Below are 122,257 nucleotides of genomic sequence, written 5' to 3' on the forward strand. Positions count from 1 at the left end.
AATATGGAAATTTATTTTCGAAAAAATGTACATCACGAGAGACAAAGAAAGTTTATGTTTCCAAATCAAATAATTTTCATCCTTTTTGGCCATATGGATACCCGACAAACACACATTTTCGGCTACGACTATCAAATTTATCCCGCTGTCTATTTTGATTATGAGCATAACATAATGAACCAAATACTCGTAAGTGCGCGTAACTGGGTACACATCCATGGATCACTTCATAAGGGGTTTTTCCTTTTAGAATGGAGGATGGTGTGAGATTGATTAAGTAGCCTGCAGTCAAAACGCATTCCCCCAAAATTTAATGGGAAGATTGCCTTGAAACCGTAATGACCGAGCAACATTCAGAATATGCCGATACTTGCGTTCGACGCGTCCATTTTGTTGCGGGGTCCCGACACAGGAAGTTTGGTGAAGGATATTGAATGAAATATTGTTTTAGACACATGAATTCGGTTCCATTGTCAGAGCGAACCATTTTAACACATTTGTTGTATTGCCTCTCAACGAGTGTGAAAATTTTTTTCAAAGTCACTGATACCTCTGTTTTTTCTTTTAACAAATAGATCCAAACTGCCCGTGAACAATCATCCACAATTGTCAAAAAATATGAAGCACCACAGGATGAAGGAGTTTTATAAGGACCCCATAAGTCACAATGAATTAAATCAAAAATATTCAAAGCTTGATGCGCACTTAAGAAAAACTTATCTCTCGTTTGTTTCGATTTTTCACAAACTTCACAAACTTTATTCAACTCATCACGAGTACATTTCCCACTTATATCAGGAAGCATTTGCACAATCTTAAATGACGGATGTCCTAATCTTTGGTGCCAAAGTGCTAGTTGATTTTCCATCTTGACATGACATGCTTGAGTCTTCCGTACCCCACGATACCAATAAAGTCCATCTTTCCGTTCACCTGCTCCAATCAGCGTCCTCGAAGTGCGGTCCTGTATAATACACAATTTATCAGTGAATGTTACAACACAATTTTCTTCATCCGTCAATTGAAGTACTGAAAGTAAATTGCATTTTAATTTGGGAACATAAAGGACATTTTTCAATTCAAGTCCTTCTTCAAGAGTCATTGTTCCCTGTTCGCAAGCTAGAACACGTTCACCATCGGGTAACCCTACGGGGCACCCTTGTATAGTTTCCTTTTCACTCAAATTTTCCAGTGACCCGGTCATATGGTTTGATGCCCCACTGTCAATAATCCACAAATCCCAAATGCTCTTACCAGTCATTTTCTCTGATTCATTTGATTTTTGTTTGCTGATCATATCAACCAGTACCTTCCATTGTTCATTGGTCAGACCTGCCATCTCAAGTTTCTTGTCGTCATTGTTGGCTTGACTGTTGCTTCCACTAGCGTGTGCCACATTTGCACGTGTCGGGTTACCTTTGTTTCGCATCCCTTGGCGTCCCCTGCCGTTCCATTTGCCTTCACTTTTTGGTCTGTCACCCCACCATTCGGGATATCCGATCAATTGGAAGCATCCCTTCATGTCGTGACCATTTTTACCGCAATGACTGCACGTCATTAATTTTTCTACCATATCTCCACGCCCTTTTTCTTTGTAGTTGGCCTGCATCGCGAGACCCACGACCAACCCCCTTTCTTCCGTTGATTTGGCCATCATTCTCACTCTTTCTTCTTGTACCAACATAGCATATATGCGGTTCAGAGACGGCAATGGGTCTGAGACCAGAATGTTTGATCTTACTGTCCCGTAGCTTGCGTTATCCAACCCCATAAGGAGTTGATGAACCTTCTCCTCCTCCCTTCGTTTTTCCAACTGAGCACCAATCCCACACTTGCATCCACCACACGTACAAGATGGAATTTTGTCACGGTTAGCAAGCTCATCCCAAAGGACCTTCAATTTTCCAAAGTAAGTTGTCACCACCATTCCCTCCTGCTTGCATCTTGACAAGTCCGACCTTAGTTGTTGAATTCTAGGTCCATTCACGACCGAGAATCCTTTAATGTCTTCCCACAAGTTATGTGCAGTCTCAGCATATGCTACTGTGGATCGTAAGCTTGGTTCAATGGTGTTTAGAATCCAAGAGACAATCATGGACTGCACGGTCCACCAATCTTCAAGGTCGGGTGCCTCATCCTCTGGTTGGATATGTGTTCCTTCAATGAAGCCCCCATTTTCTCCGGGCACGAAGCGAGATCTTTACTGTTGAGATCATATGGCGAGTAGGTCTTCTTAGCACCTCCTCCTTCGTGCTCTGCTTTGTTGGCACAATGATACATATATATATATATAACCATAGCATTAGAACCGTACAGATTCTTTTTCTAAGATAAGATATGTAATTAAGACTTATTATAGACCCATTAATAGTGATTATATTCCTATAATTAAATTTAATTATAGACTCATTAATAGTGATTATATTCCCTCTTAATTAACTGTTTTATATTCTTATTCTTTGAATATAACTTTATATGCCCTCTTTACTTTTTATAAAATCTACAAAACGAAAATCTAACATAATACCATGAGATTACATCAACATGCCCTATTCTTCCCAACCAACATTTCCTTTTCAAATAATTTTTTAATCAATGAATACAATTAAATAAATAAACACACAAGATAAATTTATCATGTTAAACAATAGATTAAAACAATATTACTGATTTATTACATATTAAAAACAGTTATTCTAGTCATCAAACAAAGCATATACCAACTAGTATAAAGTTACTTCTTCTAATTTAATAATGATCTTCATCACTCAAACGTGATTATCTCTCAAGTCACTTGTCATCTAAAAAATACTACAAATTGATATAGTTTATTTAAGTGGAAGTGTTTAAATTCTTGAAGTAAAAGTCTTGAGATTTAATTGTGAATAAATAAAATATATTTAGGTAAAGAGACTTCCCTAAAACATAAATAAAAGTTCCGTGACACTTTTAAAAAGCTAACTCATCCAAGGAAGTAAAAATATTAAAAAGTAACATATAAGGGAATTTTCACAGTCAATTATATACCCTGAAAAATTATATACTCATTGAATTTGTCTTAATTTCCTCAAATATTATAATTATATATTTTATAATTAAAAAAAATCAAATCCTTATATCTTTATATTCGAATTAAGGTGGGCAATTATTCGCTTAATTGATTATAAATTTTGTTCCCTCTGTTTTTTTTTTTCTATTTAAGAACATCTAATTTTTCCTCAGCTCCCAGCTAAACCATTTGCTTCCAATATGAATATTTTAGCTTGCAGCAAAGCAAACCGCAATTGTTCACTTGTACTTGGTTCTAAAATCGGATTGCATAATATTATTTCGGTTAAAAAACATAAATTGGGAATTACTTTAATTCCATTAATGGATAATTAAAATAATTTGGTAGAACAATTAAAATGTTTACTTTTTAATTCATCTCGCAAGTTTAGGTTATATTGAAAAAAAAAACACTTTTTAAAAAAAAAAATATGAGTTAAATTAAACTCACTTACTTAACTCACATAGGTTTGTAGTGAATTAAAAACGAGTTAACCCCTAATCCACCATTAACTATAAGTAGATAATTTAATTTTTTATATACTAAAATATGTTTAATAGTATTTGGATGTTTAATATATTTATTCCTCTAATCCAGTTATATAGATTGAAAATTTAATTCTAAATATATAAAATAAAGTGTGGGAACACACCATATATTTAATAGAGTCAATCTCATATATATAATTCAAACTAGTTGACATCCCACGATTATTTAAATAAACTTTGTTTTACAATAAATATTAAAATTAAATAGTTGTCTAATTTGTTTTCAAAACAGTATCCGAAAAATATGCCACTTAGTTTTGATTTAACCTACTATTTCAGTTACATAAATGATATATTAACAAGCTAATAACATCTTAAATAGAACATAAAATTAAAATTAAAATTTTAAACAGAAAAATAGAACATGTTTTGAGTATATAATATTATTTAATAAACAAAATACAAGTAGAAACGAGATAAGAAATATGGCGTAAAAAATGAATGAGGTTGAAAGAAGTGTTTGGAGTTTTACAAATGTGGATTGCTATATGAAAGCAGGATAAAGATGGAAGAGAATCTCAGTGTGTAGTTTGAGTAGCAATTGATAAGTGCTGGCGACAAACTGGACAATTAGTTTTTCCAACAAATAGCCAAGAGTTGATGCAATCCAAATGAAATTGATGAAGACACACTGCAAAAGGTTGAACTAACTCACCATTCTTAAACTCTTCAATGCAGATAGAACATTGAGTTTGAGTAGCTTGATCCCCTTGAAAGCATAGAATTGGAGGCAAGGCTCTGATGGCTAGACCTCTGAAGTGTGCTTGGGAGACTAAAGAAAGAAGGTTCAGATTTTGTGAAGATGGTGCTTGTCTTTGATTCCTCACTGTAGCCTCAGAATCAATGTCTCCAATTCTCTCACAGTGTAGTGTCCAATTCCATAAGAGCAATCCCCCTAAACAACCCAGTAATACGAAAACTCCGATTAAGCCTTCATACACATACGTTGAAGTTAGAACAAAAATTAGCGCAAACGCTGCAATCAACACCACCAACATCGCTTCAACCCAAAGCCACAGCACTGTGGAGAAATAGATAGATTGATTATGTATCTCAGTTTGGAATACACAAAACTAACTCACTTTATTTCGATTATGAATTTCGCTTAATTTATATTTCTTTAATTTCTACTCTTTAAAAGCTAAATACTACCATTTCAAAATAAAGTGGTTATTTTTCTGTTACAATATATCCTTTTTAATCGTTATGCGTTTTCTAACAATATTTATTTATCTATATCTTTCATCTACTATATTTTTTTTTCTTTATCTGTTAAGATTATAACTGAATGTTGTTCTTGTAAAAAATGTTTTTGGAGTAATTTAAAATTTCAAAATAAGTAAAACAAAAATGAACTGAAGGTGCAGTGTGGTTAGGAAATAATTTTCAAATAAATTTTCTGGAAATAAAATATATAAATGGTGAACCATACACCTCCTAAGAGTGGAATATATGTAAATATGAAAGTTATATGAATATCAATAAATGTATATTTAGATCTTTGGAAAAAAGAATTCAAATTATTTATTTTGAGAGTCTTACAAATTTATTATTTCTGACGATGAATGAATATATTAGTAAAATTAGTAAATGACTTCAAATAAAAAATACACTATGAGTAATCAAATATGGTGGCTGCTAATAAATTAATTAAATAAAAATATCGATCCTATGCTATAAGTTAGAATCTACAACATGAAAGCCTTAAACTCACTTTCAGTTAGACACTCTGTTTTTATGTTGTGTCATCTAAAGTGAACATTTTAAAAAATAAATTAAATAATATAAAAAAAATGTAAAAGCGTATTCTAATTTCTTATTAATTATTTTCCTTCTAACTAATTTCTTACTTTCCAAATAATTTGAATTTTTCTTTATAAAATATTTTATTTTTATTATTTTATTGGAGCTTTATATTACGAGGTGGACTTTAAGCCTAACTCAACCCTATAAAACCACCTCAATGGGTGAGTTTTGCACCCACTTATAGGCTCTAATCTCTAGTCGATGTGGGATCTCCAATACACCCCTCAAACCGAGACTGCCAACTCGAGCGTGGGACTATATATTTTGGGTGGTCCGATAGCGGCCCAATAGCGGGTGGCACGATAGGCCCAACACAAACACTCGCTAGGATAGGCTCGGAATGACTCTGATACCATATTACGAAGTGGACTTTAAGCCTAACTCAACTCCATAAAACCGACTCAATGAGGTGAGGTTTGTACCCACTTATATACAATGAAAGGTCTTTATCTCTACATCGACTAGAGATTAGAGCCTATAAGTGGGTGCAAACCTCACCTCATTGAGCCGGTTTTATGGAGTTGAGTTAGGCTTAAAGTCCACTTCGTAATATGGTATCAGAGTCATTTCGAGCCTATCCTAGCTAGTATCTGTTGGGCCTATCGTGCCACCCGCTATCGGGCCGCTATCGGACCACCCATAATATATAGTCCCACGTACGAGTGAGGGGTGTGTTGGAGATCCCACATCGACTAGAGATTAGAGTCTTTCATGGTATATAAGTGGGTGCAAACCTCATCTTATTGGGCCGGTTTTATGGGGTTGAGTTAGGCTTAAAGTTCACTTCGTAGGTTTTATACTAAATTTAAAATTATATATTATTTTTAAAAAAATTATTTGAAATTTAAAATAATTTAAAATTGAGGACAACAAAAATATGTAGTAAATACCAAACTTTATTCAATGTAATGACAGGTAATATGATATGATCAAATAAAAAAAAATATTTAGTGTGAGATTTCTTTTTATGAAACTCATATGTATAAATGAAAATTTGGATATATTTTTTCTATTATTTGAATTTTCAATCTATAAAAATCTAAACTGATTTTTTTTACAAAAATACGGAATTGAATTTAATCATAGTCGAAATATTTAGATTTATATTCAATTTGGATTGATTTTCAAAAACTCAATCCATGTCCATCTTATTTATGTTTCAATATTAAACTATTAAGGAATATATTATTTTCTCTTATTGTGACATACTCACATTTAGAATGTATAACAAATCTTGTATTTATCTTTATAAATATCATGTACCAATATATAAAAAAAATTGTTTGTAAAAATATTAATTAATTCCATATATTATAAAATATGAAAGATTATAACAGATTTTCATTCTAAAAATATTCATTAGAAAAATATATAATAATTTTAAATTATTTTTAAAATTAAAATTGATTTTGAAATTAATATCAAGCCGTAAACATCTAAACTATTTTTTAAAAAATATAATTGGGATTTAAATCCAATTCGATTATATAGATTTGGATTAAAAAATCCAAATTTATTTTTTTAGAAAATCTAAATTTAGATTTAATTTCAATTCAATTATTTGAATTTATATTGAATTTGGATTTTATTTTAAAAAATCCACCTGTATAATTTGAAATAGCTTAGAAAGAAAGTTTTTTAAAATAGTGGTTAAATCAAATTAAGTTTTAAGAAAATAATAAGAAATATGTTAAAAAATAATTTATGCATAGTTTTACACTTTGACTCAATCATAAATCATTATAAAGTTATATATATATATATATATATTAAGTTTGTTGACTTTTACAATAAATGACTTAAAAATATAATTTAAAATAAATTTACAATGAATCATTTTAATTATAATCAAACAAAACTTTATTTACTTGATTTTTGAAAAGTAATCTCTTAAATTTCACTCAATGAAAAATAACATTTTTTTAATCATTTCATTCAAAAGCCATTCAAAAGTAAAGTTATTGCTAAAATACTTTTCAAATCTTCTATAGAAATTTGTTAATGCATGAAAAGATTTTACGTCACTTACTCTTACTATCGCATGAAAAAATCTTTTATAAGTCGTTTCAACTTTCATACTAAAAGTTTTAGATAAATTTATTCTACAAGTATTGAATTTGCAAAAGTAAGTACTTAATTTCTAAACTTATATTTTTTTCCATAAATATTTTAAACATTAATTTTATGGAAATTGATTAATCACACTAGCAAAATAAACACCTTGGCATTTAATTTTGTTTTAAATAATTCTTAAATTTTACCATCTTTACAAATTGACACCTTATTCTGTTTTTTTTTTTTTACAGTACTAGACGAGGGTATAAAAGTTTTGAAAATCTTGTGGAGCAGTGTTCACAAAGTATAGAAATATTTTAATACCAATTTTTTAAATAACAATTAATTAACTAAGTAATATTTGAATAATATGATATAATCGAATGGTTAAAATCACATGCTGGCGACGCTTCTGTAAAAATGATCATATATAATTTAAAATCTTTATATTATTTTAGGTCATTGAAAACAAACTTTTAAGCTCTGTCACCAAATGTATAAATGAACTAAATTTTTTTGATTTTAAAGTAGCAGGACTAAATTTAAGTAATTAAAATTACAGGAGACTGAAATTCGTGTAATTAAAAAAAGATCAAAATCGCGAATCAGTGATTACAAGTTCAAAAGTGTAATGAGTTTTTAACCAATAATGATCAAATCGAATCAAATTCAAAACTAACTCCTACATGAAAGAGAGAGAGAAAAAAAAAAGAAAATCTCAGAATAAAAAGTAAACATGGAGAATGAATGTAATAGTGAGATTGAAAAATTGAAATACAGCATGTGTTTGTTGGTGAGAATCCTTGAGAATTGAAGATGATTGAAGATGATCTTAGTATGTGTCAGCGGGGGAGAGTAATCGGCAACTCCATGCGACAAACTGGGCAACTGATTTTTCCATGAAGTAACCAAGAATGAATGCAAGAGGGGTGAAATTCATGAAAACAGAGTCCAAAAGGTTGAATTAAATCACCATTGGTGAATTGTTGGATGCAAATGGGGCACTGAGTTTGAGAGGGAGTGGTTTGATCCTCTTGGAAGGGTTTCACAGGAGGCAAGACTCTGACTGCAAGATTAGCAATGTGAGTTTTGGGTGTGAAAAGTGTTCGATGCCAAGGTGCTATTCCACCTCTTGCATTCACAAAACTAACATTCCTTGTTGTTTGTGGAAGAGAAGTGTGTGCAGCACCAGACTCAATGTCTCCTCCATTCTCTCTGTTTTCTTCTTCTTCCTCCTGGTCTGCTAATATCACCCATACTATCCAATACCATACAAATAACAACACCAGCAGACAGCTAAAAAATAGAACAGCTTCACTTGGGAGAGTCCAAAGATCGATGGACATTGGTGATTCCAAGAACAGTGGATACAACATCAAAACTAACCAAGGAAGATGATGAACTATTGTGCGTTACACTTTGGGTTTGTGTTCATTTATAAACCCTAAAAGATTACAATTTATCATATCTTTTCTTTATCTCTAGATAGATTTTATCTATTTTACCATGTTCTCTATATTTAAATATGTTTAAATCTAACAATTTATTCTTTTTTTTCTCACTTTGGTGAGAATATTTTGTGTGTGATATATCCACTAATAGCAGCCATTGTATTAAAAGTAAGAATAACAGACTGATAAAATTAAAATAGTTAAGAATGCAAAAAATAAATAAATTAACTATTAAATCTCTAAAAGATTGATTCTATGAAAATCAAATATTTAATTTTTTGCTTTGTAGAAAGAAAGGAGATAGAAAATAAAAATCAGAAAGACGGTTCTCATATATTATTTTCCTTTTTATAAATATATTTTTCTTTGTTTTCTATCAGAACAAATAAATTAGACCATTATCAGAATCTTTTATCATTTATTTGTATTTTATCAAACAAATAAATATTCAATTTTATTCTTTACGCGATTATCTTTTATCAACTTATTGATTTTTTATTTTCATCCTTTGTATTTCTTTAATCCTAACTGATTTAGGATTAGCATAAACATACTTTTATCAAAGATCACAATATTACCACTGTCACCATTGCAGATATTATGTGATAATCTAATAATAAAAATGATATTATAGTATTCATCACTACTACCATAATATTGTCATTTCTACCATCATATTATAATAACATGTGATTATAAGAAGTCATTGCAATTACCAGAAATACTGGATTCAGGAATAAAAATGGAAGGAAATTTTATCCTAGCTACTCGTACTATATTTATCTATTTTTATTTTTTTCATTCTTCTTTTTATTAAAAAAAATATATATAATTACTAGAATTTCTATACATGTCGTGCGTGAAAATTTTAAATTGTTATTTAAAAATAATTCTATTATTTGAAGTAATTAATTCTCATAAATTTTTAAATCTTTAATTTCTTTCTAAATCTAAATAATATATTTTATTATAAAAAATTCTTTAAAATATTAATTATCTCTCTTTCTGTTACTACATTAAATTATGAAATAGTATTTGAAAGGAATAAAATAATAACACATTTAGTACACTATCATTTTGATTAAAGATAATGACAGAGAACTTCCAATAAGAAAAAGTTAGGAACAAACTTTTCAATTAATTTTTGTCTATATATATTGATATTTTTTTAAACATGTTTATTATAATTTTTGTTACTTTTTATAGAATTTGTCTGATAATTATATATTTTACACATTTTTTCCTATTTTATTTTTATATTACTTTTTTATTTATTGTTTTAGAAATATACAATATTAACATATCTCAAGTCAAACTTCCTTTTCTCACATCCTTATCATTATCCTTTTCTCATGTAGATACTTATTCTCATATTTTTTTTTCTATTTTTAACTCACGACTATGATAACAATAGAAGAACTGAAAACTCACCATATTGCGACACTTAACCAGTATGGTGGAAAATGTAAAATTCCAGAATAAGCAAAAGTGTTCGAAATAATGACAAAACACTTTCTTCTTTCTTTTTCTCTTTTTACCAATCTTCAATTAATTTGTTTTTTTATTATTAATAATTTAATATAAAAAATGCATAATTATATTGAAAAATAGTTCTGAGAGATGATGCTATGATATATTAACATGATATATTAACTTGGATGTAACATTTATAGGAACACTAACAGCAAAATTTAATAAAGGTAGTTGGAAACCAAAACAAAACTATCTTTGAATTTATAATTTGTTTTTTCTAATTTTGATTTTTCAATTTTTTTTATGTCAAACCAATTATTTTTAATAATTATTTATTTTAATTATTATATTTTATGTTATATTATTAATTATTAATCGTATATAATATCTTAAGGTAATTTTAAGTGATTTAAAATAAATATAAAATAACTAAGTAATATTCAAAGTTTTATTATAACATATCTTAAATAATAATTAAACTTATTTTATTTAATCCAACACTTGTATAAGAAAGTTAAAAAAAAAACATGACAAACAAAAACATGACAAACATAATAAAAAAATCAAAAAGAATAAAAATTATAATCCTTATCAATTATGGTATCATAATATATTATGTTATGAAAACTTATATGTTTTCTCATGTATATTATTCATATTTATTAAAATAAATTATAATTTATATGTTAGATACATGTTTTTTGCACCTGTGTATTCCGCTAGATATCATGTGGAGATCTTCCTATTTGATGTACACTTTTTATTGGACATTTTTTTCTCTTATTTACTCCTAATGAGCAGTGACTAACTACCACAAATTAACACTCCACGTTTTACCCTTAGTTTGAAGATTAAATGGGCAACCATGGCTTTCAAAGACATGTTTGATTTTCAGTTGAGAGTGATTTTCAATTTGAAATGGGAGAAAAAGTTGCTTTTGAAAATAAAATTCATTCAAATTCAATTTTGCAAATTTCAATCAGCAACCTGGATAAACTCAGGAACAACTGTGAAATCTGTCTTCAAGACCAAGGATGGGAAAACGATATAAGAAAAATTCATTTGAACAGAGAAGATGATATCAAAGAGTTGGGAGGACAACTCTCATCACGGGCACAGGGTCTTTGTTTCTAGACCTACTTAAAAAACTAGCATCACGAGCACAGAGTCTCTGTTTCTATGCCTATTTTAAAAGCAGAATAGGTCAATGATTGGTTGAACCAGCAATCTGGCATGCATTGCTCAACATAAAAAATTAGACATTCGAAGTCTAGTGAAAGATGAGGGTATTTGATTAAAGAGCTAAAATGGCACCAAAAAAACAGTTCAAGCTACAAAAATTAATTGTACAAGTATGCACAGCCGCACAGAACATAGTAAAGCATTCACCTGTGCCAACAAAGCTTTCTCCCACCCTCTCGCAAAATTTCATAGGCAAGTTTATACTTTTCAATGGATGTTGCACCAGCATCTATGTATTTAGATGCAGTTTCTCTTAGACTCCATAGCATCAAATTTTTAAGTTCCTGAGAGCTACTCCACGAGTCTATGTCAGGAAAGACACCATCCTCGGCATTTCTTGTCCACCTGTGCAAGATGTAGCGAGAAGGAACTTCTCTTAATTGTAATATCTGGAAAACCCTCAACACGTGTCTACAAAGAACACCATCATACTCAAACATCTGACAGCTACAACTAATGCTGAGATTTGATGCATTAAATGTAACTACATGTTTCTCCATATCATTTCCACACCTACGCACCATATATCTGCTCAGGCCCCCTTCCTCAAATATTTTAAACCCAAGATAGCTAAAGCACTGCAATAGCTCTTTTTGAAATACTTTGAATACAGCAAGAGTGTAAAGCCTTCTGCATTGTTCTTCCACTGCTTCTTTTGTTTGCAAAATGGGTTGAAAATTAGAAGTATTAAAATCCTCTTTTCTTTCTTCCTCACGGCGTCGCTCAAGACCCCTTTCGTACCGAGGAATGAACTCCATGAGAGGTGTCTGGGCATTTAAAAGTGCACCAAAGAATGAATCAAGGCTTTCATTCATGGGAATGCCAGCAAAAAATGTGCCCTTTAAATACAATGGAACCCAAGATGCTCGCTTCTCATACATTTCTTTTAGCCAAGCATTGTCTTTCAATCCATATTTGTTGAGTAGCACGTTCCATGTGGCGTCAAATTCATCAACTGTCTGACTCTGGTAAACACACTTTTCATAGTCCTTTGTAAAGCCATCACCCATCAGACCCATGTTCTCTTGTTCCTTTGCCTTAATTTGCCACAAAGAAAAGCGATGATAGGTTACAGGAAAGACTTTTGCTATTGCCTTTTGGACTGCAATATCTTGATCAGCAATAACTGTCAGAGGCTGCCGGCCAGACATTGCCCTAAGCCATGTCTGAAACAACCAAGTGAAAGATTCTTCAGATTCATCGGCAACTAAAGCACATCCAAGAAGCACAGGTTGCTTGTGATGATTAACCCCAACAAAAGTAGCAAAAGGTACCAAATAGACAGTTTTTCGGTATGATGTGTCTAAGACTAGGACGTCACCAAACTGACTACATGAATATCTAGATCTGCCATCCGCCCAAAATATGCTCATACAATTACCATTGTCAACTTCCACAGCATAAAAGAATCCAGTATCTTCCGTTTGTCTTGCTTGAAAATACTCTAAAAGAATGCTGTACCACTCATTTCTGATGTGATTTTGCCTACCTCCTCTGGGGACAGGGTAGTTGTCGATTCTAAACAAGTCACCATTTACGAATCCATTATCTGCATCGTCATTCAGAATATTAGAAGCATGAAGACCTTTTGCCCTACCCTCTTTTTCAGAGTCCAGATCATGGTTATGATCTTTTCGGAGGCGGTCCACTGTCCACTTTCCCGATGGCTGTCTCTTAATCCTTAAATAAGCCCCACAGCCAACTCTTGAAGGATGCTGGAACCCCTCTTTAGAGCAAACAAATCGCCGAGATGTAATCAATCCATCATTTTTAGAACGAAACAATTGACCAATTCGAACTCCAAAACCCATACGTGCTGCATATGCATGATAAAATTGGTAGGCTTCATTAGGTGAACTGAACTCTTGACCCACATATGGCTCAGTCTTGGGCTGTCCTTCAAGTTCTTCCTTTCTGAGACGCTTGAAATCAATAATGCCAAAGGGACAAGAGGATTCATTATTGACTTCTTCGAGCAATTTCTTCCTCGGCCTACGAGTAAACTCAGTAAGAGAGCTGACAACTGTACCACCCTTCTGTTGCAATGTTGGAGTACAGTTTTCACCACTGATTTCAAGATTGTGATTATGGTCCTTGTGAAAATGATCAATCACCCACTTTCCAGAACCATTTATTTGCACCCTTATGAATGCTGGACAGCCTGTTCTTGAACTGAGTTGATGTCCCTCCTTTGAGCACACAAATCTTCGAGAAGAAACTGACCCATCAGTTCTTGATCGATACAGCTGACCAATCCGAACTTTAAATCCTGCTCGATTTGCATATGAAGTGTAAAACTGTAGTGCTTCATCTGCTGTGTCAAATTCTAACCCTATGTACGGATCACAAGAAAAATCTATTTCCTCCTCCACAATAGCATTATTCATTGCCAGCTCAGTACCAACAAAATGCTCCTTTACAATCATGATCCCAACTTCTTATCCATTAAAATCTAACTATCAATATGGAACAATGGAGAAAAATTCAAAGCAAAAACAGCAGCATTCAAATAGTTTCAAGCTTTTAGGAAGTTATATATTAACTTTTCTTTTCTTCCACCTCCCTCTTTCTAGTCAAGATAAAGCACATTCCAGTCCCATAAGCTAAGTTGAAGGCAACTATTCCGGTAATAACTGAAATAAACGGGCTTGTATAAGATACAAACTTCAACGCAGCTTTAATCGTCCCTATCCTAATTCTTCAGGTGTATAACACGTTTCTCCATTCTCTCAGGGACCGAGCAATTTCACAAGAGAAATATCATAATCTAGAGAAGAAATAACTGAAAATAATCATTTACTAAAAATAAAACGAAATGAAGACAATTACAGGAATGAATATTAGGAGTAACGAATTATATTGGAGTAAATTGAAGTTTTGAGCGAAATCAGAAAATGACAACGAAAGTCAACGCAGCCGGAAATAAATAAAGAGGTTAGGGTTTCAGAAACAAAATTTACCTGGAACATTGATGAATGGATTGAAAGATACGGAAAACTTTGAAATTGGAAGGACTATGATGAAAGCGGAATCAGAGAAAAACAAGTAATTTAGAAGGAGAAGATAGAGAAGACGGGGATCGTGTTCCCGTTTCTTCTTCACTTTTGAGTTCGGTTCTGTGTTGCAATGGCAGAGCCGAATTGGATATAAATAGGATCCGGATCCATACCCGAATCCAACCGTGGTGTTTGTCGGTATCTACTTCAAAACCCGCTACTGTTAAGCCACAAACTCCAACAATTGGCGTCAATTCACTATAAAGTAGTATTAAAAAATTATCAATTTTGTATCACTATAAATTTTATGATTTTCCATAAAAACTATGATTTTAATATATTAATTCATATATTTGAAATAAATAATTTGTAATTTTTTTTGATGCACTGACATTTGGCAAAATAAGGAGGTTTAACACTATTAGAAGGTAAGATTATTAAGCATTAGTAATAAATAACTAATTAATGATATTTTATTTTTAAATATGTAACAAATTATATTAAAATCATACAGTAATAAAAAATATAAGAAAGATAATTATTACATTAATACTTATTTTTTGTTCTTAACTAAATATATCTGAGTTAAGTAAAAATAAAATAAAAACCATCGTTTCTTAAATAGATAGGTGGATTATATTAGAAAACAAAAGTTTGAAATATTTAAAGAAAAACTACAACAGAGTGAGTGAAAAAAAAGGAAAAAACATTTAAACAAAAAATTAGTGAAATAACTTTTGAAAAAAAAACATTAACTTCTCTCTTTTATTCTCTATGATAAGAACTGAGTTTTTAACTACTTTTTTCTCTTATTTATTTATTTTTTATCCTTGATATATTTATATTTATTAAAAAACTTAGTTTTTATTTAAAAGTATTACTAGTAAAAATAAAAAATATATATTTTACCATTTATTTGAATGAAAAATTATAAGTATATCACTTATATAATCATAATATTATAAAAATTAATAAAACAGATTATTTTTATGATTGTTTTTCACAATTTTTTATAACCTCAAACAAAGGCTACTTTTAAAAAAAGTTATCTTTTAATTGTCTTTTTCATAAGGTAAAGGGTAAGTGAAAGAAATATTTGATTTTTTAAAAACAGAAAATTAAAGTTTTGAAGAAATAATTTTTTTTGTATAGTTTACAATCATATTATTAATATGAACTATCCACCAATTTTAATAAATTTTATTATTTTAGTGAAGTATTTATTTGTAACAATATATTTTCATTTACAAAGGTAAAATCTGAGACTTTATTTTTGTTTCTAACAATTCTTTGGTTTTCATTTTTTTATAATCAAAGAAAAAAAATGGTATTATTTTTAATTTTCCTATATAGTGAAACAAAATTTACTGTATTTTAAAGAGTAGTTGATACTGTGATAATCATTTTTTTTTAGCTTTAGGAATTGAAATGAGATTAGAAGAATGTAGAGAAACATTATTGGTCTGTGATTTTTGCATATGGTGAAAATAGAATAGGATTTTGTATTACATGTTCAATTTGTAGTTTATGGCACTGTTTTATTTTAAAAAAATAAAGGGAATTATTTTATGATCGCACGGTGGAGGAACCCAGTTTGCAATCGAACGTCATTGACGTGTCTGTGAGGATTGTGAAGAAGAAGGGCGGGGTGAGAATAGGAAAGAGCGATTGAGCATATATGATAGATAATAAAGAAACAGAAGAGAGAGAAAGAAGAAGAAGAAGAAGAAAAAGAGGAGTTTTTGGTTTGGTCCATCGGAAGAGAAAAAGATGTTCGAGCCGCAGCAGATGTACACACGTGCGAAGACAGAGGAATTCGATCTCGAATCGGGCGAAACCCTCTACCCAGGGTTGAGCCTCGGCGAGAACCAGCTCCGATGGGGGTTCATCCGCAAGGTCTACGGCATCCTCTCCGCTCAGATCGTCCTCACCACCCTCGTCTCTCTCATAACCGTTTTCTATTCCCCCATTAACGATCTCCTCAAGGGAAATTCAACTCTCCTTCTCGTCCTCGTATTTCTCCCCTTCATCTGTAAGTTTCTCTTTCTTTTTTTCGTTTTTCTTCCGACCTCAAATTCCTCACAACAGAAATTATCCGTTTCAAAACCATTCAATTGAGGAAGGAATGTGGGGATTTTATAACGATCTGATCAATGATGATGAGCGTGAAATTTGTTGCAGTTTTGATTCCCCTGCTCAGGTACCAGCAGAAGCATCCTCATAATTACATCCTCCTTGCACTCTTCACCGTTTCCATCAGCTCCACTGTCGGAGTCACGTGTGCCAACACTGACGGTTGGTATTTATTTTCTGATCCATACATTTTTTGAAGGTGGGAAATGAAAGGGTTTAAAACGGTTGATCTGGCATGAATGTCTTCTTATTATGCAGGGAAAATTGTGCTTGAGGCGTTGATTTTGACTTCTGCTGTGGTTTCCTCTCTCACGGCATATGCTTTTTGGGCCTCCAAGAAGGGCAAGGATTTTAGCTTCCTTGGCCCTATATTGTTCACCTCCCTGTTTACTCTGTTCCTCACCGGCATGATGCAGGTACCTCTGTTATTTCCTCATAATAATAACTAGTTTTTGGAATTTTCAAGATGTGTGCATTGGGTATGCTTATGTGGTTCGATTAGAAGGGGTTACCATAAATCATGGTTTGAATTCCCATTCGAAGAGGTGCCACACTTAATATCCCAGTATGTGTTAAACAGGATTGTCTCCCCCAGAATATATATGTAGTAAACTAAAATATGATTTTTCAAATTTAAGTTTGATCTTTTAATCTATGAATTTGAAAAAGGTTTTAAATCCTCTACCTAAATGTTTTAACCTTAACCAAGCCTCTTGACCCTGTGATTGTAAGGTCTTAGAAACGATTCCCGCAGCATTAAAATAATGCTTGGCCAGCGGAAGCTACGTCTCGTGACTACATATTAGTCCTTGATTGTTAGTTTTGAGAGATTGAATGGACCATGTTCATGAACTAAAAGAATGTTTGAACCCCAAACACAGTTGGAATAAATGCTTTGAAAGGAACACTAACATGTGGTGTGTTGTTTGATGATGATAATGCATAATCAACGTAGGTTAACTGACTTGTAACTTGTTACCCACATATGTGAAATCTTTAACTGTGTTTGCGGTGAGAAATTAAATGAACTTTTTTTTCCTTAAAATTTAAAGACTTAACCGAACAATTTTAAATTGGGAAGACTATAAAGAAATTTACTCCAAATTTAAAGACGTATATGAATAATGTTTGCAATTTTCCTCATGCTTAAGATTTGCTGTCGTTTGGTGCAGATGTTCTTCCCTCTTGGACCTACTGCCCATGCTATCTATGGTGCAATTGGTGCCATGATTTTCTCGGGCTATATTGTGTATGACACTGACAATCTGATCAAGCGCTTCACTTATGATGAGTACATTGGAGCCTCGGTCACTCTATATCTTGACATTCTCAATCTCTTCCTTTCCATCTTGAGGGTCCTCAGGGAGGCAAATAATTAGACATCTTGAGGTTGAGTAATATCATTCAAATTCAGAAGACTATGTTGCATATTGATAATATACTGCAGGAAGCATTGTGAAATACACTGTGCTTCTCTTGTACTCATTTACAGCTTATGATACTTTGATCCAATGAAATTTAAAGCTTTACAATTGTATGTAAGCGTGATATAAGAATGAAGAATCTCCCATGAGAAATGTTTCTGCTTGCTTTGTTTGAAGTTGGTAGCTTTTCAATTTAGTGTTGTATGTATTCATATGGATTAACATACTACCACCTGACTTGTATGAATAAAATTGTGATGTTGGCATCGAGTAAAATATAATTCGTTCATCCTTTTAATAATTTGAAGAAAATATTAGTAACATATAATTTTATTGAATTAGGTAACCTCATTCAAAACCTTTGAGGAAAAAATATTAAATACGTACAGAAAAATAATGTTGTGTTTCTAAATCATGTACATCAACTAAAATAAAAACACAAACTTGTCACATTCCACGTTTGAGGGATAAGCCTTTGTCCAATCTTTCTAATTTGTATGCTCCATTACCCAATACTTCTCCTATCTTATACGATTTGACCCATTTGGGAGAAAGTTTGCTCTGAATCTGGTTGAGTTGTGCTATTCGTATTACTAAATTTGACACATTGAACTATCTCGAAACAACTTTACTTTTGTGTTTCATCTTTAAGGCTTCTTTCTTTATTCCAATACATTCCCGAACTTTGTCGATCATATCCAAGTTGGCTTAGATACTTTCTTCGGAGGTCGTAGAGAAGAACCTCTTCACTCAAAAGGAAGTTCAAAAATCTTGATCGATATCATCGTATTGGTTCTGTATACAAGATTGAACAATGTTGCTCTTGTCGTTGATTAGGGAGTCATATGATAAGACCACAACACTTTAGGAGCTTCGTCTGGTCTTCCACCCTTTGTTGCTTATTGTTCTAGTTCAATGACTTTAAATTTATTGTTCTAGTTCAAGGTAATGACTTTAAATAATTGAGTTCAAGTGTCTTTCCAATCTTGTGTATCGTATTAATAGAGGTTTATTCCCAAAAGTTTAGAAAACTGATTTGAGATACTAGAAAATTTAAGGTATTGGAAAAGATGGGTTCTTGGATATAATGGTTCAGTTGCTTAACTCCCAAAAGTTTCGGTAAAATAATTGGCATTCCTGCTAATGTCTCTAGGTTTGGTCATAACAAATCTCAGGAACCGACATACAATGATCGTATGAAGAGTATTTCCTGGTAAAAAGGTAAAACGCCTAAAGGACGACTAGTGATTATCAAACGATCGAACAAAAGACGACGTGGCTTCACCTAGTACTTAGTTAGTCTTCCTGACACCATTACGAAGGGTCTTTATATCACATGCTTAATGCTTAATTAGTTATGACCGTTCTTCCAAATTCAAGAGAGTACACAAGTTAAAAGTTATATGAAAAAAATTCTACAAGTTTATTTTTACATTTTTATTTTTCTAAAAGTTTTGGAGAAACTTATTATGTTAAAAGTTTTGGGTTAGAAACTTGATCATTCATTTGCACACAAGAGCAGTTTTTTTTAATCAATTATTTCGAGTTATAAAGTATGACGAATGAACTTCACAAAATGAATTGCGCTTGAGGTACTCTTTACATAGAGGGAGCGAGTCATCAAAAGTAACTGGAAAGATGTCTACATTTTTATTTTACTCACAATGTCGCGTTAAAAGATAAGGTTCGAATGGATCAAAAGCTAACAAAAAAAATCAAGTTTTTAGATAAGCAATAATATAATTATAAAATTGACTTTCTAAATTGATTTAATGCAAGATACTGGCAGCTCAACACTACCAAATAAATTCATACTGAACCTCATTTGAGTGATGTAAGTAACTTCATTCAATGCTGGAACAGGTGCATCAGTAATAAGGGTGGTTCAACATGACAAGATTACGTAATCCTTATAAAATGGGAACAGAAATAACTGAACAAGCCTTCCTTAAAAATATGCACCAAATATGGTGCAAGAACCTTCCACAGAGAGGATGAAGAACCCACAAGAACTTACAAATTAAACTTTCAACTGGTGTCCACCTTCTTGCTTAAGCTCGTGTAAGAAATAAAAATAATTTATTTACATTGTAAAGCTATAAGAAAAGAATTATGCACTTAATAAGCAATTTGAGTTTCAAATAAGCAACTAATGATCTGAATTCCCAATCCAGAATCTGATCATGATTTGATTGCCTCCTCTTCATCTTCAATATCCCAACTAAGATCCTCCTCCTCATCTTGGTCGATCACACCCAACCTCTTCCGCAAATCAGTCCTACTTGCGGACCCAGCAGCATCCCCTTTATTCTCATCATTGCTGTCAATATCCTCAATTTCATCCCAGCCAATGTCTTCTTCTCCAGGCATTGAAGGCTGGCTTGAAACAACTGAAATATCACTGTCTTTGCACGATCCACTGTTATCATTATCTGCCTTTGCTTCGGATGCCTCTTTCTCTTCACATTTGGCATCCAACTTATCCCCACTGCCACTTTCATGCTCAGGAATATTAGATGCCAAATTTTCTTTATATTTCCCCTCCTCCAACTTATCATCAACACCAGTTGTGGATTCAGGAGAAACACCCTTTCCACTGTCCTTTTCCTCTATATCCAAAGCCTTCTTCTCAGCTTGAATATTCTCACCACCCTTCCCATCATCCTCTTCCTCTATCTCTAAATCCTTCTTACCAGCCTGAACAGTCTCAACACCACCAACATCAGCAGAATTCCCCTCCTTCACCGATGAAACCCTACTGGTATTACCTAAAGGCTCATACCCATCATTGCCATCTTCATCGTCGTCATCATCAAAATCCCAGCTCAAATCCTCTTCCTCATTCCCGGAAATTGCACGCTTCACGAGCTTAGCTCTCGCATCCTCGGCTTGCTTCAGCTTGTGAAGCCTATAAAAATATCTGCTCCAGAAACTCTCATGATCAGTCCTACTAGGCACAACCTTCTCATAAATCTCCTCAACAATCCCATTCTCTTCAAACAAATCCCCAATCTCCTCCTCCTTCTTGTCCAACTCAAACCCTAATTTCCAGTCATCGAATTTATCTAAATCCTCAGGCTCCTCCAAATAGGTATTCACATCACACTGAAGTGCTCGCACCAGCGTATCAAACCTTCTATACCGTTTCAAATCCAAACCTCGATCAATACTATCACCACTCCACAGTTTCTTGACAACATTGCTATTGTTATCGTAATTGCTCGAATCGAGTGAATCGGAATCGAAATCAGAGGCTAAAAGAGAGTCCCTACCGTGAGAGATAATCTGCGCCGTCGAATTCCAAACGGTGCTGCCAATGTCGTCGATGGCTTGGCCAACGGACTCCAGCGACTCCTGCGCCACCGATGCACCGACGTCGAGCGACGCCGGGAGGTCCTTGACGGCGCGTGAGGCAGCTTCGCGGATCACCTCAGTCTCCTTCCTGAGGCCAGAGCCGAATTCCTCGATATCGCGACGGTAGTTCTCGAGGACGGACTCCGATTTGGAGGCGATGGTTTGGATGAGGTCGCCGAAGCTCCACACGGCGTCGGTCTGCGGTGGATCGGGGCTTTCCGATTCAGGTTGCGTCGATTCAGGTGGCGGCGATTCGGGTTCGTCGGCGAAGACGGACTTGAAAAAGTTCATGACGGTGTGGTTACGCAGTATTTGGAGGAAAGTGGAGAAGGTCTATGAATTGTGGATTTTGCGCATGGTGATCATGGTCGGTGGATGTGTATGTATGTATGGCGAGACAAGCATGGAATATGTGATACGATTTTGATTTATAGTGCCATGTGATATGATGCACATGAATGTAAATGGAATCGTATCATCGTCACATCTATCAAGTTATTCAGTTCAGATTTTCCTTCTTCTGCAATGCCATCTTCCATTTTAAACCACTCTTTTTTTACTTTTGGTGCAACGTCAACAAATCACTAACTACAATTTTTTATATATATAAAATGCTTTTATCTTTAATTAATTTTACAATATGTTGATTATTTTGTTGTTTTATATGAATTTGTTATAAACAAAAAGACTAAATAAAAATAAATGTGAGAATTTTATAAAACTAATGAATCAAAATAAAAATGAAAGCTAAGGTTGTTAATACAACAAGTTCGACAATTGTATTTCTTTAACAAAGAAATTCATAGTTGAACTTTGACTCGTTTATTTAATTGAATTTAATTAAAATTTTGAGTTTGACTTACTTATAGTTAGCATAATTTGAAAGATTATGTTAGTTTTTAATTTTATTTGAAGGATTACATCAAACATTGATACTTGTGAAAACACTCTTTTTAAAGAACACGTGTTCCTGTAACAACCCAGGTTGAGATCTTAAATTTTTTAACCTCTTTAAGAACTAGAGATAGAAATGGTCTTAATAAGCTAAATTGAAAATATCATTTTTAAATTGTTAATACTATAGACGATATGTAACGAAACATATCCAAATAGTGTTTGTGCATATGGTTTTTTAACGAATGTGAGGATTTTTTTTTCACCAAATGGAGCAAGAGAATCGGAAGCAACAACTGCAGCTTCTACGAATCACGATGATTCTAAAAATAGTGTGAAAATGAACTTAACAGTGTGATCATACGATGGAAGAAAACAAAGAACAAAAAAAGAACCTGACTTTAAAAATAGAAAGAAAGAAAAAATTGTTTCTGGGTACCAAATTTCTCTTTCTTCTTCTAGCATGTTTGGTATAGTGGTAGAAACATGATTTTTCATATCAAATTTGCACTGTATTTGTAAACAAAAATAAATCTCATTCGATAAAAACTGTGATGTACCACCACACAAGGGTGTTAGATTTTGTAAAAAGAACTGAAAATGATAAGAATGTCAACAAATCAGCAAAAAATTACAGTCAATCAACGCCAATGGCATCTTCACCAAATAACTATACCAGCATCAGGGTTCCATAATTTTAATTCAGCTTGTATTACAAACATGTTTTTGGTGTCTTGTCCACATAAAAACTCACAGGACTTTTCAGCAGATAAGTTGCTTACATACATACAGCAGCATGAAATTCTTGCATCAAATTAGCTTTGGATATACACGTCACAAAAAGACTTGTTACAAAATCACACACAGCTGCTGTAGGGAAGTATAACTTAGCATGATAATCTTTCAATTTCCTTGATGATAAACTCTTTTTCCTCCTCAAATTGCTCATCTTCCGAACCTGAAAAAGGTGACAGAACAGATATTAATGACATCCAAGAGAAATTTGTAATTTAAGGGTTCAGAAACTGAATAGAAATTCAGGACAACATAGTGTAATCACAGGTTTCAAATCAAGCAGTTACTGAAAGTATCGTAACCTTTTCCTGGGGACAGATTATGAAGCAATTCTAGGAGCTTTTCCTGGTTCTTCGCCAAAATAAGTTTTACTTCTCGAGGCTTATTGGGATTAGCAACGAAAACCTGGATAAACATATGAGAAATATAAACAAATATAGATTATCATCTCCACAACAAAATGTTATGCAGTAGGATGTATTTCTTTAGAAAAAGATAAATAAAACCCTTAACATCAAAAGTATAGATGTCCAGAAATTAAAACATGTTAAAAGAAGTGCCTGAAGAAATCTTCAGGAACTTTCTGCATATTAACAAATTATGATGCGGAGATTTATTCTACCTCAAATATTGAAAAGAGATTTCTGTTAGAATGTTTACAAAATTGATTTTGGTTAAAAATTGATTCTGAAGTGCAGTGATTTATGTTAGAATGTTATTTCCCTCAAAGCAGGTTTGTTATGCAATTGTGTAAATTTTTCAACGAACACAAAAGCTACGTTTATTACCTCCACTCAAACCAAGGTTTAAAGGTAAAATCAATTTTACACAACAACTAAACATTTGTATCTTAATAAAATCACCTCTTACTGGAGGCAAAATCAACTTCAATACTTCCAACCATAAAACCAAACACACTAAAGATTTGCCACTGGAGGAAACCAATCGCAAACAAAATTAGTTTTAGAAAACCTAGCTGGACTGTTAATAGCAGGAAATGTAACATATTTTTCCCTTTCAACATTTGTCAAGTAATAGTCACGATGTCCTCTTCACTTCTTTTCCAAAGCATATGACCCAAGAAAAAAACCTTATTTTCCTCGCCTGACTATTAATAAACCCAAAGGATAGGAAATCTGAGAGCAGGAATGATCTCAAAGGATAAACTCACGATTGTCTTGTTCAAACATTCATTTATTTGTAAAAAGTTGGTCAATCAATTAAAGCAAAGCAAAAATACATAACATACTGTTAAACAAGAAACCAATGAACTTCCATACATGGAAGTCACCTTTGTCAACAAGATTAAATGCATTACAACAATTTTATATATATAATCTTCCATTTACCAAATTCCCAACTCATGGATACAAAAATGATAAATACAAAACTACTCCAGTGCTCTAAGGGTGCCAAACTTTGCAAAGAGGGTTGAATAACCCCCTTTATGATATATATTAGGAGGCCTGATCTGGTTTTGATTACTTTTTATACATCCACAAAGGAAAGCTCATTTTAAAAGCATGAAAGGATATTTCACCTTGAAAATGTGGAAGGCTGATAACTGAATGTTTTTACTTGAATCCTGTCCAACCCAAAATATAGGAAATAAACAGTTAACAGAAGATACGAAGATAAGGGAAAAACAAAATCACTGATTTTCATGGAAACTGGAAAGAACATGCCTAGTATAGCTACAGATGGTCATCATTGCATTTAAGATTAATAGTAGCACAGCAGCTGTTTGGCATGCCAAGCATGTAGGGTACAATAACAACCACAACCACGTTTTATTCTAATAGGTGAAGTCAGCTTCATGAATCAATTGACACCATTTGACTCCTACGGTTAGACCTATTTTTGTGTTTAATGGTCCCCCCAACCATCAAATCTCCATCTACCATTTTAAATGAACTGTACTCCATTTAGTCCTCTTTTCTCACTGAACCTTTATTGGTCTTCTTTTTACATGAACCAAACCACCTTTAGAAAAAATTTATCACCTTCTCCTAAATAGGTGTTAGTTCAACATTCTCTTGGATACATTCCTATCTGCATTACCCCCACCTTTTTATTTTATAGACACTCCATTGCCAAACATTCATTACATCCATAAGCCCTAATATTTGTGACTTCTGGTGGTAGTGGTGTACTAGTGTCTATCTCAATTGTCACACTAATAATATTACATATAACCAAACTGACCAGATGTTGTTAATCAACTATGAAATCGTCTTAAAATCCATAAATTAGCATAAGAAAATGTATTTGAACAGTGTTTTCCGACCTGATAAATCAATTTAGAAAAACATACAGTCGGAAATTGGAACTAAGGAAATTAAATGTAAATGTAAACATAAAACAGAACAAGGAGATGCTATAAATGCAATAAATTACTCTCCATTATATGAGCAGATTACAGTTAACAGAGAAACCAAGCTATACAAACAAATACAACACTTCACAAAGACAAGGAAAATGTTCAGCAATGCAAAGCATGCTGCATTTATAAGGAATATCATAGCAAGTAGACACATTAATTGTGTATCATGTGAGCATTCCCATTAGTCATGGGTAAAATAGAGAATATCACACAATTAGACAGGGTTATGAGAAGTTATACCCTCAACAATGTCATCATGACTTTCAAGTAACGAACTTCTAAGATGTATCGCTTCATTATCTGAGAGTTAGGAGATTCCAAAAGAAATTCCGAAAGAAGCTAAAACCCATAGAGATTTAATTGTTAAAATCACGTAAATAAAATATGATCAGGAAACCAAACCATTAAAAAGTGATGCAAGAACAAACCTTCAAAGACTGCCTCCTTGTGACATAATTAGGAGATGTCAAAAGTTTCTCGTATAGATCAAAGAACTGGGAACAAAAAAGTCCTATTAGGAAAGTTGAAATGTAATACGGGAAATAAAGTCAAATTTGCAATATGCACCGTGCGCATGTTCAACTACGAGAATATGAACACCTAACTACATCATAGAGAACAGGTAATGGGTTGATTTTATTTTCTAAGAGATTTGACTTCCTGCGTATAAATACCATATATGAACACACAATTTTTCTCTAGCAGCACTGCAGTGCTGCCAAGATATGTTCAAATCAGATAAATATGTCAAGCATGAAACAAACCTCATCATAGTGAGCTGTCAAAAATTCAGAGACCACATTTACATGCTTAGTGAGAAGATCCTGCAAAAGCATACCAATAGGGAAGTATGAGGAAGTGCCATGTAGAACTTTACAATCATTAGTAAAGGGAATTAAAATGAGGGACAATTCTGTTCTTACCTTAAAGGTAGAAAATGCATCAGATGCAACATCAAAGTTAGGCAACTCTACAAATTTAAAGAACAACACAAAACTAGCAGATTCCAATATGTATCTGAAAACACTCAAAAAATACACAAGGTTAAAACAGTGTGATTGACTAGCCTTCTTCATAGACTGTAACACTACCATCACACAAAATACACATTGATAGTGAAAATCTTCTATTAATTTTTACTTCTAAAACACCTTAATTCCCTACTATTTTAACAGTTGAATTTCATCATCGTCAAGACCAAACTCAAGAAATCATCCCAATGTTGTAATCTCCTTAAGACAATAATGTAAATATGGAATTACGAACAATAGAAACCCATAGTCATCTTGGAGCAAGGAATGACAACAATACTTGTTGTGATGATGCAGAAAAGTCTATGTTTTCCTTCCTATAATATAAAAAATATCTTATTCATTCCACTTCTTTTAAGCCCATTAAAGCAATCCTTTAGCAAAAATGTACATCAAAATCTTGGCATGATCAATCTGAGCACGCAACAAACATAAAGATATCAGAAATGGAAAATAACAAGCAGAAAATTAGGAAGTAGACTAAACAATGACAGCCCAAGATATCTTACCTTCCAAGTGATGGAAATTTGATGCACTCCCGCAACATTATGCCACAGCTCAAGGCAATATCTTTGTTATCATAGCTGTTTGGAAACAGATACAGAGATGTTTTGAGCAACACGTTTAAATTTATCACATTTGAGAAGATTGATCACATACAAATATACAATTATTTAATTATATGGCCAGTGAAACTAAATGTGTTTCAGATTGCTGTAAGATATCCCAGAAAAAATCTGCTTGATACTATAATTGATTTTAAAAGAACTCATTTTACATTTATCAATTAGAAAGTTGTAGGCAAAATTGTTTTTGTTTAATGAAAGGGAAACAATCATAGAATAACTGGCAATGTTATGTCCCAATTGAGAAATCCTCAATGGATAATTTGATCAAAGCATATGATTAAGAGAGAATAAATAATGCAAAAATCAGAAGTAGGTTTTATCTGCTTTTGCCTATGACTATTTTTGTAAACAAAAAGTGAAAACATTTAAACAACTCTTTAAAAGGGAATGGAAAATCAACCTTGGGCATATCAAAGTGATTGTGGGATTCCAATATACATTTCCAAACCAATATTTTACAATAGCAATAAAATTTGTTTTATCATTGATTTCACATCTAAGGTCATTGAGGTTCGGTTCTGTACATTTCGAAATATCATTTCGAAATGCTTTCACAGAAGAAATACATTTATTAATGTATCAATGTTATAATTACAATAATGTGGTAAATTGCTAACTAATACTAAAACAACAGAAAGCAATAGACTAACAATAGTGACAAAAAAGTCACCAATTTGTTGACAGAATCTTTCAACATAGAACAAATTCATTATTCTATCAGATATCAACTGCAAGGTTTTAAATGGTGCACTATAGCAGCTTAGCAGTGTGGAGTGGTCCTGCCCGCTACAGGGGCTGCCATGACGGAGTGGTTTACTGTAGCAAACCAAATAGCAGGCTGAATACCACTGTAGCAGAGGCAATGCGGCACCAATTTTGATTCCAAAAAAGTCCCTGAATATAGACATTATGGCTTTTTGGGATTTCAATTTACAACTGTAATTGTAGTGATGATTAATTATTCCTACCTAGGAATTAGGAAACTTGTATTTGACTTTTGTTGACATTTACTTGTTTGTTTTGTTTAAGGCACCTATGACTTTTTATTGTCAAATATGAATGTCATTAATTTTGAATAGATTTTATCAGTTTTAAGAATTTATATGCATATGTTTTTGTTACATAAACAATATACAAAATTTCACATAGTATCCATCTCACTGTAGTGTTTTTGGGCCAGTTGTTGTGCACCAATACCCAAGGTTTAAAACACTATAATAAACTCTATATTAAAAATATTAGAGATATATAATATTATAATTTTCTCAGAATGAACTGCCCACAAAGAGTTTCCCATTACTCTAGGCATTTATTTTCAACTCTTTAAAATTTGCAATAATTTTATGCCATAAACTGCAAGATAGGGTAGCTTCTTTCTTGTGATATTAGTTTCACCACCTAAAATAATTTTCAAATGTAAGCCTTCTCCAACTTTTTCCACAATCATATATTGAAAAAAAAAATCAAATTCTATCCTTTTCAATTGGGCTTAGAGCATCAGTTTCAGTTTTCCATCATGAATACAACTAGAAAAGGTGACGCCCACAATGGAAACAAGTGAGAAGGAATGGAACAAAAAGGAGTGCATGGTTGGCAGGAAAAAAGGTGCAGCAGTAAAAAACTTACCATACAACAAGAAAGTCTAGTAACTCAATGTGTTGTTCAATGTATTCTACACAGCAAGAATTGGACTCAACTTTATGTTTCAATAATATTGACCAACAGTGGACTAAATCCTTTCTGGCCTGTATCAAAATTCACACACCAATGATGAGCAACCAGATAAGACAACTGCACACACTAGAGCTTGGAATCGATCTGAACTTACTTCCCATTCTAGTACAGGCAGCTTGTGAATTAGAAGAGTAAGAACATCCTCCTTGCAGATTTCCTCCACTAACTGTGAAACCTGATCCAAATTTGGTTCTGACTCTCCATCTCCAGAAAGCATCGTTCTCATTGTTGCAAAATTCTTTTCAACTTCCTCTAAAGCCTACAATGAAGCATGAAAGGCATCAGTGATCAGTAACCACTAACAGGTAACTGTAACTAAAAGAAAGGCTGGATAAATCTAGAGGAATTTCTTTCTTCATTTTGCTTCTCTAAAGAAAAAATGTCAATCTCAAATGGGAACAATTTGAAGCATGTCTAAGATAAAATAAAAAACACTGAGGATGTGAATTCTCTGACACAATCGTCTTAGATTATTAAGAGTTTAAAAATCAGATTGTATTTCATTTTTTACTTTAAAGATTAACCTTGCTTATTTTGTTGATGCTATATCATGCAACCATTATATGTACCATTAGCAGACAAACTTAATGCTCTGTAGCTTCTTTTACTCTCTAAAAAGTTTTCAATTATTGCGACAAATGTGTGTATTTTCAACAGACACTGCTCCCTCTCAGTAAAATACTGACACATTAATTTGAGCCTCATGCACCCTTAAGGCCCAAAGTCGTTGCTGTTAAGTAACTGTTATACCATAATGCCATAATGTGGCATTTTTTTATTCCTCCGCCACGGGCAATTTGTGAAGGGATGCTGCAATAGCCTGTTTATATGATGGACTTTTGGCCTCCTTTCCTCTTCCATTGATAACTTCTTTTAAGGCTGAAAGGCTTTGTAGCTCCAGGTAATTCCATCAGCGAACAACCTGTAGGCCTCTGTTATCAGTGTTTGTTAATTGCCGAGTGGTTAACGATTGGCTATCAAACGACTTGGCAATTAGGCGTAAGAGGAGACAGGAACTGGTCGCACGCACAATGTTGTAACAGCTTGCTTCTCACGTGAATGACTTAACCTTCAATGGAACCTAAGGCATAGGCAGGACTACTGGAATGAACTTTCAATAGACAATCTTCAGAGTACAGAAGGAGGAAATGAACCAATTTCCATCAGGAAAATTTTCATGAGTTAAAATAAGAGTGCTCCCCTCCATCAGGGAAACGCATAAACACACTTCAACGAATTGATCACTTGTAAGTTGGAATCTCTTCTGTAAAGTACAATTCCGTCACAATTGTTCCTAGAAGAAAACCACTCATGTAACAGGTTACAAACACAAATGACTAGTTTTCAAGTAAAAGGAAATATTTTTTAAAGAACAAAAACACACTACACAATTTGCAGAAGCCGTTATGAGAATTTTAAGACCTGCCCACGATTCAAGAACGGAAATTTAAGTGAGAAATCCAAGACCCAGATAGAACATTGAAACCATGGATCAAAAGGGTGGTAATTACGCGAGTGAATCTAACGAGGGGCAAGTAGGTGAAGAAGAAATCAAGAACCTTACCTTCTCAAGGGCTTTAACTTCAACAACGGTTTTGGTATCGAGGGCCATGAGGCTCTCCTTGATGGACTTGGCCACCTCCTGCGGCGTTTTAGGCCTCAAAGCCTTGAAAAACGAGAACGACATGGTGATTGATGATCCTTTCTCTCTCTCTCGGTTGATGTTGGGATGGTAAAGAAAATGTTGCTGCTGATGCAGTGTTTCCTCTTCTTCCTCTTTTGAACCTTCTTCTCTTTTCGATTTCAACTACTCATCATCGTGATTATGATTTATGAGTCATCATCACCAACAATATTGAACTCGATCATCGCAGAGAGAGAGAGAGAGAAAGAGAGAGAAAATCTTAGTGCCAGGCTATTTCCCTTTTCTGATTTTTCACACCCAAATTAAATTATAAACCTTTTTTTAGCCTCCAAAGCTTATTAAATAATTTGATAAAAAATTTATAGCAAGAATATTAAAATATTAAATCAATATAAATTTTAAGCTTTATTATCGTTGACAGTATTTAAAAGTTTTCAGAACTTGTCTTCCAAAATTAAAATATTTTTTAGCATAAAAAACAAATTAGTAGTTTTGTTCTTTGTTTATTATCCAAACTGGTCTGTGTAGGAAGGTACGGTCCCTCCAAAATTAAGATTTTGGCGCTCTCTAACTATGACCATCAATTATACCCTTCATTTCTCAGCTTATTGTTTTAAATCTATCTAGATAAAAAAAATGAGTTGTTTCGTGTTTCTATATTTTTTATTACAATTAATCAAATTTGAACTTAATTTATATTTTTATCGATTTGGAATGGATAAAAAAAATTGATTAATTTGGATTGAATTAAGTTGATTGAGTTATAAGTTTTATGCCTTTTTTTATTAAAATTTATAATTTAAAAAATAAAATAAAATTTAGTATAACTTTATTATAAACAAGTTATATTATTTAATATTTAAAATTTATTGTTATTCGTTGAAACGTCATCAACTAGATCTCATTATATAAAAGTGAATGTAAATTTTATCCATGTGTCGATTGGGTTTATGAGGTTGAGATAGCTTTAACGTTCATTTTGTAATATTATTTAATATTTTTAAAATATGTATTAATTAAATAATTGACAATTTAATAAAAGTGATATTATTTTTTTTAATATGTAGTGAATGTGAATCTTATTTTTCCAACCATCTTAGGTTGTGTGAGTAATTATTGCTTAAACTATACTATTTAGTTATTATTTAAACACAAAAGAAAATATTTGTATAACTTCTTTTATGTTAAAAAGATTGCAATCCTTGGTATGGATGTATTGGATTACAATTTTAAAATACTAATAGTAAAATTTGACTTATAATTTTAAAAAACTTGTATAACTTGAAATTTATTAAAATATTTAAAATAATATATAAAATTATAAGATTTTTAAAAATTATAAAAGATTACAAAACATTCAAAATCATAATAATTAATGAAAATTTTGTAAGTTGTTAAAAAAAATAGAACAAAATATGTATATTTTTAGTTTTTAATAGTTAATTGATATTAACTTATATTTTTAAGGTTGTTCCTTTTCGACTTAAATAGTAGATTTAAAAATATGATATCTGTAATGTAATATATAATAATAAATACAAAGATTGATCTAATAATTCAATTAAAAATGTATAAAGATTAAATTTTATATAATCAAAATTATTAATTATTGTATGTAACGACTCAACTAAAATGTAAAAAAATAACAGTTTCTTGAATTACATAAATATAACATAGGATAATATGTTACAAAATCTATATAAATATATACTAAAAACTCTTTTTATATAGGAATTTTAAAATAATATATATAACAAACTACAATAAACTTTTTATTATAATCGTGAAGTATGTCTTGCATTTATATTGATAAGTTTACTTCTCAAGAAACAAAATTATTACTTTTATATAACAATAAAAAAAACACACATTTGAATGATATTTATACATTAAAGAATTACTGTTATATAACTTAATTCTTGCTATTTTTATATTGATTAAGTGATCAAATCGTTATTTTAGTGTTATATGCAAATACCAACACAACTTAATAACTTAACGAAATCCATATTTATACCATTTATCACCACAACCATTTAATCTAAATAATAACATAATATTTCACTTCTATTAACCTAAAAAAAAATATACTACGTTAATATTTACATGGTATTTAATGAAAGGCTTAAATATATTTTTCATTTCGATATTATAATATAAAATTAGTTTTTATTTAAATCCGAATATTTGTATTATGCAAATTATAATAATAAGTATTTTTATATATGAAATTATTATTAGTGTTTTTAAAAGTGGTTAATTTTTTTTAAAATTATTTGTTGTTTTGACTTTAATAAAAGATTGAATTGATAGAGTGAAACCTTAAATTTAACTATTTTTTTTTATATAAATGAGCTATTTTAATTATTTTTATTATACAAATAACTATGATTTAAAGTCTAAAAAAAATCAATTTCGTATTATAATAAAAAAAATATTTAATTATTAATAAAGAAAAAAAAACATAGTTAAAAGTAGTTTGCTTGAGAATATTTCCACTTAAATTTATAAATTTAAAATACATAATCAGCAATCAGCAACAATACAATACAAAATAAATATAGAAATAATAACAAGAAATGTGTTATTGGATGGTGAAAATTAGAATTTAACAGTGAAATGTGATTTCCAAAAGTAGAAAGCAGTTTTGGATGAGTGTGGGTAGAATTGATAAAATGAGAATTTATTAATGCAATCAAAGAGAGAAGGAGTAAAGGTATATATATGATAAAGAAGATGGAAAGGCAGAGGAAAGAGAATGGTTAAAATGTCACCCACAGAAAAAGAAAGGCGGTAACCATATCAAAACCAACTGGATCTGCCATTCGGTTCCTGCAACCTCAACAATCTGAATAATTGAAAGCGGTGCGGTTTGGTGCGGTTCGATGCGAGGCCACAATTGGATCAACACGTTGCTACCGGACGAGTTGCTCATCGAGATCTTCCGCCGTCTCGACTCCAAGTCCAGTCGCGACGCGTGCTCCCTCGTCTGCACGCGCTGGCTCCGCCTCGAGCGACTCACACGCGCCGCCATCCGCATCGGCGCCTCCGGCTCCCCGGACCTCTTCGTTCACCTCCTCGCCGCGCGTTTCTCCAACGTCACCACCGTCCACATCGACGAGCGTCTCTCCGTTTCGATCCCCACTCACTTCGTCAGCCATATTCCTCTCTCACTTTGTTCCCAAACTTTTGCCTTCTCTATTCCTTAGTTTCTCTTTCTCTGATTCATTTTATTTACTTTTCTTTTAGCAGGGGAGAAGACGCGCGAGCGAGAATTCCGCGGTGAAGCTGCACTATGTGGCTGATAAACACGGCTCTTCCTCTGACCAGAGCGATTTCGATTCGCTCTGTTTGTCTGATTCTGGATTGGCTGCTCTCGCTGAAGGCTTTCCCAAACTCGAGAAGCTTAGGTTAATCTGGTGTTCTAACGTCACCAGTGAGGGGTTGACATCGCTAGCGAGGAAATGCGTTTCTTTGAAGTCCTTGGATTTGCAGGTATTTATTTACTTTTCTTTTTTGTTGTCTAGCTAATTGGATTTTCGTTCGCGGTTTCAACTGTTTTGTCGTGTTTATCTGCATGGTTTGAATGTTTTTTTTTTGCAATGTTTTATTTACTTAGTCTGAGCGTATAGTGTTTAGCGTTGTTGTGAGGTTACATCAGCATTGATGTTTAGTTTTTTCACAGTAATATAAGTATACATTTGTTTTGAAATGAATGTTTAGAGCTTGGTGTTGGATACAAAGTTAGAAGTGTTTTAAAGAGCTCTTCTAAGGGAAAGAAGAGCTGTTGAGAGTTTTTTTTTTTTACAGAAAAAGAGCTTGTTCTTCGGTGGAGAAGCTCTCAAAAGCACTTGTATCCAAACAGGCCCGTAGGCTATGTTTGGCTCACTGTTTGGCTCCATCAACTTGGGTAAATTTGGTTTGATGATGTTTTTTTCTCGCAAGTGCGATTGCACACCTACATTTGTCTTGAAACCAACCCTCAATTGAAAGTGATATCAAGGTTGCTAAATGAAATACATTCAAATATGCTCTAAGTTTCTGTAATATATTGAGACTGGAAGGAAAATATAATAGATTTTTCCTTTTTTTTATTGAAGCTAGTAGATTAAAGTTCATTTCTTGTGAAGCATTGCAATTTGAGATACCAACGCCCTTTTTTTTCTTCCTTTCTGTGCGTCATTTTCCTTTATCTACGAGATTATGAGTAGTTTGGCGTAAGGGATGCATACTCATTATTTTAATTAACAAGATTTTCCTTTAGGGTTGTTATGTTGGAGATCAAGGTTTGGCTGCTATTGGACAGTGTTGCAAGCAACTTGAAGATTTGAATTTGCGTTTCTGTGAAGGCTTGACTGACACGGGTTTGGTTGAATTGGCATTGGGTGTGGGAAATTCGTTAAAATCTATTGGAGTAGCAGCTTGTGCGAAAATAACTGACATTTCAATGGAAGCTGTGGGATCACACTGCAGATCTCTAGAGACCTTGTCATTGGACTCTGAGTTCATCCATAATAAAGGGTTGCTTTCTGTGATTAAAGGATGTCCACATTTGAAAGTTCTAAAGCTACAATGTATTAATCTAACAGATGATGCTTTGAAAGTTGTGGGAGCTAGTTGTTTGTCTTTGGAGATATTGGCTCTATACAGTTTTCAGAGATTTACTGATAAGTGAGTTTCTTTCTGATCATTGCTTTGCAGAATTGCTTCATCTGACCATGGTTGAATTCACACAAAAATCACATTCATTGGGCATAGTACAGATTGAATATTTCTTTCTTGTGTTAAGACTTGATCAACCATTTTGCAGATTTGATTAGTTATTTGTCTTTGGAGTTATTTGCTCAATATAGTTTTCCTAGATTTACTAATAAGTTAGCTGCTTTCTCATCATTGCCTTTTCAGGATCTGTTTGATTTGACTACTGTTAAAATCACAAAAAGGCACATGCACCAGGCACAGTGCAAATTGCATATTTCTTTCTTGTGTTATAACTTTACCAACCATTTGTTGGGTTGATAAATTCAAAAGAGCCATTGAAACAATTTTTTCTGATTTTTTTTCAAATTCTGTCTTTTTATTAAAAGATCCAATGTTGTCATTTGATCCGTGTTATCAAACTCATCTAGTAGGGTGAGACTTGGTTGCTTTTGTAATTCTTTTTAATTTTCCTTTTACGTGAGCCTTATATGAACTGCAAACTTTCAGTCTTTTTCCACGCTTCTACTCTACTTGTTATTTTTGCATTCCGATATTGATTCTTTCATTTTTTACTGTCTGGTTAGTAATACTTTTTTGTCTTTTTATAATGTCTACATCCAGGGGTTTGTATGCCATTGGGAATGGATGTAAGAAGTTAAAGAACTTGACTTTAAGTGATTGCTACTTCCTAAGTGACAAGGGTTTGGAGGCAATTGCTACTGGCTGCAAGGAACTTACTCATCTTGAAGTGAATGGATGCCACAATATTGGAACTTTGGGGCTAGAATCTGTTGGAAAATCTTGCCAGTACGTTTTTTCACTAATTTAAGTTCCCTGAAATGTTATAGATGTGTGTACTATAACTCTTGTATGCAACAAACTCCACATCGAAGAATCAGCTTAGGGAGTTGGATAGATGTTAATTAATCTTGTGGTGTCTTGGTTGTTCTTTCGTGCATTTTTTGTTTTTATATGTCCGTGTGTTAAACTGTATATGCATATATTCTTATCCACCTAAGTTTTCCTAGTGTAAGCTACAAAAACAAACGGTATACATATCACACAAATCTACCTCTTGCAGTGAATAGGAGATACTGCTCCTATTGACATTGTTGTGTGCCTGTGTATATCTGCATGCCAGAGCCGACTTGAAATTTTCAAAGGTCTTGTTCTAATCATGAAAATTTGGCTCCTCGATTCCTAATATTTAAAAATAAAGGCACAATTTAATATTTCTAAATATTATAATATGATTGTATTTTAACCAAATAAAATGCAAAAAATTCATACTACACTTATATTGATAAATATAAATAAAAAATAAAAGACTAGTGCAAATTTGTGGACTTTAAAAATCTGGAGGTCCTCAATAATTGAAGGTCTTGTGCAAAGGATCTGCTTGCATAGATTGTTCTACAAACCTGCTTCATGCATGCATTGTCAACCTTATGTTGTTGTACGCACTTCTTAGAAGCTAACTGAAGTAGCATTAAAAAACGAACTACATTCCTTAGCCTATCTTTCCCATCATCTTCCACTGGTATGTGCAACTTTTTAATTTAAAATTCTAAGGTAAAACATAAATCAGTTGTTATAAGCTCTAATTTTGAATTAGCATTTTTTAAGGAAATCAAGAAGCAGGACCAAACTTAGCCTAAATCTGGCAAACATCCATGCTATGACTCTGTATTTGAATATTAGCTTATGATATTGACAAATATTTGATGATCCGATTTCTTAAGTGTTGAAAATTTCCTTCCTCCTTCACCAGTGATGCTAATCTCTGCTTTCTACTGCACAGGCATCTCTCAGAGTTAGCATTACTTTACTGCCAAAGAATTGGTGATGCTGGCCTTCTCCAGATTGGACAGGGATGCAAATACTTGCAAGCGCTTCACTTGGTAGATTGCTCAAGTATTGGGGATGAAGCCATGTGTGGTATAGCTAGTGGCTGCAAGAATCTAAAGAAACTTCATATCCGTCGCTGTTATGAGGTACTGTTTGCATTTGAGTTTGCTTTAAACACGAAAAGGCCATTCGGTATGTGTAATTTTAATTTTGGCATCAAATTGATTTTATTGTTCTTACTTTTTTTTGTATTTTGGTTTTGGATGTCTCGCTCACTTTCAAAATTCTGCACCTTATAACCGAGGATAATCACTGTCATTTGAACCAGTATTAATACTAGCATACATTAGGCATTCTTCTACTACAACTTTATCCTTATTATAATATTTAAAATTTTAAAATAATTTTCTGTTCTCTATGGGGATTACATTCAAAAGTAATTTTACGTTTTAGTTCTTAACACAATCTAAACAAAACTCATTCTTAATTCTAGTCAAACATTTCCGTATATAAAACTTGGTATTTTAAAGTCAAAAGCAATTAATTCTTCACCAGATATCTCAACTAGCTAACACTTATCTCCCCGTCTCAATTTAATTAAAAAAAAGGAAAAGAGGAATTTCTTTTGTTGCTCTGGTCACTTCCTTTTGCGGTGCTTTCTTTAAGGTTCCTTGATAATTTGATTACCATTTTTTTTTCTTTTGGATTTTAAGCCATAAATATCTTGTAGAGTTCTTTCATTATGCCTTTTTTAATGAACATGCCAATTTTTCAATTTAGTTACGTTTGATTGAGTCCAATGTTTTTTTCCATTTTAAGCAACACGGCAGCTCTTTATTTTGACTTTTAGTATAATATGGCATTATTTACTTGCTACACCAACTGTAGTCACCTAATCCCCCTCACATTATAATATGGCACCTTGTGAAGGTTGTAGAAGTATTTGAAAGTGGTGTAATACTTACATTACATGAATGTTTATTATACATCCAGTGTAAAGCAATAAGCTATTTTTTTTTTACTATTGACTTCATAAGTTTTATAACATTTTTTTCCTTTCTCCTTATGTTCCTTGTTTTTTCCTCCATGTATTAGATTGGGAGCAAGGGGATCATTGCTGTGGGCGAGAACTGTAAGTTGCTAACAGATCTCAGCATTCGATTCTGTGATAGGTAAACCTTATTCACAGCTTTATTTATTTTCCCTCTAAAAAGAAATCTTCATGTATATTTATTCTACTACTTTGATGTTAGGGAATTTTTGTTACATCTTTTCTTCTGTTGTTTCCTTTCGCATTCATTTGCAAACTCAAATTTACATTTGAATATCTTCTGTATTATTCATCGTGGATGATCTCTACCTTAACCATCTTGGTAAATTACTAGGGTGGGTGATGGGGCCCTTGTTGCTATAGCTGAGGGCTGTTCCCTTCATTATCTTAATGTTAGTGGTTGCCATCAAATTGGAGATGCTGGAGTGGTAGCCATTGCAAGGGGGTGCCCTCAACTCTGTTATTTGGACGTGAGTGTATTGCAGGTGTGTATTGGTATCTCTCATTTTATACCTAAGGCAATGCAATTTTTACTCCCAAACTATACGATAAAGAAGGCTTGCCTTATTTGCCTTTCTTTTCTTTCCCTTCTTTTAATTCGATTGCTCTGTAACTGCAGAATTTGGGTGACATGGCTATGGCTGAAGTGGGAGAACACTGTCCTTTGCTGAAAGAAATAGTACTCTCACACTGCCGAGGAATAACAGACGTTGGGCTAGCCCATCTTGTAAAAAGTTGCACAATGCTTGAGTCATGCCACATGGTTTATTGTTCTGGTATAACTTCAGTTGGTGTGGCCACCGTGGTTTCTAGCTGCCCCAACATAAGGAAGGTCCTTGTTGAGAAGTGGAAGGTTAGCCAACGTACAAAGCGCCGAGCTGGTTCAGTCATTTCCTACTTGTGTGTGGACCTTTAGAGTTTAAGGTGTTGAATGTAAACACAGCAGCAAGTTATGACAATTGGCGCCATAGTAGGAGGCATTGTCGTGGATGTATTTTCTTGTACATATGCTCATACAAGAGTCACATTCGTGACTTCATCATAGGAGAGTGAAGATGTAGGAATCGATAGCCCTAGATAAATAACTGTTGCTTTTCGTTACTTCATTTATGTGTGTGTATATATAGTTGAACAAATATCATGACTCTTTGTATTGTTTATTTCCAAAATAAAAGTTGGATCTAGATATATTTCTAGTCTTTGTAATATAATTTTCTTCTATAGTTTTAGTCCTTATAATTTTTTATGATTTTAGTTTCTAAAATTTTCTCTTCCAGTTTTAGTTTTTGTAACCGTTACTGATGACAAACATTTATTGAATAACAAGCTAGACTCAATTTCCATATATTAAATTGATTGGATTAATTTAAACTTTCTTGCACTCAAAATTCATCTTAATAAAACATCGTTTTCATTTGAACTAAAATAATATGATAATATCTCACCTTCAAATCCTGATATCACATAAAATTATCAAATTGTATCTTCTTTTAATTAAATTTCTAACTTCTAAACTTTTAAAATCAAATCTAATACTCTATCATTAACTTTAAAGAATAAAACGAATATTTAAGAATTTTTAAGTAAGAAAAATTGATCAAAGGGTAGAAGAAATTATAGACCCAAAAAGTTAGTAACCTATACCTCACAAAATTCAAATTAAAGTAACTATGAATATCATTAAATATTTAGTTTTGAGGCATCATGCAATATTATTTTTTTGTGAGCTCATCTCTACCGCCATTCTTGTGCTATTTTGATATCAGGATCTTCTTTTAGTTTTATTGTTTGAAAAAAATAAAGAACATGTATTTACAGCAACATAATAATTAACATGTAATCGCGGATAAGAACAACCTTCCATCATAATTTTTAATTCACACGATTTTTCACAATGAAGATGTGAACTGTAAAGATAGAAAAGTAGCTAGAGAGTTGGATTGTAATATTCAAAATGGTTTTACAAATTTTTGCACGGGCTTTATTTGATTTGGCAGAGCATGATTTCGTATGGAAATAGATAAAAGACGTTGTATAAACATTTTTATATATTGCTTTATTCCTATCCAAGCAAAAATTTCAAATATTTTTTTACAATAAAGCTCTTCAGGCTCAACCAACCTATAGCATAAAGGATAAGGATTATTAACTAGTTATAATTTTCATAAAAGACAAATATGAACATCTAAGTACCATCTTGAAGTTGTCACAACACAACTATCTTTTCAAGGTAGAGTTATACAATGTTTTTCATAGAAGGTGATGAAAGTCTGGGGTATTTTTTCTCTGTTTTCTTGAAAACTAGTTGTTGCAACATTGCATGTTTATGAGACACGAAAGTTGTGAAAGTTTAGACACATGAAATGCAACCTAATGAGTGTGGCAACCTAACCTGAATAATTATACTGATACATCCATTAATTGTAAACTGAGTGAGTGACCCCAGTAGCATACAAACATTATTCACGTCACGTTGTGTATAAGTAATATACTCATAACACATCAACTTTATAGCACTTGTATAATATCTATATCTATATTAAGATTCACTTCTGTCGTGATCTTGGTATCAATCCTTACAGACACCTCTAAACAATTCTTAATGCCTATTTGTTTTTCCCAATATATCATTTCTTGGTTTTGTTTATGTTTTTGTTGGGACACATAGAATCTTAGCAGGGAAAAGTTCTCAGCAAAAGGTCATGGCTTCTAATGCTTGCCATACATTTTGAGACAGCTATCAACTAAAGGGTTAAAAAAGAGTGAACAAATCCCATACGTCAAAAACAAAAACAAATTAATAAATCAGAGTTCATGTTATGATTTCAATTTAGGATTTGTAATTCATATTTTGCGCATGCCAAGCTATTAAGTTGTTTTTAAAACAAACCTAGTAGCTACTTCTTTTCTGCATTAAAAATTCAAAGCTAAGATCATGGTATAGGTACTCTAATTTTGCAATATAATAAAAAACATAGGAGGGGTAGATATTATTAACAATGTAATGTCCAAGAGATTTTGCCTTGTTGTGTGAAACCTAGAAATTAAGGATGTTGGGAATAAGTTGGAGTGAGGGATGAAGAAAGTTGAATTAATAACCATATAATAGTTTGGAGCAGAGGGAACATGATGACCATCCAAACATGCCTCAACTCTCACATTATCAATTGCTTTCAAACAGATATCAAATCTCACATCTCTGATATCTGTCACAACCATTTTTTTTTTTGTAATTAATTATTGTTTTTAATAGTTTCATGTGTTCTTTAGGTATATCATAAATGTTTTCTATTTATCAGCAATTCAGCATGGACTATGTCATGTGCATTTTTTTCTTCTGTTCCTTAAATTTTCGTAAAATTAGAATTTAATTATACAAATTTGTAGACACTTTTCATTTATCTTACTGTAGAAACTGGTTTTAATTTATGTATGGTATTTTTCATTACTCTACTAGTTTTGTTTTGCTTTTTCAGTTCTTTCTAGGATTGTTTAATTCCTTGTTTTGTTTCATTTTATAAAAGAAAAGGTTAAGCAAAGTGTAGTTCAACAGTTCGAATGACACCATGTTTATGTCAGCACTTGCTCAGATTCCACTAATAGTAGTAGTAGTTGGGTATTCATAAGCTGGTTAAACAGTAGTAAATGATAAGTTAATTAATTAGAATTAGGTTTATATTTAGTTAAATATTATTTATTAAGATTGAGGTTTAATGCTGAAGAACTTTCCTCCAGGAAGCAAAATAGCTAGATTTGGAAGAAAAATGGCTATTATTGTCTCCAACTTTGTGAGATTCTGTCATGATTGGGGAGGGTGATATAAGAACAAACCTACTTTTAGTATTTTAAGTATACATTGTTTTTCAGTTAAAATTAAATTTTAACTCACGCAATAATCTCAGCACATTAAACTTGATTACCACTGATTAACTAAAGTAGCTAACTTTTGTCTATTTTTAACTAGCTGAATTTTGTATACCTTGAACAGTTAGTTATATATCATTGAAAATACAAATATCTATGATGAGAAAATTCTGTTAAAAAATGAATTTTGCAAGAAGTATTTCATGAATGTTTTAGCAAATGTAAGAAAAGCAGTGTAAAAGACCTTGCAGATGGAATTGCTTTTGAACCAATCAATGGATTAGAGAAATAGCAAAATATGAGCACAAGAATACAATGATTCGAAGAATGCATGCTTGCAGAATGAAAACCAGATTCAGACGTCACAGTTGTTAGCTAGTTACAGGGCTAAGAGATCTTCTCAGGGCTAAGAGATGCAGTATTGCCACCATAATCTTTTTCAGCATGTAAACCAGAATATCAAATATTACTGATCATTCTTTTGTTACACACCCAAATTTTTTGTTAAGAATTGTTAAAACACCATCCATTTTTACTCTTTAACCCAATTACTTTATCCAATTCAATCTCTAAATCAATTGAATTATAGTAAATAGTCCTCTCTAAGCTTACCAGCATGTGACAGAATCATTCTCCCTATATTTTTAGCACATGATTAAACCTTAAAAAGTGGATTTGTACGAACACAGTCTTTCATAAAATCATTAGTAATTCAAATTAGTCCATGAAAATGTTAACTTATTAAATGAGTGGAAAAACTACAGTCTCCAACATCTATACTTTTTAAAGAACATCTGCTTTTCTTTAAAGATCAGATTTATTTGAGTGATAAATTTAATTTCTGGAAGTATCACAATCACACATAAGTTTTAAAATTTGATTCAAACCGAAAATATTGTAGTATATTTTAAATTTGAAATAAGAAATGGAATCATAAACTTCTTAAATTGCATGCACATAAATATTTTTAGACAAATAACAGTTAGAAATTCACCACCCAAAAAGATAGATAGATAAGATTATTCCAATTAGTATATTGAGTTTGAGTGTTGAATTTATAGTTTGTCCAGCGTGGTCATCATATCTAAGGTTTCATCCAACTTGAATTTGATTGTGTTTCATAAAAGATACATGTAGTTTATAGAAATACTTGAAATAACAATGCAATTTTTTCAGTAAAAAAAAGTTAAGGAATTCTTATGAAGCTTTTAAATACATGAATTGAATTTGAATAAAACAATAATAGATAGTGCATGAGTTTTAGTGATGGTGGTGCATTGAGTTGAAAGAGGGCATGATTGGGTAGGAATTGGCTGCAGACCAGACTTGCATTGTAAAGTAGACGAATAAGACAGGTGACAGACAAGAGAGGGTGAAGAAGGTCACGCAGCAGAATGATGCCTGCCAGGAGCAATCAACAGAGATTCCAATTTTGCAAAATAGACACAAACATAGACATGCATTTGTTTTCAAAATCAAATTACAGATTTTGTTTGGTTAAAGCACAAGAGAAATGATGTGGCGTGTATGAGAGCATGGGATCATATTATGCTATGCATTTCAATGTATGTGCCCACCCTTTATCTCAAACATCTTCCTCTGCTCGAGGCTTCACATAATATTAAAAACATCACAAGGAATCGATTAAAACTAGTTTTGGATTGTGCATGCATATTTTATTTTAATTGTGGGGGCACTTTCTATTTTCAAGAGATTGCCCACTTAAAAGTTCCCAACATGTCTTGTTTGTTTCAAAAAATCTCAGCACCACCTACTAGGAATGATTCCTGTGTGAACCATCCTGCACAAGAATCATCTTTCCTAGATTTTGATTTACTTAAACATTTAACCACGTATTTGAATTAAAATATGAAAAACAAAAACAACAGCATATCTAAAATTAAAACTATTACTAATCATGCACTTATCCTAATTTTTTGTTAAGCATGTTCATACAATCATCAAGATTCTACTTTGATCAGAACTGCTATATCATAGTCTCACAATCAATTAACACCTGAGGTGGGGTATTATTAAAGAATTAATGCAACGTTGTGCTGATATTAGTTAGTTTATTCCATTCAATATAGTATTGAGTGCACAGGTTTAAATTGCTGTTTATCTTGCACGGCACATCACGTTTGTAGGGGAGAATATATTAATGTCAAAAAAGAAAACACTAAAACGTATCATTCCCACACCAATCAAGCTGCAACCATTAGATTTGTTTTGGAAAGAAAAACGAAAGAAGCCTCCAACCACTTTTCATGGTGTATGAATATTGCAGGGGAAGCCTTTCCAAATTTTATGTTGCAGCCTGGTGGGGTATTGATGAAGCATTTTGGCAAATTTTGTGCGCATGATACAGTGATGCTCATTAGTAGTGTAGCTACAGTCTTGTAAAAAAGAATTTGCAACAACACTTTGATTTGTGCTTGTGTGCCAATTGGCTTCATGTATGCTGAAACTTGCGCATGCAAGCAAGTATGGCGGCTAAAGCCAGCTTGTTCCTTGCCAACTTATGGCATTGTCTTGCAGTTAAGGGCTGAGTGGGGACACCATGTCCCTCAAATCTCATTAGCACTAGAAACAAAGATGGACCTTGTTGTGCCATCAAGTTGGGACACATGTCTAGATTATATGTAGCCTTGTGGGGTCACCCACGGTGGTTGTCTCGGGGGCACATAGTGGGACCAATCATGGGTTTGGGGTTTACATTATTATGATGATTTGGGCTAGCTAGTGAATGAATGAGGTGGAGGGTGAACAAGATGTGGCGTTCAGAAAGGTGACTATACTTTTAGTGGGACCAAACTTTAAGATTAAGATGGGTTTCAACTCCTAACTTTTCACTCTTTTTCGAAAAAAATGTTCTTGCCACAAAACAAGTTCTGGGATTTCGCTTGAGACTTCCGATGTGAAAAAGGTGGCAGACTTGGTAGAGTTATTCAACAAAACAAGATTTTTTTTTTTTTTTTGTGTGTGTGTATGCATGATAGATATGAAAGGGAGAGAGTGCATACGTATTCTTGCAAGAACCAATGTTTGTGTTTGTGTGTGCGCTTGCGTGTAAGAACTTAAGTGTGGGCTTGTGAGATAGTGTTTTGGGTTTGGTAGTGCGCGTGCATCACAAAGAGGTGGATATTGTGGTCATTATGGTGGCTGCCAGCCACAACCATAAGATTTATTGATGACGACATACATTCTGCATCATTTCAACCCCTTAAAACTGAAAAAATTTGATTCTAACTCACAATTTTTCATCATTGCCTTTCCTCCCAACCTTTCTCTGCTCAAAGTTTGTTTATTCACTCCCCTTTCTACACTTTCTGTTGTATTGGTACTGTATGCTTGCTAGATTTTGCATTTACTTTTTCCTTTTCAATTTTGAATACTACATTCTACCTGTCTTTACTATACCAAGGAGAAGCTTCTGTATTGTTGATTATGCTGAATTATTGTTACTGATATAATGTCTCCAATACTCGTAAATTGAAAGTCAAGGAGACCACCTATATGATGGAGAAGTTAGTTTTACATGTCGGCAGAGACAGGTTACCAAAACTTCCTCCAAAAGACCATGAACCACTAATTACTTCCTTTTACTTCAAAATTACTGTTAGTTCTATGTAAGACTAGTTAAACATTATGATCCAAATCAACTTTATGTTCCAACAAGTTACATGAGAGAGAGTTGTTACATTTCATCTGGGGTTTGTTGAGCTGTGTATATGAAAATGTTAAACTTTTCGTAGTAGCACAATGATGAATGTTATTTAGTTGTTTTATGAACCAAGGTTTTAAAACTAATTAATCACTTGGAGGATAAAGAGAATCGTTTTTAATTTTGATGCTGGCACGGTTAACAAACAAGTGTGCATGCATGCTTTGATAAATGCAGAAATGAAATTGTTAAATTAGAAAAAAATAATGATAATGCCACCTAGCTACATGAAACTGCATGAAGAATAAAAATGATGCTGGTGCTTTTCATTTCATTCACGTACGGGCCTCCCTAATTCAAGGATATTTTCATTATTTACCTGACACGCCTGATTTCTTTTGTTTGTTTTTTTTCATTTTGTTCCTTCATAGTTCTGCCTCTGAAAAATAATAATTGTTGTAATATGGATGATATTTTGAGCACGTCAAGATTTTGGTTAATTAACACTTGCTATGGTAGCAATGGACAAAGATGTCTCCATCAACTGAGGTGTCTGCACTTTTCCATTATGCAGTGCCCATAATCTATATCAGAGTATGCTCATATCAAACAGAGTCCCAAGTGATTGGGTGTTTTACTTCTAATTTTACTTTTTGGTCACAAAATGTTCTGGTTACCCTGTTTTTAACTAGAGCTCTAATCAAACCTGTCCATTAATTATCTCTAGAGATCTCATAATTGTTGTTTAACACAGCAACAATACAACATCTAGCCCCGGTTTATGATTATTGTGTCTCTGTTTCAATGGAATTATCATTGAAATAGTTCAGCTGAATGCTGAATTTGACTCACCAAATCAAATTCCTTTGAATCAACAAGGTCTTGAACTCTTACTAAATCTCCAGTTTCTCTGTGATTGTGAAAAGAAGTGTATGATATGGTTTCAACACAATTATTTCTGGCATTTCTCATCATCAGTTCAACCAATCATTCTGGTCAAATTAGCCCCACATATCGTTCAAACTTCAAATTCAATTAATTTTACTTTAAACTACATTTTTAGTAGCAAGCAAGCCACGAAACTAACGTTATACATACCAGACTACACATTGTAGAAATATAAATGAATACTTTAAAATCGATATGTGTATGTATATATATATATATAATATTAATAGTATTTGTTGATACATTACGAGAAAAAAATTAATGAGATTTTTAATATATAAGGAATACTATTGAATACAAAATAATACACGTACTATTCATAAAAGATCATGGTTAAAATAGCAAGAACAGTAAAAAAAAAACAAAAGTGGACTGAAATCACCTTTTTTTGTGTGTGTTTGTGACGAAAACCGGCTCGTATCTTTTAACAGACTTCCCTTGATACATACATCTTAAAAATAATAAATGACAAAATTAAAATATTAAGAGTGTTAGTCAATATATCATGTAATCCCATCGAATCTATAGAAGATTTATGCAGAAAAGCAAATCTTTTAAAAACTTATTCTTTAAAAAGATTTGATGGCGGTGGTGGGAGTGAATCTTGAAAGGTTTACTTGTGATTTGAAGATTTTAAATATTTAAATATTAATAATCTATTGTTTTTGAAGTACGATGAGGAGTTAAGTATTAATGAGAAGGTAGAAGAGATGCAGAAAATAATAATATTTGAATTGAGTTGTGTAAAGGTGGTATAGGATTGGAAGTTACGTAGATTTAGAAGAAGAATGAAAGAGTGATTAGGGTGGTGAGGAGAGTGGAGGCAATGAAGGAAGAAGAAAGCGTGGTGTTGGTGTCTGTGAAGGAAGAATGAAGTAAAAAAACATAACAAAATTGTTGCATATAATCATCGTATTCACTTCATAATGGCTACTATCATCATTCTTGGTTCCATCACCCGCATGCTCACATCACACCTCTCTTCTAAACACAAACCCTACTTCCTCCTCACTCTCACTCTCACTCTCACTCTCACACACCTATATAAATCCAAATCACCTTCCTTCCTTTCCCTCACCTTTCCCTCATCACCAACACCACAAAAACCAGTTTTCTCTTCAATGGCATTCGCATTCTCAGGTTTCGAAGGCTTCGAGAAGAGGCTCGAGCTTCACTTCTTCGGTGACCACCCCGCCATGCTTCAACTGGGTCTCCGAAAGCTCGACTTTGAATGCATACAGCAAACCCTACAAGAGGTTCAGTGCACGGTAGTTTCAGCGGTTGGAAACTCCTACTTCGACGCTTATGTGTTATCAGAATCGAGCCTCTTTGTGTACCCAACAAAGATCATAATAAAAACATGTGGGACCACGCAGCTTCTCAAATCCATGACACCCTTGATCTTCTACGCCCACACCCACCTCGGCCTCACGCTCTCCTCCTGCCGCTACACGCGCGGAAACTTCATCTTCCCTCTCTCGCAACCCTTCCCTCACACGAGCTTCAACGACGAAGTCGCCTACATAGAAACCACGCTCCCTCCCAACTTATGCTTCCGAAAAGCCTCCACCATGCCCTCCAAGTCATCCTCCCACGCCTGGCACGTCTTCACCGCCACCGCTGACTCCCACGCGCTCTACCACCACAACTACACATTGGAAATCTGCATGACCGACCTCGACCCCCTACACGCCGGCAAGTTTTTCCGCCGCCCCGGCGACGGAAAAAGCGGAGACTCGGCCGGGAGGGAAATGACGGAGCTCACGGGGATCGACGGGATTAACCCGCACGCGCTGGTGTGCGACTTCGCCTTCGACCCGTGCGGGTACTCGATGAACGGCATGGATGGAGAGTGGTACTCGACCATTCACGTGACGCCGGAGGAGGGTTACAGCTACGCGAGTTTCGAGTGCGTGGGGTCCAGGTCGAGTGACGTGGACGTAGTCCACGTGTTGAGGAAGGTGGTGCAGATTTTCCGACCGGGGGCGATGTCGGTGTCGACGACGTCGTTGGGGAACGAGGTGTGGAGAAAGGTGGCGGGTGCGGTGGAGCCCATGGGGATGAAATTGAGGAGTTGCGCCATGGACCAGTTCCCGGATTCTGGGAGTGTCGTGTTTCAAACGTTTTCGCCGCTTCGTCGGAAAAGTACACATTAGAGATAGTAGTATGCGGTAGGGTGTAGGCGAAGATTTTAGTGATGATGAGGTGGCAGGAAGTGATTGGTATTGGTTGGTTTATTAAGGTGGTGAATATATTGTTTTAGTGGGGGAAGAAAGAAAGAAGTAAGTGAAGTAGTAACAGAGGATGATGATAATGCACCCCACTTTGGGTTGTCACGCCTGAGATTTTTTAGCATGTTTTAGTGCCTCTAAAAGTGCTCTTCTTTTTTTGAGGTTATATATTCAACTTCCTTTCCTTACTCTTTCTCTGTTTTATCATCACCATTTCTCTCTACACACCGTGCTCTCCTACACCCACTCCTCATCATTTTGTTCATACGTTAATTTAAACAACTCAATCACGCACTTCATATTTCTCATTCCCTTTACCATCTTTTTCTCACACTCTTTTAAAACATGTACATGCATCAAACTTTAGCACGTGGAATTCGAATCTCACATTTTCTTCTGCATGGCCTTTTCTCTCCACACATTATGTAAATCCATAAACAAAACAAAAAGGCTTATAGATCAAACAAATCAACCTAAAATTAAAAGGGATTATGTGTAACAGTGGTACCAAACAACACCACTCATAGAGAGCTTGATGGAATAAAAGAAAAACCCTGTAATTGTATTATTTATTTGGATTGGTTTTTTTACAAGAAAACAAAGAATACTACGAGTATATATAGTAGTGATTGCATAGCAACAACAAAAACAAGAATAGGAAGAGGAAGAGGAAGGTTCTCCCCAATCCTTTTTTTTTTTCTAGCCTTCTCTCTCCAACCAACTTCACCTTTATATCATGGGTGTTTCTTTTTGCACCCCTATACTTTTGGAAATACCGAAAGTACCCTTGAAGTTTTATTTGAAAGGACATCTTCCATAACTTCCATGGCAGGGGTTGTTTTGCAGGAGTTATGGTTGTCGTTGGTGCAAGGAACGTTGAGGTCAGTGGAGCTACAGTGGAGGTGGTGGTCCATTTTTGAAAGCTTCGTTGGTGGTTGGAGGTAAGAAATAAGTTGTCTTGAAGTGTTTTGGGTGATTATGGTGGGGTGTGGAGGTTTCTGAAAATAGGGTTGTGAGAATTACTTTCAAAATAGGTAATTTGTAAGGTTGAAAATTAATTCTGGAAGGGAGGTGTTTCGTAAGCCAAAGTTCTCTTGGATAGGAAATGTCGAAGACAAACAAAATCATTATAAAATATTTTAAACTCTAAATTCTAAACTTTAAATCCTTAAATTTAAATCCTAAACCTTAAATCCTAACCAATGAATCGTAGTATTTGTAAGTAATCTTGCCAATTTATAAGCAACCTTGCCAATCCTTTCAATAATTCGGAATGAATCAAAGTACCTTAAACTTCATTTTTGGTTCTTCCTTAAAGCAACTTAGTGGTATCTATATATGGTTGCAACTTCACCAACACTTTATATCCACTATTAAACTCCAGATTCATCAATTTTTGATTGCATATTTCTTCATTATTTGTTGAGCTCAGTGAAGATTGTGCTTAAGTTTAGAGAGAACAATGTTTATCTACAATAAATGCTCTTGAATTAAAGTCAAAACACTGACATATTTGACTGGTAGATGAGGATCTCTTCCATATATGACCTTAAAACGAGTCATGCTAGCTATTGTTGTGGTGATATAAATTGTTATACCATAATTCAACCCATGGTAAGAATTTGAGTCACAAGGTTTTGAAAAGTGAAACACCTTAAATACATTTTCAAATTATTTAGAGTCTTATATTGTGCATCTGATTGGGGATTTTCATGCTAAGAATGATATTACTTAACCTAAATAAATGTGGCTAGAACTGACTAATAAAAATCTTATCCCTTATTTTATAGTGTAAATATTTTTTTTCATATGAATTTTCAAAAGTGTATGGAAACTCTTGATTTTGATAACTTTAGTAATTACCTGTATAGCACTGACACCAACACGGATATGACACGGATACAAAGATACGTATAATTTCTAAAATGTAGGACAGAGAGACACAGATTTATATATTATATAATTATGAATTATATAAATTAACAATAAAGATTTATGTGCACAAGTATGTTTCAGATTATTTTTTGAAGCAAAAAGATGTTTTTCATGACTGGTTCAAAATGATTTGTTTCTTATTTTTATAATTATAATAAAAAATTTATACAATAAATTTGAGTTTTTAGAAAGTTAATGTATTTTCCCTTTTTAAGATTATGTTAGAACCGTACTAGAATTGTCAGAAATCCAACAAATACTTTTTAAATTGGACACTTCACGGATACGTGTCCTACAAGTGTCATACGAGTGTCGGTGTCCGATATGAGTATCCGACACCGACACGTCATTTAAGAGAAGTGTTGTAATTACATAACAAGAATGAAAGTTCTTTTCTAATCATTTTCTTCTCCCTTACTCTCTTCAACCAATTTGACCTTAATTATAGCATTTTCCTCACCAAACACAGTGCATTAATCATATATTGGTTGTTTTAGACAGTGAACCTTTTCTTATTTTTTTCATCTTTTGTAAAAGTTAAGTTGGTTATTTAAGGTCGTGAACTTATTTTTTTCATCCTTTGTATATGTAAGGGTCAGATAACTATTATTAGTTGTCCCCATATTCCTCTCATTTGTCTTTTTTTATTAGTTGTCCTTATATTCCTCTCATTTGTCTTTTTTTATTAGTTGTCCCTATATTTCTCTCATTTGTCTTTTCTGTAATTGGCTTCAATAACAGGAAGTGTTTGTAATTTTTATATTTAAATTTCTATATTATTTTTTTTATTTTTGGAGGAAGCTGTGAATATTGTTTTATTTAAGAAAGCGTTGTAATGAGTAACATTAACATTAACGAACAGAAGGATCCAGAGAGGAACAGTGACAGAAAGGAAGCAGAGAAGAGAAAAACATTAACATTACACTCATTTTATCATCAATTATAATTTTCTTTTCTCTTTAATAACCCTTCTCATCGCACAAATGTATTTTTATTGTCATATTTTTAACGATACACACACCAAAATATGTTTTCCTTGATATTCAAAATTATCTACTGTAACACAAACATATTTCTATTGTATATTATTCATTGCGAAAATGTGATATTAGGTTGGAATAGATAAAAAAAAAACATTTTTGTTGTGCATGATGCATAACAAAAAAATTGTTATCCAGGAAGGAAAGTGCTCTTCCTAACAAAATAAAAACACATCTTGTTGTATAATAAAAAGGCTATTTTTGAGAAGAAAAAATAACAAATAAAATGGGAGTGATAAAAGATATAGTGAAACCAAGAAAGTCCTCATGAAACCCACTTTACAAGCATTAGAGAGTTTTGTTTTATTCTTATCTAGGATTTTTTTTTTTTAAGATTAGATAAGGAAGAGGAATAAGAAAGAAACATTGAAATTTAAAATTAAACTTAATAAAAGCTATATATATTTTATAAAGTAGGATATGAGTATGGTAATTGAATATTAATATATTCCATTTAAAATGTATATCAATCAAGCTGGTTTGCCCGAGTGGTTAAGGGGGAAGACTTAAGATCTTCTGCACATAAGTGCGCGTGGGTTCGAACCCCACAGCCAGCAAATTTTTAAAAATTGAATGCACACTTTTTTTTAAAGTTGTTGGAACTTTATAATTAGGATTCTCGTATTTCCTTGATATTTTTCTTGCAAAATTGAAATTATTTTAAAAATGTGTACTTTGTATAACTTATTTAAATTAGGTTTTTAGAAAAACTAAATTTATTTCCACTAATATTTTAATTTGCAATTTTATTCGATTTTTTGTATGAGTTAATATTTTAAATAAATACTTTTAATCAATTTAAAATAAAATAATATCTCATCTCTATCTTTATTTAGGTGTGAAATCTAAAATGAGCATAAAACTTTAGAATATATATTGAGAATTGATTATTTGATTTGGTAGGTAGTTTACTCAAAGAATCCAAGGAATATGAACTTTCCAAATGAAAAAAAATGTTGGTTGATATTTGTTTGATGATGATATTAAATTAAGGGATTGATGATTATTTTGAGTTTATTGTACACATTTAAATTTGTCAAGAGTATCAATTTGATGGAGATTATATATTTGATGATTTTGCTATTGGAGTTATGATTGTTTATTACTTAAATAATTTAGAAATGATTGATTTATAAACATGGAATGGTTTTGACAAGCTCGCTAAACATAATTAATTTGATTATAAAACTTCTATTCTATATTGTTCCACTCTACCTATTTTCTCATGGATTTTTAGTATTTTTCATGGACTCAATTATATATATAGTTTAAGTATTTAGCATTTCAGGTGCAATGGGTTTCAACCTACCTCCCATCAACATCAAAATGGAATACGCCTCAAAGGGCAATTTTTACATGATTTATTTTATCATTATAATTATTGAAAATGATTTTTATAATTGTAATATTAAAAAAATATGAGAAGGAAAGAAAGTCTACTTTGAATATTTTTGTTTTGGTATATCAGTTTACTTTGAAACTTGAAAGTGATGTCTCAATAATTTGAGATTGAATGCCAAAATATGAGCCAATAAAAGACTCAGCACCTACCATTCCTGAATTCATTACGACTTTGATTAAATGCTTCGTTTTTGTTTTCAGTGTTTTGTTTCTAAAAATAATAGATTATAGAGTTAAATGGTCATTCATTGGCTATTTCTAGAACCTTTGCTAAATGTTTTAATGTCCCCTAAATCCCAAAACTGTGAATAAATTTAAAATGTTTTCAAATTGACCAGTTAATACCTATTAAAAGCAACCCGTTACGTGAGCCTAAAAAGGAAAAATAATAAATGTCCGTTAAAAGTAAAACAATCAGGTTTCATTAAACATTTTAAATTCCCAAAACCGTATTAAAAGTCTGGTAATAAAGAGTGGTATTTTGAAATTAAAAAAAACTTAGTCAATAATTGACAGAAATCAAGAAAGTGATAAATTTAGTAAGAAATTGCAGTGATATTATTGATTTATGGTATTTATTATTTATTGAGTAATGATAAAAATATATGAGGAGAGATAATAATTGAAAAAGAGAGAGAGAGAGAGAAGTGTTTGGAAGAAGGGGTAGAGACATGCACTCATAGAATAGAATAGAATCTGAAATGGTGTCGCTGTGAGTGTGTCTGCGTGTGCGTGTGTCACTGTCATTCTCTCGGGAGAAGAAACCAGAAACCCATTCCCTTTGGAGTGTTGCTTCCTTCAACCATTTTCCTTCGATGCTATGCTCCTTCTCTGCTCCCAAACGAAAAGTACAATTCTTCCTTTCCCTTTCGCTAGCCCCACTCCACACGTTCTTAATGCCAACCCACCCATTTTCCTTTGATCAAACCCCAAAATGTCTCTTCCTTTTGGTGGGGTAACCCTTCCTCTCCCTCTAGGGTTCTCCTTTTCTCAACCCCCACCCCCTTTTTAGTTTCTCTGCCCTCCTTCAAATCATTCCCGTTTTTTGTTCACTTCTCCATAATTCTCCACTCACCCTTTTCTTTTTGTCATCCTCAAAATCCCAATTTTCCCCCTACTTGTCTTTAGGGTTTGTTTTTGTTTCTTCATGTTTCTCCAAGTTTCAAGCTTGGAGCCACATTCGCCTTTGCTTTCTGTTTTTTAGTCTCCTGCTCTTGTTTTTAGCTTCTCTATTCAACATGGGTTGTGTCCATGGCAAGTGCTGTACCCGTTACCCTTCCCCATCAGTGGGTGGCTCCAGAGACTTCAGAGAACTTGGCCCTTACAGTGCCCAGAGGAAACACATTCTCACTCAGAGTTCACTGCAATTTGTTCCTGTTCCTTCCCATAACTTCACTTTAGAATACTCTGTGCTCACTCAGAGGGGGTACTACCCTGATTCACCCGATAAAGAAAACCAGGATAGTTTCTGCTTTAGGACACAGTTCCAAGGTAACCCGAGTGTCCATTTCTTTGGTGTTTATGATGGGCATGGCGAATTTGGTACCCAGTGTTCAAACTTTGTGAAGGATAGGTTGGTGGAAAATTTGTCAAGTGACACTGCATTGTTGGAGGACCCTGTTAAGGCTTACACTTCTGCATTCTTGACCACAAATGAGGACTTGCATAAGAATGAGATTGATGATTCTTTGAGTGGCACCACTGCAATTACGGTGCTGGTTATTGGGAACACCCTTTATGTTGCTAATGTTGGTGATTCGAGAGCAGTGCTGGCTGTTAAGGATGGGAACCGGATTGTTGCTGAGGACTTGTCCACTGATCAGACACCTTTTAGGAGAGATGAGTATGAGAGAGTGAAGCTTTCTGGGGCAAGGGTTTTGAGTGTTGATCAGGTGGAAGGGCATAAGGATCCGGATATTCAGACTTGGGGTGATGAAGAGAGTCAGGGTGATGACCCTCCTAGGTTGTGGGTTCAGAATGGAATGGTTCCTGGAGCTGCATTTACAAGGAGTGTAGGGGATATGTTGGCTGAGACAATTGGTGTAATTGCTGTTCCTGAAGTGTCAACGGTCCAGCTTACACCTAACCATCTTTTCTTTGTTGTTGCAAGTGATGGTGTATTTGAGTTCCTATCCAGCCAAACTGTTGTTGATATGGTATGGCCTGCAACGTCTTGCTGATTTATAAACTTTAGTAATTATTTTGATAATATCTTCATTGGTTGAATTTTACTTACTGTATTTATTGTAAGACCTATTTTATGTTCCTTAAGAAGTTGTATGTTTTCTGACGAGGCTTGCAGCGTGCAAGTTGCAATTATATTTTTTTTTTCTTCATGTAATTATATTTTTTGCTGTACAAGGTTGCTAAAGATTTTCTGTTATGGCGTATTTTTATCTTTTTTATGTTTATTTTTTTATTGGTTGCGTTGCGAGGAATAATGTTTTTAACTCATCATATTCTGTCTTACAACTCAAATTGATGTTTGCTAAATCATCTAACTACTAGTCGTTTCACTCTTATTCTGTTTGTCATGCTTCGATTGTTAGATCTTATGACAACAGTGTGTATTAATGGTATTTAATATGTAGTTATTCTTACGAGAGAAGGGGTATATTAGTTACTGTAATCTCACAACTTTAGTGTTGTATTCTTTTTTTAGATGAATTTCAGTTTTGAGGTTTCTTTTTAAGGCCTGCAGCTTTTCATGTGTATTAACTGACAGAATTATGTAACCTTGATCTGTAAATGGTTCACAGGACTGAATATTAATTGTTAATAATTCATTCTCAACCTGTGTGGGTTGTTTAGTGAGAAAAAAAAAATTATTCCACAGCTTGCTTCTGGTCATCTTTGATTATTTGCGTTATTATTAGCATACACAAATATCCAATGTTTTTTGTCCTATTTAATACATTTTCACAAATTATTGTGAACTGAGTTGTGTACAAATTACCTCCCACTAGTTAGCACGTCTGATAAGTAGAACTACTATTCAAAGTCTTATCCTGATTAATTGTATGATTTCTTTTATCGTGCAGGCAGCAAGTTATTCAGATCCCCGTGATGCATGTGCTGCCATTGCCGGAGAGTCATATAAACTATGGTTAGAACATGAGGGTCGAACCGATGATATAACAATTATTATTGTTCAGATCAAAGGCCTATCTAATGTATGATAACTCGAGTAATTCTTTCGCCTTATCTTATTTATGTTTTCTTCATTTAGTATTTGGAATAGATGTTAGACTTACAATGTCCCTAAATATTCTCTACCCCCCACTGCCCGATGCCCCAAAATGTTTAGCGGTGGTAAGAAGTGACCTTTTCTTGGAGCCCCTAGAGAAGTTTCTGAGGCTATTCCTATTCTGGATTGAAGTTTTAAGTGTGTAATACTATATTTAGACCTCGTTTTAGGTTTTTAAATGGCCAATGATTAAGTTTAGTCAGCTTTCAGGTTTGGTTACTCATGATTACCGAATGGGGATCTATAGTTTGCCAACTTCGAGAAAATTATACTTCTATTAACAAATTACACAGTAATATTTTACCCTTTTGTCTCAAATGCTTTTCCTTAGTGAGTGTTATCTTGTATAGAAAAGCTAAACTCCCTTTGTGATTAAAATCATTGAATCTATCGCATCTTATCTAATCTTTTGATTTTTTTTTGTAGTCAGGTACATCTGGACTTGGATCAGGTGAGGTCAATGTCAGTACTGTAACAAGGACCAAGAGCAAGAGGGTAAAGGGAGCGTCTGAATTATCTGCCACTACTGGGTTAGATGTTTATCGTTCAGTCAGGAATGGCTTCTCTGATTTACAGTCCTGTCCACAGCATGTGGTCTCCACTAGAAGCCCAGCCATAGTGGTCCCTTCTCCAGCATGTCAAACATCTATTGAATTGGTACAGTTACACTAGCATTGTTTCATAATGATCAGTGAGGTGTAGCAACACACTCCTTGTTGGTTAAATTTTTTTGAAAACTAGAAAATTATGAATTAGGTTCATTAAGTAGGGGGTAGTAAGACCTACACAAATTTTATGATTTTCGATAAATTTCAACTTGAGAATGTGTTAAAAAGAATTTTGTAAAGAGTAAGTTGGTAGCATTTCTCTTAATTATTTGATTAGGATTTTTGTTATAGTTTTATTTCATTTCATTCCCCCTTTTCTATTTACAGTGACTGGAGAGAGGCTTTGTGGAAGCTTCAGTATGTATGCTTATACTTTCTCCTTGGTGGTACATTTCGCTGTCTACTCTTCTTCAATCTTCTGCATTACAGCCATAAACTTTGCTTGCTTGCCAGTATTATTCATTAAGCCAAATTGCTGACCCAATTTTGTCAGGCTGCTGATGGTTGCTGGTTTGAGGTGCATTATCTTGGCAGCTGAAGGATCCCTTTTCAGAATGTAGAAAGCACAAATGATTGATGGTCATTTTTTTCTGTTCTCAATCTTTTACTAATTCATGTTGTTTGTCATAACCATACAGAAGCACTTCAGAAGTAACACTAGAACTTGTCCTGCTGAGTAGCTAGCTCTACAACTCCACTCCCCAAATTTAAACTTTGGAATGAGGTCTATAAATAACTTAGGAGAAAGGAGTTTGGCTGGTGACTAATTGACTACTACTATTTGCATTACTCTGTAGTCAATGGTCAACTTGGAAGGCAACCCATGTGCTATTTAAAATGTAAATCCATTATCCTCGTTCTCATGCTGGATCCACTGTATCTTTTAGAAGCATCTGAATTCTTTTTATTGCTTTTCAAGATTAGTTTCATGTCTTTTCTGCAAATTACTGACTGGCTCGATGAATGGTTGGAACTACAAGTAATTAACTCATTTAAGCACCTCAATTCTTGTAAATTCTTGCAAATTACTTATTCATTGTGTTGCGATTCCGTAAACTGAATGTAAGAAAATGGTTAGGAATATGTTTTTTAACACCTTTTTTCTGCAATTTATGCTGCATGTCCCTTAATAGTAGTTTTTTTTTCTTCACTAGTGAAAGAAATTCTGAAGTTCAATTAATGTGAGAGGATGTATAAGAAAGAATGGCTATCACTTTTCATAAAATTAATAACTAATGCAATTAATTGCTAGGCGTATTTTCATGTTTCAAATAATGAAATAAGTTAAAATGTCTAAAGAAGATGACTGAATATGTCAGAAAAGTGGTAGCATCTTTGCTACACGATATCCATTATTTCCATTGTCTTTTTATGAATTATTCTCTTCCAAGAAATATCAATTATTTGATATTTACACGTATTTTTAAATAATTAAAGAACTGTATTAGAGTGTTGCTACCACTTAATAACTACAAATAATTGCAAAGCACATTCTCATTTAGCAAATAATGAGACAGCTTCAAAAGGTCAATAACAAATTAATGACTTTATTAGAAAAGTGGAAGCATCTTTTCAGCACAACAACAATTTTACAAAGTCTCAAATGGTACTTATTGTTGAGCCCCATGAACTATTTTAACTTTCAAAACGGGGTTCAGCTTAATCCAATTCTTTTATTTGTTTATTTATTTTCTGAATTGAGGGTGGGTTGAGTTTGATTAACTCACGAGGTTAATTTTCTTTAGTTTTTAATTTGTATTTATATAATTTATCAAGACTTTTATTGGTGATTGTGGAATTATCGATTTTAATATTTTATTTATTTTGGCACCTAAAGTCATTAATTGGGGAGAAGGTACATAACCCTGTTTAATGTTTACCTCCTTTATTGGGAAATTCTTATATTTAAAAAATGGTTTAAAAATGATTAAATGCAATATGAGAGTGATGATGAGTCTCTCTGGCATGGATGGACCATACTGCAACATTGATGAGCAATATCCTTAAACAGAGTACCATGTTATTTGGTGTATACCATTATGGAAGGACCTCAAAGACGCACACACGTGCTTTTTATTTAATATGAACATTTAGCAACCCTTCTTTTATACTTCCTCTCTCCAAAATACCCCTATATTCATTTCGAAACAATTCTACTTTTATTTTAAATTTATAAAATATACTCTTTTTTTCAATTTTTTATTTATCTTGAATATTTATGGAGAGAATGTTTGTATTTATTGAAAATAACTATTTTAGTAAACTTGTCTTGATAATCTATATAAAAGAAACTTTAAACTAATGGAGAAACTTATCAATTATCAATGAAATTAGCATCTGAAATTTTGTAAAAATGACAAAATGATTGACCAAATTAACAAATGGCCCTTAAAACTAGTTTATCTATTATTTGTAGCTGATATCATCTAAAATTGTTAAAGAAGTTGAATTTGTGGACTAAGTGTTTAAATGAAAGTCAAATATATACACACATGTAATTGTCACGCCACGTAAATAAAAATGATTAAATATTAGGGAAAATATCATAAACATTATCTTTAAGATCATGTTATGCGAAATATGCATAATAAGAATTTAGTTCAATTAATAAATTTAAAATGGAATTCAAGATTAGTTATACAATTTTTTAAAAAAAGAATCGCAAACGTAAAATACTTTTAGGAAGAAATATTTTTATACTCTCGTATGATGAATACTAATGATTGTCATGGTCAGCATCACAATCCATAAATTTTGATTTGGTAAAAGGAAATGGAAAAATAAGGAGAATTTACTTATTGTACAAAATTTCCTATAAATGAAGATTTAGTTTAGTGTAGGATAGATACAAAAAATGGTTAACAGTGTTGTGGGCATTAGTAGTATACAAAAAGCTTCTTATCTATGCTATCCTGAAGCAAGTTACACTGTTCCAATAGCTTGCTTAATTTGTCAGTTTCTCTATTTGGTTTGGCATTAAAAAATGTTGTAGCTGAATCCATGGTAGGTGATTTATCGAGCGGAAGATTGGTTTCAGCATCCCTCTGGTTAACAGTGGCATGGAATACATCATTTGAAGCCCTCCTTGGAAGATGTTGAAGTGGTTGATGCATAACGGGAAGAGGAGAGCTGCAGCTAACACTGATTATTTCATCTAAAGACGTGTCCGGATAATAAGATAGCCATGTTTCAGGGCTCACATTTGGAAGAGCAACATGATGATGTTCTGAGATGTAAGCCGTGGAGATTTCCCTGCTAGATAAACCCATTAGACGCCAGTTAAAAATTCTACGAAAAATCATACCCCAATGAGGAACTATATGGTAATTTGAGCCACGTAGCTCAAGCCTCACGCAGCTTTGCATTGTGACACGAGCCTCTTTTGTTGCCAAAGAAATTCCCATAGTCTTACTAGTATGAGTCAAGTACTGGATCAAGCAATTCTCAAGCTGTTTTCTCTGATTCTCAATCTCCTGTCTAACTTTAGAACCTCTGGCTAACCAGAATAAATCACCAGGAAAAGTAGGGAGCTTACAGTTTTGCAAAGCACGAATAATTGGTTCAGTATTCTCGTTTGAGCTCCATCCCAAAGTTGGCAAGCACATTTTCACTACTCTATCTTCATCACGAAACTTGTCAAGTAAACCAATTTCTGGACATGGCCAACCAGTGGGATTTGAACTGGCAGTAGCAGTAATTTCCTTTATTGAGCGATCTAAGGCTTCGTTGAACAATGAGATGCAGTTATTAGGCCCCAAGTTGCAGTTCATGACAATGCCCTGCACCCCTGGGAAGGACTTGAGATGGTCGTGAACAAGTTCTCGTATTTTCACACAGCCAACGTTGGGTTGCAATGGTGATTCACATGCCAGCCATTCCAGCCCTTCCCTTAATCGTGTATCACTGAAAAATCCACTTGAGTGTTCGATCCACTGGTTTTCGTTGAGGAAAACAAGCAGAAAGCTACTGATCTTCAAGTTATCAATGTTTTGAAGGCCCAGCTCATTAATTATAGCAGAAGAAAACCTTTCCTCGTATGACCCGCACAAGATCAAAAGAGGCAAGCAGGCCCCAGATGGAATTGACATCAGAAGATTATGAAGATGAGACCTCTGAAGTTCCCATGAGATGCTGTCAGACACAAGAAACATAACAGCACCTGCGCCGGATACTGCCTCATCTAGATTACCAAATGCTGTATCCCTAACTACAGAGAGGTAGCAGGAAGGATTGATGCCAGATTGACTATAAATCCATTTCCTCCATATTACCAAGCCAGGAGATGAAAAGACCACATCTTCATCACTAGAAGGCATGAACTTTGAGGCCAACCAAGTGCCTGCTGCCCCCATTTCATATCCCGTGTTCATTTGAGAGCATAGAATAATTTTCCAGCACAAGCATTTAGAATCTGGATTTCTTCTGCCTAGTGTACTGGCAACTATATCAGAAACATTAAGTCTTGACCATGATTTCTCCTGTTTTTCATATCTCTCCTTCATAGCTACATCAATGTCAAACTTATTGAAGTTGCCAGGTCGCTACATCAAAAAAGGGAACCACCAAAGTCAAAGATAAGTAAACCAAGTCAAAGATACATGTTCAAAAAAAAATCACAAAAATCCTGTCATACTTACATATAAATAATGTTGAATTGGGGGGCCCAATGGCATAGAGTCTAGTGCAGCATTTGATGCTAACTGCCTTTCTTCACGTAACATTCTTAGTTTTGATGCTCGCCTCCTCCATAACCTGACAGGAAGTCATCAGCAAAACAACGTAAAAATAGTAATAAATAGTACATACATGCAAACATTTCATGTGTAAGTAAAAATATAAAATTCTGAAATGAAAGAAGCCATAAAAACCTTAAGAACAACTTCAGCTTGGCCTCAGCAATTTCTTCATCTTGACAATTTTCTCTAGCTTCATTAATTTCATCTTCATGCTCTTGGTGAATAATCAGAGAGTCATCCTTGAATACACCCTGGGACACAGGAGGTGGCACTGAAAAACTATAACCTAATGAACTTTCAGGTGGAGCTGTTTTTGGTATATTCTCCAATGGCCTTTGTTCAACACTAAACTGAAAGTTTCTCTTTGGAGAGCCTCTAGCAATCAAATCTGAATTGATACCCTTGAAGACATCAAATCTAGTAAACTGTTGTTCAGGTATAATATTAGGAAAAGGAGAGCTCAGCAGTGATGGAAGAGGACAAGAAATATCTTGATCTTTTCGACTGTCTTGAACATCCTTAAATGTCTTTCCTGACATACTATCCTCAGGTGAGTAAATAGCCACCACGTCTGGAATTTCCTCATCAGGCTTCTGGACAGAACTATCATTTTCAACAGGTGAATCTACTTGTGGTTCATGCTTCCTCATTTCAATCTCTTTCACAGTCTCAACATTTGGTGATTCTGCTTGAATTGAGAGTGAAATATCTTCAATTATCCTTCGAGACCTTTTCTTATGCACAAGTTTTGAACACTTGGTGGGATAGTCAACATCAACATTGAGAAATGGACCTTCCTTCACCATATAAGGTTCTTCAAATATTTTTAGCAAGAACCCATGATACTCCAAGAGACCCTCTATGCCTTCATCCTAATTAATACAACAAAGGTGAATCTATGAGAAAGTTGGAAATTCAGGTATGCCATTTCCTGTCGTGCACCCTCAGCACCCACACTCCCCAATGAAACAAGAAAAATGGAAAAATGAGACGCACATATCCAAATCTATCCAATAAATATACCTCCATAGCAAGCCAGTTAGCAACTTGAGAAACAGGGATTCCTTGGTTATTCTGTATACCAGAATGCAGAGAAGCAAGTGCCTGGGTACGCAACTGGTAAAAGTAACACAAGACATAATAAGGGTTAGGATTTCTGATCAGAAGTTGGTTAGTCACATAACCAAAATCATTAATAAAGTGAATTCCACTAATGTATTGCAGACAGAAAGGGATTACATAAAATAAAATGAAATTAATTTTACCTAGTTATCATTTCAATATGCTTTATGGGACAGATGTTCTATTATCTAGACAAAAATGGGCAAGATATGGTAGAGTAATTTTGTCCCCAATCAACTTCAACAATTTCCTAAATTACCTGCAATGATTGAATAAATGCATGCCCAGTCTATAAATGGCAGCCCTAAGCTTTACAAGGACAAGTCCAGTCATATGGTCTTTATTGAGCACAAAATAGAAGACAGGAATATCACATACCTTTGCAAAGTGAGCATGCATTAGACATGCTTGAAGGTAAGTTGCTTTTCTTGCAAGCCGAAAGAAGGCAATAAAATTACTGGTTCGACACGCTCTGCAAAATAAATGAAGGAATGGTCAGATCAAAAACATAATTATATGTATATATATAAACTTCAATGGGAATTACAACCTTGCTACACTGCGAGCAAATAGAACTTCTGGAGTCTGCCTTATCTCTGGAGTCATTTTAGCAATTTCAAGGGAGAGTTCTGCAGGTTCAACCTAGCATGACTAGATTAGTTCCTTGTTTTTTTTTCATAGCAAATGAAATCATATAAACAAAGCACTACAAAGGCTACTTACTTTATAACCAGGATGCTTATCCAATTTAAGAAGAGCATAATAGCCTCGAAACTCTTTTTCGGTCAGAATATTCATTCCTTTCTTTCTATGATCATCATACAGCTGGAACAGTTCAACTGAAGTTTTGTTCATCTGCTCAATATTGAGATGAGCATCAAAGCCCTCTGAAAATCCTTCTCCTTTAGTGTAATCACACAATTCATGCATTGCAATGATATGTAATTTTATCTGGAACCGCATAAATCCACAGCTTCATTAGCCTTCATAATCATCAGATACTGCTTTGCAACAAGCATATGCATGTTCTAGATAAATCTAACTGGTATTTCAAAAAAGATATTCTACCAGTACACAACTATGAAATTGATAAACAACAAATTTATATATTTGGTATTATCTGGATCACATAATTTAGTGAACCATGAGGAGAGAAACTTGACATTATCACTTAAATAAGAGTAATAATGTGGCTTTTAAATGTATTATTGCAAGAAAAGCATGAATATTTGTTTTACCATGTGATCTTGATTATACTATCACTATACTAAAAAGGATTAGCCTAACAAAATGAAAATCAAGTCATCTGACAGAGAGTCGATGACTAATAACTCGTGGCACTAATGTTACAACACCGGACATGACTAAACCAAAAGGAAACTTTCTGGGAAAAAATACTAATAGAGGCTCAAGAATACATAAGGGTCGGTACAACAAATCAAGACTAATTCAGACAGGATAACTTTAGACTAACAAGAGGCACTTGAGTTTTAGTCCAACCCATGCAACGACTTTTAAGTGAAAGTTCATGCTGCTAAAATTTAATAGTGCACAATAAATAGGCTATGTGTTTCCATATTTTAGGTTGATGATGGGAGATATGTATTTCAATTGAGAAGTAGTATATCTGAAAATTCTTGCCCGAGGATTTTGAATCTAAGATCTTTACGGAGCACATTCATTCATAAAAGGGGTGAGTAGAACCAATGCCTAAGAACATGTATGGAAAAAGTAAACCATGATGAGATGGCCACAAGGAAGTACCATCTGTTCCAGCATAGTAATAGCCCCTTGATTGAAAATGTGCTGCATTCGCAGGTCCATTCGAATTGCTCTCATCCTATCCCACAAGAAATTATACACGCCAAGAAACCTCTCATCATAAGGCTGATCTAGCAATGTGAGTAGATAATCAATTGTATTCTGCAGGATGGGCATAGGCCGGATCAATCTGGCTTCCCTCTCAGCTGTCCTAGTATACTGTCATGAAACACAATTTAAGTAACTAATAATACTTGAAAGAGTATAGAGCAGTTTCATAGGAAAAAATAATAGTATTTAGTAATATGAGACTCACCTTCTTAACTGCAAGAAGTCTGCTAGTTACATTTCTATCCCCATCCACACGTTCATATTGGTCAAGATCCCCTTTTCTTTCACGCTCTCCCCTTTCAGACTCTGAAACACAAATCAAAATTAGGGCTAAATTTTTCAGGAAGTGTGACATGTTTCTTGAGATCAGATCAAAATATAACAATTCTCACAGGTTCACTCTTGGATTTAAAATCTGAGAAAATATACCAGGACACATATCTGGACATAAGCCAATAATTACATTGGATGTTTCCAGGACTTCAATATCAGAAACATGGCCACTGCTAATGTTGACAGCTGAATCCATTAAATGCCCCCTCACGTATTTCGGCTCCAACATAGACTGTTCATGTCTAATAGCAAAAGCCTTCTGATCGGGAATATCAGCATTATTTTGTTCAGATCTGCTTAGCTCTACTTTGAACCGGGCTAAACGCTTGGCCTTAGCTAAAACTTCACTGCACATTACAAGAAAAAAAGATGCTTTAAAAATAAATAATGTATGATAAAGTAAATGCATAATGGACAAAAAGTAGAGCCAAGCTAATATCATACCGTTCAGAGTTGTCTTCAGGGGAAATTGAGTTTCCTTCAAGGGTTTCATTGGCTGCAAATGATGAAGCAGGTGATCTTGTTCTTTTAGAAGCAGTGGAGCTCATGGGCTTGCTTATAGTGGCTTCAGGAACATTAAACGGAAAAGATTTCTGGTGAATTTGAGAATGAGGGACAGTCCGTGAAACATTTGATGTGCTTCCTAGTCCAGGAGGAGACAAAGAAGGCCTGAAAGAAGAACCATTAAACAGACTCAAATAATTAGAGATGTTACTTTTCACATTTTTCTGGGAAGTCCTGGATTTAGGATGATTCTACACATGCACTATGAGCATAAAGAGTCTAAATTTACATCCGAATGATTGTCATGCTGAAAACTCAACATAAGGAAACACCAAAAAGGACAAAACAATCCATTCCATTTACTCATTCCAGTTATATAGAACCTTGAATTCAACAAACTGAGACTTATATTATATGGTACTTTCATGGAAAAAAGGTTCTTCATAATAATGTTCAAAACAACAGGAGATAATTATTTAAACATCATCACAAGACTGGATTGTCATGACATATTTATACATACAATATTCCCACCCAAATGCCTGATACATAATAAATTTATAGAATCGTGATAGTATTACACTTTACAGGTGATATTGTCTTACTTGTTCATTGTGACAGGTTGACCATAATTCCCCAAAGCTTCAATGTCTGCATAAGATATAGGAGGAGATCTTCTCTCCAGATTTGGAAATTTTGAAGTTCTGGCTGTAACACCAGTTGTGGAATCACGAGAAGCAATAAATGTAGTGACTGGGGAAGGCCTTTGAGGGATATGGGTATCCGAATCTTTGTAGAGTATTTTCTGTCCATCACTCCAACTGGAAGAATCAATGGATCTGAAAGAGAATATGAACTATGAAAACGCATCACGCAATGAACATCTTAAATATAAACTATAGCCACAAAAAGAATGTCTTGTTTAAAATAAACATAAGTTCATTGAAAAAAATCGAAAACTGCTCCTAGTTTTGCCATAACATATAGAACAGGAACTTTTTTAGTGTGTGAAAAGGGAAAAAAAAAATGGGTATCACCAAAAGTATACATGGAATTGTTTGGATTTTATCCAGACCTAGTATTAAATATTACTCTGACCATATTATCCCTGACAATATTTTCAGGGTCTAATGCATTAACAGAAGTCAATACAAGGACATTAACCAGCACTTGAACAAAACCATGCATGTATTAATAATAGCCAAGACTTACTCATTAGGTAGCGCTATTTTAAACGATGTTATAAACGGCGAGGGCTATTTTAATGGTTTACACAGATTCACTTCAAGTTACACTGATATTTCACTCTGGTGATTTACTGTCCTACATTCACTATCTCAAGAAGAGTACTGTAAGTGTTTTAGTTGTACAAAAGAATTTCGATTCACAGATTCACTGACAAAGAAACTTAACCATCGCAGATTACATCTGAAGCATTTCTCCATTTCATCTATCCAGCTTAAATCCTACCTATGTTTAGCGCAAGATCCCCATCAGTAGTAGATTATTAACCCCATATACCTTAATCATGCAAGTCGTGGTATAGTGTGATGTGATCCCCAACTTTCACCTCCAAAACACTGATAACATATAACCCTTCTTACCCCCAGTTAAATAAAATAACCAGTATGCAACTCAACAAGCAGCAAAAAACGCTTGAACCCTTCCAAATTCAAGCAACAAATTACAGATGCCAGACACCTTCGCTGTTCTTAGATAAAACAATTCAAATCAAAATATAATCCTTCGCAGAAGATTCACATGTTCTGATATACAAGAAACTCTTGTAGCAGTGGAAAACACGCAAGGGAAAGGGTTAAATGCTAATTGATTCAAATTCGTCATCCCATTTCAACGTGAGTACGAAACCCACTAAAAAGATAAAGTTTTTAGGGGATCATTTCAAGATACCAATGAAATAAACTAAAGGTTGGTGAAGAATTGACGTACCTGGGCGTGGATTGTGGCGAAAAAGCGGGAACAGGTGAAGAAAAGGGAGGTGGAGGAGAAGGATCGGTGAAACCGAAAGAGGGTGGAGATTTGAGAGGTGCGGTGGGTCCTGAAGCTTTTCCGAATCCCAAATACGACGACATTCTTGTTGTTGTTGTCGTTCTATGAAACAACTCTTGTTTTGGCACAGAGCAGAAGCTTTTTCTTTTTCTTCTAATGACCCTTTCTCCTTCTTCGCTTGGATTCAGGATAAAGAAGAAACCCCACAACCAGGTATCGTTCTTCTTCCCTTCCCAGAGTGAAATTTTAAAACTTCAATGGAGTCTTGTGAAAAACCCGAAGTGGGATTCCAACACAATCCTCAAGGTGATGAAGAGAGAGCGAGTGAGAGGAAGAAATGAAGCAAAGATTCAACCAAATTAAAATTTAAACTCTACAAATCTTGATTGTTTAATTTATACGAGAAATTTATTTTGTAATCTTATTATTTTTATAGTTTTATTATATTTGTTAATAATTAATTAAAAAACAATACAATTTAAAAAATTATATATCTAATTTTGAAAAAATAGTTTTAAAAAATTATATAACTATTATCTTTTTTAAAAGAATTTATTTAATTATTTTTAAATAAAAAACATTTATTCAATTATATTTTATATTAAATAAATAAGTTATTTTTTATTTATTAATAGGTCCACCAAAATTTAGTCATTAAGTGTAGTTTTTATCATTTAAATTTTAAAACTCCTTTGTTTATTATTCAATTTAACCTTTAATATATATAAATTCAATTTCAAATTCTAAAAACAATATTCCTTAGAATATAGGGATGGAAATTACATTTGAGTATTTTGAAAAATATGTGTTTAACTAACAGTTCATGTTTTTTTTTTTCGTCAGCAGTAAAATAATGGTTACCCGTGGGATGACAGAAGCATGAGATGGAAGTTGAAGAGCGTGCCAGTCCTATCACACCATCTGTCACTGTCCAGACCCAATTTTCCGTCCAAGTTCATTTTCCCGGAAAATGTTTATAGTATATATATTCCCTTGTTCATGCTTTTCCAATGGAACTGGGTACTGAAATTTGGGGATTTCACCAGTCTGAGCATCAGCGAAAAAATGGCAGCACCAACGCCGATTAATAAAACAGAAGAGGAATGGAAGGTGATTCTCTCCCCCGAGCAGTTTCGGATCCTTCGCCAGAAAGGAACTGAGTAAATTCCAAATCTTTTCTTAATTTTTCTCTCTTTTTTCATCCATCTTGGGGCAGTGGGGATTTGAAAATTTTGGGTATGAATTAAAGTGCATGATTTTTCAAAAGGTAGAAATTGAAGGTCGTGTTCTTGGAGAAGGAAGACCATTAAGTATGAAGTGTAAAGGTGAATAATTTTTTCAGCACTGCATGGCTGTGTGATGATCTTTTAGGCGTAAATGAATGTGATAGCTCTCATGTAGATTCGTTTCTGTTTGTGCAGATTTTAGTTGGTTTCATGCAATCTCTTGTTGGTAGTGTTTTATTTAAAAAAAAGATTAAGCTTTTTTGTACATTTAGTTTCCCTTTTTATGTTTTCGGCCTTGAAGAAAGGCAAGATTTACTTTGTATACAAGAGTTTTGTAACAGTTTATCACCCCTGGAAAGTGTTGGACTGTGTCAAGGTTTATGTTTTGGTGTTGGCAGGGACACAAATTATTTTGTGATTTACGTGTAGGAATTAAAACTTCAGTTGTCTTGGGTAAGATGTTTGTAGATGTGTAGATTGCATGCCGTTTAGGCCTACATGATATCCAATTTTGTATGCTGAAACCCCCTTTAAACTATCAAATTAGTTTACATGAGTTGGATTGTAACTTTTCTTGCACTGAGAACTTTTGCAGATTGAAGGGTACCGGAGAATATAACAAATTTTATGAAGAAGGAGATTACAAATGTGCTGGCTGTGGAACTCCTCTTTACAAGTCTTCAACCAAGTTTGATTCTGGTTGTGGCTGGCCTGCTTTCTTTGAGGGTTTTCCTGGGGCCATCAACCGATATGTACGTGGTTTTTAAAAAGTTATTATTCAACTTTCATTTTTCTTTGTTACTAGTACTGCAGTAGCATTTTTGTTTGGAAATTGTAATTGTATTGAATTTACGGAAGTTGTGATTTTCAGCCTGACCCAGATGGGAGGAGGACAGAGATAACTTGTGCAGCCTGTGGTGGGCACTTGGGTCATGTTTTCAAAGGAGAGGGATTCAAAACCCCAACTGATGAACGCCATTGTGTGAATAGTATTTCTGTCAAATTTGTTCCTGGAAATGCTCCTGCTTCAATATGAAACCTTCTTCTATTGGAAGTGTTTATTGAAACATTATCTTGGTTGGAGTCTTAAATAACTGAGCATGGACTAAGTTCTTGAACCAATAATATCCTCTGTTTGTTTAGTCTTCTACATGGCTTTCTGTTTCATTTTATCCTGTAATGATTTGGTAGGTCTTAATGAATCATATATATCAACCTTAACCATTCACATTGCACACATATTTAAATATAAAATACATTATATGGAATAATTAAAAACTCATCTCAATCACATTTAATGATTCTGCTTTACTTTTTGGAAGATCTAAAATAAGCATATATACTATGCCTGTGTGACCTCAAAAAAGTTGGACCTGTCTCTATTAAGAGAAGTTGTTTCTTGCATCTCAAAAGCTTCTGGGATCATCTTTCGTTGATTCCGAAACGAGTTTTCCTTAATGGAAAAAATCAACCTGGGAAAACTTATTCTAAAATGAATGTAGGCCTTGAGAAAAACATAGCATACGATCTGTCACTAGTTTTGATTTGCGCTTTGAACTTAACAACGTTTGAGGCCATGAAGTAAACATCAAAATGTTTGATAATTTTAGACTAGGAAATATTATCGTTTTGTCAAGGAATATTCTCGTTACTTTGGTGGCAAGGAAAATTTCTTTTAAATATGTATTAATCAAATTGTCTTCTAAACATTACATTCCCATGTTAATAACTTTATGCATAATAAAGATAGTTTGTAATCAAAAGTATACAAGTTATATTTAATATATCAAAATCATTTCCACATAAAATTTTTAAACATGAATTAATGTACACCAAACATATTTTTAAATTAAATAAAATTTACTAAATAAACAATTTGGCATATTTGTTGTTGTTCTGTTGAATGGCCAGGCAATCTTTTGCATTTCCGAAGCATGGTTTGCTTGGCACTATGTTTCTAGATAAATTTGTATAAGACTAATTGTTTTGCATCCTTGTGTATCGTATTGACAAAATATTAACAAGAATTGCATTGCATGCAAGACTAAAGAAACTGCGGATTGAAGCAAGACTTATGAACAAAATAACATCATGTTTTGATACTAAACAACCTCGCTTGAATTTTAGAACAAACCCAACTGAGAAGAGAGAGGATGAATGAATACGGAGGATGGAACAATTAGCAGGACAACGGGTTTGGTTCTTGTGATCCTTCCAGTGTCGCGATATTTCTTTTAGTGAAATTAGTAAAGCAAATCTACTAGCTAGAAAACAGAGATAACACAGTGTTGTTCGGAAGATAGCAAAAATAACAAGGAAGTAAGAACTAAATCAATTCTTTTATTTATAAATAATATTAGGTTCTGGAGTATCAAACAACAAACAATAAATAATATAAAGGAAAAACTCATAAGACCAATAAAAACTTCCCCTAATAATAATTAATGGGTATCCCACAAGTTTTCTTGAAATCTTTAAGGATCAACATAAAAAATTCTCATCAACAAAGAGATAACAATACAAGACGACTTCAATGAGTATCTAGCTAGATAATAGAGATAATCAAATAGATGAGATAACTTGTATAAAACTTTTTCTTCAAGTTAATTTTTCTGTACAAAATTACTATTATCTTCTTTTTCTCTCTCTTGGTGACTTATTCTTTTTTCTGTCTTTCTACCTCCCCATTTAAAACATGATGCAAAAGTATAAATTAGAGATTCACGATGGATCATTGGAATAATTGATGTTGTTTTTAAAGAAATTGAAAGGAAAATATTTTGTATTACTAAAGTGATACAATACAAGGAGAATGTATAAATATACACTCAAATAACAAACTGCTACAAGATTAGAAATAGATTGCTATAGCAGTTACAATTAGCAAATAGCTAAAATAATGCATAATATTAACCGAGAAACTGGTATGGTAAGTGTCAATGCAGAATATGGATAAAACAATGCAGCATATAATAACTTGTAACAGCCCTATCACTACTCCAGCATACTTAATTACTTCTACTGCTATTGTTAAGTATAACCACACTGCTCCTTGCACTTAAAGCGATAATTTTAGTTGTAGCACTACTTTATTGGCCTCATGCAAAAATAAACATGAAATTAGATCAAGATCAGGGTGCCAAATTGCATAGTGCTTGCCGAGTTAACATTCATCTAGCACTATCATCAAACAGCAAGAAGTACACAATCTAAAGGAATTGAATAAGTAAAAGCAACTTAGGGATGTGACTTCTCTAACCTCAAAACACGTATTTGGTAATTCGATCGGAAAACACTGTTCATTATAGATTTCTGTATATAAAAGTCCCCCTTCTCCAAATTTAATCTCAATCACCTTCAATTGAACTATGTAAAAAATATCCATTTGAGGAGGGGGGAGTGTCTGTACATTATTGTTAAGAAGAATTAGGAAGCATAGAAGGTAACCTCAAAAACAGCTAAAAACAAATTCCATCTCGGCAAAATTCTACTTTCCTTGCATGTTTTTTCTCTTTTCAGAGCATTCCCTCAAAGCATGTACTTCTGTTAAGAAGAATTCAGCAATGATCAATTCAAAACAATTACAGAGCGTAAACTTTCTGAATAAAATAATTTATAAATTGCAAATGAAGGGGAAAAGAAACAGTCCAATAATTAGTTATTTGGATTCCAAATCAAAATTTCCATGAATTCCGACAATGCATTCTTACACGCACTTATCTGCAAATTTAGAGATGGATAACATGTCACGCGCGCAGAAAGGAACAGAGAAATTGTGAAAGATGGATACCTGGCTGGCATACTTTCCAATTCCTGTTTGATCGAACAACACAATCCTGAAAAATAAGGAAAAAAAAATCCTCTATGAATGGACGACATCAATGAATCTTAAAATTTGAGGGTTTAGGGTTTTAGGAAGGGAACATAAGTAATTAACAAAGGTAATTTAAGTTAACCTGCATCAAGCGATAGAGAGAAGAGCATTCATCGAGCTGATTTACGTTCTCGTCCTCCTCGTCCACTTCGCTCTGGTGAATGCCTTGCGGCGGAGGCGACGACGCCGATCGTTTTGGCTCCGGTTCACCGGTAAGTGATCCATTTTAACTGCAACAGTTTCAGGAAAAACAAAACTCAATCCTTCGTTCTTCGCATATAACCTCTTTGAATACACAAAAGGAAAATGCCAATTTCTCTTGATGTCGTTTCACTTTACAAGTCTACTAAACGACAATATATATGTCACTCTCTTTTTTGTGGGTAAACACTCTCTATTTTTCCATTAAATTTAATGTAATTCTAAATACTTTCATCTATAATATGCATTTAAGTTTGTTCAATACTTTCTGAATCACATACTAATGTGCTAATATTATATTAATTTTATTATATCAATTTCCCTTAAGAAAAACTCTTCTCATGTTAATTATATTATTTATCTTCTAAATAAAAAAATATAGGCATTAAGTTTAGTTTTTTTATTATTTTAATTGTAAAAACCTTTATTTTTATCCAAATTACTATTTGATTTCTATAAATGCAATTTTAAAAAAACAATATTCTTAATAATGCATGGATACAAACTACATTTTAGAGTATTGGTTAACCTGACGGTGACACGAGCATGAGAAAGGAAGCTCAGAAGCGTGCAACGTGCCATGGTGCCACTCCTATCACCGCATCTGTCACTGTTCAGAGTCCAAATTCATTTTCCCTGAAAATGTTTCTATAGGTTCCCCTGTTGCTTTTTTCAATGCAACTGTGCAATGCAATAAGGGCCCTTCACCAGTCTGCTGTTGATTTTTTCAATGCAACTGGGCACTATATTAAGGGCCTTTCTCCAGTCTTAGCATCAGCAAAAAAATGGCAGCACCAGTCTCCATTAACAAAACAGAAGAGGAATGGAAGGTGATTCTCTCCCCTGAGCAGTTTCGGATCCTTCGCCAGAAAGGAACTGAGTAAATTCCTAAATTTTTCTTAAATTTTCTCTCACTCTTTCATCCATATTGGGGGAGTGGGGATTTGAAAATTTTGGGTATGAATTGAAGTGCTTGATATTCTAAAATGGTAAGCTTTTGTGCGTTTAGTTCCCCTCATGTTTTTAGTTTTAGGAAAAAGGTTAAGAATTACTTTTCATTCAACTATTTTATAACAGTTTATCACCCCTAAAAAGTTTTGTATCTGGGTTAAGTTATCTCTATAGATGTGTGGATTGCATGCCGTTTAAGCCTACATAGTGTCCAATTTTGTATGCTGAGACACCCTTAAACCTATCAAATTGGTTTGCATGAAGTAGATTTTAACTTCTATTTTGCTGAGAACTTCTGCAGATTGAAGGGTACTGGAGAATATGACAAAATTTATGAAGAAGGAGTTTACAATTGTGCTGGCTGTGGAACTCCTCTTTACAAGTCTTCAACCAAGTTTGATTCTGGTTGTGGCTGGCCTTCTTTCTATGAGGGTTTTCCTGGGGCCATCAATCGATCTGTGAGTGGATTTTGAAAATTTATTATCCAACATTCATTTTTCCTTGTTACTAGTTCTGCAGTAGCATTTTTGGTTGGAAATTGTAATTGTATTGAATTTGTGGAAGTTGTGATTTTCAGCCTGACCCAGATGGGAGGAGGACAGAGATAACTTGTGCAGCCTGTGGTGGACACTTGGGTCATGTTACCAAAGGAGAGGGATACAATACCCCAACTGATGAACGCCATTGTGTGAATAGTATCTCTGTCAAATTTGTTTCTGGAAATGCTACTGCTTCAGTATGAAACCATGTTCTATTGAAGGTGTTTATTGAAACATTGTCTTGTTTGTAGTCTTAATTTGGATTTTAAAAGCTTGAATAACTCTGAGCATGAACTGTAGTTATTGAACCAATAAAATTCTCTGTTTGTTTAGTCTTTCACATGGCTTTGTGTTTCATTCTGTACCCATCTGGTAGGTCTTGCATGAATCACATTATTTGAATATAAAATGAATTATAGCCATCCATCTAAAACTCATCTCAATCACATTTATGGTTTGTAAAGAGAGTTTATAGTAGATTTTGTTAATGTAAAAATTAACAAATTAATTAAGTAATCTAATAAATTATAAAAGTTTTCTTGATTTAATTTCAACAAAAATAATTATGAATTAAAGTTAGAAATTTATTAATTATAGAGTAATTAATTGATAAATTTGAAAATAATATTTATTTGTTAATAACATTTTAAAAAATTCTACTTTGTTAATGAAATATATTTAGTTTAATTATAGAATGTAAATAATTTTTCTTATTACAACAATTCAATTAATTTTTTCAAATTTTAATTTCAATTCATAATTATCAATATTGAAATTGTAAAATTAAATAATTTATTACACTAATTGTAATCTCAAATTATCTTCGTGCCATAGCGCATAACTAAAATAATGTGAAATTTTCAAGTAATCGTTATCGTGCGGTGACACAAGACATGAGAGAGGAAGCTGAAGAGCGTGCCACGTGCCCTGCAATGAAATAGCAGCACCAACGCCGAAATATAAAAGAGAAGAGCAATGGAAGGTGATCCTCTTCCCTGAGCAGTTTCGATCCTTCGCCAGAAAGGAACTGAGTAAGTTCCTAATATTTTCTTGATTTTTCTCTTTTTGGTCCATAGAGCGGGGATTTGAAAATTTTGGGTATGAATTGAAGTGCATGTTATTTAAAAAGTAGAAGTTGAAGGTTGTTTTCATGTAGATTCGTTTCTGTTTTGTGGAGCTTTTCTTAATTTCATGCATTCTCTTGTTGGTAGTGTTTTAAGAGTTTTGGTTTGTGTGAAACGGTTGCAGTTAAAATGGAGCATTTGCCGGTGAACCGGAACGAAGCAAAAGGATTGGCGCCGTCGCCTTCGCCGCCGCAAGGCATTCACCAGAGCGATTTGGACGAGGATGACGAGAACGTAAATCAGCTCGATGAATGTTCTTCTCTCTATCACCTGATGCAGGTTAACTTCATTGCCTTTGTTAATTACTTATTTTCCCTTCCTAAAACCCTAAACCCTCGGATTTAGGATTCATTGATCTGACCATTCATAGAGGATTTTATTTCCTTATTTTTCAGGATTGCGTTGTTCGATCAAACAGGAATTGGAAAGCATGCCAGCCAGGTATCCGTCTTTCACAATTTCTCTGTTCCTTTCTGCACACTTGACATGTTATCCATCTCTAAAATTTTATTCAGAAAGTTTAAGTTCCATAATTGTATCTGATTAACCATTGTTGAACACTTAACAGAAGTACGTGCTTTGAGGGAATGCTATGAGAAGAGAAAAAACATGCCAGCAAAGTAGAATTGTGCCGACATGGAATTGTTTTTAGTTGCTTATGAGGTTACCTTCTGTGCTTCCTAGATCTTCTTAACAATGATGTACACACACTTCCCCCCACTAGATGAATATTTTTTAGCATAGTTCAATTGAAAGTGATTGAGATGAATATGGGGAAAGGGAACTTTTACATACAGAAATAAATAGTAAGCAGGGTTTTCTGATTGAAATGCCGAATACTTGTTTTGTGGTTAGAGAAATCACGTCCTAACTTTTACTTCTTAAATTCATTGGATTTTGTACTTGCTATTTGATGGTAGTGTTAATGAATGATTACTGGGCAAGCACTATGCAATTTGGCACCCTGATCTTGATCTAGTAGTTTCATATGTTTATTTTGCATGAGGCTAACGAAGTACTGCTAAAGGTGAAATTATTGCTTTAAGTGAAAGGAGAGGGTGGTTATACTTAACAATAGCTGTAGAAGTAATTATAAGACATGATAAAGTGGCCTTTTTTATCGTCACATTTTAAAGGTTTTGAAGCAAAAAAATCTGACCTTGTAATACGACAAATCTACCATATATCAAGAGTTTGGATTGGACTTGTGTGACGCAATTTATAGTTGCGCGCTCCTGGTGCATCAAAAGATTTTGCCTCTTGGTGCGAAAAGCCATGGAGGCAATGGTCCAATTGCCTACCACAATTCAATTATTCCACTAAACTATAATTTGTCTCTAGGGAAAATGTCATTTATGATGACTAACTTGTAATTTATATAGGAGAGAAGTAGCGCACTAGTAACACCAATACATTTTCGAATTTTCAAGGACACTATTAGAATTTTGTTCATTGAATTTGGGAGAAGAAAGAATTACATCACTATTACATAATGAGAAGAAAGTTAATATACAGTAAGGGCAAGCTGGCCCTGCAAACCAAGCCGGATGAACTGCCTGGCGAATTGTCGTGTTGTGACTGCATAGGGCCTGATAGTGAACATGAAGTAGCATGAGAGAGCTGGGTGTGATGCACACTTACTGCCTATGTTAGTATGCATCGTGAGCATTATTGTGTGTCTGAAGAAGCACTGAATGAACTATCTTATATAGAAACTACGAACACAAAAGATAAATTATGAATTTTGGGGTGCCCTTTAGTTGTTGCATAAAATTCTATTTTCTTCTTAGTTGCATACTACGTCAGCCTGGTCATGAATTCCTTGTGCTCCAGCCCACAGATAACATGTTATATTTCACATGCATCTATCTTTTAACTTGGACTGATACGGTGATTTTCAGTAATTAGTGGTGGAGTACATGTAAAATTTTATACGACCATTGGAAGAATTTTGGAAGTATAATAAATAGTGAGAATAATTTGTCTTTTGATACGTGGAAGGAATCATGGCTGTTTTTGATTGTGATGTAGAACTTGACTTCTTGCTTGTTGCGTTGGCGTCAACTGTATGATTTGTGTACTTGCTTCAAACTAACCTCTCAGCATTTCCCCACTAGCCCATGTTTATTAGCAAACTATAAATGATTATAGATTAGGGTTTACGAGGAAGCTACCCTAGTAGAATAATATTATTTTATTATTCATTTTCATTAATTCTCTCTGATCTATTCTTCTGTATCTACTTTAGTATCATTGAATGTAACCGGATTTTTCTTTTAATTTCTAAATTATTTTCTGCAGAAAGTTGTATTTGGATTAATCATTATAGTTTTATCCCACGATGTTTTAGCTCTCTCTGTATTTTTTCCACTATTTTTCATTTTTATTGTATTTTATTTTAATTTTTTTTATATCAATGCCCTTATTGTTGAATAGTTTTGTGTACACTAAATAAGAGAATTTTATTATATATTACTAATTACTAATGAAAATATGTGTGGTTATGTTTTCGCATTGTTATGAAAACAAATAATCTTATATAGTTTAGAAAATTGTATGTGAATTGTTTTTTTAAAAGGAAAAATTTAGGTAGTTATTTTTTAGAAGAAAAGCTGTCTAGTTACTTAATATATTAAATAATTTATTTATTTATTAAGTAATAAAGTTATTTAAATAAATGGTGAGTAATGGAAAGATGTATCTCTTTTATATAATGGATAAATAAAATACGAGATGGTTAAATTATAGATATAGATGATATATATATATAAAGTTTTTTAAATTAAACTTATTAAAATTTCATTTATAAAACAAATTAATGATTATTTTGTCATAAAGCATAAAAAATATTTTTTAAACTGTTTTGTTTTTATTTTTATTTAAAGTAATTTTTTTAAAGAATCTTGATTGCAAAACAAATTACTGATAATCTTGTAATAAAACATAACAAATATTGAAATTATCAAGAGAACATAATTTTCTCATAACACCAAAAATCTTGATATGAACAAAAAAAATATGAAAACATGAAAAACGTTTATCTCAGAATTCACAGGTCTACCTAACCTACTCAAGGCATATGCTTGGGCATTGATCTCTCTAACTTAGAATGGGGTAAGGAATATGACAGGCTTTGGTAATAAGGGTGATGGAAGACTCTAGATTGAGGAAGTTTCATCCCATGAAAAATTGTCTAATATTCACTCTCAGTAATGAACCACCTAACTAAACCACATGCACAACCAACTATAATCTAATTCTTAATAAATTTTTATTTGTTTGTAAATATAATATATTGTATATACAGATTTTAAAAGCATAATGTGTTTGTATTATATAATTTATAACATATTTGAATTGTGTATAAGTATTATATTTAAGTATAAATATATATTTTTACAGCAAATATGATATAATTTAATTATGTATAAGTACATATGAATTATATTAAGCATTTATATTTTATTTTGTATATTTTTAATGTATTAGTATAATATATATGAATTACATGGAGTAATTAATGGTAACTAGCTTTATAATTTTAATCAAAATTTAGTTACATGTAATTAAAATGTATATAGCTTAAAATGATTTATATTTTAAATTGTGGAGAGTCTGACACTTAATTAATATTGTATTGTGCGACCTTGCAATAGTATATTATCTACATAAATAATAAATTGATACAAATAAGTGAAATACTAAATGTATTCCTGCTTTGAATAAAATTATGTTTAAATATAATTTGAATTAGACTTAATACATATTTATAAGTTTTAACATTCATAAGTTTAACATTTTTAATATACAAGTTTAATTTTGAATTACATAAAATAATGAATTATAGTTAATGTAAGGGTGTTTGTGACTTGTTTCAGTACAAATTTTAAAATTAAATGCAGTTCCTTTTGGTTTAGTATTTCAATCCAAATTGATCAATGTTCTGCTGCTTATATTAGTTTGTTACTGTGCAGTTGTTAAACATTTAAACAAAACTATTAAATATTTTATGCCGTAAATTGTCAAACAAGGAGAGTTTATGTGAATTATTTTATATAATTATAAAATTTCAGCTTCATTTCATATTTATAAATAAATTATAATTAAAAATTAGAACGTAAAATTGTTTATTATGTTTAGATAAATATAAATATATTATGATTAAACTATAATTAACACTAAAAAAATCATTAAATAAAAATAATTTTAAAAAAAATAATTAATTATTATATTGACTAAATTAGATATTATTTTGAAAATTATAAATATTATTGATATATAAATTAGTTTCTAGATAAATAATTTTTAAAGTGGTATCTAATAAGATATCAACTTTGAAATCTAAAAAATTGGTAACTGAAATGATCAAAGCAATTAATTAAATATTAATTTAAAATTTATTTATTAATAATAAATATTAATTTAAATTTTTTTAAATAATATATAATTTTCTTAATATAATAATTAACTATTTTTTATTTCTATAATGATGTTGTAGTATAGAAAATTGTAAGAGAACCTTCGAGATAATTACTTTTATATATATATATATATATATATATATATATAAAAGTTACTAATTAACCTTAAACATATAACATTATATTTATATATAACAAATAGTTTAGTTGAGTTTAATTAGAGTTGTGAAAAGTTGGTCAAAGCTTTTAGTCATTGATTATAAATTCAGGTCTTGTTGAAAAGTAAAAATATTAATTAATTATAACCAAATAAAATTGACTAACTCATGACCTGAAACACACTCAAGGTTGTCAGTCCAATTAAATTGTATAACCCACTAAATTAATAAAAAAATAAAAATTTGGATAAAAATAAATGCACAATACAACAAAGTATTTCTTCCACCATTTTGTGACGATGTTCAACTATTCATTACTACCTTGTTACTATTTTCTTTATTTCACTTATGTTATAAAAAAATAAATCTAAACAATTTAAGAATTTATTTTATTTTATTTTCTTTTTAATTTGTTGTCAGATTTTTTTATATTTAACTTTTAACACGTAATTAATTATATGTATTTAAAATATACAGTGATGAAATTATTTAAGAAAATCATAATGATTTATATTTAAAATTGCTAAGTCCAATATATTTCATTAATGTGTCAAAGCTCTGTAAACTTTAATCTTATATACATGTATGTACAAATAGTTGAAGTAATAATCTTATATATACACACTATTTTAGAGAGAACAATATTAAGAGAAATATATAAGTAGAAACTAAATTTTAAAAAAAATATAGTTAGTATATTAACTAAATTAAATATTAATTTAAAGATTAAAAACATATTTGTGTATATAAAATGGTTTCTATTATTAATAAAATTTTATAAAATCGTTTTAAAATTGATCTCTAAATTATCTATCTAGGTTTTAACTACTAATAATTTAAATATTATATTAGTCTTTAAAATATTAATTTAGAATAAAAAATAGTAAAAAATAAAAATTTTGGTAACTAATGGTTAGATAGTAATTTAAAAACTATTTTATAAACTTTTATTAATAATAGAAACTAGTTTAGATACCAATGAGATTTTTGTAGTTTATAAAATGGTTTCTAATTTAGTTAAAAATAACTAATTATTTTGGTCTCAAGTTTCTATTTAATGATTTTCTTGTAGTGGTAGTATGTTACATTTTATAATAATAATAATAATAAAAAATATTAAAATACAAAAGTATTAAATAATACAAAATTTTATAAAAGTAATTATAAAATAAATAAATTGTTATAATTTTATTGTATATAATTGTTTTATTGTGTATATGATTTTATTTATTGTGAATATTTAAAAAGAACAAATATTTAAATAATAAAATGATAAAAATTTATATATACTAAAAAAATAATCAAAAGAGAGAATCATTTATTAATACACGTACGTGTATATTGACATTTTTATTAAATTTTAAAATATATATTGACATTTTCATTAAACTAATATATATATATATATATATATAATTTTTTAATTTTTACAATTTTATTATTTTTATGAATAATTAATTAAAAATAATTCAATTTAATATATGTATATATATTGAGAAAATAATATTGAAACAATTATATTTCCGTTATTCTTAAAAACAAATTTATTTAATTATTTGAAATAAAAAATCTAATTATTTATTTTCTAAATAAATTATTTTTTATTTATTAAATAATAAAATTGACAAAGTAAAAAATGACAAAAAAAAGTTAACAAAGTATTTTTTTTTAAATAAAAGCTTTCATGTTAGGTATCACTATGCCACTTAAGATCTCAGCTAGGCTGACACCTCAAGTAACAACAATCATTTACCATCACATGAAAAAAATATTATTAAACAAAAGAAAAAAAAATACAAAAATACGGGGAACTATACCAAAACCCATATGTTAACAAAAACGATATATAGGTAGACTATACCTATTCATAAAGAATTCTAAGAACAGACAATGTGGAAGCCTGTTATACCAAAGAAAAGGTTCTCTATGAAAAAATCCTAAATTAGCCAACTTATCAGCACACGCATTTCCACGAAAAATATGAGTAACTGTAAACCTAATTTTCCCACAGTAATTAAGACAAACATTTCATCGATTACGAAGCATCCAAGGAACATTTGTCCTAGCAGTAAACGCAGCACAAACCAAAGCAGAATCACATTCCAGTCAGACATTAGTAAGCCCCATCTTTTGAGCTTCCTCCATAGCATGTATAACCCCATAAAACTCAGCAACCAGAGCAGTCTGAACTTCAAGAAACGCAGAAAAAGCTTCAATAAATTCCCCCATACTCCCACGAAAAATACCTCCGCAAGTAGCAAGACCAGGATATCCCCTAGCAGCCCCATCAGTGTTACTTATATAAGTTATATAAGGTTATATTCTTTATATAATGTTATAGATTGTAAATAATTTACTACTCCTAATAATATAAATTCATATTATGATAATAATACATTAAACACATAATAAAAATGTTGAAATAAAATATTAAATGTATCTACTTTAAGTAAAATATTATTGCAACAACCATTATTTTTCACATAAATATATACAAATATAAGTAAAGCAATAATTTATTAATAAAATATAAAGCAACATTATTATAATCGTACATAGTAAACATAATTAAATAAGGAAATACTAAATGTATCCCCACTTTAAGTAAAAGAGTTATTATTGCAACAACCCTTCGTTTATATATATAAATATAAATAAACAACATATTTAAAATTAGATTAAATGTTGATTCATAGCAATTTTTATATTTTTAATATATTTGAAATGCGTTAAATAGTGAATCGTAAATCATTCTATAATTTTCATCCTATAATTAAAAATATGTAATTCAATGTTTACAAAAATTTAGTAATTTATAATTAAATTATTTCAAAAAAGAAAAAAAAAGTGAAAATAGGAATATGTGTTTATTAGATTGATAAGGATTATTACAGATAAAATTGAAAAAGAAAAATTATTAAATTGATATATTAAAATAACTTGTATTTCTTTGAGATAAAATTGGAAAAAAATTATGTATATATGAAAAGAATCTTCTTGTTATAGACACCTGTAAGAAGAATTCTCCCTATATATTGTTTTATATTTATATATATATATAATATAAAGATTATCTGATAAAAAAAAATTAATTTGAATATAAAAAATATTTATTACGTATATATATATAATATATATAAAGATAATCAAACATTACTAAAAATCAAACATTAAATTTGAATAAACAAATATCTTTATTATGTCAAACAAATATCAATTCCGCTGAATAAAATTCCTCACAAAACGACAGCAACTTATCTTCTACAATTTTTTTTCTTTGAAATTATTTTGTTGTTCTTTTGCTTTGTCATCTGAAAAAAAAAAGTTATTTTGTATTTTGTATTAACATTACAGAGAGTGGTAACCTAGTTACTATAGAGAGACGTTTCTACCCTTAAAAGCCTTTTCAAGACCTCAAGTTGTTGCAGCCTCAGCAGAATAAAAAATAAAGGAGAAAATAAAAAGAAAAAAAATTGTGGATTTCCTTTCTGATTCTCCAATGTTCTGAGATCAATCTTACCTTTGATTGTTCCAAATTCTGCTTCAATCGGGTACATCTCAATCTTCCAATACTCATTGCAACTCTGTTTTTCATTCACCTCTGTTGGGATCCTCTCTATACGGGGTTGCATGTGCTATAATATTCAAAACATAATTTTCTATGATCACTTTTCTGATCTGTGACTGAGTGCCAAGTATCCACATCTATTTGAATTCATTTGGGTACTTTCAGTACTTTCTCTTTTTCATCTGGGTATGTTCGTAGCGCTGTGAGTACTGGGTACATGTTTCTCGGTAGCTTTTGATTTTTTTTATTCTTTTTTTTTGTTTTTTTGATTATTTATTGATGGGTTTTTCTCTATTTAAACGTTTCAGGAAGTTATATATTCTAGGCTGTAATACTGAGATTCAGAGGTAATGGATTTTCTTCTTAAATTCAAGCATTGGATTATAATTCAGTGTTAGTTATCTCCTCTTTTCTTTTTTTTCCTTGGTCTGTAATATTAGAAGATTTATTCTGAATTTTCCTGATCAATTTTAATTTTCACATTATCACTTTTAACGGAACTTGTATTTGGATTTAACAAATTTTGGATGATTGTGAATGATGTTAAATAAAGTGGTGATACTTGGCGAGTATATTCATATATTTTATGTTTTTCCCCCATATTAATTTTTGATTTGCAGATAAATGGCATCACTGGTGGCCGGTGCTAGCAGTCGAACGACTCCTTCGGTGTCTGTCCAAGAAAAAGGGAGCAGGAATAAGAGAAAGTTCAGGGCTGATCCACCTTTAGGAGAGCCAAATAAGAGTATTCCTTCAGTTCAACATGAAAGCCTAAGTTATGAATTCTCTGCTGAAAAGTTTGAAATAACCCCAGGTCATGGGCAAGTTAGTACTTCTGACATGTGCAGTGTAAACCAAGATCATTCTGATGGGTTGAAGCTTGGCCTGGGATTGTCTAGTCCCGTAGTTTCATCTGACTTCAGACTCAGCCAACCTAAGGAGGAATCCGAGGTGGATGATGAATTCCATGACGCTGATTGGAGTGATCTTACTGAAGCTGAATTGGAAGAACTTCTCATGAGCAGTTTGAACATCATTTTCAAGAGTGCAATTAAAAAAATGGTTGCATGTGGATACACCGAAGATGTAGCTACAAAGGCCATCTTAAGGTCGGGCATCTGTTATGGATGCAAAGATGCTGTGTCTAATGTAGTTGATAATGGTTTAGCATTCCTTAGAAATGGCCAAGAGGATCCTTCAAGAGAGCATTATTTTGAAGATTTAATGCAGCTAGAGAAGTATATTTTGGCTGAGTTAGTTTGTGTTCTTCGAGAGGTCAGGCCATTCTATAGTATCGGGGATGCAATGTGGGCTTTGCTAATTTCTGACATGAACGTGTCACATGCTTGTGCAATGGACGGTGACCCTTCAAATAGTTTTGGTAGTGATGGCTGCTCTTCTGTTCAAACTGAATCACAGTCAAAATTAGAATCAAAAGGTCCTGAACTGAGTCTTCCAATTCCAAGTCCTTGTAAATTAGCCCCCTCAGGTTCTCAACCTGAGAAGTCCTCTTTGGCAGGACATACTGTTTTGGACATTGCAAAGAATTCTCAAATTCTTGGACTATCGGGGAAAGAGGTTTCCAATTCTGTGCGTGATTCTATTGATAAATCATCTAGTACTTCCGGGACATCTCAATCTCCTATGGTGGAAGAAAAGTATGGGAGTGTTAGAAAGGTCCATTCTAGTGGCACAAAGAGAGAATATATTTTTCGACAGAAGTCATTCCATGTAGAAAAAGGTTATCGAACATATGGGTCTAAAGGGTCATTGAGAGGAGGAAGACTGAATGGCTTGAATGGATTAATCTTGGATAAAAAACTGAAGTCTGTATCAGAATCTACTACCATAAACTTAAAGAGTGCATCCTTAAATGTAAATAAGGAAATGGGAGTTGATGCAACACAGGACAATTTGAATGCTGTTTTTTCATCTAACGATGGGCCGTCTACCCCCACTGCATTTAGCCTGGATTCCAATGACACCACTTCTCAGTCAAGGGATACTTCATCGTTGGTGCATGAAGCAAATGCTATACTTGCTGTTGGTAACCCAAATGCATTACCAGCTATGGATACTGATCTTTCTCTTTCTTTGTCTTCAAAAAGTAAGTATCCTGTTACACCTGTATGCTGTGATAATGAGGCACCCAATAGTAGTTCTGTAGGGGTACCGTGTGACAAGCCCCTGGGACAGTGGATACCCCAAGATAGAAAGGATGAAATGATTTTGAAGCTAGTTCCAAGGGTTCAGGAGCTGCAAAACCAGCTTCAAGAATGGACAGAGTGGGCAAATCAGAAGGTTATGCAGGCTGCTCGTCGGCTGAGCAAGGACAAGGCTGAGCTTAAGACACTAAGACAAGAGAAAGACGAAGTTGATCGGCTTAGAAAAGAAAAACAATCATTAGAGGAAAACACTATGAAAAAGATTTCTGAGATGGAAAATGCCTTGTGTAAAGCAAGTGCACAGGTAGAACGAACTAATGCAGATGTCCGTAAGCTTGAGGTGGAGAATGCTGTACTGAGGAAAGAGATGGAGGCTGCTAAGTTACGTGCAGCAGAATCAGCCACAAGCTGTCAAGAGGTCTCAAGGAGGGAAAAGAAGACCCAGATGAAGTTTCAATCATGGGAGAAGCAGAAATCCTTGTTCCAGGAAGAGCTAATGACTGAAAAACACAAATTAACTCAGTTGCTGCAAGAATTAGGGCAAGCTAAAGTGCAACAAGAACAAGTTGAGGTATACTATTTCAAGCATATTCTAACTGTTTTTTCATGTGCTTTCTATCTTGTAAATGTTCACCTGACGTCTATGCTAACTTACATGGTTCAGCTTGTAATCTGCTCTTATGTTATGCTTTCATGTTATCTTCAATATAAAAAGAGCACTGTCCCTAAAATGTAAGAAATTGTAGTCTGGGAGCAACAATCCGAAATTACAAAATTTCACAACTCTCATTTTATGCTAAGAATTATGTTAAATAAATTTGGATTGACACATTGACATTTTACTTGTGATTGATTTCTATGCATGGTTTAACCATTGACATTGTTTCCATTAGAATGGGAATGGGTGGGCAGTGCCTTTATGCTAAATGAATCAAAGTGTTTTCCCCTTTCCACGGTGTTAGATGACAAGGTAATATCCCTTTTTTACCTTCTAAAGGGTCAAGAATTGAACTGCCTTCCAGCGCCAAGGAATTAATGCATATGATGATGATCTATCATCCTTATTCTGTCCTGGTGCATCTTGTTTGATTCATACTTTGAAGGTTCTATTCAACTTATGGTTGCAAGACTTGTCTTTTAGTTAAAGTATTGACACCAGAACCACAAAAATGTAAATATTGTTTTACAGAAGTGGAACATGTACATACATCACTTTTGAGATTCTGCAGTTGCCATCATATTGAATGTGTAAAGGCCAAATGAGTTATGTTCTCATCATAAAGGAAAATATCACAGGCTAGGTGGCAGCAGGCAGCAAAGGCAAAAGAAGAACTCCTTTTACAGGCCAGTTCTATAAGAAAAGAAAGGGAACAAATTGAGGAGTCAGCAAAATCAAAAGCGGATATGATCAAACTGAAAGCAGAGGAGAATCTGCAGAGGTACAGAGATGACATCCATAAACTTGAAAAAGAAATTTCCCAACTGAGACAGAAGACCGACTCTTCCAAAATTGCTGCACTCAGAAGGGGAATTGATGGAAACTATGCGAGCAGCCGTGTGGACATGGAAAATGGTTCTGTTCTGGATGAATCAAGGACCACTTTTATCTCAGAACTGGCTACAAGCTTAAATGACTACTCTTTGACCGGTGGTGTTAAACGGGAAAGAGAATGTGTGATGTGTCTCTCTGAAGAGATGTCTATTGTATTCCTCCCATGTGCTCATCAGGTTGTTTGTACAACCTGCAATGAGCTCCATGAGAAACAAGGTATGCAAGACTGTCCTTCTTGCAGGAGCCCAATCCAGAAGCGTATTTCTGTTCGTTTTGGGCATACATAGTTATTTACTTGGTTGAAGTGAGTGTTTTGAATAATGTCTGTGAGACGCTCTTGAAAAGAATAATGCATTCAGATCATGCATTTCGAGTTCAAATACATTAAGTTGCTTTCAATGCCAAGGTTGATTCTTCTGTTACAGCTTTCTTTAATCTGCTATCAGTTGTATTTGAAGCTCTCTTCTCTCATGAAGCCACACTTATCTTTCTCTTTTAAATGAATGTCCAGCTCCTCATTATCAGCGTATAATCCTTTGGCTCGGATTTTTTGTTTGAAAATGTTTGAACACCAGCTTAACATTATTAAGTCTAAACGAAGGCTTTGATCCAACCACCAGGTAATCTTCAAAAATAAAGCAGAGTAAATAGAGAAAACATCATGTCTGTGAAGATATTCTTACAATATAGTCTCTTAATATAATTTTTGCCATTACAAGTACAATAATAACCATTATGACTTGTTCAAATACAAAAAAATGTAATAAGAATTGATGACCAACAATTACTGAAAAAATAGAGTAGCTACTGGTCATGCTTGAGGGCTAAATCTGTGTTCATGTAGCACAACCGAAAAACAAAAAGCCCGGGGATAGCAAAGTAGAACAACATTGGGAGAAGAATTTCAAAACATTAAAGATGAATTGCGTTTTTTCGTATACAGTGATCCTACCCAAATTAAGAAAAATGTCTTTAACATTGATGGATTATTGAGTGATGTGACCGTAACTGCATCAAACCATTCTATCATTACAGCAGTAGTTGGGTCTGAGATTTCCTTCTGTAGTAGCCATTCCTCCTACTGCACTTCCCTTTAGTTGTTTCTATTCTCTTCAATAAGGCTGACACTTTCATTGGTTTATTTATAGGAGGGGAATGCGTATCCTCTCACATAATCTTATCATAAGAAAAAATTGTCACTTTTTTGGTAGACATTTATATTTATACATTTTAATAATATGCCACCTATTAAATGTACATGATTTTAGAGAAAAATAAGTACAAATTTTATACAACATAATATGAAAATCTTGGTGAGAAATTCCATACGCTTGAAGAAGATATTTGTGGAGTGGAGATCACAGAAGATGCTGCACCTGTGAATTAACACACTTTGTGCTCTTGTGATAACATACTTGTGCTTATTAGAAGCAAAGTTGTGAAGTTTGGTTTATTCAAAAGTTTGACGGCATGGTTTCTAAAATTTGACTTAAAATAATTGGAAACATGTCAAAGTATACGGTGAAAAAATCAAGTTTAGGGTTACGTTTCAAGTTTAGGGTTACTAATATTTTTCGTAAAGGAAACGTGTTTGCATATAAGTTGACTAATTTAAGATTTACCCAAAGAATTATTTCATTGGTATAATAGGTGATTTTCATCTAGTCTGTTTTTAAAATTCTTTATGAATAGTATAATTTACTTGTGTATAGTTTTTGTTAACCTATGGATTTTGGTCTATTCTTTCCATATTTTTTTTTGTATTTTTTTTTAATAATATTTTTTCATGTGATGACATATGATTGTTGTTGTTTGAGGTGTCAATCTAACTCTGATGTCAAGTTGTATACTAATACCTAACATGAAAGGTTTTATAAAAAAAAATCCAAAAAACTAGTTTGAAAATCAATAGACTGATTTTATTTAATTTAATTTAAAAAAAATAGAAAACCTTTCGTCTAACTTGACGGGCTAAAGAGTCAGATCATCTCATGACTATTTTACATGTTTGATTTGTTAGATTGAATTTGGTTGGAATTACATATTTGATATCTAATAAGAAGGTTTAGTTTTAATAAACATTTACAGTCAGTTTACATTTATTATTTTTTTCTTTCATTTTTCAAAATACAAAAGTTTATTTTTTTAATGACAACATTATTCTTAAAAGTGGATTGTTAAGTAGTTGGTAGATGTTTAAACATCATTTCTCTAACATCCAACATAATTGGTAGATAAAGAAGTTTCTAAAATATCCTGAAATTCAATTTTCTGACTGTGTATGGAAAATATTTTATTCAGAGATAAAACTCCCTTTTATGTCCTCTACGCCATAATAGTAGTCCCAACATTGTTACTGTGAAACACTTTATTTTTTAGAGAAAATCTTTAAGATTGAAATCATACTGCAAATATACCAACACAAATAACACATCAGAAAATCATCTGCAACCTGTTAAAATTGCAGGGAGCATTTATATATATATATTATATTTATAAACACTTACTAAAACTAAAAATAAATATCATTCTTAAAAGATAGAGAGTATCTTGTTAGCATTATCCTGAGGATGATAAAGAATGAAACAGAAAAGAAATCCCACTGTTATGGAATCTTATCCCGAGAAGAATGTGGTAGTGATGTTTCACAAAAGATGATGAAGCATGCTTTCTTTCTAAGCTAGTTAAGAATCCAGTGAAGTGCTTATAGCACAGAGACTCATCAGAAAGCAATTAAGTAAAAACGAGGTGATTGAGAAGGAGATAGAATATGGGAAACACATATAGCAGCAACATATCAAGCGTTGAAGTGTCAAAGAGCCCTAACGGGCAAGAACAATCTGTGGTATACTCAACTCCGGATTCAAGAACCTGCACCATTCAGGTAAGCGTGGGCGTCAACACTGCATGTGTCTCCCTCAGAGACTACACTTTCGACAGAGAAGGAACCAGAGTGGACATTAGGGTTCGAGACATTGAAACCAACAAAGAAGGTGGTAAAGGCGTTGGCGCCATTGATCTCAAATACGGAGGCTCCACTTTAGACGTTCGCAAAGACGCAGGCCAGTTCAGCATCGGATACGGCGTTCCGCACGTGAGGTGTGGTTATCTGGTTGCTACCAAACACGACACCACCACACACGGAGGCTCTTTGTTTGTGACACACATGTGCGGCCCTGCGGAACAAAGGTTGTCTCTCGTTGTCGTGCAGGTTTGGTACGATGCTGCTAAAGGCTCTTTTATGTGCAACATAACTGGTCCTTCGCGACACGCTTCGTTTGTAGAGGTGATGGCGGCTATGAAGAAGGCCTATGGTGACCTTGTTGGTTCGCCTAGTTCCACCGCGCATGCAGCTTTCGCCAACACACGCATCATAAACAATTCTGGTGGATTCTATGGTCCTCTCAATGGCTCCATGGTCAGTGATTCCCTGATCAACTTTTTTAATGTCTACATGATCAGTAAGTAAGGGATTCAGCATATCGTATGTGGAGATTGTGCTACTCTTGTTTTATTTCCTTCCCAATAATCAAACTTTTCATTTGATAAAAATATTTTATTGTATATAAGTGAGTGGAAATCTCAAGTCGATTTTATGGGATTGAGTTAGATTTATTAAAGTTCATTTTGTAATATGGTATCAGAATCATGTTTGTTGGGCCTATCGTGCCACCTGCTATTGGACCGTCGAACCATCCATAATATATTGTACCACACACGAGCTATCACTCTCGGCGTGAGGGGTGTGTTGGAGATCAGATATAGACTAAAAATAAAAATATTTCATTGTATATAAGTATATGTAAATTTCATTTCACGAGTCAGTTTTATAAAGTTGAGTTATATTTAAAATGAGCTAGTTTTATCAAGTTGAGTTACCTTTAAAATAATATCTTCCAGAATAATAGGTTGTACACTTCTATTACGCTAATTTGGACGGACATGAATGATGAATTTGATAGAAAAGAACAGGTTAAAGTACTTTAATTGTTTGCTTCTTTATTAAACTAGATTGACGCGTGTTGCTCTGATATTTTTTTTTTGGTGTTGACCCACTTTCTCTACAACAGAACATCCAAACACGTTGAAATCTGTTTACTCTATAAACTATTTATTTTAATTGAGTCCACAAACACCACTTTTTTAATTAGTCCTTGGTAATAATTTATCATTTTCCGACCATTTTTAAACCATCACAATTTAATTTTAAGAAACTATTTTTTTCTAGTTAAGAAACTATTTTTTTTTAGTTTTAGGATTTATTTATTTATATTTATCAAATACTTTCATAAAAAAATCTTTAGGACAACTAAAATCTGTGGTAAAATTCAAAATCGTTAAATGGATTTGTGACTGAAATAGATGATAACAAAAATGATATGATTATTATAATAATTATTATTGTGATATTTTATTATTATTATGACTATTATTATTATGTTTCTTGTTGTTATTAATTTTATTATTATTATTATAACTAATATTATTACTATATTAATAATAATCAAAACAATAATCATAATAACAAAAATAGAAATAAATAAAATATATAATATATAAAATAAGGCTTTAAATCATATTAAATATTATATTTGTATAGGTTTTCAAAAGGTTATTAGGTTGATAAGTGCGATGGTTTTAATTATCACAAACTTCTTAAACGAAACTATTTATAAAATCTAAAAGACGAATTAAAGTCTACTTAGATCTCCTTAAGCAAATTATTTATAATTTTTGAAGGTATTGTCCTGTTACATATTTTTTTTATTCCTTCACTCACGTAATTTAATTAATGTCGATGACACGATTTTTTTCCTAACGTTTCCAAATTGCAACACTATGGTGAGCCTTATAATGTTATATGAGATTTAAAAATCTTAACAAGTTTTTCCTAATCCATGGATCTAATTTTTTAGAACTTAAAATTATCACAATTCTCAAAAACTATATTAAGAACTGTTCAAGTAGTGAAATAATGATTAATTTTTTTTAGAGCTCTTCTTCTCTTATCTTTTTACAAACTTATTTTATTTTAATCAATTCAATCATCAACTTTATGAGATTATCAAGTTTGATGCATTCACATCAAAACATTTCTTTTATAACCATTTAAGTATCTAATTGATCTTTGTATCAACTATCAAGTACTTTTGATTAGTAATCATTCCATCTGTATTTATTTTATTTAGTTTGCTAAATATACTCAATAGTCAAGTCAATTAGAAAAATGATTCAGAAAACCTTAACTTTCTAAATTTTATGATTGGTTAGAATCTACCCTTAGTATGACTAAACTATGCTATTTGTGACTCAAAATTTCCAGCTTAGAGTTTATCCAATGGTCACAATTCAATATATTTTTTTTGACTCAAATGTTATCACTTCAAAAGTTAAGGCTTTTTTTATGTCTAATAATAATGTGAAAAAAATCATTAGTGGTTAGTATTAGTATACTGCATTAGAAGGCATCAATTGAAAAGGTAAATATATTTAAAATAGAATTTGAATTGAAATTAAAGAGATTAAAAAAATATTAAGAATAACACAGGTTAGGTATGAGATTTCTCTTTTTTGAGAGTGCTAAGACTATTTTCTACAACTTCTGTTTCGCCTATTTCAAACATTTAACAGCAAAGCTTCTGTATTCACAAAGAGCATAGTTTACTCATACTAAGGGTATAATTAATTTTTTTCATATAATTTGTAAAGTGTATCATAAAAGTTTTGCTATTGAAACAACTGCATGCTGATTTTGCAAAGGCATGGTTATCAAATCTTTCTCTACCTAAGTCATTGAGTTTTGTTTAGTGAAAAGGACTTAAAAATCTTTGTTTTCCAAATATCTTTTTGAGGGTTAGAATAGCTGAATCAAAATTACAATAGCATACACAGACAAAATTTATTGAGAGATTATAATGTAAAGTTTATGCTGTTAAAAAATTGAAAGCATGATCTACTATTTATATAATTATTACAACTAAATTGTAACTTTTTATAATAGATCAGAGAAAGCTAAGATTTCAACTCATTATATAAGAAAAGTATAAAGCTGCATCAGCCTACGCAATGGATGTGATGCAGTCAAAAATGTCTGCAAATCACGGGATGTAAATGGAGGCTTCCACTCCACTGAACATTGGCTGACCCTACTAAAAAAATCATTAGTTGCTTTATGCAAATTTTTATAATGGTTGTTATTATTAACACATATAAAAAACAAGACAGTAGTTAATTTCATCTGTTCATGTTGGTAGCAGTTGGCCTTGTTTTCTTGTGTTGGAAAAGAAGCTCAACAACATTGCACCATTGTCAACTCTTCTGACTCTGTCTATCTCCCTCCCTGGAGTAGTTAGGACCTAATTTTGTCTCCACTTGTTCCTTATATTCGCTCCTTTGGAAGATGTGCCACTAATTAAGGTGGTGAAAGAAATCATGAACATGTCATGAAAAAAGAAACATTGAATTTATATTTTCTCTGGCAAGATGTTAAGTGTCATTAGAAGAAAACTCCGGCACTTTTATTCAAGGATATTGTGGCTACTATGGAAGCGCCCCAGGTCTAAAGTTGTTATTAAAAGGCTTAGAAAATTGAGCTTTAAGGGTCACCCTAGAGCAGAATTGTGTAAAAACAAATCTAGAAGTGACTCAAATGGCCTCTTGGTTGAGTCTGAATCTGGAAGGCCTATTAGGATTGCTACATTCAATGTTGCCATGTTTTCACTTGCACCTGCTGTTTCAGAATTTGATGAATGGGTTGTCTCCAATCACGAGCATGGATCTAAAAAGAAGAATCTCATAAAGGGTGACTTTCCCAAGAGTATACTCAAGCAGTCTCCATTGCATGCCTCTCTGAACAAAGCTCAGCATCTTTCTGACTCAGAGAGTTTGCCACGTTCAAATTTGAAGGTTTCTATTAATCTTCCTGACAATGAGATTTCATTGGCAAATAGTAGATTGCTTGCTTCAATGGAGAGTACTAAAGAGGGCACATCAGATACAATTATGGGAAATGTTTCTGGCAGGCATCAGGTTCCTGCAAGGTCTCCTGTGTGCTTTCCTTTCATCATGAACTGCTGTGAGGGCTCTGAGAGATTCACAAGCAGCAGAAGCATCCTGGAAGTTCTGAGGGAGATTGATGCCGATGTGATGGCCCTGCAGGATGTGAAGGCAGAGGAAGAGAAGAACATGAAGCCTCTTTCTGATTTGGCAGCTGCCTTGGGGATGAAATACGTGTTTGCTGAGAGTTGGGCTCCAGAATATGGAAATGCCATCTTATCGAAATGGCCAATTAAGAAGTGGAAAGTTCAAAAGATTGCTGATGATAATGATTTCAGGTGTTTATTCCTTCCACATTTCCATTGAAATAATCGCCACTCTTCAGTTAAAAGAACTTAGTTATGATTATTATTATGACTAGTTGAAAGACAAAAACTGTTCTGTTTGTCCACAATTTTTTAGGCTCACTTTTTTTCTTCTTTGAAATTATATTTGTTGCATACATAGTTGATCTGATTTGTGTGATTTAGGAATGTTTTGAAGGCTACAATTGATGTGCCCTGGGCAGGAGAAATAAATTTGCACTCTACTCAACTTGACCATTTAGATGAGAATTGGAGAATGAAACAAGTGAAGGCAATATTTGGGTCCAATGACCCTCCCCATATCTTGGCAGGAGGTCTCAATTCCTTATATGCACCAGATTACTCATCTCAGAGATGGACAGATATTTTTAATGTAACATTCTTAGTTCTCACAACTATTTATGTTAAATTCATTTTCATCTGAGAGTTTGTTTTTGTTGTAGTATTATGAGAAACTCGGAAAGCCTAGGCCAAGGTCAGAAGTCATGAACCTCATGAAATCCAGAGGCTATATTGATGCAAAGGATTATGCAGGAGAATGTGAGCCCATTGTCATCATTGCCAAAGGCCAAAGTATTTTTTCACTTCTTCAATTGCTCTTTCTAACTAATAAACTTAGGTAATTATTATGATTATGATTGTTCAAACTAATTAAACTTGAGTGATCAAATAATAGATGTGCAGGGGACATGCAAGTATGGTACAAGAGTGGATTACGTATTGGCTTCCCCAAACTCTCCATACAAATATGTACCAGGGTCCTACTCAGTCATTTCTTCAAAAGGAACTTCTGATCACCATATAGTGAAAGTGGAGATTATGAGAGTAAATGCATGTACTCAGAAAAACGTCATTAGACAGTGCAGGAAACTAAAGAGTAAGGTTGTGAAAATAACACCACCATGTTCATGTTCTGCTACAAGTGTAAGGGAATCAACCCCACCTACCAAAATACTTGTACCATAGAAAATTGTATATTTTGATTTGATCAATAATTCAACTACATTCCTATGTAATATGTTGTTGCATCATATTGCAAGTAATTTAAATATCAAATTAAACTCAAATTAGTTCAAGTTCAAGTTCAATTCAAGTGAGGCTTATGCTACCAAGGTGAAACACTAACTTCTCTTCAACTCTGATGAATTTGATTTGATGATAAACTATGTCTTATGTCTTATGTAAATAAGATTTATATCCATTTATATATTATGATTAATTAGTTAGTGGATATGTTATCTCCAACCACATAATTGTAGTAAGCGCATGGTATTTTGATTATTGTGAGATGATACAGCATGGGAAATAAATTATATCATAGCACGAGATCTCTGTGAATGGGAAGTTAAGAGCTCGTGGAATTTGCGATCAAAGCATGAGATGAGTTTAACGAAAGTTAAAAGCGCGTGGAAAATAAATCAAGCCACCACATCAGTTCGACATAAAAGGAGGAATTTTGATCGAGAAATTGAAGAAGCACGTGTTATGCAGAAGATATTTTACTGAATCTCACTAACATATGCCCCTTTCATTTTTAAAAAGAATATTTTATTAAATACAAATTATGGTTATTTTAAAATACATTTAGTTAATATACTTCATTCAATAAAAACACGTCAGTAAATGTTCATAACATTCCTGATGTATACTCAAACTTTGTGACATTTTCCTCTCTATATATATATACCTATTTTTTCGAAATACATTTTTTTAAAAATTATAGTTTTAATTCTTTTTAAACGTGATTCTTATAAAAGATTATAGATTGAACTGGTAACATTGAAAGTCGGTATGTCAAAAGGTCAGAAAGTTGAAAAAAATCAAGAACAAGTGCAAACGATAGTGGAAACGTTACACGGAGAAGTAAACAAGTCTCAGTCTTAAAAGGAGACACGTATAAATATATGGATAAAATTAATTAAGTATAAAAATCAATTAGTATGAGATAAATAAAAATATTAAAATGATGTGGCAGGTCCAATAAACCCATTAGCAAGTAGTATAAATAAATAGAATGTTTAATTCAATTTTAGTTTTTTTTATGTGTTAATTAAGATAAAACACTGACTTAATCTTTAGAGTGTTTCGGTAGGTGTTACATCACACATCGGTAGGTGTTACATCACACATCGAGAGACTGAGAAGAAATCCCATAAACACAAGTAACCGAGAAAAAAAAAAGTGAACGAAAAAAAGAAACACCCGAAAAGTGAATTCTAAGACTCTCTCCCATATATTTGGTCCAAGTAAATAAATTATATTAACAAATCCTATTTTATAAATGATTTAGTGTAACAAATAAATATAAATAATTTAGTGAAACAAATAAATAAAGTTTATTTTAAAAAATGATAAAACTAAATGTGAAATCACGAATCTCATATGGGTAAAAACATTTCAATTCAAATAATATAGAGAGGGGAAAAAAGAAATAGAATATGAAAAAAATATTAATGTCTTTGGTTTACAAATATTTTAATTTATGTTTTTGTCTTAGTCTCGTAAACGATGACTACTGTAGACTTACTGCCATATTCATAGATGCGGGAAAAATTTCTTAAAATTGTGTAATTTTGATATTTTTTAAGAAAATTATTAAAAAATAAAAATTTATTCATATATCTTAGTCTCTTGTTTGAAAGAAAAATGACTTTATTTTTGTGTCATCTCACAAATTCCTTTGCATTTAGGTTCATATCATAATCTATCTTATACACACTTTCTAACTTTAATTTTTTAAAATTTCATATATGTCTTATTAAAAGAGTCTACTTATCTTACAACAAAATTATTAAATAAAAATTAATTTTAAAAATAAAAATTAATTAATTACTATACTAACTAAGTTAAACATTATTTTATAAATTAAAAACTATTAATATCTAAAATAATATTATTAATAAAAATTATAAACTACATTCTAAATTTATATTTAATATTATTTATCAAGATTTTAGTTATTATTTAATTTATATTTTAAATTAACCATTATAAATATTAATTTAAAATATAAAATAATTATTAGTTAAAATCTTATAAATTAATATTAGATACTAATCTATAAACTAGTTTATAATTTGCTATTAATAATAAAAATAAATTATTTTTTACTATTTTAAAAATTAATTATTATTTAATAATTTTTTTTGAGATTGTGATCGGATAATGTCTTTCATATCAAATTTTCTTTTTTTCTATTTGGATAGGATACTTCCCTGTTTTATGCAATTTATATTCTTTTTGGTATACTTGGTGTGACCCCATTAGAATCTACTTTGTATTTGTCTAAGTTTCTTTGCTACTCCTGAGAAAATTTTAAATCAACTATCAACATTCTCATCTTGGTAAATCTTCTCAAAGATATGAGCATATGATTAGGCAAGTCCCAGGTGAAGGAGCAAGAAAGCAACCTCAAACTACACACAGTATAACATAGGTCTTATATCAGCATTTGTTTACATCTCTTGTCTATAAAACAAAACCTAAGGTAAAAAAATTATTTATAAGAAAGAATTCAAAGAACATATAACTGTAATAGATACAACAATCTTTGACCATTAAGAATAATTTGCTGACATTCCAAGGTGCATATATATATATATGAATCTGGAGATATATCAAGTCTTAGACTTCTGAGAAGTATCGTTGGAATCAGAACTGGTAGGGTATCCAATTCCATGACGCTTATTGGGGAAAATAACGAACACGGAGCTCGCAACTACTCCAATAACCGGAGGCACCACCTGCATCAGAAGCTTCTCACCGGACTCAAATTCAGGATAGAAACAACGCACAGTGTTGGTATCGAGCAATCCCAGCACAGCGAAAACAACCAACGACAACAAAGCGTGAACGAAGTCCCCGAACCGGAGCTTATATACGGACAAGTCGAGTGACTCGGACGCCGGCGAAGGCCACAGCCCCTTGTTGGTGACGACGCCATAGTGGCGCTCACCGTCACTGCCGGTGTAGCTGTCGGTGAAGGAAGCGAAGGCGCAGTTGAAAGCACACACCACAAGGAGCGCTCCGGTGAGGTACTTGTTGACAGTGGTGCAGTGTCCGTTGTTTGTGACGACAGGAATGAGGAACTGGAAGAGGAAAACAGTGCCGGTGGGGAGAAGCTTGACGAGGTTTCCTAGCGCCGAGAATGTTTTTCCCGACATAGTTGAAGCGCGTGTTTTCTGGGAGGTTGTTTTGGAGGAAGAGGTTATGAGGCCTTTATTCGTCATGGTGTTGCAGTTGAAGAAGAAGTTGCACACTCACTCACCCAATAAATGATTATGCGCTACTTGTGCGGTTTTTATAGAAGTTGAGAGAGGGAGTTAGTTGCTTCTACGCGATGTGGAACATGGAAAAGAGAGTTGAATTTGGGATGCATAAATGCTCATACTCTTGCTTTTGCTTCTGGTTTTGGAAAGACCCACACCCACCTTCAATTCTAATTCAAGCTTTCACGTTTTTTAAACCTCTCATAACCCTCAAAATCTGGTTTCTCTGTGTTCATATACAAAACTCTCCAAATACTCATATCTTCTTTTACTTCTATTTTTCTTTTGCCCACACGCATATTTCTTGATAGGAGAAACGCACGCGGAAAGCAATCATCAAGCAACTTCAGAAAAATAAATGACACAAAATTTCATGTGGTTCGGTCGTCAACTCTAATCTACATTTATACGGGAAACTATTAGGTTTTGATTTTATCATGTTGTATATCAATTACAAATAAAATGATCTCTTTAAATAGAGATTATAAAAGGAACACAATGAGTAAGTCTACTTACTAATCAGCCCAACCCAATTGGTTATGGTTTCATACCCAACATTTCCTACATTTTCCTACATGATAAATCATTAACTCATATCAAATTGTTAATGATACATAACATGATGTATAAATAAATATTATTTATCTTTTACTAAATTAAAAAATTTAAATTCCAATCACGTAAAACCAACAAGTTAAACATGAACTTTTTTTGTATTTTTTTTAGAATTGAATTTTGATGCATGATTTTAGAAATCCAAATATTTTAATTTCATTTTTGAAATTGAATGAGCAGATATAGATATGACGTTATGTCTTTAGTAACAAGAAATTAAGATGTTATGTTAATAGTGTTTGTATTATCCCTTTAGCTGTTGGGAGGTATGCTTCATGTAATGCGTGTTGGATAACCCAGCAATACCATAATTAGTGCATTCTAATTTTGAGACGAAATTATTTCCATCACAATTTTCTTATTTAGTTACCCAATATATATATGTATTGTAGAACTCAATTTTATTAAAGGTTACGGTGTTTCCCTATCATACATATTACCTTTTTTTTGTTCCTGGTAAACCAAATGTTTGGTTATTTGAAGATATGCGTGTTGAATGAGATTTAAAAACTTGAACTTCATCAATATCTCATCATTAAATCAAAAATTAGTTTAGGATGTTTTAATTCTCTACCAATAAAGTGTTACCTTCATTTTAATTATTTGTTAATTTTAAATTCTTTAAATTCTTATTTTTAATAATAGTTAGTTTATATTGAAAAATGAAAATTATTAAATGAGATAATTGAATATTTTAAATTAGGATGAATGTACATTATTACTTTATAAAAGTTTTATCAGCGAATATAATAAAATAATGATTTTAAAACATTAGTTGATTTTATGAGTATGAAAGTTTGTAGTTTTTTTATCTTTCAATTTTTTTTCACACTAAAACACAATAAATTTATGTACCATAGAACCCCTAGATAAATTTTGGGAGATATGGCATGCTTTTCATAATTCAACAAATACTTATTAACCTAGTATGATTAATATAATTACAATACGGAAATTTTTCTTCATTTTGAGGTTAACCCGATAACCTATCCTAATTAAAGTTCAACAATGAGAGGTTCATCACAATCCTATAATTATGCACATCAACCAAGGTAAATAAATGCATTAAACATTATTTATTATTCTCAATTCCCTAAGCTCTAAATATTTGTCAGAGTGAAAAGTTTTAAATATATGTGTACTGGTTGGATCTTGGACTACCGAAGACATGAATTATGTAATAAATACGTGATAAGAAAGTAGTTACATACAGTTAATCTTGAATGAGTCAAGGACACTTCGAAACGCACTTCCGTAATATTAGGAAGTCACTACACACGACCTGATGATCACTACACATCTCTTAGCAAACTAGTTAAACTAGTTATCTGGACCACGTGAGTGAAGACCCAAGTAAACATATAAAAGAGACTTCTGAAGGAGAAAAAATACATTTTTTTTTCATATCATAAGAGAACAGACTAATCACTAGTACTGTACTGACTTGAGTATCGGAGTGCAAAGACAGCAAATTGTGTATCAAGTGGATCAAAATTATATAAATAAATGAAATTTTATTCACTAAATTGTATCCTATTTTTATTTTATTATCATTTTGCCCTTATAAATACAATTAACTATTAATTCTAAAACCTATCAAAACTAATAAAAAAATATTAATTAGTATGACATAAATTCACTTTTTCACGCGTCAATTTTTTATAATAATATATATAATTAAAAATAATTTATTAATATTAAAAATATCACTAAAATATATGTATATAAAAAACGCACTATTTTTAATAAATTTAATCGATTAATAAATAATATATAAACGGATTTATTTTTTATTAAAAAAATCATAACAACATAGTGTGATGTTGAAGATTTGAAGCACTCACCAAAATTACCAGCTAAACACAGAATATATATATATATATATATATATATATATATATATATATATATATATATATTTGATTGCAAATAATGAGAGTTCAGCTTTTTCCTGTACAAAATAATGTAGGCCGAAAGTAAACCTTTTATGTCGTATTGGGTCAACTATTGGCTTATCTCCCATTCAAAAATTTCAATCGTAAATAGAAAACAAAAACGAATTATGAAAAGTTATATCTTTGTTTTTGGTTTCCAATAAATTTAAGTTATATATCATATAAAAATCTGGGAATTTAATTTAAGCAATTAAGATGAGAAGACAAAAATTACCTAATCAATAGCAATTAATTTATTAAAAGTGGAAGAGCTTGGTGAGATCGACCAACTAAACTGAGAATTAGAGTTATTTGGAACATTCAAAATTAGTGTAGCAAATGGCAGCTTTTGAAATTTGATTGACAATGTCTTTGGCACATAACATTTAAATTTAAACCTGTAACACACCGTTTTTAAATTAAACAAAAAAGTTAAAGCTGACCCAAGTAATTTTAAATCCAAAATCAATGTTGAATGAACTAAAATTTATCCTAAATGTTATTCCTTTTGCGCACATTTTTAAACCACGAAATCACTTAAGTAACTTAACTTTTTCAATTCAAAGATATTTCTTTTGGGAACAATTTAACAACTTTACTCACAAAGCATTCATGATTAAAGCATTGGGAAACTAACAGAATAAAGGAGAAAAAAAAAGTAAAAGGTGGCACAAAAAGTAAAGTTTTGAGAAGAGTGAATGATGATTCTGTAGTTATACATGACACAACTCTACGCAATCCTTATCTTCACCAAATTATGGACCTTTCTTCTCTCTCCTCAAATCCTCAAACTCCAACCCCACCTTATCATCCCAACCCAAAACCAAAACAAATACAATAACAGTTCAGGACCATCTCCTTCTTCTTCTTCTTCTCCTTTGTTTCTGTAATTGAAGTTGGTAAAACAAAATAGAAAGTGAAATAATGGAAAAGAAGTGAAAGAGAATTAGAATGTGGCCAAATTTCCCTATTTAATAATTGGACTTTATATTACAAAAGGGTACAGACCTAAAGAAGCTCACAGGCAGAATCGAATTTAGCCCATAAAAACCAAACCAATCCATTCACTTCCGGATTTTACAAATCAACCCCCATCCTCCTCCTCCCGTCTTTCCTCTCACTTTTTTAATTTAGTTTACTTTATTTTCCATCTCTAACCTGAAATTACAACCTAAACTTACCCTTAAAAAACCACCCTCCACCACATCCACAACATCTTACACGCCGTCCAAACATAAACTACTCCAAACTTCTTTTATTAACACTTCAGCCCCCAAACTTTCCCCAATTCCAGATCCGCCCTCCCGTTTAAAAAAATCACGGTCGGCTCAGGACTCCGGAACCGGAGGGGCGTAACGCAGAAGTATAAGAAGATTCTAGAATAAGGAATGGAACGAAGGAAAGGAAGACGGGTCGGTTATATCACACCCCAAACCCGGAAGTGCTCCCGCTCCGGCTCATTCAAGGCGGAGCAAGCGCCTCAGATCCCTCGTGGCGGAGTCGTCCACAGCCGCCGCCGCTCCCACTTGCCTCTTCGAAAACGACGGCAAGGGAAGCGCGCTGGGCGCAGGCGACATCGCGAACGCCGACCCCGCATAAACATCGCGTCCGGACCTGAAATCCACGATCCGGATCTGCTTCCCAAGCTTTTCCGGGTCGGGTCCGAGTCTCTGGGTCCCGACGACAACCAAATCGTCACCTTCCTTCTTCAAGGCTTCGCTTTTGAGCTTTGAATCGAGCGACTCCCCCCTCCGGAGAATCGTCACCTTCTCCATCACCATCCCGCTGCTCCTCGAAACCTTCGAATCGTCGGAAACCGGCCTTTTCTCCGCGACCCGTTTTCGTTGTTCGGGTCGGGCGACAGGCTTTCGGTGAGCGCGGTAAACATTGACGTTGTTGGCGTAAGTCCTCCGGCGGGAAAATGCCGGCGGCGGAACACCGATTCGGTGGCTTAAGCAATCTTGTGGACGTAGAACCTCCGTGCCCATGGTGAAGAAATTTGAGAAGAAAAAAGGTAGAAGGTTGCAGATCTGAAAGGTTGATTCTTAGATTTGTGTGGTAGGTTGGTTGGTTTGGTTTTGGTTTGGTTGATGTTGTTCTTCCTTGTTTAAGTTATGTTATTGATGAAACAAGGAAGAGAAGGGTATAACGGGTAATGAAAGAGGGGTTGAGTCTGGAATGCGAGAGAGTGGGGAAGGGTGATATATAGGGGAAGAGGAAAGAGACAAAGGTGGGGGTGGGTTCCACACACTTGCGTTGCGCGTGAAGAAAGAGAAAGAGAGTGCCTCTTTCCGTTATAGGTCCACGTTTTCTAACACCTATTTTTTTTTTTTCCTTCTTCCCTTCACGCTTCAGACCCACCGTTTCTGACGTCAGCTAACGGCGCCGTGCACCCTCGGTTAGTTGTCATTCTCGATGGCCCTGTTTCCTGGAAATTATTATTTGAGGTGGGCTCCAGCTCGGGTTGCCCAATAATTATGCAATTTCCAAAGATTCTTCTTTTATTTAAAAAAACAAATATTATAAATAATATTTATGTGCTTTTTTTGCCATTATTAAAATTATAAAATGAAAGGAGTGGCTACAATAATAATAATAAATGCCACCTCCACACTAATATACACTCTCACTTCCGGTCAACAGTCAACTATTCAAGCTACACAATAAAAATTAATACTACTCAATATTATCACTTTTTTCAACTTCACATAAATGAAAATTATGGTATAATTTGAAAATCACTTCAATAAAAAACTTTTTGTAATATCAATTAAAGGGAAATTTTTGCGAGTGTAATATAATAAAGAGGAAATGATTTTGCACTTCACATGGCCATGTTCATGCTCTTAATTATGAATGCTGTTGAATAATTCCCTCTTATCTAGTTTTTAAAGAGAATATGACATTCGTTGTTTCCTTGCCACCCTTTTATTTTCTAACCTAACCTATGATCATTCTCTAAACTATTTTATATTATTCATTGTTATCATATTCTTCAACACGATTTCATCTTATTATTTTATACTTCTTTCTCTTTGATTTCTCTTAATCTATCTCTTAATGGTAATAATTTTATTATATAAAAACAATTGGTCAATCTCACAATAATAATCCATACAATCAAAGCCAATCTTTGTAAAATATAAAGAAAAGAGGATGATCATGAAAATATTAAAAAACAAGGGTTGAAATGGACATTTCACCTTCTTCATGGGTGTTTGAATGATGTTGTATGCGCACTTAGTCAAGCATTCCATTGCTTACTCAAACAGAAACACTTGCACATTTATTCGCCCCCTGTTTCGGATTTTTTTAAAATACCCTTTAAAATATAATTTCACTTTAAAAATAAAATTATAGGTTATAATCATCAATAAAAAATCAATAGCTAAAACGTGTAATTACATAAACTATTATATTTGCTTAGTCACAATTTTCCGAATTAATATCTTAATGACAAAAAAAAGACTATAATTATGTTTTAACTTCGTTGTTATTCCAATTGTGTTGTTTTCTACTTTTAGCACCACAAATAACAATAGTTGAAATAAATAAAATGAAACTTAAAATTGTAAAAAGGTAAAAAAAGCCATTTCAAATAAAGGAAATTTAAGGAAATGAACTAAAACAAGGTGTTCATTGATCTATTTTTAATAAATGACTAAATTTCTATTTATTATGAGGTCGAAGTTAAGAGTTAAAAAAAGTCAAGGTTGTAAATTAATTGTTTTCTCGTTTGTATCTTTCATTTTATTGGGATAAAATTTTAGTAACATAGTTTGACAAAAAAAGTAAGATTCACAGTTCCATAAAAAGAAACTTCATGATAGTTATTTTTTTTCATTTAGCTTCATTATAGTTCGAGCAACTTATAAAAGGAATCAATATAAAAATATAGGAAGAAATTAACAGTTATTACTATTTTGAAAAGGTTATTTGTTTAGAGATGAAAGAGCATATTAGTGTTTATGAAGTTTGGGAAATAGTTTTTTAAAATTGTAATAACTAAGTTGTTATTATAAATAATAGTACTAAAAATAATATAAACGATTCCCTATCCCCCACCTGTCTGTTTCAATATTTTGAATTATAAAAAAAGAGAAAAAGAAATGTGGGGTCGAATAAAGGTTTTCCATAATAATTAATTAATTAGAAAGAATATGGTGTCTGTTTAGTGTCTGTGCAGTTTGGAGACATGGAATCATAGAAAGTAATAGAGAATGGGATTTGGAAGGATAGTGGAAATATCCAAACAAGAGACAGGTGGCTTCCTATGATCCAAAGGATACCTTAATAAATGATAGAACAAACAAACAATCGTTAAAATAAGCTTAAAATATTTTGAACCTAACTCAATCTCATAAAATCTACTCATAAAATAAAGGTTTCCATTCAATTATATATAATAAAATGTTATAATCTTTAGTTGACGTCGGATTTCCCACAACATTATTATGTATAATAATAATTTTTGTTTAGTCAAATTACCGTTCTTCATATATAATTATAGAAAACTCGAGGAAGAGTTGTAAGAGAAAATGTACTTGTACATGATTGGTGTTTCTGGCTGTGAATGGTGCACCAAAAGTTATGGTGATGGAGAAGCTTATGAAGAATGAATGAAGCACCTTCAGTAATGGATACGTAAATAATAAATGATTGTATTGGGAGTTTTGGGTCACAGAAATTACAGAGCCAATATCCACCACAGTGTCTCCTTCAAGTCCTATCCTCGCTCAAACGTAACCAAGCCACAAGTTATAACAAAAAACAAAACAGACCAATTCATAAGATAAAACGTCTTCCCACACACTCATCTTACTATCCAAACCCTCTGCCCTACCTTCTCGTTCATCAACAAAACATCATACTACATAATTAAATCCAAAACAAAATAAATCAAACAAAAATTTACTACATTATTCTACTATGTAACGGTGTAGCAGAGGAACCAACAATAAATGATGCTGGTTCAATCCAGTGGTTCCCAGGTGGATCTTCCGGAGGAGTTGCTACAAGTTCTGCCGTCTGATCCTTATGAGCAGCTTGATGTGGCCCGCAAGATCACCTCCGTTGCGCTCTCCACACGTGTCAACGCGCTCCAATCAGAGTCATCCACTTTGCGCGCCGAACTCGCCGATAGGGAGCAGCTCATCGCCGAGCTCCAGGCTCAGGTCGACTCCTACGACGCCGCTCTCTCCGAAGCCGCCGATAAGCTGGCCCGAGCCGACCAAGACAAGGTCCGAACCGGTCCCTCAACCCGCAACCCGGTTCAATTTGCAATAACCAATTATTTTATTTTATTTATTTATTTGTTTGGCCTGAGATTATTAATTACAGGAGAGTTTGGTGAAGGAGAATGCTTCTCTTTCCAATGCGGTGAGAAAGCTCACCAGAGATGTCTCCAAGGTGAAAATTCTGAATTCGATTGTAACTTTTATCAGCAATTCCCATGAAGTCTTGGAATGTGGATATGGTTTTGGACTAATGGGTTCTCTTCTCAATGTTATTGCATGCATTGCAGTTGGAGAGTTTCAGAAAGACACTTATGAAGTCACTCCACGAGGATGAAGATAATTCTGTACGTTACTTTTATTTATTAATATTAATATTAACATTATTATAAAAAGGACATCTTATCTAGTGTGGTTAAGGTTTAATAAAAATAAATAAGTTTTTTTACAAAAAATATTAGCAGTATATTTACTTAAAATTTATAATATATATTTATGATTTTTTTAATGAGTTACTCTTTACTAGTATTGTTGCCTTGTTTCGTGTGAACGTGTTTTTTTCTTTTATCTTGGTTGGCTTAATTTATTAATTAGTTTACCAATATATGCGACTATTGTCAAATACACAGTTGCTTTCCTAATGGGGAGAAATGATTAGCTGGTTTTCAACCACAGGTCAATTTATGGTTCAGATAATTTTATGTGTTATATAAATAAATATTATTAATTATTTTATTTAAATTTAAAAATTAAAATACGTGTTTATAATAATGCCTACTTAAGAGATTTTCTTAAACCATACCTTTTGAGATTTATCAATTTTTTTTTTATGTATTTTACTTAAGAATCAAATATAATCTGTATGTGTGACATATATGATTAAGTGTTACTAAAGAACTTTTTATAAATTTAAAATTTCATGTTACATGAACAATCGCATTTGAGTTTGGCACAGGGAGGAACACCAGAAAGTGCCGCTAAGTTGCATAGTCAAGCAAGTATCACTTCCTCGTCGCAATTTGGAGGTACTTTCAAAGTATATAATTAATTTTTTAGTGCCACCAAGTTCACCAATATTAACCAGGGAGAATTTTTGTGTGTGTAATCTAAATTAATGAATGACATTATTTCCTGACATTAAATAATAACTATGCAAATTTTTGTGCTAAGTACCAGTTTACCTATTGTTAATTGGTGCTATAAGTTTACACAACAATGTACCAATTAATGCTAGTTCTTGAATTTGAAGGAGAGGAAAAGGTGAAGAAAAACAATCGTTTGGCAGTATTTTCCCATTCTGGTTGTGATTCGAGTTCTTGTTTGACTGCAGATGAAGATGCTTCAACGCCTTCTTCTAGATCTTCTTCAATGCGACTAAACCCTTCTGATACGTCAAATTATTTTGCAGAGGATCGTGAGTCTGATGGTGTGTACCATCATCTAATGGGTTAATAAAACTATACATATATTATGTATATATGCATGCATCACCAAAATATGTTATGTACCTTTTTCTTGCTTTTGTTGTGAATTTGAAAAGTACGATGTATGCAGGTTCAAGATCTGGAGCATCACATAATGTTGTGTTATCATCTCAAAGTAGCACCCCTCGCATTACTCCTCCAGGTTCCCCTCCTAGTAGGTCTGCACTGGTATCCCCAACAAGAACATCATCTAAGCCTGTGTCTCCAAGGCGCCATGCAATGTCCTTTTCAACCTCAAGAGGAATGTTTGATGATAGGTCCTCAGCAGCCTCACAAACTGGTCACTCCCTTCAAATCATTGCCTTTCTTGCATATGTTCCACCACTTTTTTCTCTACGTTTTTTCTAATAATACCTAGTTTCACTGCTTTTTCTTTTGTTTCAGGTCGAACACGGGTGGATGGAAAAGAGTTTTTTCGCCAAGTTAGGTTAGTGAGGTTTCTTTTACTAACTAATTTAACTATAAAACAAATGAATTTTGTTATGGATCAAGATGGGTCCAGGGAACTATTAAGACTACCCCTCTTCTTCTTTGGTCGATTATTCGGATAACACTTTATTTATTCTCAAAGCAAGTTTTTTCCTTTCCTCTACTTGTTACACCTCTTTCGGTCTTCTTGTAACCTAGATTCGAATGATACCTACAGAAGATATTATGACGTTCAAGTCAATTTTAATATTCGACACTCAGTAGTCAAAGCACTGTATGATGACGTACCTGGTTTTTAGAATCTGTGTTATTTATATTATTTTAGTGAGTCTTTCTTATTGGATAAGATTAGGGAGCTGAGTCATATTTAGAAATACATTACCTAACTCTTAATCATTGATTAACTTCGCTAACTCTGTTCGTAATTGGAGACATAGTATCGATCATACGACTCTTGCCACTACAAATTCAAATATGAAAGAAAAAAAATCAAGTTTTATACATATCCCTAATAAAGATGAAGTCAAAATAATCATTCTCTTATAATTTTATAAAAATAATTTATCATTAAAAAATACAGATACTTTCTAAATATATATATATATATATATATATAGATAGATGAGAACAGTATTCACTGTCAAAGTAGTGTTCACTGTCTTTAAATTTGAAGCAATGGTTTGTAAGCACAAATGTTAAATTATGTTTTTGATATATAACAATTATTCTTCATTCAATTGGTTGTGTTTGTTATTTTTAGGAGTCGCTTATCTTATGAGCAGTTTGGTGCATTTTTAGCAAATGTGAAGGAACTGAATTCTCATAAACAAACCAAAGAGGTATGCTTCCTTGTCTCTTCCATGCTTCCCCTCCCATGAATCTAAATTTTGTTGCCACTTTTGTGAATTGCAGGAAACACTACAGAATGCTAATGAAATTTTTGGGGCTGAAAACAAAGACCTTTATACTATATTTGAGGGATTGATAATGCGCAATGTCCATTAGCCCTGCCTTCACTAAACTTTGTAACATCTCATCATATTTCCTCTACTTCTTCCCAAACTACATTTCTCACTACTTGTTGCTTCATAAAGTTTTCTTTGAGTTCTACAAGGTTGTTTTTATATTTATTTAAAAGATCTTATTACATGTATCAGTCTGTAATTTTTTTTATGTCAAGCTAAGCAATACTTTTTTCAATAAAAAAAAAGAGATTATATGTGGCTTCAAAATTCCCCGCAGATTTTTTATGTGGAAGAAATGAACATGCTTAAAAAGCAAATAAACTTTCACGATTTTTTGAATCAATCACGTGCACATGAATCTTTTGTTATTAACTTGTGAGTTCCAAAAGAAGGAAACCCAAGCTGGGAGTGTATACCTTATAATGAACAATGATCGTGATTGATTTTCCTTCAATATTTTTTACACTATTTGCTTCAAACCCACGCATTAATTTTCTCCTTTATGCATCTGAAAGCGAGGCTTTGCTTAAGTAACCCCAATCACTGGGATTCAGATTGCAGCTACCAGCTAGGATTAGAAATATCCTATGCTATTTGTTTCTTATTAATTTCTATACACAATTGATTATATTCTTATTTTTTTTCTTTAAAACTATTCTCTTTTGTTTTTTAGTTATTGTGTATTGAAGAACGAAAGATTATTTTAAAGTTATTGTACATCATGGGAGTAAATTCATATTAGAAGTAAAAGTGGTAAGTTGGAGTATGCGGAGATGTTAGTGAATAACAATGAGTGTGGTGGATAAATGGTGAATATAATTGAAAAATGAAGGGACATTGTGTTAGCATTATTAAAAAATTATTAAATAAAAATTAATTTTAAAAATTAAAAATAATTAGTTATTATATTAACTAAATTAGATACTATTTTAGAGACTAAAACAATTATTAATTTTTAAATTAATTTCTATTATTAATAAATAATTTTTAAATTACTTTCTTGTATCATACACTAACTTCTTAAAATAATACCCTGAATTGAAATTGAAGCAAATGATGTGGAGTTGCCAAAGCCTTAAATTTGGGAAAGAAATGTTTGAAATACGAAAAAAAAAATGAAGAACCTTGTGTCATCTTTAATGAGATTTCCCAAAAATTTAGGGTTTTAGAGAAATAATTTTATGTTTTTACTTGTTAGGGACAGAAGGTGAAATGAAAATTTGAAGGTGATCTTTTCTCAAAGTAATTCAGCACTACTTTGATATGAGCTTCAATTTATTTTCAATGGAGTAATCTGTAATGAGGTCCAAATCACTAATCAGGTTCAATAAGGTTATTAAAATAATATAAATAACACACATCTCAAGGAGAAAGATAGTCATTTTTACTGTGCACTCATCGAATACTGATTACTTGTTTTACTGACTTGAGCGTCAGAGTGCCTTTCGCAGGTATCCTATTCGGTATTCACCCGAGACCGAGAGCCGAAAGAGAAGCACGAAGATAAGAAAGACCCCAAACACCCAGCAACCTGTCCGATCAAAGGAGAAAGACTAAGACTTCAATAGTTCTCTAGGTCTCATCTCCCTAGCAGCAATATAACCTATAATATGAAAATATGGGTTGGATGTTAATTTTTATACATTTGCACACAAAAATTACCAAACAGATAAAAAGACTTAAAACGTTAATGCAAAAAGATAATATTAGTTAAGGGACAACTTAGTATGTTAATGTTAGATGTCAGGAACTGAAAAAATGACTAAATTGGGGGTAACTATCCTTTTCAGTGGAAGCTATATAATTAATTTAAAGTGATTTGTTATTATGGCAAAAAAAGGTGGCATGGGTTGGCTTGAGCTCTACGTGGAAGTTGATAAGCCTTTCTGAGACAGCGACAACCTTTTAATTAAACTGGATTAATATATTAATTTGGTACACAAACTTGTTTATTCATTTAATTATTAATCTATATTTCTTTTAGATTAAAAGGAAAAAAAAGAATTGAGATTTAGTTTGAGAAGAAACGATGAATGAGCAACTAACCAAAGCCGTATTTTGGGCATAAAAAAACGGTTTGAAATAATGACAACGTTGTTGTATTATCATAGGAAGTAGGAAAACACAGAAAAATCATGCCAACCGCTACTTTCATGTCTCTCCTTCTCTCTTTCTCTCTCTCCCTCTCTTTCTCTTCTCCTCCTCTCTGACTCTACATGCGTGCACGTCATTCCCGTGGCAACCCTTTTGGTTCTCGGAAACTCGTCTTGCTTAGCCTTGGCCACCATGAACGATGAACGAGAACCAACAGCTTCCCCGAGGTACCTCTCTTTCATGCACCTGCTTTCTCCTTCCTTCTTTCTTGCTGAAACCTTTGCGTTCTATTTGCTTTTCCATGCAACGTTTGCTTTTCATCTCATTCATGGTTTCTCAGTTTCTGTTGGTAATGTTTCACGTGCCAATCTTTTTTTAAACTGGGCTTGCCACTTTTCAACCATGTCACCATTGATGTTGTCTTGATATTTTTGGCGATAATCTTGTGTTCGGGGCATGCATTCAGTCGGTGGATTTTGATCACACGTGGTTTTATTGGAACTTGATTTTAGTCTCTTAGGTTTTGTCCGTTGTGTGTGTGTGTTTTTTTTTGCTGACAAAGAAGATTATATTGGCAGCAATGGCGTCCACAAGATAGAAAAAAAACAAATAGTTGAAAAGGAGAAATCTCTTTTTAAAGGGAGACGTCCACGACCTGGGTTTTCTGATTCATTCTCAAGTATAGGTAATTAAATTTTTCTTTGTCTTCTTTTCCTGTTTCCAACAAGCGTTTTAGTTTGCTCCAAACATGTTGAATTGAAGTGTATTGGACCTTGCTCTTTCATTTTTGTACTAATGCTGAAAATGAATACCATATTAGAATTGGAAACTTTAGACATTGAAGTGGGAGCCCCACCTGAGCACTCTCCTAGGAGTCAAGGGTCTGAAACCCCAAGTTCAAGGACCAGCACTTCTGATTCGGAGAGTCAGGGGTCTTTAGTAGGAAATTCACCTAATTCTAATAACCAATGGCGTGGTTTCTTTAAGTTACTGAAGAAAGGATCCCAAATGCCTTTCCAAACTTTTCATCCACTTAAAAATGTTCCTAAACTGACAAGAAGAAAAAGCAAGAGAATCAGGGAGGACCTGATTCCATCTTTGAATTCTCCAGCTCTTCAGTCATCATTTGACACTGAGTTTGGCTGCTTCAAATCTTCCTGGAAAAACTTCACTCTCGCAGAGATCTTGACCGCAACAGACGAATTTAGCCAAGGTATGCAATTCTCTTGCCAGGAAATATAAAGTTACTGTTGGATGAAAAAGAAACTACTAATTTCTTTCTAATTGAAGAATCCAAGAAACTCTGAAAGAAACCTTCGTTTTCTTTTCTTTTTATGATGACATGTTGACTTTATATGTTTACTTTTGAAGTTAATTTGATTGGGGAGGGAGGCTATGCTGAGGTTTATTTAGGCAAATTGGAAGATGGAAACTTTGTTGCCATTAAACGGTTGACAAGAGGGAACCAAGAAGAAATGACTGCAGATTTCTTGTCCGAGCTTGGCATTATAGTACATGTGGATCACCCCAATATAGCTAGATTGATTGGATATGGTGTTGAAGGAGGAATGTTTCTTGTTCTTCAATTGTCTCCACATGGTAGCTTGTCATCTATACTTTATGGTAAAAATGCTAACTAACCATTTTGAGTGTTTCTGCAATGCCTTGCAAATCTTGGGAAAATAGAAGTTCTAACTTTTTCTTTACTTTGCATGATTTCAGGACCTAGAGAGAAACTAAATTGGAGACTCAGATATAAGATTATTTTGGGGACTGCTGAGGGCCTCCGCTATCTGCATGAAGAATGTCAAAGAAGGATCATTCACAAAGACATTAAGGCTTCTAATATTTTGCTCTCAGAGGATTTTGAGCCCCAGGTGCCTACTTAGCCTCACTTCTTCTGTTCTAAATCAATTTACCATCTTAGAACGTGTTTTCTTAAGAGTTAATTGAATGTAACTGACGTTTATCCAATAAGACAAAAAGTGTTACTTCTCTTTTTCCTTCATAGGACTGTGTAAATGTCCTTTTAACAACTTTTAAACCTCAAATCAAACAAACACCTAATTGTTTCATGCCAATATTATACCAGATATCCGATTTTGGGCTTGCAAAGTGGTTACCTGACCAATGGACTCACCATACTGTCTCCAAAGTGGAAGGCACATTCGGGTTTGAATATTTAACATCTTCACAAGTTTTTCCCTGTATACATTTTTTTCATTCCACACTTATCAATCACCACTCTTATTTCCTGTTTTTTTTTCGTTGACCTTGAATGCCACAACAGCTACCTTCCTCCTGAATTCTTCATGCATGGTATAGTAGATGAAAAGACAGATGTCTATGCTTATGGTGTGCTATTATTGGAGCTCATTACTGGTCGACAAGCTTTGGATAGCTCACAGAGAAGCCTGGTGATGTGGGTATGTCTGCCTTTTCACATAGAAATACCAAGTGTTTGTTAAGCACCTTCTTGACATGGAAAATGTTTAGTTTTAAGAGAGTATAGTTTATTATTCACTTAAACAATGTAAAGGATTATTATACTGCGATCCAATAACAATTGTCATGCTAGAAAAACAGTGAATAAAAATTAAACTCAAATTTTAATATGCCCTTTTAAAAAATAATTGTTGCAGGCAAAACCTCTGCTATCTGCAAACAACATCAAAGCCCTAGTCGATCCAGTTTTGGTTGATGCTTACGATGAAGAGCAGATGAAACTTGTAACCTTAACAGCTTCTCTATGTGTTGACCAGTCTTCGATTCAGCGACCAGATATGAGCCAGGCATGTCCTTAATAATATATTCAGTAGATTGCTAGAGCAGGTGGACTTGTCTCATTTTCTTACCTAACAATGAATAACATATGGTTAAGCGTTGATCCTGTGTTTGGATTTGGACAAGAAAATAAGAAACAAAATAAAATCTTTTAATGCTGCGAGTAATCATTTTTTAGATCAGAGCTATCCAATACACTCAATGTTGCCAGCTGATATGGAGCATGTGTGTTTTTTGGTGATTGGATGCAGGTGTTGGAGATCCTAAGAGGGGAAGAAGAAATCCTAAGCATCTTGAAAGAACGGTCCAAGGTAAAACTTCAGAGGACATACTCTGAAGAACTCTTAGATGCAGAAGAGTACAACTCAACCAAGTTTTTGAGTGAGAGGGATCGACATATGGAGACTATTCTAGGATCAGTTACAGACGAAGATAAATAGTACATGGCCTGTACTTGGGATAATGTGTGTACAGGAAACTTGAGAAGTTGAAATTGTAGTGCTGAGATTTATTTTCAGAACATGGAAACTGATTCTGACAATACAAGAGGATTCAGAGCTGGCAATACATTGTTGAAAGTGTTTACCAAGACACAAAGAGAGGTAGATGCAGAACCTCGTGTGATGTACCATGTTTGTCAATAGTTTATTTAGCTATAATGATGAAGTTGGGGTATGATTTGTGAAGCCAAATTCAAGCTTCAGGATGGTTGCCTTGGATGGGATTACTGTTTTCCATTTTATCTACACACATTCAATGATCATCAGCAATTGGAAATACCATTTTCAGCAAGTTCTTTTATTTTCTACTGTAACCAAAAGCAGATTGCCCAAGAAATTTTCTGTCATTTGTTCCATTTGTGTCAAGTGAGTTTTATGTCTCACCTCAAGTGTTACCACCGGGACTTGGAGATGGATGTAAATTTTTAGCTTTTAGTTTTCAAATACAGATTTCAAACATCAATACAAACTGTTTTCTTAAAGTATCAATCAATGGTTTTCAATACAGTTTCAAAACACTTTTAACTATCTTTTTCCTTTTTCAAGTTGTTTTGGATTTTCACTTTTACTTCTAAATACAACTAATTAAACACATTCTCATCCTTAAATTACAGATGAGACAATTTTTGCTGCTATATAAACACTAATAGTTGTCCTGTTTTTTACTACAACCACCAATAATATAGGTCAATACTTTTTACTGTAGTTTTTAATTCTGTTATGGTCTTTTATCTCTGTTATTAATTCACTACTATAGTTACTATTAATAATTATTTTATCAGTCAAAATCGGAAACATATAAAACATTCGAACAACTCACTCATCTTCTTAATCAATCAGTTATATCCATTATCAACAATTAAGTAATGTTGGCTTTTTATGTTTATAATTTTGTTACACTCTAATGTGTGTAATGTGACACCATAATTTCGCAATATGAAATTATGCTTTTTCATATTATTTAAAATTACAATTTTAGTAATTAAGTAAATTCTAATATATTAGATGCCCTATTCTGTTTCGTGTCTACTTTATTACTTAAAAACTGTTTGAAAAACAAAGTTAATACTAAATAATAGGAGTATTCATGAAAAAAATATTGAAAAACAAAGTTAATACTAAATAATTAATAGTAAATGGTAAGAGTATTCGTGAATATAAAGAAGGGAACAAACGAAAAGAGAAGAAATATTGTAAATTAAAACCATATCCACTTTCAAAGTTAATATGATTCATTAAAATATACTTCTAATTTGTGTTTGGATGAATATTAAAATTTGTTAGTTTGGTTGGAATATGAAAAATAAGTAATAAGGAGAAAATTGTTTATTTGCATTTAATATTTAATATTGGGGAGCAACATGTTTATCATTTATACACTATTATATTGTAATAAACCTTCAGTTTTATTATTGAAAACTTCAAATAGTCTTAAAATATTACCTTCGTTGTTATAAAACTAATTATTCAAGTAATGTTTCTTCAAGAATTAGAAATCATCGTGTAATCGATTAAAACCCTATAGATATAATTAATTAATTAAAAAAATATGAAGAAAGTAGTGGTAAAAAAATCATATAATAATAATAGTATTATAATTTAAATTAATTTATATAAACAACGTAATTTGATCAATTAATTAAATATGTCCTTGTATAATTTTTAAAATATATCCTATCTATTAAATCATTGGTCAATTTTTCTTTCATTGTTGATTCTCTTTTTCCTAATCAGAGAACATCGCGTTTAATGGCAAAATGAAGAGTTTTTGAAGAATAAAAGTAATGATAATAATTAATTAAGAATGGAAACTAATAATGACAAAAAGGTTTCAAAAAGTCAAAGTGTGTTTAATGTAAAGGCAAAGTACAGAGGAAGTTAGTTAGGAATTGAAAGAGGGAGAGGAAGATGAGTAGGGTTTGGTGTGTAGTGGTATCAGCCTTTGCGTGGATGATGCAATGGCAGGGAGGGTCCAGTTCCTACGCCGGCTCTGCTAGTGCCATCATAGACCCTTCCAAGGTCAAGCAAATCTCGTGGAAACCGAGGTCTGTTTGTGTCTCTGCACATGTTTTGCTTATCAAACTAAATTTGGTAGCCAGCGAATGATGATTGCATCGATTTGGATGATGCAGAGCTTTTGTTTATGAGGGTTTTCTGACGGAATTGGAATGCGACCACCTGATTTCCATCGCCAAATCGGAGCTCAAGAGATCCGTTGTGGCCGATAATTTGTCCGGTGAGAGCAAGTTGAGTGAAATCAGAACCAGCTCCGGCATGTTCATTTCCAAGAATAAGGTTCTTTATCTTCATTCATTGCTATTGATTGCTTTTATAGAATTTTGATATTTGTGATAGTGGTAGATCCAATGTCAATCTTATACGTGCTGTATGTGGGGCTGTAATGTAACTGTAAAGGAGCATATGTTTATTGTCTTTAGCTTTGATTTTTTTTGTTAGTAAAAATGGTAACACGGAGAGACACTCGCAATGCTGTCTGGTAGGTCCCAATAACTAATAGAAGTCCATTTAAAGGATTACAACACATGTCTAAATTGCAAATAGTTAAATCCAATTATGGATTACTCAACTGGTCTTTGAGCGTTGGCGGCTCTCTCTAGAGAGGTTATCCACAAAGTAAGATTTTAATGGCGTCAAGGAAAATTGAACCCGCTTCCATGGGGAAGACGAGAGTTAAAAAATTGCACTGCTCTTGTTATAATTTGGATAGTCATTTCCACCCATGAGATAGAGAATAACCTCTGGTGACTTGGAAATTCTATTCCACCCGTGGTTTGGAAAGTCACGAGTTAGGGAATAACGATGAGGACTGTTTTATAGAAGAATAACGGTTTTCTAAACATTATGGTGGGTTTTAGGTTTGATATGTTGGTTGAACTTTGGTGGGTTGCTTTTTGTAATTCGTATTATAAAAAAGAAAAAACTGTGCTGAGTTCTTTTTATGAACTGTTTTTTACTCTGTTCAGTTATTTTATAGGATCCCATTATTTCTGGTATTGAGGATAGGATTTCGTCATGGAGCTTCCTTCCTAAAGGTATGGTATATATAAAATCATGATGGATGTCTGCATGGTATTATTGTAACCTGTGGAACTTATATCTTAGCCCTGTTGTTGATACTTGTTATTGCGTATGGCTTTTACTTGCACATGATTGGGACAACTGTATTTATATTATTGTCATTTGTTATCACTATTTTCTTTTTTTGTTTTTTCTGCTTCTATAAGAACTGGATTATACAGAATCAATTTAGTTTTTAGCCAGAAACACTAGCTTTACAAGTGAATAAGAAGCCAGTCTTACTATTCTCCATATCTTGTCTCTTGTTTAGTTATGGTAACGCAGTCTTTGGCTTTAAAGGAATAAAAACAAGGACTTTAAAAAACATAGGAAGAAACCAATTCTATATCAATCATGAATATGTTTACTTATTGAATAGAACATAAGCACATTATTTCAGGATTGAACTGTGATGCTAATTTTGGGTTTTCGAGCTATTAAGATTTACATTTTTTAAGTTTTAGGGAACCCGTTCTCTCTCTTCCATCTTCCTGCATACCATGGCCCTCCACAGTTTCCTTTCCAGTCTTATTCTGCATGTCAGAGACCTACTGTGACTGCTATGTGTGGAATTGTTTATTGCAATTCTCATTCCTCTGAACTTCTATATAATGGCACAATGAACTTTAAACTTGTCTCAATTAAATATTGGAAGCTATTATCATTTATTAGTTGAAACAAGGAAACTTTTGATTGCATTTAGTGACGTCTTATGTGTTCAGTATGCTTTTATTCAACTAACAGTTTAGAACTTTTAAACTAACTCCACTAAATCATTCTCTCCAAATTTCCCATTTTTAGCATGGAATTCTGTTTTCAAACAGTCCTACATTACTTTATTTCCTGATAAAAACTTTCCACTTTTATATTCTTAATCAAATAGCATAAATTAAAGTAAACTGCTTTTGTATTGAAGACTTAAATGGTTTAATTTGTGTGGATTTAGCTTTTCCATAACTCTAAGCATTGACTTTAAAAATGTTAGAGTATGTGGAAAGCATGAAGGGCATTACTCTTTAATCGTTCTTTTTTTCCTGTGTATGGTTTCCATGAAGCATTCAATTGGCTGCTGCTTAACAGTCATAAACATTTGTTGCATCATCAATATTCCATAAATGCTTGACAACTCTCCATACGTACCTATCCATTTGGAACCTGCTACAGAAACAATTTAAAGCATTCAAAATTTACTGGAGAAAATCAGAAGTAGAGGGACCAAAGAATAGTAATTGCGAATCACAAGTATCTTTTGCAAATATAATCTTCATAAAACCATGAGCCAAAAAATGTGTCTTCATAAATGAAGTTATTGTCTAAACAGTTAAATATAGAAGTGCATTTGCAGCTTCTCTCCCTTCCCTTAACCCACAAGACAAAAAATGTTAAAATAAGGAGGCAGTAGTCAATTCCTTACATTATTTTATTATTAAATTTCAGAAAATGGAGAAGACATACAAGTATTAAGATATGAGCACGGGCAGAAATACGACCCTCACTATGATTACTTTTCTGATAAAGTTAATATTGTTCGGGGTGGACACCGCGTTGCCACGGTTCTCATGTATCTCTCTAATGTAACCAAAGGCGGTGAAACAGTGTTCCCTAATGCAGAGGTTTGTCTAGTATTTCACATTTTTCCTTAGAAATAAAAAATAATGGTGGTAAGTCATTGCTGTTATTGTTTTGTCAAATTATTTTTTATGGTATCTCCATAATTATAATTGGCCTTGTGTTCTAGCTCAGATCCTTATTTAGTTCTACATATTTCTAGTGTCAACTGAACCTATCACTGTGAACTAATTAATATTAAGTTACCCAAAATGTCCTGTGAGATTATATTGACCTGAGTTTTCTCTCATCTTTTCACTAGTTGCTCATAATTATTCTAACGATAAGCCTGGAGACTGCGCAAAAGCTTTTGGTTTTAAAAAGTTTATACTTGATTAGGGCCTCTTTGGCATATACTCAATTGGTGCTAAGAACATTTCAGTTTTTGAGAATGGTAGACGTAGAGGAGAATAGGAGATGCAATAGTTTCTGCGATATCATATTATGATTTTTTTCCACGCCAATAAATCCCCCTCTTTGTCCCTCTTCTGTTTTTTTCGACGCCATGTATGGCAAGTTTCACAGCTTAAGAGTCGGAAGATTCCTAGTTTTGCAAAGGAAATTGTTTTTTCCTTTTACATCTAGTAGCTAACTTCAGTAAGATAACTTTATAATTCTGGTTACAGGAATCTCCACATCACAAAGGGTCTGAAACAAAAGATGATCTCTCTGACTGTGCCCAAAAAGGAATAGCAGGTGGTCAATTGGACATTTTTTTTCTTTAATGTTTTTTCTTCTCCACTAATGTCTTGTGCCACATTTGCTGCTTGTCAAATTATCTTGAATAATTATTTTCATTTCGTCCGAGAAATTTACAGTGAAACCAAGAAGAGGTGATGCACTTCTTTTCTTTAGTCTCTTCCCAAATGCTATCCCAGACACTAGAAGTCTGCATGCAGAATGCCCTGTAATTGAAGGTGAGAAATGGTCAGCGACAAAATGGATTCATGTGGACTCATTTGATAAGATGGTTGAAGGGGAGTGCAGTGATCAGAATGAAAACTGTGAGAAATGGGCTAACCTTGGAGAATGCACAAGTAATCCCGAATATATGGTTGGATCTCCGGGTCTTCCTGGCTACTGCATGAGAAGTTGCAAGGCATGTTAGGAACAAGTGTTACTGAATGCTTTCCAGATTCCACGTGGTATTATGCATTTTTTTCGTGAATTATAATGTATTCTGTCTCATTATAATATTGACTAGCTCCCTGATTCCATTGCATGTTCACCTTCAAGAGGTGCATTTGTGAGTTATGAAGTTGTTGGCAGGTAATGCGGGATTCACCATTTTTTTGTCGGATACTTTTTGTATGTAAAACTACAAAAAAAGAAAAGGATGGGTACGTTATTTTCGCTATTGTGATGTTTTGTCATTTTTGTTACGTTCAGTTGTTGCTCTCGTGGAATGAGAATATATCCGGAAGTGTTTCTAGAATTCAACTTAGCTGGAGGTAGAAATTGAACCAAGAGAAGCAGAATATTTTCTTATAACCAAATACACGAATAAGAAGCCTAATGGGTGAGTACAAAACATAATTTGCTGAATTTTATATTGGACTTTTACTCTCTGCGTCATGAATCATTATCAATTTATAGGAACTACGGTGAAGAGAACAAGAAGAAAGTAATTGTTAATACGAAATGGTTAGCGTTATCACTTACTGGCAAGTATAAAATTAAGTAAAATCGTAATTTAATTCATCACAATTGACTCTTGAAGAATGATTGTAAAGAAACTACGAAATATTTTTCATGAATGTTTTTCGTTTAATATTTTCTTTGTGAAATATTAAAAAATAAAATAAAAAGATATAACATTATTAAAAGGTAGTAATTAATGCATTTTCCTAATGAAGGAAAGAAAATATTGTTGTGGGCCAACCTCCTTGATGGTGTCTCATAATTTGTGTATAAATTGATGAAGTGCCTCTCTGGTTAGGCGTTCAGTAATGTGAACGTGGATCAACTTGAGGCAAAATTATTTACTTTTGCGTGATTGCTGAATTCTGTTCGTTATTATATTGGAAAAAGAGAATCAAGAATCAGATCCAAACAAGCAATTAGATTGCTAATCTTTTCTCAAAAAGTGTGTCATGTTAGAATAATTGAAAATTGTAAAGGCACTTTGTTGGTTCGTGCATTAAACTGCTTCTTAATTATAACTCATTTTCTAACCAGGTCAATTCAAGTTTTATGGTTTTGTCTTGTATGGTTAATAAAGAATAAGAGTGGTGAATAAAGTTACACGTTTGGTTTATCAGTGTGAACAATCATGGCAGGTTTTTTGCTTTGTTGGGAAACGGAGTTCCGTGATAACTTGAGCCACGCGCATGCATATTTTAAGCAACAAATTTTGAAGGCTGTTTT

General features: G+C 32.9%; 18 protein-coding genes, 1 long non-coding RNA gene and 1 other non-coding gene across 40 annotated transcripts; 13 read left to right on the forward strand and 7 right to left on the reverse strand.

Annotated features, from left to right (window-relative positions):
* Positions 1-11,651: 11,651 nt before the first annotated feature.
* Positions 11,652-14,850, reverse strand: LOC137832304 (protein FAR1-RELATED SEQUENCE 7-like). The gene is made up of 2 exons (XM_068640387.1): positions 14,585-14,850; positions 11,652-14,391 (listed from the first exon to the last, which is right to left on the reverse strand). Exon 2 carries the CDS (start codon positions 14,048-14,050, stop codon positions 11,768-11,770), a length of 2,283 nt encoding a protein of 760 aa, XP_068496488.1. The 5' UTR covers positions 14,051-14,391; positions 14,585-14,850; the 3' UTR covers positions 11,652-11,767.
* Positions 14,851-16,289: 1,439 nt separating this feature from the next.
* Positions 16,290-18,453, forward strand: LOC137832319 (BI1-like protein). Its single transcript, XM_068640415.1, has 4 exons — positions 16,290-16,652; positions 16,802-16,915; positions 17,012-17,169; positions 17,926-18,453. The coding sequence occupies exons 1-4, from the start codon at positions 16,391-16,393 to the stop codon at positions 18,130-18,132; spliced, it is 741 nt and encodes a 246-aa protein (XP_068496516.1). The 5' UTR covers positions 16,290-16,390; the 3' UTR covers positions 18,133-18,453.
* Positions 18,454-20,107: 1,654 nt separating this feature from the next.
* On the reverse strand, positions 20,108-22,112 carry LOC137832305 (uncharacterized). Its single transcript, XM_068640388.1, has one exon. It carries the CDS (start codon positions 21,820-21,822, stop codon positions 20,359-20,361), a length of 1,464 nt encoding a protein of 487 aa, XP_068496489.1. The 5' UTR covers positions 21,823-22,112; the 3' UTR covers positions 20,108-20,358.
* Positions 22,113-23,056: 944 nt separating this feature from the next.
* Positions 23,057-30,972, reverse strand: LOC137832321 (uncharacterized). Its single transcript, XM_068640417.1, has 11 exons — positions 30,562-30,972; positions 29,092-29,256; positions 28,890-29,008; positions 27,144-27,218; positions 26,527-26,620; positions 26,368-26,427; positions 26,032-26,097; positions 25,844-25,942; positions 24,761-24,805; positions 23,523-23,625; positions 23,057-23,383 (listed from the first exon to the last, which is right to left on the reverse strand). The coding sequence occupies exons 1-11, from the start codon at positions 30,682-30,684 to the stop codon at positions 23,313-23,315; spliced, it is 1,020 nt and encodes a 339-aa protein (XP_068496518.1). The 5' UTR covers positions 30,685-30,972; the 3' UTR covers positions 23,057-23,312.
* Positions 30,973-33,311: 2,339 nt separating this feature from the next.
* LOC137832322 (F-box/LRR-repeat protein 4-like) lies at positions 33,312-39,453 on the forward strand. Of its 2 annotated transcripts, none has more exons than XM_068640419.1 (8): positions 33,312-33,794; positions 33,895-34,137; positions 34,907-35,313; positions 35,965-36,150; positions 37,145-37,337; positions 38,287-38,363; positions 38,577-38,727; positions 38,862-39,453. In XM_068640419.1, exons 1-8 carry the CDS (start codon positions 33,528-33,530, stop codon positions 39,156-39,158), a joined length of 1,821 nt encoding a protein of 606 aa, XP_068496520.1. In that variant the 5' UTR covers positions 33,312-33,527; the 3' UTR covers positions 39,159-39,453. The 2 variants fall into 2 exon arrangements, with proteins under 2 accessions (XP_068496520.1, XP_068496519.1); XM_068640418.1 differs by having other exon boundaries at positions 33,320-33,794; positions 33,892-34,137.
* Positions 39,454-47,485: 8,032 nt separating this feature from the next.
* LOC137832306 (S-adenosylmethionine decarboxylase proenzyme 4) lies at positions 47,486-49,890 on the forward strand. 2 transcript variants are annotated; one of them, XR_011084551.1, is made up of 2 exons: positions 47,805-49,111; positions 49,796-49,890. XR_011084551.1 is itself a non-coding variant. In XM_068640389.1 (1 exon), the coding sequence occupies exon 1, from the start codon at positions 47,645-47,647 to the stop codon at positions 48,872-48,874; it is 1,230 nt and encodes a 409-aa protein (XP_068496490.1). In that variant the 5' UTR covers positions 47,486-47,644; the 3' UTR covers positions 48,875-49,140. The 2 variants fall into 2 exon arrangements, 1 of the variants encoding a protein (XP_068496490.1); XM_068640389.1 differs by lacking the exon at positions 49,796-49,890 and having other exon boundaries at positions 47,486-49,140.
* A 2,508-nt stretch (positions 49,891-52,398) lies between these two features.
* On the forward strand, positions 52,399-52,481 carry TRNAL-UAA (transfer RNA leucine (anticodon UAA)). Its single transcript has one exon. It is a non-coding gene; the product is annotated as a tRNA-Leu (tRNA).
* Positions 52,482-53,957: 1,476 nt separating this feature from the next.
* Positions 53,958-58,185, forward strand: LOC137832307 (probable protein phosphatase 2C 35). 4 transcript variants are annotated; one of them, XM_068640391.1, is made up of 5 exons: positions 53,958-55,481; positions 56,367-56,498; positions 56,999-57,229; positions 57,508-57,566; positions 57,674-58,185. In XM_068640391.1, the coding sequence occupies exons 1-4, from the start codon at positions 54,564-54,566 to the stop codon at positions 57,508-57,510; spliced, it is 1,284 nt and encodes a 427-aa protein (XP_068496492.1). In that variant the 5' UTR covers positions 53,958-54,563; the 3' UTR covers positions 57,511-57,566; positions 57,674-58,185. The 4 variants fall into 4 exon arrangements, with proteins under 4 accessions (XP_068496492.1, XP_068496491.1, XP_068496493.1 ...); XM_068640392.1 differs by having other exon boundaries at positions 54,028-55,481; positions 57,003-57,229; XM_068640393.1 differs by having other exon boundaries at positions 54,058-55,481; positions 56,367-56,512.
* Positions 58,186-59,953: 1,768 nt separating this feature from the next.
* Positions 59,954-68,125, reverse strand: LOC137832310 (SAC3 family protein B). Its single transcript, XM_068640404.1, has 13 exons — positions 67,698-68,125; positions 66,353-66,586; positions 65,688-65,912; positions 65,340-65,590; positions 65,116-65,216; positions 64,803-65,018; positions 63,762-63,989; positions 63,589-63,680; positions 63,417-63,510; positions 62,940-63,032; positions 62,049-62,788; positions 61,818-61,932; positions 59,954-61,721 (listed from the first exon to the last, which is right to left on the reverse strand). Exons 1-13 carry the CDS (start codon positions 67,838-67,840, stop codon positions 60,057-60,059), a joined length of 4,197 nt encoding a protein of 1,398 aa, XP_068496505.1. The 5' UTR covers positions 67,841-68,125; the 3' UTR covers positions 59,954-60,056.
* Positions 68,126-68,627: 502 nt separating this feature from the next.
* On the forward strand, positions 68,628-70,133 carry LOC137832312 (peptide methionine sulfoxide reductase B5-like). Its single transcript, XM_068640405.1, has 3 exons — positions 68,628-68,917; positions 69,579-69,735; positions 69,855-70,133. Exons 1-3 carry the CDS (start codon positions 68,637-68,639, stop codon positions 70,017-70,019), a joined length of 603 nt encoding a protein of 200 aa, XP_068496506.1. The 5' UTR covers positions 68,628-68,636; the 3' UTR covers positions 70,020-70,133.
* A 2,189-nt stretch (positions 70,134-72,322) lies between these two features.
* On the reverse strand, positions 72,323-73,130 carry LOC137832313 (uncharacterized). Of its 2 annotated transcripts, none has more exons than XR_011084552.1 (3): positions 72,940-73,130; positions 72,774-72,819; positions 72,323-72,526 (listed from the first exon to the last, which is right to left on the reverse strand). It is a non-coding gene; the product is annotated as an uncharacterized lncRNA (long non-coding RNA). The 2 variants fall into 2 exon arrangements; XR_011084553.1 differs by having other exon boundaries at positions 72,700-72,819.
* Positions 73,131-73,643: 513 nt separating this feature from the next.
* Positions 73,644-75,551, forward strand: LOC137832314 (peptide methionine sulfoxide reductase B5-like). 3 transcript variants are annotated; one of them, XM_068640407.1, is made up of 4 exons: positions 73,644-73,888; positions 74,311-74,467; positions 74,587-74,769; positions 75,414-75,551. In XM_068640407.1, exons 1-3 carry the CDS (start codon positions 73,734-73,736, stop codon positions 74,749-74,751), a joined length of 477 nt encoding a protein of 158 aa, XP_068496508.1. In that variant the 5' UTR covers positions 73,644-73,733; the 3' UTR covers positions 74,752-74,769; positions 75,414-75,551. The 3 variants fall into 3 exon arrangements, with proteins under 3 accessions (XP_068496508.1, XP_068496507.1, XP_068496510.1); XM_068640406.1 differs by lacking the exon at positions 75,414-75,551 and having other exon boundaries at positions 73,645-73,888; positions 74,587-74,888; XM_068640409.1 differs by lacking the exon at positions 75,414-75,551 and having other exon boundaries at positions 73,724-73,938; positions 74,587-74,888.
* On the forward strand, positions 75,440-76,502 carry LOC137832315 (uncharacterized). Of its 2 annotated transcripts, none has more exons than XM_068640410.1 (4): positions 75,440-75,579; positions 75,797-75,951; positions 76,068-76,113; positions 76,241-76,502. In XM_068640410.1, exons 2-4 carry the CDS (start codon positions 75,802-75,804, stop codon positions 76,294-76,296), a joined length of 252 nt encoding a protein of 83 aa, XP_068496511.1. In that variant the 5' UTR covers positions 75,440-75,579; positions 75,797-75,801; the 3' UTR covers positions 76,297-76,502. The 2 variants fall into 2 exon arrangements, with proteins under 2 accessions (XP_068496511.1, XP_068496512.1); XM_068640411.1 differs by having other exon boundaries at positions 75,546-75,689.
* Positions 76,503-83,585: 7,083 nt separating this feature from the next.
* Positions 83,586-87,958, forward strand: LOC137832309 (putative E3 ubiquitin-protein ligase RF298). 9 transcript variants are annotated; one of them, XM_068640394.1, is made up of 4 exons: positions 83,586-83,802; positions 84,128-84,166; positions 84,440-86,555; positions 87,281-87,958. In XM_068640394.1, exons 3-4 carry the CDS (start codon positions 84,444-84,446, stop codon positions 87,821-87,823), a joined length of 2,655 nt encoding a protein of 884 aa, XP_068496495.1. In that variant the 5' UTR covers positions 83,586-83,802; positions 84,128-84,166; positions 84,440-84,443; the 3' UTR covers positions 87,824-87,958. The 9 variants fall into 9 exon arrangements, with proteins under 9 accessions (XP_068496495.1, XP_068496497.1, XP_068496498.1 ...); XM_068640396.1 differs by having other exon boundaries at positions 83,619-84,032; XM_068640397.1 differs by having other exon boundaries at positions 83,626-84,005.
* Positions 87,959-93,776: 5,818 nt separating this feature from the next.
* On the forward strand, positions 93,777-95,973 carry LOC137832316 (uncharacterized). The gene is made up of 4 exons (XM_068640412.1): positions 93,777-94,870; positions 95,063-95,270; positions 95,341-95,470; positions 95,574-95,973. Exons 1-4 carry the CDS (start codon positions 94,020-94,022, stop codon positions 95,861-95,863), a joined length of 1,479 nt encoding a protein of 492 aa, XP_068496513.1. The 5' UTR covers positions 93,777-94,019; the 3' UTR covers positions 95,864-95,973.
* Positions 95,974-98,304: 2,331 nt separating this feature from the next.
* LOC137832317 (protein DMP2-like) lies at positions 98,305-99,189 on the reverse strand. Its single transcript, XM_068640413.1, has one exon. It carries the CDS (start codon positions 99,124-99,126, stop codon positions 98,515-98,517), a length of 612 nt encoding a protein of 203 aa, XP_068496514.1. The 5' UTR covers positions 99,127-99,189; the 3' UTR covers positions 98,305-98,514.
* Positions 99,190-102,650: 3,461 nt separating this feature from the next.
* Positions 102,651-103,887, reverse strand: LOC137832323 (uncharacterized). Its single transcript, XM_068640420.1, has one exon. The coding sequence runs from the start codon at positions 103,700-103,702 to the stop codon at positions 103,172-103,174; it is 531 nt and encodes a 176-aa protein (XP_068496521.1). The 5' UTR covers positions 103,703-103,887; the 3' UTR covers positions 102,651-103,171.
* A 2,357-nt stretch (positions 103,888-106,244) lies between these two features.
* LOC137832325 (uncharacterized protein At4g15545-like) lies at positions 106,245-110,010 on the forward strand. Its single transcript, XM_068640426.1, has 9 exons — positions 106,245-106,954; positions 107,055-107,123; positions 107,239-107,295; positions 107,904-107,973; positions 108,279-108,374; positions 108,503-108,712; positions 108,817-108,859; positions 109,622-109,700; positions 109,774-110,010. Exons 1-9 carry the CDS (start codon positions 106,676-106,678, stop codon positions 109,864-109,866), a joined length of 996 nt encoding a protein of 331 aa, XP_068496527.1. The 5' UTR covers positions 106,245-106,675; the 3' UTR covers positions 109,867-110,010.
* A 1,920-nt stretch (positions 110,011-111,930) lies between these two features.
* On the forward strand, positions 111,931-115,673 carry LOC137832318 (receptor-like cytosolic serine/threonine-protein kinase RBK2). Its single transcript, XM_068640414.1, has 9 exons — positions 111,931-112,147; positions 112,499-112,605; positions 112,741-113,133; positions 113,292-113,543; positions 113,643-113,797; positions 114,013-114,092; positions 114,211-114,346; positions 114,563-114,712; positions 114,956-115,673. Exons 1-9 carry the CDS (start codon positions 112,113-112,115, stop codon positions 115,142-115,144), a joined length of 1,497 nt encoding a protein of 498 aa, XP_068496515.1. The 5' UTR covers positions 111,931-112,112; the 3' UTR covers positions 115,145-115,673.
* Positions 115,674-117,036: 1,363 nt separating this feature from the next.
* LOC137832326 (probable prolyl 4-hydroxylase 4) lies at positions 117,037-121,551 on the forward strand. Of its 4 annotated transcripts, XR_011084555.1 has the most exons (8): positions 117,037-117,249; positions 117,337-117,499; positions 118,200-118,257; positions 119,720-119,895; positions 120,517-120,586; positions 120,709-121,035; positions 121,127-121,159; positions 121,280-121,551. XR_011084555.1 is itself a non-coding variant. In XM_068640428.1 (7 exons), the coding sequence occupies exons 1-6, from the start codon at positions 117,113-117,115 to the stop codon at positions 120,996-120,998; spliced, it is 894 nt and encodes a 297-aa protein (XP_068496529.1). In that variant the 5' UTR covers positions 117,037-117,112; the 3' UTR covers positions 120,999-121,035; positions 121,127-121,247. The 4 variants fall into 4 exon arrangements, 2 of the variants coding, with proteins under 2 accessions (XP_068496529.1, XP_068496528.1); XR_011084554.1 differs by having other exon boundaries at positions 120,709-121,159; XM_068640428.1 differs by lacking the exon at positions 121,280-121,551 and having other exon boundaries at positions 121,127-121,247.
* The last annotated feature ends 706 nt before the right edge of the window (positions 121,552-122,257 follow it).

Source organism: Phaseolus vulgaris, chromosome 6, assembly GCF_000499845.2.
Source record: "Phaseolus vulgaris cultivar G19833 chromosome 6, P. vulgaris v2.0, whole genome shotgun sequence".
Taxonomy (NCBI): domain Eukaryota; kingdom Viridiplantae; phylum Streptophyta; class Magnoliopsida; order Fabales; family Fabaceae; genus Phaseolus; species Phaseolus vulgaris.

Coding starts and splice junctions, on each gene's coding strand:
- LOC137832310 (XM_068640404.1), bottom strand. CDS start 67,840: ATGTCGTCGTATTTGGGATTCGGAAAAGCTTCAGGACCCACCGCACCT. Junction 63,681..63,761: donor ATAAGCATCCTGGTTATAAA/GTAAGTAGCCTT, acceptor TAGTCATGCTAG/GTTGAACCTGCAGAACTCTC. Junction 61,933..62,048: donor AAGCTGAAGTTGTTCTTAAG/GTTTTTATGGCT, acceptor ACTTCCTGTCAG/GTTATGGAGGAGGCGAGCAT.
- LOC137832325 (XM_068640426.1), top strand. CDS start 106,676: ATGATGCTGGTTCAATCCAGTGGTTCCCAGGTGGATCTTCCGGAGGAG. Junction 107,974..108,278: donor TTCCTCGTCGCAATTTGGAG/GTACTTTCAAAG, acceptor GTTTGACTGCAG/ATGAAGATGCTTCAACGCCT. Junction 108,713..108,816: donor CTCAGCAGCCTCACAAACTG/GTCACTCCCTTC, acceptor CTTTTGTTTCAG/GTCGAACACGGGTGGATGGA.
- LOC137832321 (XM_068640417.1), bottom strand. CDS start 30,684: ATGTCGTTCTCGTTTTTCAAGGCTTTGAGGCCTAAAACGCCGCAGGAG. Junction 29,257..30,561: donor AAGTTAAAGCCCTTGAGAAG/GTAAGGTTCTTG, acceptor GCTTCATTGTAG/GCTTTAGAGGAAGTTGAAAA. Junction 27,219..28,889: donor CTAGACTTTCTTGTTGTATG/GTAAGTTTTTTA, acceptor GTTTCCAAACAG/CTATGATAACAAAGATATTG.
- LOC137832318 (XM_068640414.1), top strand. CDS start 112,113: ATGAACGATGAACGAGAACCAACAGCTTCCCCGAG. Junction 113,134..113,291: donor AACAGACGAATTTAGCCAAG/GTATGCAATTCT, acceptor TTACTTTTGAAG/TTAATTTGATTGGGGAGGGA. Junction 114,093..114,210: donor AAAGTGGAAGGCACATTCGG/GTTTGAATATTT, acceptor ATGCCACAACAG/CTACCTTCCTCCTGAATTCT.
- LOC137832323 (XM_068640420.1), bottom strand. CDS start 103,702: ATGGGCACGGAGGTTCTACGTCCACAAGATTGCTTAAGCCACCGAATC.
- LOC137832307 (XM_068640390.1), top strand. CDS start 54,564: ATGGGTTGTGTCCATGGCAAGTGCTGTACCCGTTACCCTTCCCCATCA. Junction 55,482..56,366: donor GCCAAACTGTTGTTGATATG/GTATGGCCTGCA, acceptor TTTATCGTGCAG/GCAGCAAGTTATTCAGATCC. Junction 56,499..56,998: donor AGATCAAAGGCCTATCTAAT/GTATGATAACTC, acceptor TTTTTTTTGTAG/TCAGGTACATCTGGACTTGG.
- LOC137832312 (XM_068640405.1), top strand. CDS start 68,637: ATGAGATGGAAGTTGAAGAGCGTGCCAGTCCTATCACACCATCTGTCA. Junction 68,918..69,578: donor CTTCGCCAGAAAGGAACTGA/GTAAATTCCAAA, acceptor GAACTTTTGCAG/ATTGAAGGGTACCGGAGAAT. Junction 69,736..69,854: donor CTGGGGCCATCAACCGATAT/GTACGTGGTTTT, acceptor TGTGATTTTCAG/CCTGACCCAGATGGGAGGAG.
- LOC137832315 (XM_068640410.1), top strand. CDS start 75,802: ATGGAGCATTTGCCGGTGAACCGGAACGAAGCAAAAGGATTGGCGCCG. Junction 75,952..76,067: donor CTCTCTATCACCTGATGCAG/GTTAACTTCATT, acceptor CTTATTTTTCAG/GATTGCGTTGTTCGATCAAA. Junction 76,114..76,240: donor TTGGAAAGCATGCCAGCCAG/GTATCCGTCTTT, acceptor AACACTTAACAG/AAGTACGTGCTTTGAGGGAA.
- LOC137832305 (XM_068640388.1), bottom strand. CDS start 21,822: ATGAACTTTTTCAAGTCCGTCTTCGCCGACGAACCCGAATCGCCGCCA.
- LOC137832317 (XM_068640413.1), bottom strand. CDS start 99,126: ATGACGAATAAAGGCCTCATAACCTCTTCCTCCAAAACAACCTCCCAG.
- LOC137832322 (XM_068640418.1), top strand. CDS start 33,528: ATGCGAGGCCACAATTGGATCAACACGTTGCTACCGGACGAGTTGCTC. Junction 34,138..34,906: donor TGAAGTCCTTGGATTTGCAG/GTATTTATTTAC, acceptor ATTTTCCTTTAG/GGTTGTTATGTTGGAGATCA. Junction 38,364..38,576: donor AGCATTCGATTCTGTGATAG/GTAAACCTTATT, acceptor GTAAATTACTAG/GGTGGGTGATGGGGCCCTTG.
- LOC137832316 (XM_068640412.1), top strand. CDS start 94,020: ATGTTAAGTGTCATTAGAAGAAAACTCCGGCACTTTTATTCAAGGATA. Junction 94,871..95,062: donor GCTGATGATAATGATTTCAG/GTGTTTATTCCT, acceptor TGTGTGATTTAG/GAATGTTTTGAAGGCTACAA. Junction 95,271..95,340: donor GATGGACAGATATTTTTAAT/GTAACATTCTTA, acceptor TTTTTGTTGTAG/TATTATGAGAAACTCGGAAA.
- LOC137832304 (XM_068640387.1), bottom strand. CDS start 14,050: ATGATTGTAAAGGAGCATTTTGTTGGTACTGAGCTGGCAATGAATAAT.
- LOC137832309 (XM_068640394.1), top strand. CDS start 84,444: ATGGCATCACTGGTGGCCGGTGCTAGCAGTCGAACGACTCCTTCGGTG. Junction 86,556..87,280: donor TGCAACAAGAACAAGTTGAG/GTATACTATTTC, acceptor AAAATATCACAG/GCTAGGTGGCAGCAGGCAGC.
- LOC137832314 (XM_068640407.1), top strand. CDS start 73,734: ATGCAACTGTGCAATGCAATAAGGGCCCTTCACCAGTCTGCTGTTGAT. Junction 73,889..74,310: donor AAACAGAAGAGGAATGGAAG/GTGATTCTCTCC, acceptor GAACTTCTGCAG/ATTGAAGGGTACTGGAGAAT. Junction 74,468..74,586: donor CTGGGGCCATCAATCGATCT/GTGAGTGGATTT, acceptor TGTGATTTTCAG/CCTGACCCAGATGGGAGGAG.
- LOC137832306 (XM_068640389.1), top strand. CDS start 47,645: ATGGCTACTATCATCATTCTTGGTTCCATCACCCGCATGCTCACATCA.
- LOC137832319 (XM_068640415.1), top strand. CDS start 16,391: ATGTTCGAGCCGCAGCAGATGTACACACGTGCGAAGACAGAGGAATTC. Junction 16,653..16,801: donor CGTATTTCTCCCCTTCATCT/GTAAGTTTCTCT, acceptor AATTTGTTGCAG/TTTTGATTCCCCTGCTCAGG. Junction 16,916..17,011: donor CACGTGTGCCAACACTGACG/GTTGGTATTTAT, acceptor CTTATTATGCAG/GGAAAATTGTGCTTGAGGCG.
- LOC137832326 (XM_068640427.1), top strand. CDS start 117,113: ATGAGTAGGGTTTGGTGTGTAGTGGTATCAGCCTTTGCGTGGATGATG. Junction 118,258..119,719: donor ATGGAGCTTCCTTCCTAAAG/GTATGGTATATA, acceptor ATTAAATTTCAG/AAAATGGAGAAGACATACAA. Junction 119,896..120,516: donor CAGTGTTCCCTAATGCAGAG/GTTTGTCTAGTA, acceptor TTCTGGTTACAG/GAATCTCCACATCACAAAGG.